Consider the following 121,162-nt stretch of genomic DNA (forward strand, 5'->3'; position numbering starts at 1 on the left):
AGGTTGTGTATCCAGTTTGTTTTAACGAGGCAGTGTCAGCTGCCTGGTTTATGAGTCCCAGAAGCGCTTTTCATTTGACCCATCACAACAGGAAAGTTCTAGACATAAGGTTATCTCATCCATCACGTCACAAACTTCTTTAAATTCATCTCAAACCTTCATATCTCTCACACATTAGACTTAATTATTGGGTTTCTACCTTCTACACACTACAATCTTTCTCCTATCGCTGCACCAAAGAGATTGAATCATTCCATTCCCAATCCAATGTAGCCACAAACGTCAATAAACATATCCTCATCCAGTTTATTCTTCATCCATCCATCAATCATATCATATTCCTTCAGTTTTTACTTAACTTCTTTTGGTTGGGTTCCTTTGTTTTTGTTGTTCAAGCTTGTTGTGGGATCTCCTTCACTAGATCTTTCAGCTCACAAACAGGATCAATGCAGTTTGAAGTTCAATTGTTGACGATCTGATCGTACAGGAGTGATTGAAAAGATGGTCTTAATTATAATTTCTTCCATGTCTTTTTTATGCCTTAATCTATCCCCTAAGGGGACAACACCGATGATTCCTTTGACAACCTTGATTTCCTTGATTAATAGAAGCCTCGACATGAAAGTCTTTGTTTTTTGGTTTGCAAAAAACAATGATATATTATTGATAATGACACGCTTAATACCTGACCCATATAGAAAATAGAACAAACTAAACACCTTATAGTCTGAACACTATAACCCATGCAAATTCTATATGGTGCTTACAAACCTTTTAAGTATAATGTTAGGTTCACGGATTTCTGAGTGAAAGTCTTATTTAAGACTAGGTGAGAAGGTCAATGAAATCCTAGGGTAGGTGAGAAGTTCTGCAAAGCAAAATAATCTTACTGAAGGAAAAGTGAGAAACCTCATAGTGAAATAGTTTATTGAAATTGTTGTGATACAAAAATTAGTTTTATAATGAATAAGTATACTGTATAGAAACAATTAAATTTTGATGTATACGCATTTTAATGAATTTATGGGGCAAGTATAAATTCTTGTGTTTAATAGTAACAAAATCCATTATTTCACATGACTCATACGTACCTCAGTTGTTTTTGTGTAACATTAGCCTTCATAATTATCAAATCGACAAGATTGGATTTTTCAAAACATATATAACTAGCTTGATATCTACCCGTGAAACTATTCTCAAATCTCAATAGTCATTACACAATCATAATATCTACTTGTTTAGAAATGGAGGTTAAAAGTTCACCATACTTAAATTCTATTTCGGTTTTTATGGTTATGTCAAGATGAGGAAACAAGTTATGATATATCGATGTAATAAAAAAAATTAATGGGAGAAAAGAAATAATTTGTAATGTTTTTATAAAAAAATATTGTAAATTTTTACGAAGTATATAATGTTATGACAAACAATAAAAAACACTTGAGTTTCTATAAAATACAATTGCCCTCTACACATTATTATATTTTAAAAATATTACATAATTTTTTCATTGTGAATATTATAAAAAAGTATAAAGATAAAAGGGTAAAATAAGTATTAATTTATTCTCTCTTTTATATCTTGTAACATTTTTACATTATTTCATTAAAAATATTATCTTATATTAGCACACAAATTTTTTATGGGAAACAAAAGTCATTAAATATATTAAAGTATAAACATTTATCTTGTGGGGGCAATTGGCCCATAGTTGTGAACTTTCATCCGCTACATTCAAGATCAATCATAAAAGTGTTTTTGAATTTCACATGCAAACAATGAAAATACTCTTTCATATATTAATGGTTTTAGTTCAAGTGACCGCGTTCGATGTACAAAGAGAGCAGGTTTTATTTGCTTTTATATATATATATATATATATATATATATATATATATATATATATATATATATATAGAACAAAAGTATCTTCCATGACAGATAATTTTGCTTGAGTTGAATAAGATTATCTACCAGAGAACAAATAGCTTCAGGTAGTTCACACACGAATTGTGGTAAATGCTGGGTGTTTAGATGGAATGTGTTCTTTAAATTTTTCATTGGAATTTTATATACACACAAACTTTAGCTTATTTGCTATAATTAAAAATTACAATAAATATATTTTTCGAACATAAGAAGTCTATTTTAGATTCTTGATAAATCAATTATATTGTGTTACAAAGTCATTTTAACTTTTGATAATTTCTCTTAAAAAATATATAAATTTAATTTAAAAATAAAAATGTAAGGATAATTTCTATCTATGTATCTATCAATAAAATAAAGAATGCAAATGCGTTCTAGTACAAAAAAATAATAAATTTGCAAATGCGTTCTAGTACATAAAAGAAAGAATGGCAAAAACATGTTTTTGTGGACCTGCATCAAGTACCTTTTTAAAATAAAAAAAAATAAGCAATATTGTGGCTAGTAAAGATGAAAGAAAGAAGTAATTTTTCTCTCATAAAAAAAACAAAATCTCTCATCCTAACCTTTAAAACAATCAATGACTTGTATAATGGTTCAAACACAAAAATCATGAGTAGCTACATAGTGGCTCTATTAAATGCGTTGAAAAAAATTATTTGAAAAGGTGACACATTTAACTGCCTCATTTAATAACCCTAACACGAACTTTTGAAAATAATTTTAAATTTTATTTAAAAATTATATTGATATTTTATATAAAATGATAAATGAAACTTACTAAATGTGTCAATTTATATTTACTATATTGGTTTCCTTACAATGGGGGACCATTAAAAGGTGATTTGGAAAACCTCAAAGATCTAGATGTTGTTGATATTAGCCCTGATTTCTTTATGCATGGTTAACTATGACTTAGTTGAGGATAGAAAAAAGGTTATTGTTGGCAAACAACCTTAGATTATCTTTGATCATTACATCACTATAAGACCATGGACATTGAACTTTGTTACATTTGACATGAAGATCAGTAATACCTTGGTCTGGATTAACTTTCCTTGTTTAGGCATGGATACTATGACGAGGGTGTTCTTTTAGCACTAGTATCAGTCGTTGGTAATTGGTGCTAATGGATATGATTACTATTGATGCAGTTAGAAGACAATTCGTTAAGGTGTCTATGGAAATTTATTTGAATAACCAAGTAGTAGGATGGTTCTAGTTTCAAACCATTTGGTTTGATGTAAATATGAAGGATTGCATTTGATTTGTAAAGGTGTAGTTGCTCAGAGAGGAAGAATGAAGAAAGCTCATCATCGGCGATTGTTTAGGATGTGGTGAGAAAAACATGAACAACAGAGGTGTGGGTTCACATGCAAACTCTAATCGATTGCATGACAATTACGTTAATTTTGTTACAAAAGATTTATATGAGGATTGGAAAACACAATGGTGTTTTAAATCACAATAATGAGAACATTATGGGACGAGGAAATGAGGGGAGCACTTTAAGACATTCATATTTTGACCAAAATATGTTCTAGTTATTATTAAGCAATAATTAGGACGATAATATTGTAGAAGGAATTAATGAAACATTTTAATCCCAATTACGAGTTGGACAAACTGAAAATGGAAAATTTTGAAAAAAAAAAAGGAAAAAACATATCCTTAGTGAATCTATTTAGGTGGGCAAAAATAATGGAGTTATCTCCCTATTCTCTCCTATATATCATGAGGACCACCTTGGTAGTTCCTTATCCCAAGAAGGCAACCACATTTGATGGAGGTGGAAAGTCTAAAATAGTTTGCCATGCAACCAGGACTTGTGTCAACTAACGTAGTAAAAACTCAACTCATGCTCATGGAGTGCTTGCGACAATGAATGTAAGGATAATATGTCCAAATAAGCTAATATTATTGGATGACCCAAAGCCTCTAAGCCCATCTTTAAATGCCTTTTGCACTTCTAGTGAGTAAAGTGCCAAACTTATAGGTTTCTAATGATATTTATCTTGTGGTATATCTTCTCAGTAGTTGCATGATGTCTAATCCAATGTTGTTAGTGCCCTTATTCAATCAATTGTAAAAAATTGTGATCATTACATCTTTATTCATCATCACATTTTTGTTTTGTGCTTGTATAGCCTTCAAAATTTTGAGATAAATAAAATTTGACTTTCATCATTTTTTAGATTAATTATTAATTATTCTTTTATTTTGATTTTAACTTACAAATAAACACTATTGGAAGTCCTGCTGATGCTATAAGAAATTTGTCTCAGTGATGTCTTAATGTCTTTGTTAAGGCTTTTCTTAATCTGTTGGGTGGTAGTGCATATCTTGTCCACTTGGACAAAGTTTTTGTGGATTTGACACTCAGACTTTCATTTTAACTTTATTATTTGGGATCAATTGGTACACTTGTCAATCCATCAATAAGTTTTTGGTGCCGTTGTCGGGAATTTTGTTCTTTGTACTTGGTATTTTGGATATTCTATTTTTTTAGCAATTTATTTTCCTCTAATTTTATTTTTAATTAATTTTTCAAAATAAAAAAAATAGTTTCAAATTTTCTTTTTCACTCTTAATTTTAATCTTTAGTTTTTTATTTTTATTTTTCTGTGATAACATGCACGTTAGTGTTTTTCTTTCTTGTATGCGAGGAAACAATCTTTTTCTATTAGATCTAGAGATTGAAGCAACGTGTAGAAAGAACAACACTGCAAGAAGAAAGAGAGAACACCAAGAGAATCAAGAACCATAATCCTCTGTATCATCTTCTTTCCCACATCCCAATTTTGAAGAACACATCATGGCAGAGGACCAGCCACTGAGAATCACTCTAAAGGACTACTCTAGTACCTCTACACCTCAGTATTTCACAAGCATAGCTCGGCCTGGAGTTCAAGCTGCCAACATCACTAATCCATATTCCCTCATCCATTTGATCCAAGGCAATCTCTTTCATGGGCTACCCAATGAAGATCCATATGTCCACCTTGTTACATACATAGAGATTTGCAACACGGTGAAGATAGCAGGAGTTCTAGAAGACGCCACCCACCTCAACATGTTTTCTTTCTCCTTGGCTAGTGAAGCAAAAAGATGGCTACACTCATTTAAGGGAAATAGTTTTCGGATATGGGAAGAGGTGGTGAAGAAGTTCTAAAAGAAGTATTTTTCAGAGTTCAAGACCGCTGAGGGAAAGGTGAAGATTTCATCATTCCACCAGTTCATCGATGAATCACTAAGTGAAGCTCTCGACTACTTCCATGGTTTACTCCGAAAGACTCTTATCCACGGGTTCAGTGAGTCAGTTCAGCTAAACATCTTCATTGATGGCTTGCGACCCCATTCAAATCAGTTACTTGATGCCTCCGCTGGTGGGAAGATCAAATTAAAGACACTTGATGAAGCTATGGAGTTGATTGAAAACATGACAGTTAATGACCATGTCATCCTTCATGATCAAGTGTACACACCTACAAAAAAGAGTCTTCTAGAGCTCACATCCCAAGACGCATTACTAGCCCAAAATAAGCTCCTAGCTAAGCAACTAAAGACCCTCAGAGAGACACTAAGCAAGCTTCCTCAACAATTGCATGTAGTGCAACCTACCCATTCTTCAATCATGCAAATTGGGGGATGCAACATTTGTGGTGGGGCCCATATGTCAGGCATGTGAATGGTCCAAGATGATGCATTCAAAGATATCATTCCATAAAATAGAAAATAAAAGTTCAAAACTTCTAACTAATGCTTTTTTTTACCTTCTTTATATCGTCCAAGCCATTTTTACCAATTTTTTTTATCATCTTTTATTAAATACATATCCAATAAAATTGATATATGTATATATCAAACATATTAAATACATGTATATGTATTTATTAAATACACAGTAACAATTATAATATATACATTTCATATTTTAATGTATGTATATATTTAGTATGTATTTTATTATGTTTAAGATATATTCAATCTATTTGAAATAGTAAATATATCTGTAAAATTAATTTTCCAATAACATTAAATATTATATTTATTAAGTAAAATATGCAGTGAGATTATTAAGACCTGTGAAGTCATCTCCCAATTGTGCATATAATATGTATATATGTTTGTGGTCCTGGATCTCATGTTTCATACCTTTGTTCCATGAAAAGTTATTAAATTTGAGGCCGTTGTCATTGGTGTCCACTAAAAATGGGCCAATCTCTTGTGTTGCTCCATATCCCACAGAAGAGCACCCAGAACTTGTAAATTTTTTAACAAAGAATAAAGGCAGGCTATCACCTTGTCAGAGAACATATATATAAAAAAACCATCAAATGAAGGTTTAGGATTTTAATGAAACTTGATTTTTTAAAATTTATTTTTGCTTTAAAGTAAGATTAAAATTATACTACCATTTATGTTTTAAATTTTTTCCTAAAAAGAATATTATTACATTATTTATCAAACATTTCCAAATTTTATGTTATCAACTTAAGTAATAAATGGAAGAACAAAATCTCCGTGGGAGAAGTTGGTCAAACTATTCTAGATAATAAGTATAAGTACTCATAATATCGGTTTTTAAAAAATTAATGTTAAAATTATCTTGTTAACATTAATTTTTTAAAAAATTGATGTTGTGAATATTTAGACAATTTCAATTTTTAAATAATCGATGTTAAAATTATCCTGTTAACATTGATTTTTCTAAAATTGATATTAACAATGTCATTTTATTTACAAAAATGTCATCGCACATTTTGCAATATCAATTTTTATCATAATCATTGTTAACAAAATGATGGTAAAACCTATTATTTTAGTAGTGTTGTTATTTTCGAAAGAGAAAAAACATCACTTTGAGACGACTAATAAGGTGATCCATCAATAAACAAATAATTAGTTTATGTTTAAACCTAAATAAATAGGGACTAATTAAAAAAAACTCTCTAAGATGAAAATATATTTAAACAACCATAAAATAATGATGAATAAAAAAACATGAATCACAAACCCTAAAATAATGATAATGTTGGTATTTTATGTTTAATATTGAGAACATATATCAAAGGACAAATTATGTTAAAAATTTATGTTAAATAATCATTTTTTTAAATTGAAATAACCAAAATTTTAGGATATGTCTATGTGTAATTCTGATATAATTCTAGTAAGACCCATATCAACAGTAGCATCGAGATAATCAAGCAAATCTTTTAACAATGGCCTACACATTTTTAGAGAATTGATACAGGCAAAGGAAAAATTGCTCAGCGTGAAGGGCCCAAACTCTTAACATTATGAGAAAAAAAAAAACAACTCAAATTTAATGGAAGAATAAGTAAATGTTCAATTATGGTTATTTAACACGTTTCATTTATGTTATTTTAAATAAATGGAAATAATTAATTTTTACATTACGATTTTCTGAAAGAGTTTCTAAACAAAATCTATTATTTTCAGATTTAGAACACATTACTACTATTAATTTTTATCCCAACGTTAATTAGTATATGCCATTTTTTATTTTTACTATAAATATAATTCATGTATTAACGTCTACGGAATGTGATATTTCAATATAATTGCGCATTTAGAATGTTTTTATGAATATAAATTACCCATTCATGTATAAATATAAATTATAGATCTTTAGTGTTAGCAAATATATAATATTTTCTTTAAGGCACATACATAGCTGTTGAGATGGCCGAGTTGGTCTAAGGCGCCAGATTAAGGTTCTGGTCCGAAAGGGCGTGGGTTCAAATCCCACTCTCAACACTTAGTCATTTTTTATTTAAAATGCATTTTAGCTTTGACATATATATTCACGAGTTGTAACGGTAAAGCTTTTATGTTTTTGTTTTGACTAAAAGAAAACTCCAGCTCCAAGGTTTTTTCTTGGTCTGGACATGAAGTCATGGACTAAATTTTTCATGTAAATTAAGCAATTTTTCGAAGGAAAAATTATTTTAAAGATAGGAAGGTTCTCTTTTGGTCCAAATTGAAAGGGCGCACACTGAATGTTTTCAGTATATATATAAAAAAAAACAATTTAACGTTTTCAGTTGTTTTAGCTACATTAAAACAGCGTAATTAAAAAATTAAAAATATAAATTACTAAAAATGTATTTTAGTCTAATATAGTTATCTTAAGAATTATATCAGAGATTATTTTCTATTGATTAAAAATATTGACAGTACATGTATATTGATTAGATGATTAAATCAATTACATAAAAACTTCAATCTTTTGAAATATCGAATAAAAACTCACAACATATAAGAATATTAACAGAGGAGTAGGAAAATATAATGAAATTAATAAAGTACTCATTTATTTGAAATCCATTGTTATTTTTTATTACAAGGAGGACCACGCTCCAGCAGAAACAATACTAGCACTTAACAAAACGAAAAGGAAGGACCTACAAATTTGGGGTGCTTGGTTTGGTTGTTTTCTATTTTCATTTTTTTATTGAAAACAAACAATGTATTTGGTTGGATTTCTGAAAATATTTTTAGTAAAAATAAAAACAGGAAACAATCAAACAATGAAAACAATAAATTTTCGTTTTCAGTTGAGAACACAAAGTAAAATAAAATTGTGATGACAATAAATGTAATTTTAAGCAAATCTAGAAATACAAAAAAATAAGAAGTTAATATATCATAAATTTTCAGTATTTTTATTTAATGAAAACAGAAAACCAAAAGTCAAACCAAACATATTTTTAGAATTCTAATCTTTTGAAAATGAAAACAATTTTTAAAAAATAAAAATAAAAAATGAAAACAGAAAATAAAAATATAAACCAAACACACGCTTGCTATTTTTTCATAATAGACTTAACACCAAGGCTTAACCCATCTATGGCTTCTTGCAACCTGGCCATACACCAATGTCTGGAGAAAGGGTCTTAAGGACTGGATTTCTCTCACAGAAATTTGTTGGCCTCAATTCAAACCCGGTGCTCAACAAGGGCATTATTGGAAAATCCTCCTGGCACGGAACATGGTGGATTCCCAGTACATATCACATCACAATATTAATATCCTTCTTTTCTTTACTTCTATCCCTGCATTCGATTTCAAAACAAATGTTAATTATACTAAGTAAAGAAATCACTTGATAAAGACTCAAATGAAAGAGATATAGGATTGATTAAATGGTTAAAAAAAAAAGAAAAAAGTTCATGAATTTAATCTTTTTTAATAACAAAATTTTTACATTCTAACAAACTAATGTTTGTGGTGCCATGTCTTCTCAATTGAAAAAAGACCTATTTAATCCAATTGTCTTCTCAATAGAAAATAAAATATATTTGGCTCTAAAATTAAGATGCTTATTGCTTAGTCCAAACAATTAATATAATGTATCTTCTCCAAGATCCTGATCAACATATGATAATGTTTTAAATTAATGTTCTAATCACTTAACAAAAACTTTAATTAAACTTCAACATCATATATAATGATAATAGTCTTAAAATATGTAAAAAAAAATATATATTGAAACTAATTAACTTATAATTATGTTATAAATTAAAAAAAAACCCACATAAAATGATAGAATATTTGACTTTATCATTATAATCAATTTCTCTATATTTTTACAAATACTTATCATCCAAGTCTATATATTGTTTGAAGGGATGTATCCAGGAAAGTATCGATCTTAATATGCATGTAATTACCTTTTGGGCTTGCAGATATTTTTGCAAGTACCAATAAAAGGTCCTGTTTTGATTCCAACAAAATTTATTACATACCTAAAGACTAGTAGAAAACCCATATAATGATCTCTTTATTATTATTATTATTATCATTATTATCATCATCATTGATTTATTCATAATTAAATTATTGAACCTTAAATAAATGTATTGACCGGTCCAATTTTAGATCAAGGATATTAGAAATCTTATAATAAATAATGACTAAATGAATTATTTGATTCTTTATCTTATTTTCTGGTTCAGTTTAATCTTTTATTTTTTTAAAATTTTAATTTGGTTCTTTATCTTTTTTTTTCCAGTTAAGTCCTTTATTTTTTAAAAAAATTTCATTTGGTCTTTTATCTTATTTTGTTGATTCAATTTGATTCTTTATCTTTTTTTTTTAATTTGGTTCTTTATTCTATTTAAAATTATTGTCGTTAATCATTTAAAAATAAAATATTTTGGGTTCAATTTTCTTCCCTTCTTCTCTACTTCACTTTAAAAAAAAACTCATTCTTAATTGATTAACGATGTTAATTTTAAATGAATTAAAGGACTAAATTGAACAAAAAATAAGATAAATGATCAAAATATTTTTTAAAAAAGATAAAGAACTAAATTGAATAAAAAAGAAAAATAAGATAAAGAACAAAATTAAAATTTTTAAAAAATAAAATACCGAACTAAAAAAAAATAAAAGATCAAATAATTCATTTGACCATAAATAATATCTTTAAGACTAAATTATACTAATTATTTCTTTTTGATGTATATATTAATTATTTATGAGATTTCATAATCAACTAACAACGATTGATATAAATACTAGCGACTTGTTTTCTTTTATCAAGTGATATGGAGTTTGAATCCTGATTGATCTTTGAATATGGAGTAAATCGTATTGAGAGAAGAACATCCACCTTTTGTGCGCTGAGAATCCCTAACAAAGATTAGTCATCTCTTTCTTTAAGGATTACTTTTGTACCATTAATATGATCAGGAAAAAAAACTTTATATTTTTATCCACTCTTACACTAACTCCCTTCATTATTTTGAAAATATACACAAACACCTCCTCATTTATTATGTTAACTCCCGTTAATTGTTCTAGAAAAATGTATAATTGTTACATTCACATCTATTAATTGTATGTATTATTTTTAATTTAATTGATTATGTTTAAAGGAATGTATCCAGACCGTATTGCTAGTTATGTTATATATATAGTTAATCAAGAAATGTACTTTCCATCTGTTGAGATGGCTGAGTTGGTCTAACTTGCTTTTATTTTTTGATTCCAAATGCATTTTTGTGGGATTTACCACGATGTCCGGATGTTTAGTTGTTTACGACTCAATCTCTTCCTCAGTTTATTGCCCATCATCTCTAGGGTGGCTTTATGCCAAAATTATTATGTGTCGAGAATCACCTCATGTTGATAATTTGGGTCAATTTTTACGTGATATGTAACTGAGTTTTTCAATTTAGGGGGAAGTTAATAAATTTCGACTATATATATATAATTTGTACGGGAATAATATCAGTATTCATGTGGCAGTTATTCTTTAAACCAATTTGATGCTGTGCAGTCGCTAATGCAGAATTAACAGCATTTAAACTACAGTTGTACAATGATATATACTAGTTTGTGTGAAAATTACTACTTTACTAACCATAATGATGTTGCTCTATATAGTAATAGTGTAATACTATCTATACAGGACTTCAGGTAGTGCAGAACGTTGTTGAATTGGAGTGACCACTGATCCTGAAGTGCCACAATTTCCCTTTAGAACACAATAAATTCTCATGGCAGAGAAACTCCCAGGAGAACCATTTCTCTATCATACGATCTATATCATGCACAACTACGTCAGAAACATTCCCAGCTCTAGCTAGAACACTAGCAGTGTATATAGAATCCATCCTACCCGGCGACTCTGGAGAATCCCCTTTGGGTCCATCTACCACAATGATATCCCACTTCTTTTCATACACTTCAGAAGGTAAATTTCTCAATGCAAACTTGCATTTCGATTTCTGAAGCAGCTGTGTTGGGTAACTTGGTGCACAAGCTTGGTTCTGCCTTGCATGTTTGAGAAGATTAAAAGCCTTTTTAGATGGCACATTATACCCAAGCTGGTATGTTTGAGTGTTGTTGGAGTTTGTTGCTACCTTGGCTATCATGTCATCATGATCATAAAGAAAGATGGTGCTTCCAGGTGCATTCATTGAGGAGAGGGTAAGGTACTGTGGTTGGAAGCCAAATATGAGGAGGTTGCATGGGGATTTAAGAGCAACAAGGTTTGAGAGAACTTTGAACTCTTTTTCAGTTAGGGTGGAATTGGGGTGCTTTGAGGACTCAGGTGCATGTGATGCAGCTTTTGTTGTGAGTAGAAAAAAGTGGAGAACTAGGTGGAGACATAGCAGATGATGAAGAGCGGAGAATGAGGCTGAGAAGCATAAGTATTGATATGATTGAAAGGATCAAAAGAAGGATGGGGACGAGTTTCTTTTTGTTTGTGAGGTTCATTCCTTGGTGATCTCTTTGGCTAGAACGTTGTTTTAGTGTAAGTAGGGGAGAAAATTGAAGAGGTGCTAAGGTAGGATGAAATTGAATTACATCAGGAGCCATCTTTGCTCTTTTCTTTTTCCCCCAACTCTTTTTGATTATTATAAGTTTCAATGTTACATTATATGCTTTTAATAGTTGCTGTGGGTGCACCTTGTTAAGTAGGGAGGAAGGGATGCTTTAACTTTTTTGTTTCAGGTGTTACCTTTCTTTTCTTTCAGCTGTTGCTTGTTACCTAACTGTTGAGCTGCAGAAGAAATAATATTGCATGTGTTCGTCTGAGTTCTTCCTTTTTTAAAAAAAAAATTCTTTTCTGGAGTGCTGACATGGATCTTGAAGATTGGTTCTTTGTCAAAATTTCTCTTTGGTGCTTGTTTGGTGTTTGAGTAAGCTTGAAGAAGGTTTGTGGGAGGTTATTATGTCTTTTTCAAACTTCAATCCACGTAAGTATCATTTCATATATTATTGGTGTGCCTTTTTTTGGTTGATGATGAGCAATGAGAGCAATAATTGATGATTGGTTTTACTTTTCTGTTTTCTGATATCAGATTTTTCATTGAATAATGTTTTGTGTACAATAGTCACCCAGAGAGAATAAACTAGATTAGAGAAAAATATAAATATATAACAAGTGATATGTTGTTATAAAAAAATATATAGAAAAATAAAAAGAGTAATGATATTTAACATCGATTCCAAATTTTTAAACTTCTAATTAATATTCTGTTTTTTTTTATCTCTTTTAATTGTACATATATTTTTATTCGTTTTTTTATTTCTCGCTTACTATATATCAAATAACATATTGGGTGTAAAAAAACATTGAGGATAACATACTCAATGTAAAATTAATGTTTTACACAAAATCTCAGTAATTTACTTTAAATAATCTAAAATTTGAAATTAATTCACTTAAAAAATTAAAAAAAAAATAATTAGCAAGTCACAAGATATGATTTTGTTATTTTTAATTAAAATAATTGATCAAAATCATTAATGATGACACTGAATAATATTTTTTTATGATATTGTTAATGTTATCTAGATCAAAACTTAATAATGTCGTTGAATTTTCATTTTATTATGATAATGCCCTTGTTCTCAACAGCTCAAGCTTAAAGACTTTGGAGGCGTCATGTAAAATATACTTTGCAATATTCCTCTTTCTCGTATAGTCTTTGTGTAATTCTTATATTTATTTTCGCTCATTTTGTGAAATAAAAAAGAGAAACTAGATTACACTTGATGTAAAACATTAATTTTAAACTTTGATGTAAATGAATTTTATCTTTTATATATATATATATATATAAACCTACACTATATTACTGATTAAAATTAATTAAAAACTATAAAATAAAAGAAACACTTGTTAAATATAAGACTAGATACACACAAATTTATGATTTTTAATAATTTCAATCAATAATAAAATGTAATAAAATATACATTGTACATGTTTGACTTGTATATGACATGACATGCTAGTCTAATCTAAGCTTATTTATCAAATTAGTTAAGCTAAGGTTTTTTCTTCTCTTTGGTAGGGTATTTTCCTAGACATGATTGTAAGATTAACTCTCAAACGAATTGAAGGTAGTGGTTAAGTAAAGTTTTTTTATAATGGTATCAAGGGTTTTATTTAATTGATGGAACAAAGTGAGTGATTGTAAATTTTTTTGTAAATGTTTTTTTATTAACATAGGTGATTTTTTTTTTTTTTTTACCTATAACGATGACTATGAATTCCTAAAATTGTAGGAAAATTTGTTTACCGTTTCGGTCCACTATTATTGTGACCAATTACTAGTATTATAAATGATCAATTAATTTAATTCTTGAAATTACAATAAAAAACTGAGTTATAACTTAAAAATGAAAGATTAAATAAAAGCATCATCATATTTAGAAAGTTCTACAACATAATTAAAATTATTATTATTACTGTAATATTTTTGAAATTATATACTTATTGATTTATTTAATATTCACTCATTGCCTTATGAAAAAATTCATTAACATATTTAAAATGTTTTTTAAATAAAAAAATCTTTAGATAAACTTTGACATCTGATTAGACTTTAAAAAAACATCATGTCAACACGTATGGCAACATATGATAAATAAATATACAAAACTGAATCTTATATATACAAAATAGATTTTAATTATTCAAAGTTAACCCTGCCAATTCCAAACTTATTGGGTAATTACCTACTGAAGCATTCAAGTCATATCCGTCTGGAAATTCAACAATTCCCACTAGCCACGCCATTCCATTACTTAATACTCATCCTCGTAAGTTTTAGGTTAATGTTTTAGTTATATTATACTAGTATTAAACGCTTTAAATTGTGACCCCCTTGTCCTTGTCCATATCTAATATTCTTTTGAAGGCATCTCTAAACGGTATAATGCCCTCTTCTTCTCTATAAATAAAGATTGATTTATATTGTATTGGTTGATGTCTTTGTTTAATGAGTTTTGAAAGACTCATTGGTGCTTTCTACAGTAGGGAACCAAATAAAGGTCAAATCCCTCATAAGATCCTAACATTAACTTAATATTTTCGTCCTTATCAATTGTATGCGCAACATGTAGCGTGACAGATGGGAAATACAATTAAGAAATTTCCCTTCCATTTTCAATAAAATCTTTCCCCATTTATTAAATAGTTGGTTACATGCATGTACGAAATCATGGTGCTTATTATTGCCCAAATTTGGTTTTATTTGCATCTAACGATTCTAGAATTCCACCTACCAGTGACACCAAGAATTTTATTTTCTAATGTAAAGTTTTCCTATTTCATACGAGTAAAAGATTGTGAACCTCAAGTGGTTGAGTATAATATTTTAGTTATTGTAAATATTTTAATATTATTTTTTTATTTTTTCAGATAAAAAAATAGAATAAAAGATTTTGTTATCATTAGAGTATCTCCAATGTCATTTTAATGTTAAGTAACTCAATTAATTTTCTCTCTAATAATTGTTTCTATTAACAAGTTGCTAAACTAAAAAAAAAAAATATCTTTTTCTCTTTCTCCCTTCTATATTTATTACAAAGTTAAACAACTCTCATATGACACATCAAAATAATACTTTTTTGTTAAGCAATCCACTGAATTACTCCCAACGATCTGTATGCTATTAGCTAGCATATATGCAACGAGTGTCACAATTTCTCGAGTATTAATTCCTGCTAACAAGGGTGCACATGATGATTGTATTGCTAAATTTCATCTCTTAAATTTGAATCAGTTCTCTGTTGAAGTTGATTTCATAATGAATCTAGGTTTCACCTAACTAAATTTCAATTACAGTAAATTTTCTTCAGGTTTTGAGTTGGGGGATCTCATCTAGTAATACCTCTAAATGCAGCGGTTAAAACTATAAAAAAAAGCCTTTTCAAGTAACTAATATAACTAAAAGGAGTTTAACGTGTATGTATTGTCGCATGCATTTTTATATTTTCATTTGATTATAAATTATAGTTTGAATTATTTTAGCTAACGATAAAAATTAATAAATTTATAAATTTATCATGGTGAATTATGATTGTATGGCTAAATAAAACTTTTTACTTTATAAACAACCCTTTTTCTCAAACAAAATCACCGAGCGATTTGAAAACATTGAAATTTCGTTCTGAAATTATGCTAAGATTATTTTTTTTTTTAAAAAAAAGATGCCCACGGCTCTGTTGACATTTCATCAAGGTTCTCCAATGGTCGTTTTCCATTAAGAATATAAAATTCCCAGAGTGACGTTACATTAACAATTAACAAATATGGTGATGTTTGTAGCCATTCGAAAGCTGCACCTCAAAAAATCTTCTCCTAACGTGTTCTCTAGTTCAATTAATAGAGTTTAATTAACAATAAAACCCAGGTTCAGATTTTAATTAAGGTTCATTTTTTGAATTTTGAAACCAATAATACTAGGTACAAGCGAATAACTCTGGAGAATATTGCGCAAGCAAACCATGGTTAAGGCAAGACAAACATTTCACCCCTTTCATCATCATCATCACCTCCTATTTTAAAGCATTGCTAATGTCTTTCTCGGCGTAATCATCTTACTTTATTTGATTTCTTAATTTCTTTGTCCTAATAAGATTCACAGCTTCAACAAGAAATGTCATCTTTGCGAGTTTGGCTAGGTCAACTCTTGTTTTCAAACCTGCGTCCTTTCTTCATCCTTTCCTTTCATACTTCATTCATTTTTCATGTGGCTTCTTTTTAGTCCATGATAATACCCTCATCTTAATCACCCTAGTTCACTAGATTGGTTTGGTTTCACCCTTAATCTCTCAGAACCAACTTCTACTAGAGGATCTTTCCATAGGACTTCTACACATGTAGGCTTCTCTATTTTCCCTTTGTTGTTGTTGTTTGCCATATATCTAAGATTTTCTGAAAAACAAAACTATCTTATGTTTCTATAAGTGGTGAAGACAATATTATTATGGGGACTAACAGGCAGGAGCATGAAATTTCAGGAGGATCTGAGGTAAAGTGGTCACAATTCAAAGCTATATTCAACTCTGTTTTATTTGTAATTTTACGAGTAGTATTTCAACTGCTTAAACTTCAGAAATTCTGAATTCTACAACACCTATGTCAGGCAACATATCAGGAGATGATAGAAAATGAAGTCAAGGACACTCAGGAAGGCTCAACACACAAATTAATAACTGAGAGCTGCAAATCAAACAGCATGGTTATAAAGGTAATCGTCATATTCCCACTTTTTCTTCTTTCTTAGTAGATGTTTTATTTTATGTTATGTTCCACTGAAGCTGAAAAATGGTCTAAATTGACACCAAAACAGAAACGACATACGTTGATTCCTGCTCACATCATAGCTGAAGCCATATCAACTATTGCCGATCTTGACATTAGATGGTCAGGTCCAATCACACCAAAAGAAATGGAATACGTTGAACAATATGTCCTTGCAAAGTATCCAGAATATTCAGGCCTCATGAAAGGAGATGGAAATGGGATAAACTTGTCTAGCTTTATCATCTATGAGGAGCCTTCAGAATCCATGATAGATGATAGGGGAAAGTCACCAAGAGAGTCTTCTACATATTTTTTTGGCAGTAATAATCTCCCTGAAATGGATAGGGCCAAGATCCAGTTGGAGCCATCAAGATTACTAGACATTCTCAACAAGAAATCCTCATTCCTTGGAAGTTTCATCTCTATCCCAGAAATCCAAGCTCGCAATAAGATTTTGAATCATTATGGTTTGCCAGATGAAGAGTACCTTGTTCTCTTCACTCCAAGCTACAAGGATGCCATGATGTTGGTGGGAGAAAGTTACCCTTTTGTTAAGGGAAACTACTACATGACCATTCTTGATCAGGAAGAAGACTACATCAGGGAGTTTGCTTCTTTTAAGGAGTCCAAGGTGATCTCAGCACCCAAGACATGGCTGGATTTGAGGATCAGCGGGTCTCAGCTGAGCCAGAACTTCAGGAGGAGGTGTAAGATCAGCTCAAAGGGCTTGTTTTCCTATCCGGTTGATGCAAATGGAACAATGCATTGGATTTCTGAGGCTCATAGGAACAACTGGCATGTTCTACTTGATGCATCTGCCTTGGTAGTGGGAAAGGATCGGCTACATCTTCTTGCGCTCCACCGCCCGGATTTTGTGATATGTAATCTTGAAAACACTCATTCCAATCCTTCAAGAGTCACTTGCCTCTTAGTGAGAAAGAAATCCTTTGAGGTCTCAGCTACTTCATCTCAGGCAGTTGAATGAGTGAGAAAGAAATCCTTATGATTTTAGAGCAATTAGCAAATGTACAAAATTTCCATGCAGATCCTTAGGTGTTTTTTCTCCTATCAGAATTGGAATTTCACCTAGGTAACTTGTGTCAATCTTTAATGTAAACTTTTATTATGTGAACTACTGAGGCGAACCGCCAATTCTGATTGGAGAACACTATCATAAGTACTTAATAAACTGCATCTGAGTTTTGTCCTTAACAAATTTGATATCATGGACTCTAAGAAGCCATGAATTTTCTTGGCGTATTTTGTAGATTGAATAAATTAACACATGCATATGTAAGGCCACTTATTACTGGTTGGAACACATTATGCATTGCTAATCATCTGGTGTATTTGTAATTTTTAAGTTATATAATTAATTATCTTAGTTTGGTAAGTTATTTTTGCCAAACCCATTTTTTCCATATTAATCAAATTGATTTTGAAAAATTTTATATCTTACTTTAACTTCTGATTTCAATTGGGAGAGTAACACATGCATGTGTCCCCTTATTGCCTTGGCCACAAAACTCTCTTATCCTTTTTTGGTATGCTTAGTCATCAAGCCTTTAGGTTCCAAGAACTAGAATCTGTCCCGTTTGCAAACCCAGGCCATTTATATTTTATCTAGCAAGATACAAAATTACAAATGCAAGTGGTCTTGCGTGCAAATTTTAGCTAGCCGAGTGGTGTAACGAAATTCTGTGCTGGCATTTGGTAACATCTATGTTTAGGGACGTGTAGACCAAGACATGTTACCATTAAGTTGTTGGAATAAAGCATGTCCAGTCACGTTAGCAAGTTGTCTGCAGTACAAAGGTCAAAAGGTTCTTTTTGTCCTTCCCTCGTTACTATAAGATTTGTTTTGTTCTGTTAAGACTACATAAGCATAAATTTCTTAAAATCATGGACAGTAATTCAGAAGTAAACAGCGGATATACCTTAAAACCGTGCTCATCATGATTGCCACGATGAGTTAAAGAAAATGTCAAAAAAAGAAACGCAATAGATTCAATATCTAAACTTTTATCTTCATCTCATGCTCAAATTGTTTTTTTTTCTTAATTCTCCGATTCAACAGGAAAAAAAATTAATCTGGAGTTCGATGAAAGATAAATAAAGTCTACTAAAATATTATTTCTGTCAAGGATCGAACTCAGATATTACCTAAACAATTTAACTTTAACTTCAACACATTAATCACTTATGCTCAATCATTTAAAGTGCTTCTTTACCTCTGACTTTCTTTTAACATTGAAAATAATTATAATGTTAGTTTTGGTTGCAAACAAAAATACATTTATCAGTCATTTCATTCAGCTTGGTTCTTTGAGAATCTGGCAGGCGAAAATATCGTTTAACATTGAAGACTCAAAGAGGCAAGATGGTGGGCAGAGCATTGGAAGCTAACATGGCAAGTAAATCTTTGACCCTCGTACCATATGGATAACTTTAATTAATTTTTACTTCTTAAGTTTTGAAGAACTTTAACAACGTAAGGACCACACGATAAATAGCTACTGAAAAGGGCTTCTTTTTTTTAGATGGTAAGCATTCTTGTGTTTGTGTGTGTGATTGGGTCATCTTGTTTGCTCTTGATCTCCATATCCTTTGATCTAGTTTTCCCCAAATGATTGTGTTGTTAGTTCACTTTTTTGTAATAATGCCCTCACTTCCACCATAAGGAGCAAGAGCTGTTGAAAACAGAGTATATCCCTTTAAATGGTAAGTTACTCGGCCTTTCTTAATTTGTTTGAAAACAGAATACACTTATATTCATAAATAACTATAAACTTAATGCAAACCCTAAAATTAATGACAAATAAATTATAGTAGGTAATTTACTGAAAATATGATAAATGCATTTATTAGTGAATGCGTTGAATTAAGAACCTATAATTTAATTGTGAACATTATTAAAAAAAAAAAAACTACGTTGCCATTTGCAGCATGGAATTATCTAGAACTAGAAACGTGATGCCACTTGTTATTGAAGTCGATTACAGCATCTATTCTGTTTTACTATTTATAACTTTGCCATTTCTGACTTTTGAAAACTATCTCTGGATTTCGGTATCGCTTTGTGAAGATCGAGCAAAAGAGACGTTTTGTGGACGCAATGGTCCAAATCCGTTCTACATGAACAAATTGGTCACAATTTCCACTAAAAGTAAATAAATGGCAAGTTAAAAAAGGAATATGCATTTTACTGATTGCCTAGGTGAGCTCCAAGAGAAGTTGAATCTACACGTCTACCAACCGCTAAAAAAAGAAAAACATTGAATATGTAACCTGATTCCATTAGCTTTTGACTTCTTCAACAGATTCTCTACTTAGATTTCTAACAGAAATATTATTACTAGCACATCATTTTCAGTCTCACTACAGCAAAAAATCCAACGGCACAATACAGACAACAGGAGATATCAGACTACAGAGATAGATAGATGCTACTGCATGTAGTAAGTTAAATAAAAGGAAAATAAAATGTCTTGCTACCAAAACTACTACAGACTATGATGCTCACCACAGGCCAAATCCTGCAACTAGGACAGCATTATCTTATATATATTGTACAAAACAAGCATCAAGGAACATTTGGTCTAGGCAATCAGTACCTCGTTCTACCATCACCCTCAGTTATCACATCCTTGAAGGATCCATTACTGGGAATCATCGGCAACACATGCTCCTGATGGGGCACAATGACATCAAGAAGGTAGGGGCCAGGGGTGTCCAACATTCTCTGAATTGCCGCTCTAAGCTCTTCCTTCTTCGTCACTCGCGCTGCCGGTATCCCACAAGCATCAGCAAACTTGAGCATGTTTGGGAATATCTCGCTCTCGCTAGACGGATCTCCAAGATAGGTGTGAGCTCTATTGGACTTGTAGAACCTATCCTCCCACTGAACCACCATACCCAAATGCTGATTGTTCAACAACAATATCTTAACTGGGAGATTCTCCACTCTTATAGTGGCCAACTCCTGAACATTCATGATGAAACTACCATCCCCATCAATGTCAACCACAACAGCCCCAGGGTTAGCAACAGCAGCACCAATAGCCGCAGGCAATCCAAAACCCATGGCTCCAAGACCCCCTGAGGTCAACCACTGCCTCGGTCTCTTGTACTTGTAAAACTGCGCAGCCCACATTTGATGCTGCCCAACCCCAGTACTAACAATAGCATCTCCATTAGTCAACTCATCAAGAACCTCGATAGCATGCTGCGGAGAAATCGCGTCCTGGAATGTCTTGTAACCCAATGGAAACTTGTGTTTCTGCACATTAATCTCTTCTCTCCAACCTCCAAGATCAAACTTACCCTCCACTCCTTTCTCCTCCAAAATCATATTAATTCCCTTCAAGGCCAACTTCAAATCCGCGCAAACCGACACGTGCGCCTGCTTGTTCTTCCCAATCTCGGCAGAATCAATATCAATGTGAACAATCTTAGCCCTACTAGCAAAAGCCTCAAGCTTCCCAGTAACACGGTCATCAAACCTTACCCCAAAGGCAAGCAACAAATCACTATTGTCAACAGCATAGTTAGCATAAACAGTACCATGCATACCCAGCATCTGAAGGGAATATTCATCACCAATAGGAAAAGTTCCAAGACCCATTAAAGTGCTAGCAACGGGAATACCAGTGAGTTCAACAAAGCGCCTCAATTCAGCACTGGAATTCAAACTGCCACCGCCGACGTAGAGAACGGGCTTTTGGGCCTCCATGATGAGTCTGACAATGTGTTCCAATTGGGCCTCGGCGGGGGGCCTGGGCAGCCTGGCGAGGTAACCGGGGAGGTTAACGGGCTCGTCCCAATTAGGCACGGCGAGTTGCTGCTGAACGTCTTTGGGAATGTCGATGAGGACCGGACCGGGGCGGCCGGAGGTGGCGACGAAGAAAGCCTCGGCGACGACGCGGGGGATGTCGTCGACGTCGAGGATGAGGTAGTTGTGCTTCGTGATGGATCTGCTCACCTCCACGATCGGGGTTTCTTGGAAGGCGTCGGTGCCGATCATCCGGCGGGGGACCTGGCCGGTGATGGCGACGACTGGGACGCTGTCCATTAAAGCGTCGGCGAGGCCGCTCACGAGGTTGGTGGCGCCGGGGCCGGAGGTGGCAATGCAGACGCCGGGGAGGCCGGAGGAACGCGCGTAGCCTTCGGCGGCGAAGACGCCGCCCTGCTCGTGGCGCGGGAGCACGTTGCGGATGGCGGCGGAGCGCGTGAGCGCCTGGTGGATCTCCATCGACGCACCGCCGGGGTACGCGAACACCGTCGTCACGCCCTGCCTCTCCAGCGCCTCCACAAGGATGTCCGCGCCCTTGCGAGGTTCGCCGGAGGCGAACCGTGACACGAAGGGCTCCGTGGTCGGCGCTTCCTTGGTGAAGGGCGCCGCCGTGGGGGGTTTGGAGATGGAACATTTGATTTTGAGAGCGTGGTTGGGTTTGGTGAGGGTTTGATGAGAGAGAGGGAGGGTGGATCTAGTAATGCGTTTGGGGAAGGTGGGGTGTGAAGAGGAAGAAGAGAATCGGGTGGTTCTGGAAGCGGTGGCCGCCATTGTGTTGTGTGGGTAGCACCAGTGAGTGTGTTTGTGTGTGGCGATGCTTTTAGATGAAGGAGGGAGTTTTTGTTTTACCTTTTTGCCCTTGCGTTTTGTCTGTTTATGTTGGTTTTTGTGTGGGTAAAGTGGGAAGAGAAACCCACTACTTGTTCCATGGACTCAGTTACACTCGCTGCTAACTAATCAATCAGTGGTGTCGAACATCGCATGAGGTGAGAATGTTAGATAGCCACATATCACTTGCAGACAAAACAAGCAGCCATTTTTTTTCTCACATCTTTGTGTTGTGTTTTGCACTGCCCACCAACCCTAATATTGGAATCGGCGTAAACACTGACACTGCTGCTTACTTTAATTAATTAATAATAATGAAGTATTACTAGTATTTTTTTTTAGTTTTCAACCATTAATTTTTTGAAGTTATTTTTTATAAGATGAAATTAAAGAATTCACTGGGATGTAGAAAATTTATTAATTTCGTTCAGAATAACTTTTAGTTTTTTTAAGTACTAGTATCAATCAAATAGCACTGACTAGGACTTTTCAATTTGATTTAATGGTTTTAATACAAGTTGAGTTTGAGCGGAAGAATCAAGGTTGAATCCTCACATAATCAATTTTTAGAAGATGATAAATTTTAAGTAGGATTAAATCATGAACTCATTATTTGATTATGATAGTTACGAAAAAAAATTATTAAATATATGTGATTTGGATATTCCTCCAATAATATTTTTTAGTCTCAATTATCAAATAAAAATGTTAACTAACCATGTAATAACAACAAGATAGTCATGAGTTATTTTATTCATAAAACTTGTTTACATGTGATTATCTCATCAAACTTTTAGATAATTTAACAAGTAAATGAGTGGTCAATGTTATTATTACATCACCAATTAATTATTTGACAACAAAAATTAAAAAAATTAAAGAGTATCAAACATGCAACTCATAGATATAAGCTTAGTTGAATGATTAAAAGATAAGAAAATAAGAGAAAGGTGCATGTGAATAAATCCTCTTTGCTAACAAAATAAAACTTTTAACAAACTAGTATTTATGTACAATAAAAAAATCAGGCCCGCAATTCTGCAAAAACACATGGGGTGTGAGTAGAGGGGAAGAGTGTTTGGTTTTATACAAGGGAATAAATTTGAATTTTTTTTTTTAGGATTACAAAACAGAGAAATATTGAGTGTAATAAGTGAAAACATGAAGGAAGGCTTGAGTAATTTACTCTTTTCCCTTTTGTGAGTTCTCGAGCTTTTTTTTTTTTAGCTTTGTGAGTGTTGATTTGTTAGAGTTTCTTATGTGCAAAGAGGGTCTTGTCCCATTTTGGAGGGTTATTTTGTCTCGGGAATGATGAGACTGCTTACTGGTGCCCATTTTAGATTCGAGACTGAACCTCATTTCTCTGGTTGTATTTGGTATTTGCAGTAACAATTTTAAGATGTTTTATTTTCTGCCATGTCTACTAAGCATGTTACCATTATTGTTGATCTCAACAAGCCATTTCGGTTTGAAGGCATGCCTTACAAGAGATGGAAACAGAAGGCGTCTTCTTCATGTCGACGTGCAAAGATAATTTCCTTGTCATTGCTAACAAGCTTGTTCTACCACAAAATTATCTGATGCCTAACAGGAACTGCAAACCTAGAATGACAATGACTTCATATGTAAGAATTTTATTTTAAATGGATTATTTGATTATCTTTATGATTATTATATTACAAGAGGTTTGAGAGGAGCCACAGAAAAATGGGTAATATACACAAACACCTAATTAAAAACTCTTCTGATATTTCTCATTTGTTTTTATTTCTCTTTCTATTACATCATAAATTTTATTATATTTTCTTTTTCTCCCTCTCTTAAATAGCACAATACGTATCCATGTAATATTTTTCCAGGAAAATATGACACTTGAGAGGCTGGATGAAAGAAATATGTTGTCAATCACTACCTCAAGTATCAAAAGACAACGGATAACTCTATTGAAGTTCAGTCTCACAAACTACAGAAAATTGCTCATGAAATAATCTCAGAAGGTATACATGATTTTAGATGAACAACTCCAAGTGGCTGTAATAATTGTTAAATTGCCTCCTAGCTGAAAAGATTTTAAGAACATCCTTAGGCACAAAATAAAAGATTTCTAATTGGAGAGTATGTTTACTCGATTGCGTATATATAAAATATAGAAGAGGAAGCCCGGAAAAAAAATCAAAGAGAGAAAGTTCTTCTTGTTGTCAAATCCACTTCTATTGTCCTCAAAATTAAGGTAAAAATATGAAATATCAAAATTGAAAGCAGAACACCAACAATAAAAATGACAATCATAATAAAAATGGACAAAACCCTCCTCGATCGTGACAGTTTAGCTGTTATAATTATGGTAAGCTTGGCCATTTGGCTAGGAATTGCCGACTTAAGGCCATTAGACAGTTTGAGAAGCTTGTTTTTAGCAATGAACATGAATAACATTCCAACTAGTGCCTATTATTCAATTCAAAAAATGATTGTACATTTGCAAGGAATGTTTGATTTCAAATGTTTGAATATCAATTTTTAAATGTAATATTAATTATTATTTTTTATTTATATATCTTATAATACTAATGATAAAAACAATAAAAATTAAAAAAATTAATGACCATCTAATTAATTTTATAAAATTGATATCCTCTTTTATTTATTTAGTAATTTTTTTATATGTGAAAAATAACCTGCTACAACCATTATAATAAAAGGGAAGAGTACTAATATACTAGATTAGTGCACCAACCAAGCATCTCTGAAATGATGCTCACAATATGTGGGCCCTCCATCATAATATATATATATATATATATATATATATATATATTACAAAATTTGTAAGTTAATTAGTTTCCTGTGTCCATGAGCAAGTTTTTAGATCATCAACCTTTGTTCTTTTCTTTCTTTCTGATAATTTTTTTTGAATTATTATTGAGGATGCTTAACTTGAGTACAGATGTGTCCAACTCAAAGCTCCATCACCCTTTGGTACATCAAATATGAAGATCCCTACGAAGTGTATGTTTAGAAAACCAGTGGTAGGACCCTGAATTTACGTTAGATCCAAAAATAAGTCTTTTCTTATTTTTGAAAACGTAAATTAGGTTGCGATACCGATAATTCAAACACACTCTGAGTGCTAACCAAAATTACGTGTCAATATAACATATGTGAATAAGAACCTCACTTACAATTTTAACCCATCCCAAAATAATAAAGATGTTCAGCCCACCAATCTTTTTCTATACATTACTTTTGCTTGTTCTAACCTTTGTAGAGTCTATCGTCATAAATTTAAGGTCTTTCATTTAGTTTATTTAAGTTTCGTGTTCTAATAATGTCTAGAGTCTAGACAAAGTCTTCAACTCTTTATTATTATAATAAGAAAAAACTAATAAAGACTCCAGACAACGTGGCTCCATGTTTTACTTTTAAAGTTCCATAATGTTCAATTAAAAATAGACATTTTCTTCGCGTGCTTATGAAACCGAGCCTAGTCCGAAACTACTATGGGATCCAAACGAATAAATATTTAGAAAAAGGGACACCTTCTGGCGTGTGAATGTTGAGTAGGTCCTCCACGCGAGGAACTATATCATATACAGGGAATTCTTTTTCCTTTTATCACATTTCACTCAAAATATTGAAGAGAGATAGTGCATCAAACTGTTTACAAAGATAAGTTTGATTCTCTTTCTCAAGATAGTATTTTTTCATTTTTTAAAATTCATTGAATTTATAAATAAAATTTTATATTTTATTTCTTCTATATTTATATAATTATATCTACTGATTTTATTTTTTATAATTTATTTCCAATGACTTAACGTGTTGAATATGACTTTAATCCTTTATGTAAATTAAATTAAAAAGTCACAATAAATATTTTTTTTAATACGAACAGAATAAGATTTTTTACTTTAGTATCTTTATTTTTTGTGCATTATTTGCTTCTATTAATAAAAATCATAGGCTTTGTAAGGAAAAAAATTATATTTTCTTTCGTAATCCTTCAACATCCAAAATAACTAGTTTCTAATTGTTGAACCGGAGGATAATTCTAATGCACACAAAAAAAAATCTATTATTATTATTATCGCAATGTAATTTTATTTACAATTTATTATTAAATTTGCTTAATTGCATTTTAACATTAACTTTATAAAAGAGTAAAATCAGCGCAATAATATTAGAATTTACAGTATGCAAATAAATTTGAAAAATAAATTAATTTAAATTATAAAACTAGTCGTTCAACGAGCTCGAAGTGACAAATTTCATTTTGTAATTACGTATTCCATTCATTTAGTTGTATAAGCTAGCTAACGCTTACATAACTAAATCTAATTGAACAATCATTCAATTTTAAATAAGTACATGGATATTATTAATAATTAATAACATAATAATGCAAGGAGGAGTAAGTGGGCCCTCTGCTGTAACTTCAGTCTATGTCATATTTCAAATTGATTTATGAAAAAGGATAAAGTGGCATGCATACGGTGCGGTTACTGGCATCATAATAAATAGTACAACAATTGATGTATTATTTTTTATTAGTGTAATTTTTTATATAACTTAATTTAAAAAATAAATTTAACCTGTAATTACGTAATAAATTATTTTGATTTTGTTAATTTTCAAATTTTAGAGATATTTTTTCCAATGTTCATTAGTTAGTGATTTTTTTTTTCACGTTAAGTAAAATATTAAAAACATTTTCATATATTTTAAATTGTTGAAATCAATTTTAGAACGAAAAATAAATTGATACACTATGGATATTAATCAAATTTCAAGTACCTCTTGAACAAATTTTATTATTTTATCATTATATTTTCATCAAATAGATCCGTGGCTCTCCAAGAAGCTCTCTCTTGGTTAAAAGATATGCAGCTGCAGAATAATGTAGTTGTTGAACATCCTGTATCCGTTCTTTATGATATTAAGAATATGTTTATCATATTTTTACAAGAGTTTAATGCGTAAGTAATCACACTATAAAATAATTTTATATTATTATTTAATTATAAACTATCATTTAAATTATTTTAAAATAATTATTTTAAAAGTTAATAAACTTATATACACCGTACTGTGATTAAACAATTACATAAAAAATAAATTAATCTTTTTCTCTTTTTACAAATTCCTCATAGTTTTCCTCTTTCTCTTCTTCGTGTGACTAAATTGAAATGTGAGAGTAAGAGGTGTGGGTGGGTTTTCAGAGTGTTAAGCTCCTTGATAGGTCTTATGGGTCCTCATCCATTCTAACTCTAACCTTGTTAGTCTTGGAGTTGCTATGGTCCCATTGAAATTGTCTTTGATCCCTACTAAGGGATGGATAGTTTTTTTATTATGAGAATGTGCTTTTCATGAAATTATACATGATTTCGTTCAATGTCTAAATTCATATCCCCTTATCACAATAGAATTGTGATTTCATTTGTATAATATATAACTAAATCACGAGTTTATTATACTTTTTTTAACCACTCGAAACATAATAACAAAACTACGATTCTATTGTTTTTTTTTTTTGCACCCCCCTTAGCACAACGGAACCTCGATTCCGTTGTTTAAGTTATTTTAGATTTCGTTGTTTTTTTTGGCATCCCATGATTCTATTGTGATAAAAACTTAAACAATGAAATCAAGATCATGTCATATTTTTTTTAAAAAAAATGAATAAAAAGGAAAAAAAGATACATTCTGTGTTTTTTTATTGATTAAGCACTGCAACACTGTATTTATTGACTGAACACTACTTTTTCTTATACATATTGACTGAACACTATTTTGTTCTTATACACATAGCAATTGTATTAAATATAGACGCATTCTAAATAGTCTATATTGTCATACCAAAGCCATCACATTATCCTCTACCTTGAAAACCTCTACCTCTAAAGCCACCTTTGCCTAAGCCACCTCTGCCCTAGTAACCACTTCTCCAGTTCCTAGCACCTATTCCATCAGAATTTTCATTTGAACCTTCATTTGCACCATCATCGCTTGAGGCATTTGTTGTGTTCCAATTGTTATAGCTTCTCCAAGTGGTGTTTTGATTAGCATCATCAGATCCAAAATTATAATTTTTACTTTTCTTTCCCCGGTTAGAATCTTTATTTCTAGGATCCCTGGAACTCCAATTAGAATTCTTGCTTTCATTCCCGACACTCCAAGAGGATTTGTTAGAGTTCTAATTGCTATTGCTTGGATTAAAAGCCTAGTTACCATTGTTCCCAGAGTTCCAATTCCTTTTCTTGCTATGATATTCACCGTATTGTTGAAAGCATAGAGAGTGTACATGTCGTTGTATATTGCAACATGATTCCATCACCTGAAGGGGTATTGTTTGAATGTGCTAGTGATTCTAAAGTCTTCAGAATAAATGAGGATATGTTGCTTGACGCTTTAAGGAAAACCAATTACTGACACCATCAGAGGCAGTAGAATTTTACTTGACCTTTTTTACCGCCAACCTGTTTATGTATTGATGATTGTGTTGCATATGAATGTATGAAGCTTAAATGCAACGATGATGTGGAAAACATGTTTTTCATCTTTTTGGAATTTAGTAGCAAAGGTTCGATACAGTTTAATGCAACTTTTGGTCAATCTCCAGATGAAGTCCTTGCCTCGCTGTGCAAACCAATAAAACCCAGATATGTTAATGAGATCATTGCTTCGATGTGTGATAAATCTTTGTAGTCATGTTCTTACTTTCTAAAAATCATATGATGGTTGTTTTTTTTAAACAAAAGTTTGTATTATCAATGTTTCTTTAGTTGTTGATGTTGATGTTTGTTTTATGAATCAATTTAAGAAACATTTATTATTAATAGGCGTGTGTTGTTTAAACAGTTGTTGAACAGAAAAAAAGACGTAATTCCACCATAACAAACTAAAAAAATGTCAAAACAACAAAAATTGTGCATAATACGTGAAAATATACTAATAATGATAACAATACAAAAATTCAACTACCTCTGCCACCATCCTTGCTAGTCCTCTTCCAGGGTCTCTATTCGTCTAAGCTGCATCCAATTCCAAAGCTTGTTTTATGAGTTGATGATGACTTGTGCCTTCTGGCACAGCTCTAAGGTCCAACAAGCCCTGCATAGCTTCTAACGCTATCCAGAATCAAGTCCGCAATAAAGAATACATTACAATTAGTAACTATTTTTTTATTGATAGTGTAGGGGAAAAAATACAAAATCCAATTTGCATTACTTGGCAAGAGTAATTTTCACCTAGTACATAGTTTGTCAGTGGATGCCCAGGTTGTGGCTGTACTCTGATGGACACTAAATGTACAGGACCACCTAGTGATTGTCCCTCCTTTGACGGAATGACATAGGGATGGAAAATCCTATAAAACCAAGACATTTTGTCATAGGTGCAAGCCTAAGGACACCCAAATGGCACAACATCGGCAAGAGGAATAATATGTTGTTGTCACTCTGCCCACACTCGATCACAAAGCTGATACATAGGATGGGGAAGTGGTTGGCATGGAATCGTCTGGACATGGCCAAACTACCTCAACACCCTCTTTGGATGATAAGGTTTCACACCAATCCTACATCTGATGAAGCTAGAGAAAAAAAACTTTTGTGCGAAAGGCCTAACATCCTTGTGGTTCTCATATGGATATCACACGACAACATCCATTTGTAGCTCATCTAGTCTCTCCCTGACTAGAAGAGCAGTTTCGATACTTCTCAACGGTTTTCATCTTGTGGCTATCGAGTTCTCCACAACATAATCCTCCAACTCTGAGTAGCCAACAATGGGTAAATGCACAAACACCCATAACTGTAAAAAAAATATTATTAAAATATTAATTACATTAATTAAAAAATAAAATGCTAAAATAATTTACTTACCATGAGTAATATCATATAAGCTTCATACTACTTGTTGTTATACTAGCTCACATAGGAGAGATGGTCGTAGAGGTATGTCAGTACAACTACTCCCTATGCATACTCGTGGAAACCATCCAAGTTGTCAAGGTACTGGAGGTAAGAGACATGGATGCGAGTCGAGGACTTGTTGGCAAATATCGTACTGCCAATAAAATGCAAGAGATACGTTGTCACAACTCAAATATACAAGTCTAACTCAACATAATGGTTGTAAAGGTCTTCCAACCACGTCAAGCTCACTCTGGCACCTGTCTTTGCCGTTGCAAAAGCCTCTGTCTTTGTCGGACTGCCTAGATAACACATCAGGAGGATCTTCACCTCCTCTTTATCAAAGACTGAGGAGACATAATCAATGGGCCTTCTTGTCATAGGCAAGTGCAGTAGGCAAGACTTATAATCCAAAGTGATAGTCATTTCTCCAATAGGTAAGTGGAAGGAAGACGTATCCTGGTGTCACTTCTCTAAAAAGGCATTTATCAAGCCCTTGTTTGCGGTAGGATACCATGTTGTTAACCCTGACTAGTAGGGTACAATAACACCTGGGCATCGAGGCTCACAAGCTTCACCTCTGGTCGTTCCTGACGAATCCAGACATGCCTAACACAATGGTCTCTATATGACCGAAGAAGGGACAAATCAATTGCACCTCCTCCAATTGGAGGCCCAATAATCCTAACGACAGTTGGTTGTGACTGTGGCTATGGCTTTGGCTCCAACTCTAGCTCTGCTAGCTGCTACTATCGGCACTCATCATCACAGTACTAGCGCCCTGACGTAGGTACTCTGCAATGTTTCTCTGTAGCATCTTCCCCTTGCTGTGATGGGCCTTCATGGAAGGGGTCGTGTCCAACAACATATGATGTTTACTTTTTGTGAGCCATCTAAAAAAAAGGTCATCATAATAAACAATTATATTTAACTAAGACAATAAAAATATTACATTTGTCTAAAAGTAATAAAAAATGTTAAAAATAAAACATACAACGAAATCATGATTTCATTATGTGTTTCATCAGAATGTACAACATAATCGTTGTGGTTGTGGAAAATAACACAATAAGATCACAATTTCATTGTGCTTTTTAATGAAACACACAACAGAATCGTGATTTTGTTGTGTTATTTTCCACAACCACAATGAAATCACAATTTCGTTGTAGTTTGCCAAACCCCAAAATAATAAGTAATGAAATTGTGATTTCGTTGTGTCAAAATAAACAATGGAATCACGAGTCTGTTACCTATTCCCCCCAAAAAAAATATAGGGAAAAATGACAAGAAAAAAATACCTAAGACACAAGGGAGAAAGGTTGGGCGTGACTTGGGGAAAGAGAGGGAGAGGGGGGAGAAGAAGAGAGGGTCTAGGAAGGGAAGGAGAGGAAGAGAGGGTTGGAAAAGAGAGAAGAGGAGGAAAGGGGGTGCGAGAAAGAGGAAAGGGGGTAGAGGAAAGGGTGGAGAAATTCAAATGAGGGACAAAATGAGGATTTCACACCTTGGTAGGGACTATAGTAATTTTTGTAGGGACCAATAATAACACCTAATGATCTTTTATAATATGAAGCAAACATTTGAAAAACAAATAGAAAGCATTTATAAAACAAGCATACAAAGCATTTAATCTATTTATCTCATCATATCCAATTATTTTCACTGTTAGCCTATATTGAGGATGGCATTTAATCACGTTATCTCCAATTATTTCCACTATTAACATATTTTGGGGATGTTACAGAAACAACTCTAGTGTATAATGTTTTCCGAATCATATTACACGAATGTCTCAAGTGTCATGAAATTAAGTGTATTTTGCTTGTAAAATTTTCTCACTGAAAGTTTAGTTTCATTGAAAACATGATACTTTAAGCTGTCAATATTAAATTTTTTTAATCTTACTAATAATATATTTTCCTCCAAATTTGCTTCTCCTCCCCAAATGGATTGAAACAAGCTACAACTTAAAAAAATAATAGTATACGATGAGGGCTTGAAAATCTAATTAATCTTACTAATAATATATTTTCCTCCAAATTTGCTCCTCCTCCCCAAATGGATTGAAACAAGCTACAACTTAAAAAAATAATAGTATACGATGAGGGCTAGAAAATCTAATTACGCTTGCATATCTCTTTATCAATTAGATTAATTAGCAATTAATAATTTTTAATTCAAGAAAATTAGTAATTGTGAAATTGTAACTAAAGATGAAAAAACTAAAAATAAAAACAATCAAACACGATTGACTGATACAGATATCAGATACTGGACATCAATTAATGAGTCGAAGCATATGGCAATGTATACGAGTGGTATCACGGGATACTTACGAGGAAATAAATAGTATTAGCAGATGATCAAACAAGTTCACACAGAAGGATCATTGTTTAGTTTTAAATTTTTGTACAGAAGTAGTTAAATCATGCTGTTCATCGAGTTAACAGGTTCATAGTGTCATCCCATAAAAATTTAGTTAACAAAACCATTTCCAAATTGCAAGCAATCAAAATTCCAAGCAAGTTCAGAATCTTCATAACTCCTGACAGTCCGTTTCGGCATGGTTGTCGCTCAGCTGCAGAGAACAAACCACAGGAGACATCAGAACCACATTCCCAATTTCCATAGATTAATATACACGTTAAACAAAAAAAAACTACACATGCAAATATAACATATTTCAGATGGATATAAAATAAGTAGATACTTTAATAACCATAAATTAACATTCCCAGCGGCAGTTGTAACGGGGCAATGGTCAACAGTCTATTATAACATCACCTCTGTGCATTAGCAGATGTGTATAACTTCTGGCTTACAACTCTCAATCTCATGCAGAACAACAGGAATGATCTACTTATTTTAACAACATTCCCAGCGGCAGTTTTGGGAAGTTGCTTTCAAATTTTCACATTACATGTGCTAATGACAGAAATTTAGAGATTCAGAGGTAAATGATCTATCTTTGTACTTAATGCATGATAAATTTATGGCATTATATGGTCCATGTTGCCAACCCCACCTGCCTAATGAAAAAAAGCTTAGTTGTTGCAACATGATAAGAACCTTGAAAGAAACACACCACAAAAGATAACTTTTATAGTTGGAAAGTTCAAGGCTGTACAAACCCCACACTATAATCTCATGTTTCTAATGTGGGGCTTAAGCCCCATACCTTGCAATTGGATCTAGCATTCCACCATGCTTCGCAGCCCTGGCCAACGGCCACCATGCAGGATGGCTGTGCACTAGCCCCCTGACTAATCTCAAGCAATGCCAGCATCACCACCCACACCACTGATTTACAGATCAGAAACATGGTGGGAGCCTCTCAAACCAATTGATAAGCGCCTTGAGAGCACCAAACCACAAAAGTTGGAGAGCCAAGGTCTTATAAACCTCACTAGAATTCCATACTTCCAATGTGGACATCACAAAGGGCATAAGTTGGTGTTACATCAGATGAGTAAAGATACATTAAAAATGCAACTCGATTTAAGTTGAAGACATATATACAAGATTAAATGGGTAAAACTGTTAGTTGATATAGTGCTTGGAAAACAAATCCATACCAATGAGCTACACAGCCTTTCTGTTTATAAAATTTGAAAACTTAATAAATTTTCACATTTCTTGTGTTAATCAGTAATCAAATATCCTGAACTTATATGTAGTAATGGCAGAAATTTCAGAAAGGACATTAAGCGAGTGTTCCATAATGGCCTTAAAGGAAGGAAACTGAAGACACATTAAGGTAGCAACATGATTTAAGTTGAAGCCATATTTACAAGGCTGTGCAGGTAGAAATGTTAATTGGTATGATATGTATTGCTCAGAAAACAAATCCATCAATTAATCCCTAAAAGAGTTACCATTGTGCTACATCCAGTTACTTATTTTTTCAAGAGCAGAAAAGGAATGACAAATTTATGGTCTGTAAGGTTGCTAATTTTCAACTTAATTGTTGAGGCAAACTGTGCATCTATATAATCCACCCATACCAAGACGCAAAAAAAATAATATCCTTACAGACTGGGGAATCAAGTAATGAGACTGGAGGAGCTCCAACTCCAACAATTTGCCAAGGTAAAGCACATTAAATAGATTGACAGTTTATGCTACCGGATCAGAAGCAATCAAGCAATATCATTGCCATAAAAAAAGACAATAAAACAGAGTGCATCATGTTCACCATCTCAGTTTTTCCCATGCAATATACTCAATACCTGTTAAATCAAACAATCTTCACATTATTGATATTAAAGGCCGATAGACACATTCTTTCATCTTTCATTGTCTCATCAGATTTGGGCGCGTGGGAATAATAACATGTAATATCTAATTATCTTTACTAATGAAACATAGCTATTAAACTAGGACCACATATCAACTTGATTGAGGCATTGGGTCAATAGGACACTAATTCTGAAAATTTAGTAATCAAGCATATATTTAAAATATACATGTTAAAGAATATATGATTGAGAAATATGAAACATTGTTTTTTAATAGGCTGTGAGTAAATCACATTCTGATTAAATATTCAACCAACTTAGAAGATATCTTAAACTAACAATCATATGGAAGACATGGCCAACATTGCCTACTATTAAAACAGAACTAGTTTTCCCCCACTTCATATAGGAAACCTCCTCCAGCTACCCCAATTATTATGACCTTGCAAGTGTTAAAACATTCAAATGCGCCAAAAATGACATTATCCTTGATCCTTACTTTAGACCTAAAAAAATGATTTGGTGGTGTGTTACTCTCGGCTATTAAACCAGCAAAATTGATTTACCGAAACATAGGCCAAAAATTGATATAGGAAAAGAACCTTCCCAAGTCAAATTAAACTCTTATCGGGTTAGCAAAACACTGACTTAGTCGTAAATCTGATCCAATAAATGAGCTAGGTCAGATTGGACTTAATAATTACAACGCGGAATCGTCCTACTCTCTTTTACCATATTCCAAGTACCAACTTGGACACATTTTGAAAGTCTAAAGTATGAGGGAATATAAAGAATCTTAGCAATGCTAAAAATTTCTAAAGCTTGTTTAACCCTGTTGAGAATCTCTAAGTTCATGTCATCATAGTTTTACCTCCCTAGACAGATAGGTAAATTTTGTGGGAAGAGGGGGAGAGACTTATCAATTGCATCAGGTCCACTTTGCCTGATCTCATGCACACGAGCTCATGCCTACTACTTGCTTAGAATAGACAGATGGAAGAACATCTATTCGGACTAGTCATCCTCTTACATGGATCTAAGTACCTGAAGGATTAGTCTCTAGCTCTCGGCTAGAGGATATCCCAGGTTCACCCAAAACAAAAGGGGGAGAGACTCGTATTTCTTGGTCGAACCATATTAAATTCCAATACTTTATTTATATAAAAAAAAAACTATTCCAATCCTCCCCAAATTCATATATTCCTAATTCAAGATATCGCATTCACATCGAAATAGCAAGCTGAAATAGATACTCATTAGCAAGAGAGAAAAAAAACATCTCTGCAACTTTGACATATAATTCCTTTGACCAAGACAACAACAACCCATAAAAAAGCCATCCAAGTTATCATTCAACATCAAACGAAATGCGATAAAAACATCACCATGTCAACATGTCAAATTGACGTTCAAATTTGGACGTTCTGAGACCAATGCTCTCTTAAAAACCCTTAAAAGGAACATTCCATTAACACATTACAATTCTAGTGAGCCCTCACGTTTCAATTATAATAAAGAAAACAAGACAACGCAAAACGACTCTAATCAAACCATGCTACATTAGAGTTCACACAATTGCATGACACAATCAAGCAAGTTGGCAAACACAAATCATGTTCCTCAAACAAAATTCAACCAAAAGCACTAGTGAGAAGACAGTGAGTGAGTGAGAGTTTTACCTCTGGCCATCAAGGTTCCCCTGGGCACCGGTGCCGTAGGGCGTGTCCTCGGCGGCGGACTGCCAGACGGACTGCCAGGCCTGGGAGGGCGGCTGGACATAAACTCCGGTGGCGGGATCGACGGCGGGGCGGCCAATCATCATCCCGGCAGGCTGGCCAATGGGCGGGTAGTAGTAAGGCACCCCACTGGCCGTTGCCCCGACGAGCGCGGCGTCGTCCTTGATCTCGTCGCGGGGGACGATGTCGACGAGGAAGTCGAAAATGTCGGTGCGAGTGATGGCGGCGGCGATGTCGTTCTTCTGGAGGGTGCGGCGCTTGTTCTCGTCGGCGTGGAGCCAGGAGCGGATGGTGAGCTCGAGGATGAAGAGCTCGCAGGCCTTGGCGAAGAGGATGGGGGCCTCGGCGGAGATCATGCGGACGTCCTCGTCGGCCTTCATGATCTTCTTGATGCGGGCCAAGGGGAGCTGGTGGTTCTTGAAGTCGTTCACGTGCTCGATCTCTTGCCGCTGGTACGACCAGAACATCTGCAGCTGCTGCTGCTGCTGCTGGAGCAGGTGCTGGAACGGGGCCGCGCCTGCACCTGCACCTGCACCTGCACTTCCACCGGCGCCGCCGGGGTACGGTCCCGATTGGGCTTGAGCGCCTTGTTGCTGGTTGTTCTCCATTCCCCCAATTCTTTCTGATTTTGATGATCCGAGAGAGACAGAGAGACCCGATGGATGGAATTGATTGGAAAATTAAAACTATGTGTTGGGATAAGCTAAACAACGGACAGGACCTACTACCCTAGGTTAAGGACTTGTTTCAATTTCAACGGACCAACCGTAAGCTCCTTTTTTATTTATTATTTCCTCACTTAAACAAATTTTTTATACCTGACAAATACATTATTTTTAAATTACTATCTAAAATTTATTTTTTTCAAATAATTACTTAAAAAAATTTATATTTTAACTTAGTCTCATCCTCTTAAGTGATGATGTGACTAAACAAAGTATCACATCATTAACAAAATGAGATTAACATCAAATATCAGGTATTAGGTTGAAACATAAAAAAATTTCATATAATTATTTAACAAAAAATAAATTTTAAATAATAATATAAAAACAACCTATTTTTTAGGTATTAAAAATTATTTAAATTTTATTGATTAAATGGTCTATTTCATTTTTTATTTTATTTTTTTATTCAATTTATTTATCTATTTTTTTTAAAATATTAATTTGGTTATTTATCTTATTTTTTTAGTCTGTTTTAGTTATTTATTTTTTAAATAATTATTTTGATCATTTATTTTAATTTGTAATTCAATTTGATCTTTTCATTCATTTAAGATTCACATATGAACTTTTATTTTGTTAAAAATGAAATGGAGAAGAAGGAGAAAATTGAAAAAAAATATATTTTTAAATGATTAACGACATCAATCTTAAATGAATTAAATAATCAAATTAAACCAAAAAATAAGATAAAAAGATCAAAATGAATAATTTAAAAGATGAATGATCATATTAAAAAAACAAAGGATCAAAATTAATATTTAAAAAATAAAGACCAAACTAAACAAGAAAAAAAGATAAAAGATTAAAATAAATTTTTTAAATCATCAATTTCTTTTTAAAAGATAAATGAACAAAATAATTCATTTATCCTCCTTTCTTTCAATCCTTTTTTACCTTTCCGACAAAGTTTGTTCACAATAGTAGGGATGTTATTAATCTTATTTTTAATCAAATTAGTATTGATTTAATTATTCAAAAAAAAGTTTTAGTTATTTTCATTTTAAGGATTACATTGAGAAATTTAAAAAATAAAGAACCTGATTAAAATATTACAAAAATCGAATTGAACATCTAAACAAATAAAATGACCAAATTTATAATTAAACCTAACAATTATCTACTTTTAATTACTTAAAAACAATTATGAAAATCACTAAAGATGTGTATTTCAGTAAAGAATACGGGAGCAGTTATAAACCTTCAGCATCCTCTTTGATAAATAGTTCTAAAAATTAATGTTAACAAAAACCGACCAGCTACGTGTGGATGAACCCACTGCTTTTAAATTAAGAAAGCATGTTCTTCATAGTTTTTGTGAAGACATTCTTGTTTAGCGTTACTTTGTTGTGGCTTGTGGGTGTTGCTCCATCGATGCGTCGCGTGGGTCCATAGTCTTCTGTTCCATGCCCGTGAGACTGAAATATAATTGGTTTTTGCAGCACTTTCGTTCCAGCCATTTGGCTTCATCTGAATGATGCTTTGCTCTCTTGCATGTGACTTTCAAGTCCACATTTTTGTCACTTATTGTATGCAATTTGCTTTGCATGATATATTTATCTTTTCTTTGGAAATAAATTATTCTGCTTATTTCTAGTTTATATTGTTAAATAATATATGACATAAAAATGTCAAATTATATACTTATTCGTTAAAATATCAAAATTTTTTATTTAAAATATCATAATTATTTGTTGATACTCATACAAGAATTTGCAAAAATTATAATTAATTCAGTTTTTTAATTTAATTAATATTTTTACTTATAAATTATGCAAATCAAGTTAATTAAGAAATAATAGAAAACTTGAAAATAACATTAAACTAGGTGTTACAATAGTACAACAAATGTCTCGAATAAATTGAATAGAAAATCAATATTTATGGTCAAAAATTATTTCCACTAAGAATCGAACTCATATATTACCAAACGATTTAATCTTAACTTCAACATATTAATCACTTTTACCCAATCACTTGATTTTCTACAAACTTTATTGTAACATTATTGTCACTTTCCATAAATATGAATATTTAAGCATTACCCAATGGATAATTCCACAAACAACCCTCCATAATTATACTTATAGGAGTAGTAACACTATAGTTTACCCACCAAGTATACAAAAATTAAAACTACAAAGCAAACCAAAGTGAAAGGTTTAACCAACAACGGTTGGCACAAGGAGTAGCGATTTCAGTCCCTTAACCAAGTGGTTTATGGTTTGAATTCTAGTTGACCCTCGAGAATGGGAATAAATCTTGTTAAGAGAGAAATAACCACTTTGTGTGCATTCATGGTCTCCAACGAATATTAGTCAATGTTTTTGACAGGGTAACTTCATACAAATACAATGATTAGAAAAAAAGAAGTGAAAAGCTTAACTTTATTCACACATCAGTTGGCATACTTTTGGAGTTTGGACAATCATTCTTCGTGTGTCTCACATTCTTGCATACGTAGTAAGCAAAATCCTTATATTGCTTCTTTTGATCATTTTTATGTTGAAAATAACTTTGTACAATATCTTTAACTCTCTTCCTTTTCATATTCTGAGAACATGGTTGGATCCAAAACCATGTTAGTAATAAAAAAAATCTAGTTTAATCTAGTGTCATTAAAAAACAACATAGTTTGATTCAACATAATACAAAGCAATACCTAGTTAATCTAGAGTCATAATGAATATAATCCCCCCCCCCCAAAAAAAAGAGTCTTCAAGATAGAATACTTAATGATCATCAAGCACATCTAACTAGATTGACCCCATGTGTTCAATTTTTGCCTTATTAGAATTTTCATATCCGCTACGGGTTAGTCTAACTTGAGTGAGATATCCAATACCATGCAACTACAAACATTCTCAATTCATTCCAAACTTTAAAGATTTTGCATTCAACATTTGGATTTCATTGATATGAACAAAAACATTAGTAACAATATCGATTAAAACTAAATACAGAATAAGAAATAACATAAGTGAGTATGTTAAACATAATTAATGAGACACGTTCAAGCAATCCATAATGGCAAATAAAATACCTAATGCAACATTAATATCCCATTTTTGGGTGGTAAAGATTAATTATAAGTGTCTCAACACAATGATTAAATATTGGTGATAAGCTTGGTCAAACAATCATTGTAATCACTAGACATTTATCATTTCAGACATGTCATTATTGAAATAAAAGAAACACACTAGAAGAGAAGGTTAATAGTGTGTGTGTGTGTGTGTGTGAACTTTAAAAAAAATCGCAAAACTCAGTTTTATAAACAAGTTTGTAAAAGTTTTCGTCCATGGAAAATGTGAAAGGATGATAAAAGCAATAACATAAGAATTTTTATATTGATTCACTCAATCTAAGCTAGGTCCAATTCTTTTTAAATCTTAGAAGGGTTTCACTAGCCAACAAGATTACAACAAGTATTTTTTGTGGTGCTTCTGGCTACAACAACAATACTCTCAACCTGAGATTATCAGCACAAGTATTCTTTATTACAAAGTGACTTTTGACTCTCACAAACAATAAACGCTTCAAATATTACAACAAATCAACTCACAATGTGAGAACGTAGAAGTTTAACATAAGTACAATAGCTTTGCAAAGTAAATAATAAACTATTTTTAACACATGATGATTTGTCCAAAGAGTGTATCAAGGTTTGAAGGTCTCTCCAAGATATTTTTGTTAAATTGTTACTTTGATCTTCTCTTCAAGTATTTATATAGGCTTCAAAGATGATATGCCCATTGTGAGATAAAGCTTTCGTGGTATTCTTGTTTTGATTCTCCTTTTAATGCATGGACTTGCCATATTATTGCTTTTGACATGTCTACTTTTGTAGAAGATGGAGAAGGTATGCATCTTTTCTTTCTCATTCTTTGGAAGCTTGTTTTGCTTCTTCTTTTTTCACTCCTACTTCAATTTTTTCCTTGTAATGTAACATGCTTTTGATTAGAGGTTGTACTTATACTCAGAAAACCTTATTTTTCATTAAATGCTTAAAATTCAAACTTAAGTCATTAAAAAAAACAAAGGAAATATTAGACTAAGGTTGCTTGAAAAGGAATTTAAGAGCAAATAACCTTAGCATTCAAACTTCATATGATAAAGAGCTCTACCACGTGTTCTCTTTTTGGATGAAGAAAACTTAAGTGAATATATAAAATACAAGTGCAAGCATTCTTAAGCACATTAGACGTTGGATAGTTCATGAACTGATGATAGCATTTGGACGCAATTTTTTACTTAGCGCTTTGGATGCTATGCCTTTATAAAAAGCTTGGACAAAAGTTCAGATTAGTGCATTAGACGCTAGCTTACTTAAACAATTTTTCAGCGTTGGTAAGAATGGTTATGCCTATATGCTTTGGGCAGATGCATTTCTTGCATAGCTCAACAAAACCCATCAACTTATCAAAGTTTAATATCTTTTGTTATCATCAAATTTATGAGATTTTTTGGGGTTTGACATTTCCCATTTCTTTGGTTCCAACAATTATTTAGCCAAATTGTGCCTCTTTTAGCCAGTCATTGTGTAATAACATCATGCTAACATTTATGTAAGTAGAGGCAAGTTTGTTTTCTTTGGTTCCAAATTGCTTTGACTACTTTAATTTGAAATATCATACAAATTTGAACAAATGAGGTTCTTGAATTTGTGGCCATGCATATGTTGGGGGGTTTTAAGGTATATAATTTAAAATTTTCTTGTGACCTTGAGTGGAATAACCTTATCCCATAGACCACGCATTACTCGTAAATCACTAAGAGTTTAGAAGTTACCTTTATATCATGGTTTCCCTTGATCACTAAGTGTCAAAGGATACGACATCTTTACTCGGTCCATGGGAGCACAATCAAAGTGGAGCGGGATCTCGGTGCTAGCCTGATGTTAGATGAGTTGAGTTCGATGTGACACAATACTACTTTCTCTCTCAATAATGACTAATGGGTTTCATGTGTGTCATCAGTTTCACCTCTCTCATATATATAAGAGAGTAATTTGATCCAAATTTCAATCATATCTTATCAAATTCTATTTGATGTAGATAATTATCTTATTCGATTAGATATACAAATGATTATTTTATTTGATTAGATATACAGATAATTAATTAAATCATATCTAAGTAATTATCTTATCAAATTAAGTCTTTTTTTAATTAAATATGTCATTAATTAATTAAACCACAATTAATTTATTCAATGACTCCCATTGATTACTGTATGAGTGTGATTCTATAGGCTCCCAATAGATTGCCAACAATATTATCATTATAACATTATAGACAATGATTGGCATATAGCAATGCATCATTGTCACTCAACACATGAGAAAATCGATAATTCGATTTAAACATTACCACAACCATTTTCACCATGTAACCTTTGTTCAATGTCTTGATCAAATACAAGACATAAGAATGTCTTTGTTAAGTCCTATCATTTATTTCTCGATACCCAAGTAGACATCTAAATACAAATGGACCTAATATCTCATATTAGTCCATTTGTGTGTGGTCATGTATATTGTACATCTCACTCTATCGAGAGGCCTATAGACATAACTCTTGTTATGTAGGAAGAACAAATCTTATCTACGTCACTCACATCCATCAACACAATTTACTGCAGGCCCAATTACTACCTTTATAATCACCATATTACAAATGATGTTTGATAGCATTAAAACCTACAAGTCCTACATGTAGAAATTGTAGTGACTTCAACTCGACGGATTACTACTGCATAATGGTTGTCTTGAGAAATGCTTATGACACTTACATAAATATTATAAAGCCTTCTCGTAGTGGGACAGTCTATTATAAATATTACTCCTAATACTTATACTTGTATGTCAACTTGATATCTCATATCCATGACTTGTCAAATGAAATCATTATGCTACTCAAACTAATATTAAGATATTGAATAAAAATAATTACCTTATATACATATAAAAATTGTAATTGAAAATTTTTAGGGGGGGAATGGGCTTGAATTGCAAATAGAACTGTCCTTGCTTAAGTCCTCCCTTACAAACTTAGCATGTATTGTCAACTCCTTTGAGTGGTGAGAACATACTCTATAGTCATTGTTGGAAATAAAAAAAAAATCTTTTATTATCTATGCTCTTTATGCCAAAGCCAAAAAATTCTATAAGCATATATGTAGAACTATAAATCATATAAGTCTTAGGATCTATTTCATAACATTTTAAGAATTAGAATAAATTCTTGGATTCATAACTATTGATTACTTTATTGATGTAAAAGACTTATTGTGATCAAGAGTAATGATTGATCTTATAATTCTTCCTCAATTGAAGTCGCTTGATTTTTTAATGGGACCGTCATAACTCTTTTAAATGGAGAAAACAAAAATAATTGTGGAATTTGGTATATAAGGAACAATAACAAGCATTTCTTATTTATTAACTCCATTAGTGCTCCTATTATGCTAAAGTAAGCCAATAATTATATCCATTCATTAAGCTTGCCATACCCTTTATAATTTAGTGGACTCAATTAGATAACTTAAAATAGAACTTACTAAATATAAATAGTTAATATAATTATTATTAAAACATGAACTCACATTAGATATTGAAGTATAAATTGGCAACAAAAAAGTGAGATTACAACTTTTTGGAGAGAAAAAAGGTGCTTAGTTTATCGTTGCAAATGTAAACTTCTACTCCAAAATGGGATTGATTGGGACTTGGGAGAAAGAGAGAGAATAATAGATATGATAAGTGATGATAGAAGAAAGAGAAAGATAAAAAATATGGTAAAAATTAAATAGATGAAAAGTGATAAGTGTCATATTTTAATTATTTTTGGGATTAGAATGTTAACACTTATCTTTTGATTTTGATAGTTTTTCTTTGAAACTTCCTTTAATTCTTGTTGTTTTATATATTGTATATTTATAAGTGTTTTTGTTTATAATATAGAAGATTGATCCATGCATCTCTTATGTTTTGATGGTCATTTGTCAGAAAAAGAATTAGAGCCAAGCTGAAGAGTGTTGAAGGTCATTTTCAAGATGTGAAGTCCTTTGTCACTCACTTGGGCTAGTCAGATCTCACTTGGGCAAGCATGCATGCAGAACAGGGGAGTTTTAGGGTGATGAACTCGCTTAGGCGAGTCATATCTCGCTTGGGCGAGTAACATTCCTTTAGTTTGAAGATATCTACTTGCCTGAGCGAGTGGAACTCACTTGGACGAGTTTTACTGTCACCGAAGTGAAGTGAAAAATGAGGAGAATTGCAGAAAAATAACCTGAAAGTTTCGAGATAGCAAGTTTGAAGAAGGAGATAGAGAAAAACAAGGTTGGAGCCACAGAGATTGACCTCAAAGTGATTGTGAATTTCATTCTTTATCATTTCATTTGTTGATCTTGTACTCACTACCATGAGTGGCTAGTTTCTCTGTAGGATTGTATGTAATCTTTATACCCTGATGTATCTATTTTGATATTTTATATATATGAATGTTTTCTAGTCATTATTGGTGAATTCATTTTGTTCTTAATGCTTGATTCTACTTGATCACTAGTTTCATGAAATTGGATTTTAAGTTTGACTAGAAAGTACTCTTAAAATTTGAACTAAATGAATTCACTCTTTACATTACGTTGCTAAGAATAGAGCATAACGTTTTGATTGCTATTTGCACGAGATTATGATTGTAATGCTAGAATATTATTAAATATGCAAGGAATCGATATTTGATAAATATTAATAGGATTCTCGAATGCGAGGAATCGATTCAGGTTGATCTAATGTGTCATCAGAAATGTTAAAAAATGATTCATATGTATTAACTTCATTTAGATACTGAAGACATGAATGATCAAATCCAATTCTATGTTTTTCTTGAATTAATTAAATCATTTTTTTCGTTTTCTTAATTTTACATGTTTACAACTTTTACGTTATTTACCTTTCTTTCATTAAACCCATGAAATTTCAATCAAATCTTTTTTATATATCTATTCAATTGTTTACTTTTATATGGAGAAAGTGAGTAACTCAAGTCCCTGTACAAACGATCTCATTTGTAAAATTTGTAACGACATTGGTATGCTTAACAATAGTCTAACAAAAAGTTAGGCAAACCATTATAATTTTTCAACATCAAATTACTTGTTATCAAACTAAACCACGTGTTGTAAAATATAATATCAATTTTATTTAGAATATAAAAGCATAATGACATTGAATCAAGTCACAAAATGATTATAAATTATTACAAATTCAATCATTTTATAATGAGATTTTTATAATTTAAAATTTCGTGAAGTCTTTATACTTTTAAAAAATTTCATAACTCTTGTATGTTAATTACCATCCAGACTCCGTTAACATACTAAAGAAAGTGACTAATTTAAAAACTTAAATAGACACGAAACTATTTGATGTATAACATAATTGAACAAGTTCCTATAATCTATATAAATTCTTAAAATAGTATCTTCAATTTAACAAAATTTAATAACCATTAGTAAATGAAAACTTACTTTTAAGATTTTGAAAGAGAAAAGCTTATATACCTTTTAGCTATAGAAAGTCATTTAAAAATGTGGTGGAATTATAAGTATAGAACAATTTAATGGTGGGTGCATGAACAATAATTTAACCATGTAATCAGATAACAAAAAGTCCCTATCTCAATCTCAAGCTCTCTCTCTTTCTAACAACTTCATAACGGGCTAGTGCTAAGAGGAGGATGCAGCTTCCTAAAATGGAAAAAAAATCCAGTTTAAATAGAATCTTAACATAACATGAGTTTTTTTTTTTTTTTTGTATTATTAAAAAACTGAATGTATTACTGTTTACTAGTATTGTAAAGGTTTAAGACTTGTTTTAATTTGTTAGAAGAACTTAATTCATGAGGAACTTGAAAATTATGTATGCTTTGATCCTTGAGGCATGAGAAAAAAAATTGCAGCTGGTGTACAATTTGACCAGCTGTATAGCTATAAGGTCAATACAAGATTTTTCAGTCGAAAGAATGAATCCGAAAAATAGAGATAAATGTTTCCAGTCGAAAGAGGTGAACTGAATGATAATGAAGTTTATTGACTTGCAGAAACTAATAACTAGCTGCACATTGGCATTTCAGAGAGTTGCATAGATACAACTGAAATAAAGTCCTGAGGGCAAAGGTAATGCTAAATGCAAAACTGTAGCCCCGCCAACATACAGCAAAAACAACAAAAAACTGTTCTAATTTATGTTTGAATTGGCCACTGTAAACTATAGTTTTGTTGACTAATTAAATCTGCTATCTCTGGCTAAATGGAACACAGAATCTCTTCCAGTCATTAACAATTAACATTACTTAACACTTCACGGCTCTCTTTTCCCCTAGACGTCTCCGCTTATATACAAACAAGATCTTGGGTTTCCTTTCCTTCTCTCCCAATTCTTCATCAGAACGTTCTTCCTTAGTTGTCAGGCAGCTCTCAGACTTCCTTTCCTTCTCTCCCAACCCTTCATCAGAACCTTCTTTTTTAGTTGTCAGGCAGCTCTCAGACTTCCTTTTCTTCTCTCCCAACCCTTCATCAGAACCTTCGTCCTTAGTTGTCTGGCACATCTTGATCAAACCCTCCTCCCTGGAATTCTCTTTGTGCTTCAATTCATCTTCCACAGATTTTTCAGTTGTCATTAGAATTACTTGCTCCAGATCCTCGGCTAACACCTGAAGAAGTTCCATCGGAGTAGCAGCAGGATCAAGCTCCAAGCAACCTTTCGGAGCATTGTGACCCTCTACACCAGTAAGCCAGTGTGAAGGTACCTGGTGGGAGAAACGAAACATCTCCGCCTTTGAAATATTCTTGACCTTTCTTGGATCGGCATTCTGGCGGAATACTGTCTTGAAACCTGAAACCTTAACAAGTGGGGCAATATTCACACCTTTCTCTTCACAGTAGTCTTCAAGCACCTCCACCATGTCATATTTCTGTATGATTTCATCTTCAGTAAATTTATTCCAGTCAAGGGACCAGTTCCGATACAAAGCCCATACGTCACCTTTCTTCGGATATATATGGACAACCCCTCTTGAACCTTTTGTCCACTTAACCCTGTGGGAGAAGGAATTAAGAGTGCTATAGGATACACGCTTTCCTATTCTGAAATCTCCGCTGGTCTTGGGAAAGCCAGAACTGACCCACTCTATTGGGGCCAATTCATCATTGCTTTTGGCATTCAACCAGCTAATCCTCATATTCAAAGGATTCTTTGAGATTACATCATGGATTAAGCAATAGTAACGCGGCATGCCATCATCATTATCATATGCAGCCCATACCTGGTTCTCACCAAAAGCATTTTCAGTACGGTCTCCATCAAAATCATGGAAATCTGGGTCTGGAACATTCATTGAGAGAGAACCAGGCAGCTCTGGCTCTAGATCAGCAGAGAAACACTTCTTGTTGACGGTCTCAGAATCAACAACTTGTGCACCAGGTTTTACAACATTTCCTTCCCTTTCTTTGCCCTTCTCTCTGATTTCTGTGTCAGTATTCTTTGACTTGTCTAAATTATTTGATGCAGAAGAAGCTTTCCATTCATCAAGCTTTTTAACAATCTCCTTCCGAGCCTTTTCCACCAATATGTTCTTTATTTGATGCTGTGATCTGTCCCTAACACCAGTGCGTTTGTGATTTCCTGCAGCATTAACCCTTCCTGATCCAAATTCATTTGCCAAGTTTATTCCTTCATTTTGAGATGCTGTTTTGTTTTCCATATCTCTTCTATCACTACCAACTTTATGTTCATCAGTGGGCCTGTTTTTCCTTGGCCTATCTCCTTTCATAATAGAATTTGAACCAAAACGAGAGGACTGAAAAGCTGAACCAGCACCAGTTCTATCAACAGCATGAGCATTCCCAAAATGGGCATCCTCCCTCAAGAAAGTTGCTGAATCTTCATGCCTTCTCTTCAAATTCTCAGATGACATCCTAAAAACACCAGGAGCTTCTGCAGCACTAGAAGCTGATGCTGGAACACGGGAAATACCATCAGGCATAGAGAAAGGACCTGACCCAAGTGATGAATTGACAGCAGACATAGGCGTCCTTCCTGAAAAATGATAATTTCTTTCCATTCTCATTGAGTTGAAGTTATGTTGCTTCATCTGAGTGGATGAAACATTTCTGTATCCAGGTGGAGGCAATGTCTCGGAAGCCAAAAATGGCTTATGACAGCAGGTACAGACAAGATTGCTGTTAACATAAACATTATGGTACTCAAAATTTGTCTTGCAGAAACTGCAAAAGGTCCAAAATGTGGGTTTCAACAACACAGGATTAAAGATGTTACTATGCGAACCATTCTGACTGGCTGGCATAGAAGGTTTCCCACCAGGATTTCCATTACGCCATAAATTGCACTTTTGGTCATAGGTGATTCTCTTGGCTTTATCAGATAATAAACTCCAAGCCTGTGAGATAAGGCTAAATGCCCCATCTGCACCTACGGATCTATTTTTATCAGGATGCAGAGTAAGAGCCAGTTTCCTGTATTGTCTTCGAATAGTTTCTTCATCGGCCAAAGGTTGCACACCAAGGATCCTGTACCAATCAAGTTCTCCATTAACTCTATCTTCGGAAGAGATATACACCTCAATAGTTGCTAGAAATTGAGGAAGACCATCAAGATTGGGATATAATTCTAGAGCCTTCTTTGCGAGTATTCTTGCCCCTCCAAATTCCCTCTGTAAAAGCATCTTCTCAGCAAGTTTTTTAGCCCTTAAGGCACCATCTTTATTAAATTCCATGCTAGCCAGTATGTTTCTGCAAATGTCACTAATTACTCTTGTTTATTTCCTTCCTTAGAAGTATACATCAGGGTGATACCAACAAGGAGGAAGGACCCAACAATAAATATTGACACCCAAAACCCGACAACTCCACATGCACAATAAAGATGATTCCTTCAATTACAGAAGCCCGATAAACCCTGTAAATAGTCCAAAATGACATAACTACATTAGCAACAAAGGAAAGAAAAAACATGCCGATAACAACATAATGAAATCTTAACAAATTAACAGAATAACGGTTAACAGATAACAAAATTCTTTCCAATGCTTATTACAAGCCATTAATTCCATACATTTTACCTAATTCCTAAACAATCAGATAACTACAAATTCAGTGAACATATTTGAGTACTGGATTTCCAAAAGAATTAAAGAAGGATGACAATATCATGACATTAGATTTCCAATACATTTCCAAATTCAGTCCCCTGCAACCTTCACCAACCACAATCAGGGAATAACCAAACCCTTGCTGATCATGGAAAAGGGAATTGCAAAGGGGAAAAGGAACCATGACATAATCAAAATGCGCAAATGCCAAACTGCAGTTTCTACTTTCAGTCACTCCTTTCAATAATAGGGCAAAAAAACAAAGCATGCTTCTTTATATCTCTTAAAAGTAAATTCTCGCTCATGTAGCTCTTCAAATGAACATCTTTAACAATCAACCACAATTAACAACAAAAAGAGGAAATTAAAAACTAAATTCAGAATTTAAGAGTCTATATGATTCTCTTTTAACCTCTAGCTTACAGAAACTATTTTTCTAAAACAATTCCATTCTACTCCATAATCAATTTCTCATCTAAAATCAATCTAGTTTTGAAAATTGTTTCCAAGGCAAGTTGTTTTGAAAAAGCAAAACAGAAATGTTTTCTCATCTTCATTTCCAATTTTCATCTTGTTCAACCTATCCTTCAATCCCACACCCTACTTTGTGCCTTGCACCACCCTCCACAAGCAACCTTGTGCAATTGAATTTTGAAAACATTAAACAATTTTTTGAAAGAAAAAAAAAATCAAACAAGCCCTAAAACTCTCACCTACAAAAGGGGCAAAAAATCGCACATGCAGAACCTTCAAATGAACAAACCAGAACCAACAATGAAAACAGAAAAAAAAAATTCAAAATTTTGAAGACTTTCAATCACGTAAAATTCAAAGTTTCAACTTGTCCACAGTAATGGGTTGCAACACCGCACCGTCGCGGTCTCGACAGACCACATTGGAGGTTCCGTTACGGTTACAAAAAAAAAATCAAATAAACAAAAAACCGTCCAAGAAACACAGAAATCCCTTCAACATTATTATTTTCCGAATGGAATCAACTACTACCTCTGCAGACACCAACAATCGAAAACCAAAAACACAATCACACAATCCAAAACCACATTGATTCAGATAAAATAGAAAAGCAAAAAAAAAAAAGTAAAAAGGCCTCACCTGAAGGAAGACACACGAATGAAGCGTAGCGGGAAATTGAGTTGAGAAAACTCTCTGTGTTTTTTTTTTTTTCTGAATAATTTGGAAAAACGGTGGCTTTAAGAGTTGAGAGGAATTGGGCTCCGATCAGAGTTTCAAAGCTTAGTCTGTGCGGTGCATGTTTAGGCCATCATGGTGAGAGGTTTTTATAGTGTTTCTCGTTCACCTCTGAAATTTTTTTAAACAAGGCAAAAAAAAAATTGCTTTTACCTGATAGTATAATAATAATAATAATAAAGCTACAGTTAAAAAAAACTAATAAGATATGAAAAAAATCTTATTAAGATTTTGACTGTGGTAATACTAACGTTACCTTGACCAAACAAGGTAATTATTAGTAGTATTACTATTACCCAACATTAGTCTTATGGTAATTTTTTTTTTTTACATATTGTAAATGGATATTAAAAGTTTAAAACCTTTTATGCTATTACCATGTGTGTAGGGCCAGATATCTATCAAGTTGTGTCTTTGAAACGTTGTGTTGTTTTGTGAAAGGATGCTTCAATGAAACTAATTAGTAAAGTAATTTTTGTAGGATTAAATTTCTTGTATATGGTAAGGTCAATTAAAGATATTTTTATTTTAATAGAATATCCGAAAAATTAATGCTTTTATTAATAGATTAATAGACTATCCTTATATTTTCTTTTTCCTTTTCTCTTTCTACACCCTATATGAGGCATTATAGAAATATTAACAATTTCCCCCCTGTATCAAATGTATCATGGATTAGTACCATTGAAGGAGCATTTTTCAGTGGAGAAGAAATGATGCAGTATATTCAGTTAATTTTCATCCAGACAATATTGTTTGCTGGAGTTTGTTTTTCTAACTCTTTCAGATTGCAGTTAATCCAAGTGAGATGGTATTTGTTGAAATAATGAGGGTAACTTTCATGTTACTTAATACAGTTCTACCTCTTTTACCACTCTAATATATATATATATATATATATATACACACACACAAATAATCATAATCTGGTTTTCCATTCCTGCACATATTGATACTTCCTTATTTATTAGTCTTTTTGAGCACAAATATAGATATGCACACGTGTTAAAGTACCTGCTATAGACGATTGGATTCTGAGGACTTTGTTGTACACTATTCAACTTTACAGGGGATTTTCTTCCATAATTGGAGGCTACCTGATATGCCAAGAATCTCACAAAAAAATAATGCTGTTAATTTTCGTTGATGGAATTTTGATGCATTTTTCATAGATCCTACGGCATTCAAATTCATAGTAAATGCTCAGTTTGCATGATAGCAAACGAAGAATTATGAACAAGCAATTACAAAACATTGCTCAAGGTAAATCCAATGGTGCTTTCTTATGATGCCTGTTCACAAACAAAAGACCCTTTAACATTGTTACTTGTATTTTCTAAACTATATATATGACCTTCTTAAGTGGTTTGCCAGCATTCGCATTCCATCAATTTTTATAGATCACAATGAAAAGCTGGAAACCTGATTATATCCTATTAACTAACATGGTCTTTGTCTTCTAATCATTACCTGAGACTTGACATGATTCCTTCTCAAATAAAAAATCATCTTAAGTTATTATTTAACCAAGAAAAGGTTGGTCTTGTCATTGAGTTTATTTGAAGCTTAGCAGTAATTCTTTAACTTTATGCTTTGTCATTCAATTCTCAGCAGAGTTTTATACATATGGTGAAAATAAAGAAATTCTTGAGACGCACATGCACAGATATAGCAAATGAATTGTGAGAACCCTTTTCTCCTAGAACCTTAAAACTAACACTTTTCATAAAGTTCGGCATAAACTCTTAGAGTTTTAGACAATAATAAAACTTTCCATGTTGCAGTTTCCTAACTCCTAACAATATCCTCATAAGCAGGGAATAGCTTATGTAGCTTTTTAAAAATAAGTGAATACCCCTTCAACCATATATACTGCTAGCAATGACACATGAGAATAATACAGAATCATCAGGACAAACAAGTGCCAGAAAATTGTGAAAATAAAATATAATTCTTCAAGCCAAATAATAAAAACTGAAGCTAGAATAATTGTTCGGTCACCCTATTTACTGAACTCCAATGTCAATGGCATTGAATAAACTATTTTTCTTTTAGCATGCAGCACAAATCAGGAGTAAGCAAAACATATGTAAGAGAAAGGACTAACTACAAGCCAGTTTCCTGGGAGACTTGATGGTTTGGAGTAATTCTTAAGCTCCAAGTCCTCAGTTCGAATTTAACTACAAGAATTTCAAATATATTCCTAAATTAGTTGACACCTTATGATGATCTTGAAGAAATAATCATGAAAGTTGCAAATGCTGATCATGACTAAACTACATATACTTACATATATTTATCTGTAAGTATCATTATATTTTGATGATATATAAATCTGATTTGACCAATGCTTGCAGTAGTTATAAAAGTCAGTGTTAGTGAGAGGAATATAACCTTTAAAAAGTCTTCACTATGGCTTCCATTAAGGAGGAATCTTCTCCTCTATGACATATCTCCATTTCACCCCCTTCGGCTGCTACTTGAATAAACTTACCTTGCAATTGAGCAATTCTCTTTTTCCTTTTGAGTTTAATTGCTACAATGCTACACATTGTATAGAATAAAGGTTTTTATACACTCAACCGATTACAATTCATGGTATGTTTGACTTTTAAGGTGATTATGATAAGACTCAAACTTTATATGATATTTTTTAATATATATTTAACCACTTGTGTCCTCGATTAAATTAGTGATTTAAATTTAAATTCAGAGAAAATGCTAGGAATAATAATTTAAATTTCCGTGCCTTCAATTAGTGATTCCAAATGCATAATAAAATGCAATGTTCTTGGAATTATTTTTTGGCCTATGGAAGATCTCACAATCATCTATGGAAAAAGGGAACAACATATTTCAATAGCCTTGGAAAGGTGAAAAGTCATTAACACATACTTATCTATTCTTAGAGAAAGTCACATTATAACTATATTTAGCGAGTTTGGTAAAAATTTGACTCATTCAAGTCTAAGTGAACAAGTATGAGTGATCACTTGTAGTAATGAGTGTCTCTTATGAGTGAATCTTTTCATCATCTTTTATACCTCTTTAAGTTATTTATTTGAGTTCGTAAGATGATATAATTGATACACTGCTTGGGATTTTTTTTAAGTTTACACTTGTAACTTAATGACTTGATTGAGATAATGAACAATTTGTTGAAGTACTTCCCTAACATAGACAAAAGTGTTGAACAATGTAAATTCTGTCTTCCGCTATTTTATGTGATATATCTTGTGTGTTCTCATCTTCAATTTTTGGGGTGTGTGGAATGGAACCTTCCAAAAAAAAAAAATATTTTTGGCCGTAAAATTTTAAGTCGTGTTACAAAATACATACCATTTTTTATAACAATTTTTTTTATCAGGCCATTCATTTTATTTTACATTGCTTTCTCTTCTATTTTTATCTCTCAATTTATAAAATGCTGTAAAAATATTAAGCAAGAATAGAATTTTTCTCATGTGCTAATCAATTTACAGAACAATTCTTTAGCATATGTCCGTGTTCCATGTAAAATTGTCTTTTGTGCCATCAGCTATGCATGGTGATTCCGCAAACGGATTTTTCTTTAACCGATACACCAGTTTTTCATATAAAATTGTCTTTTTGTGCCATCGGTTATGCATGCTCAATTAGGAAACGGTTTGTCTTTAACCAATTCATCAGGGTATTTTTCTTTTCTCAATAGAATTAGACAGGAATATCAAATGTTGTATCACGCAAGATAATTGTGACTGAGCAAGTAGACTGAAAGTATTCGAATATAATAACCATCTTTTTAGCAATAGCAAGTCGTTCCTCAACGAACATCAGAACATGGTCCTCACAGAATATAAGTCCTCAGAAAAAGTGATCTCTTGTGGGAAACCAAATCTTTAAATTCCATTAAAATAGTTGTGAATGGTCATATGCATGCTATTCATATTTCCGTGGGAAAAAAGATGGATATTAGGATTTTCATTTTTCCCCTGGCAAGAAAGCATATCTAGTGTATGAAATAATATTTTCAATAACCATCTATATTAAATTTTACCTCAAATTAAAATATATTTTTCATGCTTATGAATATCAAAATATTTCAAATTCGTTCCACTAATAAATTTTTTTTGCTATCTTAAAATTAAAATCCATTACTTTTTAATCCAGATAAATTCAACATGTCACTTGTTTATTGGTTCAAACATGGGTCATGAGAGGAGTAATTTCTCAGAGGTAAAAATCGCCATAAATACAGAAAAAAAAATCCACAAATTTATAAATCCCTCTACCCTAACCTTTTTAATCTTCAAACCCTCTAAATCATAGATTCATAGCAACTCATCCCCCAAAACGAACCTTAACCTCAAACCCAGTACCGTCTGCACCCACCAATACAGCCACAGACTCAATGCCATAAAACCAAAGCCAATAGACACTCAAACCCACACACCAGAAGCATAGCTACGGGACCAATAACGCGTGCCATCACCAAAATCCACCAATAAACCCATCCGCGAACCTTCCGTTAATCGGCGAAGCCTTTCGCGCAGGAAACAAGCAATTCACCACCGTGAATATCAGATTGTAACACCACCACACGAATTCCTTACCTCTGCGAATCCCTAAACCGTAACACGGCCACTCGCGGGCATTGCAAGTCGCCCTCTGTCATCGTGAGACACCATCGCCGCTTTCCGTCCACCGCCATGAAACCCGAAGCGGCAATCTGTTCACTCTCTGCACTCACCCACGAGCCACGAGTCCCAAATCCCTCTTTCTCTCGCTGCTTGTTGTTGTTCTGGTGCACGTTTGTTTGTGTTCAATTTTTAATCTTCAATTTGAGGTAATTAAGGGGCTTTGCTGAATGTTTATTGGGCCCGACAATTTCAAAGGAATAAGCTTGGGTCTAGTAAGATGAGGTTGCACTTACTTGGGCTGCTATATTAGGGTTATTCTTCCTGCACCAACAACTTCTTCTACACCCAGCAAGTGTTGTGAAAAGACCAAATTATCCTTCAGTTAAAAATCAAATACACCATCCCTTCCCACACCAATCACCCACGCCATTGACGCCTCCTTTCCCTCCCTGCAGCACCGAGAATCCGTCTCTCCCCTCCGTCATAATCAACATGCATTAAACCATACAAATTCGTATGGTACATGAGGAAATCTGTATAAGCATACAGATTGGTATGATCTATGAATTATCAATCCGTATTTTTTTAATTTTATATATTTTTATATTTAATAAATTATTTATTTAATAAAAAAATTTATTTAAAATTTAATTTTTAAATTTTTTTGTTATTTAATTAGTTTTTAAATAACTATTTTAATACTTTTATATATTTAAAATAGTTGAATAACAAAAATTAACAATTTTTATAATGTATATATTTTGAAATTTAGTTAAAAAATAGGTAATATTGTATAAGAAATTTTTTTATTAATATGTTTGTATAAGTATTAAATATTTATATAAATATTGTTTTGAAGTTAAAAAATATAAAAATTAATATCTTCATTCATTTATAAATATTTAAGAGGTTTAAAATAGTCATTTATAAAATAATAAAGTAATCATTTATTAGAAATAAAAAAAAAATGTACTTTGATTTTAATCATGCATTTTAGTTTGCTAGAATTAGTGATTTCAACTATAAAAATTTAAAAAATGAATTTCAACATTGATTTCTGAATATATAAAATAATTAAATATTTATTTATGAATAATTAAATTTTAATTTATAAAATATTTAAAATAAAATTGTAGTTTGATTTTGATGATGTATTTTTTATTTTGCTAGATTAATCATTTAATTTTAATTTAATTTTTTTATTACATTTATTAAAATATACTACATTTAATAATACAATAGGATTGTAGAAGATTTTTTAGTTAATTTGATAGTTAGTTTTTGAGTGATAGAATGAAAAAAAAATTATTTTAAAATATGAAAGTCAACTATTATTTGAACAATGACATTACTTGATATTAATGTGCAAATTTGTAGATTATGGTTAGAATTAGAGGATTGCGTCGGACTTTAGGTAGAGTTTTAGGAAGAACCTTAGGTAGATAGGTTGTTGGTGATGAGGAAGAAGCCCCTTAACGTCGAAGACCCACAACATATGCACATAGACAATGAGCAGCTGAAGCTGTTGTTGAGGATGTTGACCATGTGGATCATGTTGCTAACAAAGTTCATGAGCAGCCTCAGGAGCCAATTATGTAGGTGCTGATTCAGAGGGTTTTCCAGGCGAATCCCATGATACATCAGTGTTGACATCATATGTTGATCACGAGGCAGCCAGAGTTTGAGTTTGGGCAGGAGAGGTAGTTATTTGTTTAACTATATCATATTTGAATAATTATTTATCATTTTATTTGAACTAATTAATTTTAATTATTTGCAGGAACATAGCGAGTTGAAGTTGGTTTCTCATGGGAGGAAGGTAGAGAAATTTGAAAGGCATGTACCTAAGATTGAAGGCATAGTGGCTATTACAGGATTAAGTTCTCTGATTATATGTTTATTGGAGACAGGTAACATGAGACTTTTATATGCTTTTGTGCAGAGGTAACACAAGAAAACTAGTAGTTTCCATCTACCGATAGGAGAACTGACTATAATCCTCGATGTTGTGGCATCCTTATTACATATGTCCATTATAGGTGTCTTCCATACCTTCGATGCTATTGATGTAGACGAAGTCGTGAATTTGTTAGTTGAGTTGCTTAAAGTCAGACACAAGAAGCAAAAGATGAGAGTGAACAATACTAGTATATTACATTGAAATTGATAAGCATATATATGAAAATTTTTATTTAAATTTTCATATTTTATACATTTGCATAAAGAAGTTAATATAATAATATTTACACAAATATTATAAAAAGTATAACTAAATTTATAAAAAAAACATTAAAAATATATTTTTTTAATTTTTAAAAAAATATTTAGATTATACGGATTGACAATCCGTAAGTTTCATATGGATTGTCAATCCGTATGTTTATTACGACACAGATCTAACTTGCAGACAAAAAAAACTTACCTCCTTCACCGTTGCACCAAAACACCCACCAAAACGACAACCACGTCCTGCGAATGATCATCGCAACAGTTCACCTTGACCAAATCAATCACAAGACAGAAGGAGGAGCTCAACCAAAAGGATACGAGAATGGTGTATGAAAAAAAAAACCAACAAACATAGAAGAAGAAGTTTATAGAGGTAATTTTAGAATTTTCAAAAAATTGTTGGGTGTAGAAAAATTATGTATGGTTTAAGAAGAAAATACTGGTATTCTAAGACTCAGTTTTGTTTATTTTAACTTGAGATTAAGCCAAGTAAAAAGCAAAGTAATAAAACAATTTAGGTTCATCTAAAAAATTATTGTGTTCTTCCGTGCACTATGAAAATTCGTGGCCAGGGTTGGGAGAGAATGATTGTGAAGATGAAATTTAACTTCTACAGACGCGATTGTGGGTGAGAAAAGTTAATTTGATATTGTTGGGAACAAAGAACTATGAACTGGACACAGTATTGCAGCACTTTCACACATGAAGAAAATCAAGGAACATGTACTTGAATGACAGAATGATAAAGAAGATGAAGACCAAGAAGGTTAGGAAAGAATTAAGAAGGGTTCAAAAATTTGTGGCAAACTTTTTGCATTTTTAACCCGAAAAAACCATCTTTTAAAAGGACCATATTTTGTGGAAAACCATATTTTGATATTTATAAAGACAAAAAATATATTTTATCATAAAATTTATATAGAAAACTTCCATAATTAAACTTTCATAATGTGAGTTTTTTTTAAGGATTTCTTTAGTGAAAAAACTGTTTCTTATAATTTCTTTTTTATTGGAGCAAATCTACATGTCAGAAGAGTTTCTTAAAAATAAGATTTATATCTTCTGCATGCAAGAAACTGTTTTTTAGTAATAAAAAATAATATTTATCTCATACATAGCAATACCATAATTAAACTATAATGAAGTGAAAATAAAAAAAATAAAAATGTGAATTTTTTGAAATTTCTTGAAGTTTCTTACGATTAGAATAAAATTGTGTATGAATTTCTTATAAAAAATGAATTAATGATATGGACTAAATTTGAAAAATTATTATTTCTTTTTATTTGTTTATTGAGTTTTTTGTCTGTATGAAATAATTTAGAACAATAATTATAATGGGATGGAGTGAGTTGAAAATATAATAATTTGTTTAGAATTAGCATATTAACATGGCAAGAACAGTCTAAATATAATAAAATATAAGAATTTTTGTTAGCTAAAAGAATAAGAGAAACACTGTAGCTTCTAAGACCGCATAGCGCAGTGGATTAGCGCGTCTGACTTCGGATCAGAAGGTCGTGGGTTCGACTCCCACTGTGGTCGTATTTGCTAAGATTTAAGCTTTTAAATATAGTCTTTTAAGGGAGTTTTCCAAAACAAATAGTCTAAATAAATTCTATTATATTTTACTATTTTCTTTTTTAGATTCTCCATTTTATTTAGCTTCTCAATTATATTTTACTAATACATAAATCAATTCAATTATTACATTATTGAACTATGATTTTTTATCATTTTTATATTTATCTGATTAATCTTTTAGTCTTTCTTGAGAAGAAAGTATCTAATATTAGTATTTCAATATACGTGCAAATTCTATAAATCTTTTTTTTTTTACTTTTTAAGTCAATAAAAAATAGTAAAAATACTTCACATGCTAATTAATTTCACTTGGTAAAAAATGACCTAGTCATTATAAAAAAAATTATTTATATCAATTAATAGTTAAATAACATAAAAAAATGTACGACAATGTTGTACATCACCATGCTATCAATACCATGATAGTATTTTCCTAAAAGAAACCAAGGAAGGATAAACATAAAAATTTGAATGTAGATTTAACATTACACTAATATGATGATTCTTATTGAACAACAGCTGAATATCTAGCTGATCAAAGCAACAAATGCCCTTAGATATACGGGAACACACATAACATACGATAGGAAACTGGTTTCATAACAAGTCTTCCTTCCCCCTAGCAAGCGGTTCTATTATTCTATTACATAATTCCCAAGCATGTAAAATCAACATGGGAACGGGGTATGAAAAAAATATTACAAACAGAGAAGTGCTAGCAACAAATTTTCTAGCACTGTCTTTCTGATACCCTCTTTTATTAGTTAAAATTCATGTGATTCTTACTAATTTGTAAATAGGACCTATGAAATAAGAATGAAAACTAACATATATCTAATAGAATACACATGAATTTCACCTGACAAAAAAGGAGTATATGAAGAAAAGTATTAAATTTTTTTACTACTAGCATTTCTCTTAACAAATATTAATCTGAAGAGCCCAAAAGAGAGACAAGAGAGGCAGAGTATATGCACACAACAATTCAACACAATATTCAAACCGTAGTGAGACTCTCCAGTCTCCATTGATTTCCTTAATAACTGGAACATGTAACTGATGTAAGTTTTCCTATGCTTGCTCCCCTTTAAGTTCGAGACTCTCCATAAAGCTGTGCATAGAACTTCCTTGTTCTGTGAGCAACAATCAAGCTCAAAGAAGCTGCACATAAGCAAACTACTGCTAAAATTCCAAATGTTATGGAGAAGCAAATGTTTCCCTCGCAAAGAAGCAAGTCATTGTTATTTCCAGTGAGCATTTGGTGCTTTGCTTGCTGCTCCGCGTAATAGTCGTATATTGTGCTTGCTACAAATCCAGATAGAAAGAGAGACCCTGCTGGGCTAGCCATAGTGAGAAAATTGTAGAGAGTTCCAAAGTTCTTTAAGCCAAATAGCTCTGAAGCTGCTGCTAAAGCAATTGACCAGTGGGCACCATAGCCAAAACCGTTGGATATGGCCACCACGTAAACTTGTCCAACCAAACCCAAGACATAGTAGCAAAGTCCCAAAGACATCCCTGCTTGAATCACTGCCAATGCAGCAAGTCTTGGGTACCCAAAATTCCTGTTTGAAAAATCATGCAATAAGACACACGTGTGATTATGTGTTTCAAAGTGGGAGATTCTAACATAAACACAAGTAATGCCCACTTTAGTCCATGAAATTTAAGTTTAGTCTCTAGTTTTACCAAACTCTCCCTTGAGTCCCTATTTTAGATTTTTATAACACTAAGAATTGAGATTCAAGAGAGAAGTGTAGATATGAATAAAAGAAAAACAAGTATAAACAAATATAATAGGTGATATGATGCGATAGGAAGAAAAAGAGCAATAAGAGGTGTCAAATGAGTGTTTATAACTAAGAGGTGTTCATATATCATTTGTTATTAAGATTATAAATTCAGAAAATTACAAATTTTGAGGGGATAAAAATAGGAAAAATTATTAGGTAGTTTCATATCACCACATCTATGATTCCAGACTTCCAGCTAATCTCTATATAACATGTATCCAAGTTTGTCAGTTTACGAGAAAGAATTGATAACACACAATTATATTTCATATGAAAATTAGTTGAACTTAGATCACCTAAAAATTGGTTTTGTAAAGAACTAAAATAGTTAGCAGTTAAAGTCTCAAGAGCTAAAATGAGGTATATTCTTGGAAGATACACTACAGTTCTAAATAAGAGTAGAGATTGTACCTTACTATGACCTCCGAGAAGTAGCCACCACCAACACGACCAAGGAAGTTGGATATGCTGATAACTGAGACATAAACATTGACATTGTTGTCTCCCAATGATTGGCAAATCTGACCCATGTTATTTATGATTGTCAAGCCCGATCCACAGCCCATGACAAGAGAGAAGAACATGACCCAAAAATCAGCCTTGGCCATTGCCTGTGACAAGGTGAAATCCTCTCCTCTATGGGGCCCATTTTTTCGCTTGATCTTCTTCACAGCTTTGGTAACAGCTTGCCAAAGTCTAGCTTGAAACTGAAAAACATCCCTAGGCCCTTCTGACAGAGGCAGCACCTCTAGCTTCGAAGGATTCTTCTCGTTTTCGAAGTGCTTGGTTACTTTCGTAGTGCTAGTACTACTCTCCCCAACAAAGTGCTTAGGCTTAGTTGCTTCTAGCATTGGTGGCTCCAAGAGGGCTTCTTGGTCAGCACTTTGGGGTCCAGAGAAGAAAACCAAGAGAATGGGAACTATGATAGGAAGAAATATGAGAATGATCAAAATAACTGCAAACAATGTGATGGTGCTTTGGTCCAAATCAAACATGTTTTCTAGCAACAAAACTCCCATCAAGTAAGCAGCCAAGAGAAGGCAAATGCTGTAGATAAACGTGAAACCAGTCCCATCGGAGGATCTTGATTGTCGATAACTCTCAACTGGTCTTATGATGAACATGAAGGTTAATGAAACCATTGCAGGTCCAACTGCTATGATGAAAATGAGAGAGGCTTGGTCAGGGAGTTGGATCATGGCTATTAGCTGAGTCCAAATTGCACCGCTAAGGCCAACGAAGCCCTTCAATATTCCCACCACGGGGCCTCTGCTCTCGGGGAAACTTTGCACGCAAGAAACTAGTGCTGCTGTGTTGTAATATGTTGACCCGTTTTGTCCCACAAAGATTACAATGCATAGCTGCAATGCATATCAGCACCTGGTTAACACATAACTTTACCAGCATGAATTGGGCTCAAGTTTCTCCCAGTGTGAGAACACGCAGCACAACCCATCAAGTAATCAAGCAAGGAGAAGTGGATTTCAACTTGTGATTGGTCATGCTAAGCATATATAGAGGCTGAATTGGAAGTAATTGTCACATATAAGAACAAAAGAATATACTATTGTCTCTATAGGTATGACTCTTTTTTAGTTTAATTCATATGTACTTACTATGTTATAATTCTAATAGATAACATAATGTTACAACAGTAACACTGAGTGAAGATTAAATTAAAAAATTTATTGTATAAACACAAAAGAACATATTTTATTCTTCCTTTTTTTAAGTTTTATCCAAACACTCAAGTCTTACCAATAAAACCTTTTCATATGAAACGTGTCTGCGGTTCTCCTGTCTTTTTATAAGATTTTTTTAAAAAAAGTTGTTTGTTTTTTGTATAAGATTCTCTTTATTTTTTTGTTGTATTATTATTTTTTTGAAATACCTTTAATTAATTAACAAGTTTTTTGGCTACAAAATAATAAATGCTGGAAATTAATTAGATAAGCCTTTTCTTTCTCTGGAAGAAGATGAGTAGTAATTATTAGAGTTTCACATGTTGATTTATGAAGTAAAACATTATTTGGGATTAGTTTTTTTAAAAAAAAATTTACCATTTGAAGGTAAATTTTAAATTAATATCCGAAAAAACATAAGTTGTAACAAATGTACTTCTAAATTGAAAGTCTTAATATTTGTTATGACTATTATCTTTTTTTACACTGAAGTAGTAAAAAATTTTATGATTTCATTTTTTTAAAATATGAAGATTTTTACGACTTTAAAGTCGTAAAGAAAATAAATTTCTTTTTTTATTGAATTCATAAATTAATTTAGGATTTCAATTTTTTAGTAAATACTTTTTTATTTTAATTATTTAAAGAAAGTACTTTTATTAAATTTAAAAATATTTTAATACTTTTATTAAACAAAGTACATTTTAATATTTTTATTTAAATTTAATTTTTTCATTATTTTTTAATTTACAAAATAAATAATAATTTTAACATTATTAAAAAATATATTAAATAAAATAATACAAAAAATATAAAAATATTAAATAAAATTTAAAAAAATAAAACATACATTAATTATTTAAATAATTAAAATAAAAAATTACTTATAAAAATAATTAAAATCATAAATTAATTTATCACTTAAATAAAAAAAAAATATTTCCTTTACGAAGTCATAAAAAACTCTTGTAATTTTAAAGTCGTATTTAAATAAAAATAAAAAGATCCCAATGCATGTTCTGATTTTCAATTCAAAAGTTATTTTCCTTCTAAGTGTTAATTTAAAATTCATCATTTCAGAAAAAAATCACACCTATTTAATCGTTTGGCCTTAGAAAATGATATAGAAGGGACTACAGCAAAAGTCAACAGAGGAAAGAATCCTATGTTTCTGGAAAACAGGACAAGAGAGATTTGTGAGACACAATATAAATGATCCAAAATTGTTCACCATCTACCAATTACAGTAACTAGTTTTGATGTAGAGAGGCAATATATTTCCTCTGTTAAAGAGAAAGAACCCATTTGATTGTTGAATTGAACTTACCAACCACAAAGGCAAAGCGGGGAGCTGGTGAGTGACGACGAGCCAAACAAGGCCATAGCCAACAACATTCTGCACGACCCCGACAAGTATAAGCCCCCAAACAGGGGAAGCCTGGCTGATTTTTCCAGCAAGAAGACCAACGTTGTCACCCAAATCCTTAGCCACGCTCAAGAACGCCACCTGCTTCTGGTTGAAACCCATGCTGCTCTTTATCACCGGCGATATGCTCCCGAACATGTAAGATGTCCCCGCAAACGACATGTCCCACATCGCGCACACAAACACCACCCATCTGTGCCCCACGAACCCCTTCACCCAACCCATGTACCTTGCTTTTCAACAACTGTGAGATACGAGGGAGTAGTTGCTTATTGCTTATCAAGCTCACCTCACATTCACATGTAATAGCTACGGTCAGTTATATATATATATATATAAACATTAAGTAGGTAAGAAATAAAGTTGTGACTAATTTTGTCTGATTGTCATGTGTGTTAAGAGTTAATGAATACGATAAGTATTTGTATAGTTGGATAGATTTCTTCCTTATGAATTAGTTTTTAAGTGAATTTTTCGGATGTTTTTGTTGTCTTTATTACACTTTAATATGATATCAGAGTTAGATTTTGTTCAGTAATATGGTGTGGTGGATAGTGTGACTAGCTCTCACTCTATAGTGTTGAGAATATATTCTTTTGATTTATTTATATTTAATAATTAATCAAAATTTAAACCTTTAATATTTTTTTTATTAAAGAATATAAATCGTTATAATTTTGATAATGCCCAGTCAATTATCTTGAATCGGTGCAGTTCAGTATTTTGCAACCTCACTTGTTTCGTCACGTCATGTGCTGTCCCTATTTGGGTCGTTGTAATGACATTGTCCAAGCAACATTATTCCTTTTTTTTTTACACACTTTATTTATTGTAAACGTAAAAGAAAAAAATGTGTCGGCATGCTATTTTTAAATAATTTATTTAACGCTTTTAAGTTGTTTCTTATTTAAATACTTGGGTTTGTTCTTGAACTCAATATGTTTACAACACGTGTAGTCTTGTTCTTTTTGTATGTGAAAGTTTTTGAGCCGGCAAAATTTTCTGGTAAGAATGAAAACTGCCTTAGAAAATCTTTGTTTTATAATAAAATAAAATATTACACAAGTAACCGGAAAATTACTGTTTCAAGAACAGGGAAAAAGTGTCTTGCTGACATTAAAGAAGAATTTAATAACTGTTTTTTTATAATAAAAAAACTCAAATTAATTGAATCAAGTTAACAAAAATTTGAATAAAAATAGAAGAAATTAATAAAATGATCATTTTTTTACTTAATATAAAAAATAAAAGGATAAAATTAGGTAACTAAAAATTTAGAGATCAAAGTCATACGCAGTTTAAAATACGTAATTAAATATTTATTTGATTACGTTCAAAAATGGAATAACAACGAGAATAAGAATTGTTTGAGTATGAAAAATGACTTTAATAAAGGAAGCAAAATTAAGTATGAAAAATGACTTTAATAAAGGAGCCAGCTTTAAGGGTTTGTTTGTTTGAGTTTAAGGAAAACAGAAAAAAAAAACAATAAAATAAGATGAAATTCATATTTTACATTTTAATTCAGTTTTATCTCAATTTTTTTTTCACTCTATGATTTTGATTCTTAGTGTGTACTTTTTGTGCTCCAAACCAAATTAATGCGCTGGCACTATCCATCGTCGTCAATGCCCAAAATTTCAATCCGCATTTTGTAAAGATGAAAATATCAGCCCATTAATTTAAAAAAATCCCTTGAAATTACTTTCAAGCCATTAGATATTTGAAGGTCTATGTCGATACCATTGATGGCAGTTTTGTACTTTCATGAAGATATTATTATATCATTTTCCTTCGCTTTCCACCAAGAAAAAGATATGATAAAAAGTTTCGAAGATGTCATTAAAGGCGTTGGAATTTCAAAAATATCACGTCTTTTGTTGAAAATAGATCATAATGAGATTGAAAGTTATTAATGTGGGGCCATAAAGGACTACTTATCAAAAAAATTTAATCTAACTCAATTCGTAAGAAAAATGTTTTGCAAAAATGGAATAGGCTACAATGACATATGTAATATGTTACTGATGTTGATAAGCGCATTAAAAATACATATTTGAATGGAAAACTATCAAATACTGCCTCATTTCTACGTAATAATTTTGAATCATCGTTTTGAAAAGTCAGAGAAACTTTGTAGAATTTTTGTTTTACTTAATTAAGTATTTTCTCATTTTGTGACACTTATCTTTGAAATTTATATATCAGATTAAATTAATATTTAAGTAATTCTTAATGTCTTTAAATAATAATAAAAAATTTCATACTTATTAAACTTGGACCAAAGACTGGTAAACTAGTAAATTGGTTGAATAGTTGGTTTGGGTAACGTACTAGATCAATTATAACTTGGTTTTAATTGGAAAAACTTCTTTTTATGAACATTTATAAGAGAAGAAAATGAGAAAATAAAATGAATTGAAATTCTTTAATAAATTAAAAATTAAAAATAACTTATGCAGTTAATTTTTATAGAGTTTTCATATTTAATTTCTTCAAAAATTAAAATACCTAAGTTAATTTTAACATATGAGAAAAACTAATATATTTTATCTTTTTCTTTTCTTACAAGTAGTTACGGGTAAAATTATCTAAATACACCTCTTATGTGATTAGGTTTAATTCATCTATTTTTATATTAAAAAAAAAGTGACTCAATCAAGTTCACTAAACCAACATACTTGACTGACTCGCATTATATAAATTGTGTATAAGTTATGTTGTTTTGCAATGATATAAAAAAGAAAAACAAAACATCAAAAATAAAATAAAGGACAAGCAAACAATTACATGACATAAAGGAAAACAACAATCTTCTTTGTATTTATTTAAAGAACACGCGACCAACAACACTTAACACAAGTTGTAGTGACTCCTATTCCTTAGTTAAGTAATCTAGGATTCAAAGACTGGTTAATCCTTAGATATGAAATAAATACCCACCGTTAGTGGGGACAACTTTTTATTAATATCATGGTCAACAAAAAAAATTGACTGAAATTAAATTCAAATCAAATTCATGTCATTTAAAAATCACATTTTTTTTTACTTGATACATATATTAAATATTAAATGAAATACTCATAAGAAAACTATTATCATTGAAATTCAACGAACTTCAAATAGTTAAGTCAATGAACCGAATAAGGATATAAGAAGTAAGAACTAAGAACCACTCCCAAGTTGAAGCTAAAATGTTACAACTGAAATTCAACATAAATCACATACTTCAAAGAATCAAATAATGAAAGAATAAGTACTCTCCAGGTGAAGCTAACATCAAATTCTTGAAGGAGCCAAATTATAAGATGCCGTGTTTTTTAAATATTTTACATGTACAAAAACTTATGGCCACTCCTGCCTTGTGAATGTCAGGTGCAGGAACAACAATTCAAGAATCAATAAAATTGGCTTATACATTAGCTAATTTGTAGAAGCTCTCTCATTTAGGTTGAAAGTTGAAACTAAACATAGCCTCAAACTAAGGGGAGGGTGTACAATTCTTGAGCTCAACAAGCGAATTTGCAAGTGTAAATCAACATTTCAGAAGAGTCTGACAAACAATAACTCATATTTAATAAAATAGATCTTGAGCCGCAAAAGAACACTAACATTTAACATGAAAACCACCTGATACCAAGGAAAAACCACGAGACAAACTCTGAAAAATATTTCACTATATTGATGGTTAATAACAGCATCCTCTCTGAACTCTTTCACATAAGAAAAACAAAAATATAGTACGAGACCCACATCTATTCAAATACTACACTTCTGCAGAACCATGAAAGAAGTCATAGAAATGATACTCAAGTTGGTTTATTTTTCTCACACTCAAGATTTACTTATAACTAACTTTCAAACTTTCAGAAGCTTTCACTTCTCTCAAAAAGTCTTGTTTTTTGATTCAGCTTCTACTGCCTTTTCATCTCCTGGAGGCACTATAGAAGCAGAATGCAAGTGTGAAAGCATCAAAAAATTGTCGCACCATGTTTTCAATTCAGTGCAATTTTTCAAAGATATGCACCCCTAAGCCTATATAGATTTTCACCTCTCTCTGTGAAACTTCCTTCACAGGTGGAGAAATTTCCACCATTTACAGTGCTGAATTTAATGTTTTTACTTTTGGCTGGACATAACAACCATTATTGCTATATTTTCCAATTTTTCTGAGTCTTTTTTACCTTAAGTAAATTTGGTGAATAACATATCTATAGTATATTTCCCTGCTGCTCTAAGGCAATTACCACACAATTAGGCTAGGCAAAATGCAGTAAAGCTAATGCAAACGGTTGTAGAAACTAACAGATAGAATAATGGATAAAAAAACTACCGTGGTGAGTCTAAAACTTTTGAGCATTTAAATTGCAAAATCCATAAAATTGAACATAATGAGGCAAAATTCAACATTAAAGGCATTAAGGATTCAGATAGGCACCAATCAAAGAACTGAACCAACAAAAGAATGAAACGAAACAACACTATTCCTCCATGGAATCAAAACTTGGAGCATACCATCCCAAGTGGTCATTAATTTGCTTCAGTCTTGCTTCTTGACCCTTTGAATCTCCTAATGCAGTAGTGAAAGGGTACACATAAGTCACTTTCATTGCCACACACCTGTATGCAACCACATCACCTTTCACCAGAAACTCAATAACATCTCTACCAAATCCTCCATCAACTTCAGCTTGTAGATATTGACCTGCATATTAATTTTTGTAAAGTGAAGTTATGCCCGGCGGCATGCAAGATAGGAATTTTGTTATTCTTTTAAAAAGTTGGCCCGACTTGGATGCAATCATTTAAAATCTAAGATATAATCTATCCATCCTCATTCTAGTTCCACAATCTGATAAAAATGCAGCTCTCCCTTTTCTTCTATATTTATTATTTAGTTGGCATCCCTATAAGTTCCTAATTCTGTTGCTAGTTTGCTATTATTTCTAAACGGATCTAAAACCGAACAAATCAGGTTGCACTAAGCTTGTATTACCATCTGGGCTATCTTCCACAGGCTGAAATTTCACATTTTTCTGGGTCTTTAGGATTGCTTCACGTAGTTTCTGGAAAATGAAAAAAAAAAATTATAAAGTTAGAAAACATAGGAAATGTACCTAAGGAATGTCTAGACATAACCCACATGAAACAAGCAGACGAAGAAAATTATAAACAGTCCAAATAGAGATAATGAAAATATAGGACACTTTTGACTTTTGAGGAATGCTTTAGAAACCTGAATTGCATCGTCCAAGGAATTTGAGGGAATAAGCCAAGGAAACGCAAAAGATGATGACTTGGGATTTGTTGATATACAACCTGGATTGATTGATGGGCAAGGTCTAATTTTTCTGCAAGAGAAGTGGTACCCAGAAAATATTGTTAATAATAAACAGTTGTATTATTATCAAGCATGCAATCCATTTCTATAAGAAACAACATTATATATGATACATAATATACTATATGCTCCCAAGTTAAGGTTACAGCAAGGGGCAAGCCATGAAGAATGTTTACAATTTACATACCCATTTTCTAGTCCAAGCTCCAAGTTCTTGGATTGAGAAAAAGGAGTGGTGAAAGAGATTGGAGGGGATTGAGAATTAAGGGATGGGATTGCATATGAAGGTAAAGGAGAGGCTAAGGTTACAGCAAGGGCCAATGAGAGGAGATTAGGTAGGACCCTTTGTCCAAGTACAAGGTTTGGACTGTGAGTTTTCAGTTTAGGAACTGTGTTTGTGTAAGAAGCAGCAGCAAGAGGAGGTAGAAGACTCATCAGACTCATTCTCCACCCTCTATTACCTTTGCTCCATCATTCTCTTTCTAGTTTTACTTACCTCTCAAGCACCAAAGTTAATTCCAGCCTTTGGAAGTTGATCCTTTCTCAGAGGTTCAACGAGTCAAAGGTTGTTCCGGAGAGAGTAATCTAAAACAATGATAAAATTGAATTTTAATTCCTTATACAAAATTTAGGTTTCAGTTTAATTTTTAAGGTGTATTTGCGACGGCTATGAAAATTAAATTATTTAATTATAATCAAATTTTGTTTGGATAAGTTTGCGGAAAAGTAATTTGAAAATAATTATTTTTATTTGGATGAAAAAAATCAGCTTTTACATAGTAAAAAAGTATAAAAATAGTTGAAAGAAAAAATAAGTTGTTGGAAAGTAATCATAAACTTCAAATTTTCAGCTTCTTAAAAATAGTTTATTTTTTCAAAGAAAAACTTTTTCAAAATTTAAGTTAGGATCCCCACCATCTAATTTATTTTGGAAATGACATAGGTTTTATTCGATAAAATTAACTAAAAAGTTAATTAAAAGCTAAAAAGTTAACTGAAAGTTTGAAAAAGTAATTGATAGTTAAAGACTGGAAAAACTATTTTATTAAAATATAACTATTGGATAAAACTAATAGGTGACGTAGCTGAAAAGTATAAAATAACAGAAAAATAATAAAATTATGATTTATTTAAAAATAATAATTAAAAAATTTGATAAATATATTAAGGATAAAAATGAAAGAAAATATAAAAATCAAAAGTTGAAAGCTATCATTTAAAAAAAACGTTAATTCAAATAGCATATAAAAATATGCTAAAAGCTATTAAAAAAGCTTTTTTTTGCTAAATATTCAAACAAATTTTCAGCTAGTAAAAAAAATTAAAAGTTAATTAAAATATCCTGTCGAACATATAGTCTTATAGTATAAGAAAAAAAACTTGTAGGCTATGGTTAACAAGACTAGCTAAAAACAAGAAAGTTAGTTGTAACTAGAAGCTAAAAAACTATTTTATTAAGCTATAAGTATTCGATAAAATTAGTTGTTGAAGTAACTAAAAAGTGTAAAATGATAAAAAAAATAATAAAATCATAATTTATTTTAAAAGGATAATTAGGAAATTGGATAAATATATTAAGAATAAAAATAAAAAAGTATAAAAATTTAGAAGCCAATGTTTTAAAAAATGTTATTTCAATTAGTGTTTCAAAAAACACTAGAAACTACTAAGAAGTTATTAAAAAAAAATTGTTTATCAAATAATCAAACAATCTTTTCAGTTAGTAAAAAAGTTAAAAACGAATTGAAATGCTTTGTCGAACATAACCATAATATAGATTATAAGTTATTCCAAGTATAATCTCTTATCATATCTTTGTTACATTTTTTATTCATGAATCAATAAAATTAGTATAATAATCTAGAGATATAAGATTAACTTAATGATAAAAAAATAAAAGAAAACAGAAAATGAGAAATCATAAACTTAAATCTCTCAATTGATGTTACCAAAACTAACATACTAACATTTACCTATAAAAAAATTAGTATAATAAACTTATAGAAAAAAACAATTTGATTAAGCAAAAAGAAAAACTCCAATGAACCAAAATAAAACACATAGGAACAAAATTAATATTAAATGAAATCCAATCCATATTTTCATGGACTACCTTTATACCTGATCTTCAATTTCTTCATAGGTTTTTAAAGAAAAAAGAAATATAAAAATAATAGAGAATTTTATGTATAGGTCAAAATTTAAGAAAGTTGATATCAACGTTTTTATTTATTTATTTTTATGTATAGGTCAAAAAATAATCGACGTTTTTATTTATTTATTTTTCGCCGTTCTTTGTTGCGAGCTTGTGTTTCTATCTATCGCTGGCCTCTTTGGTAGTATTTTCAATCTTCAAAAGGTTTAGGGTTTTACGATTTCTGAATCTCAACGACGTTTTGGCGCTTAGAATGGAAGAAGAACAATCTGTGAACGGCACGATGTCTGGGTCCAAAACGACGCAGGAGTTGGCGATGGAAGGGCAGGAGTACTTGGAAGAAACCATAGAGAACGCTTTCCAGATCCTCTCTTCCATGAACGACGAGCTCTGCAACCCCGTTTTATGGTCTACCTCTCCCTCCACCTCCCCCAATGCCGACGCCACTTCCGACAACTCCAACCACCACGCCGACGCCAGTGCCGCCTCTGCCGCCGCCGGAGGCGCCCTCGAAGAGGCCCGCGCCCGATACAAGAAGGCCGTCACCGCGCTTCGCACCATTCTCACTGCCATTCCTACCTCCCAGAAGGTACCTAATTTTCTGAAATGTGTTCAGTTTGGTTAAATGTTTTCATCAGTCAATTAATTTTGTTGATTCGTAGATTTTGTGAACTCTTGGTAGGTTAGTATGCGCCAAAAAATAAATGCAATAAACTGTTTTGAACTGTGAGAGGGTGAGAGCAGTGATAAATGAGGTGTTAATATGAAAGGATGATCCAATGGATTGGATTGTGAATCGGTGTAGTCAGTCCAACTTTGTTTGGATTGAGATCTGAAAAGATTTCAAAAATCTAGCAGTAGAAATGGAGGAAATTTCCTTCAGTATGAAATACTTGAGTTTTAACTCAAATACTTCACTTATTATTGAATATGAGATCGAATTTTTCTACTGTCTGCATTTAGTTTACATATTAAATGCGAAGAACGATCCTGTCAAAGGATTCTTTTTTATCATTTTGCATTATTTCTACCAGCTTTTGATCAGTGAAAGGCATGTAATTTCTTGAGTAGTGTTCCTGATTTTTGTACTCAAAGTCAGACGCCTTAACATAAATTTTTTATTGAATTGGGTTCCCTGTCATAAGATATTTGTTTTGACTTTTGTGTCTAGTATAATTCTTGTGCATCAATTGTGCTTTTATATTTCATTGCTTGCTCTTGATCAATGTTGTCAATCACGGATAGCAGCATGTAGCGGCTGATCCCAAAAATGCTATAGTGGGATGACTGCTATTCTGAAATTTTTTATACAGATTATATAATGTATACTATAAACGTATAAATTCTCAACGATAAATTTTACTAAAAATTCTTGACATTCATAATTAACAATATAAATTCATAGTTGTCATACCACAAACAAAAGCCATATGTGTCTTAAATAAACCATACAAGTAAATACCAACAAAAGACAGAGGTAACAGGTCTAACCAGAGGCAGCTGGAGTAGGTATTGTCTGAGCCAGGGACATGGAGGCTGCAGGTCTTGTCGCCAGAGAGATAAAAGATAAGATAAGAGGGTTGAGAGAGAAGAAATGTGAACGGATGCAGGTCTCACCCCTTTTTGCTGTGTTTTTTTCCCCGAAAACTCTTGAAATACCTTACTAAGAAGGTTTTTTTGGAATCTGAGAGTTGCAGCGGTCCTGCTGCAATCCATGCTGTTTCTGCTTAAAAGCGGCCGTAACATTGATGCACTCTTCAATCGTGAGCACTGTAGTGGCCCCTGGCTGCTGTGTCACAACGGCGCTATTGCACCAATATTAAACACTTTTGAAAACCCAACTCTTGATATTTAGGATGTGTTGTGGTTGTCAATTGTTCTCACGCATATTCATTGGATACATTATAAAAACGAAGATCTTCCATCTTAAGATTGGTACCTATCACTTTTTGGTTATTCCAACATTCATTGACGCCAAGGCAGCGCCTTGTTGGCACCAGGGGTTTAAACTGAAATGTGGTGGTTATAGCAAAGGACAATAGGCAGGCAGTATTGGGAGGAGTCCACCTCCTTGAATGGAAATCTGAAACGGCTTTAGTTTCAGAGTTCAGAAATATAATCCTAAAAAATGAACTGTCCTTCAATATGTATAGTGGCTAAAATGTAAGGAACTCCTGTCAACTATAGGTCAATTGCAGAAACATCATTTAGTGTGTGTTTTGGGGCTATCACGCATTTCAAAGCACGTTGAATGTGAATCCATGTCGCACTGTGGATTCACATTCAGTGTGCTCCAACGGTATAACAAGCATACATATTGTCATTCAAAAGTCCGCAACTCAACTTCTTGAACTTACCAAATCATGCCTATTGACTCCATACAGGGATTTCTGCACATGCCAAACAAGAGATTAAATTTAAGCCACAGTTTTGTAAGTATAGGGGGTCAAATTGCCGAGTTTTGAACCACGCAACTTTAACTCATGGTGCTTCACTGATATAATGAAGAGTATGAAAAATCTAATGCATACACCTTTGTTAGTGTTCCAGAGCTGACTGCAGCTTTAAGTGGCTTAGTTAATGACTTTTGGCCATCTATTTGACCATGTTTTATTACTTAAACCCCTGGAATAACAAGTAACCAGATTTTTAGCTAATGGATTGTGAATTTTTAATTTTAATTCCTTGGATATCTTTCAGAGAAGGTAAAAGATGATACAAACTCATAAGGTTCAATTCGATGTTGTTTTAAAAATGGGGGTGAAAAAAAATCAGGGATGAGCTTTATATGAAAAACTTAATTACAAACACATCCTTGAAATATTACACAGTATATAAGGGGATATCAAACTGACTGGGATAAATCACTTTCTAAAAATTCATAATTTGCAAAACATGATTCTGCTATATTTTTTTTTGGAAGGCAGCAAATATAGTATATTTTATTAATCAGAGAAACAGCAGCACCAGAGGTACTGCTGGTGACTTATACATAAGTGCAAGGCACCTTATACCACCCTCCAAACATGATTAAAACCAAGCAATGACCCCACCACATATCCTAGATATGATTCTGCTATATTGTGGTACCCTCAACTGGAATTCAAAGTTATTGATGGTTGGAGTAAAAGAAAATGATTCATAAAGGATATCAAACGGACTGGGATAAATCACTTTCTAAAAATTCATAATTTGCAAAACATGATTCTGCTATATTGTGGTACCATCAACTGGAATTCGAAGTTATTGATGGTTGGAGTAGAGAGTGTAAATTGATGTGTAAAGGAGATTGGTAGACACTCACATTCTTTTTCTTTTCTGTACATCTTTGTGAGCTTTATGACTAAATTTTGTCAAGTGAAGCTTTTGTTTCCTGGTTAAACTAATGTGGTTAGTGTTACAGGAAAAAACATTTGATGCCGGTTCAGCTGCTAGCCCTGCAGATGAAGCTGAAATCGATAAGTTGGAGGAGCGAGCCTCATCTCTAAGAAGGGTAGGTTTGAACTAGGCTTTTATTAATGTATTAATCTCTATTCTATTCTTTTATGATGTTCTATACAAAGGCGGAGCTTTGAAATTGTTGTTTGAGGCTCAGAGTTTGTTGGAATTCAGAAACACTTCCAGACCAAATACAGGCACCCTTCTCTAAACTTCAAATGAGTAATGACATTCTTATTATGGGCTTTTGGTTTTTAGCCTGTTTCTGAAACAATTTTTGACCCCATTGGTATCAGCTTTAAAAAATAATTATATTATAAAATACAACTCTATTTTCAAGCTTTTTTTATGGTGCTACTATTTCTAAATTCTTAGAAAAACAGTAAAATAGGTTTTTAGTTGTCATTTTTGTGGTAAATCTTTGAACTTGTTGATTAGAAAAACACTTTATCTTAAGAAGGAAAAAAAATGCACAAATGGGTCTTTAATTTGGCAACAATATTTAGGTTCTGGACTGAAGTGGTTGATAGGCTATCTTCTTTTTTTTTTTTTAATTATATCAGTGGTAAACATTGAACTTCTGCTTATAAATGTAGGAGCTTGCCAACAAGAACTTGCACTTGAAGACACTCATAGATCAATTGCGTGATCTTATCACTGATATATCAACATGGCAGAGTCCTTTTTCAACCTGAAGTTTTGGACGAGTACTTAAATTTGTAGAGTGGTACCAAAAAACGGAAAACGGATGCAGAGTACAGTAAATGGTAATAATGCTTGATATTTTCCGCATGAAGTTGCATCAGTTGATCTCAACACATTCCCATCCTATGGTTTCAGAGATGTCTCTAATGATGAGAGGTTGTAATGGACTTGTATTTTGTAGATCTTTCACATAAATTTTATAAAATAGCAGCCTGCCAATCTTTAACAACAATTTGATGGAATCATTGATTTGGTCGTCAGAAATTGTAACAAATAGTTTTCTTTTGAAGTTTAGAGAAGGGTGCCTGTATTTGGTCTGAAGATGAAAATAGATCTTGTTCACCTATTTTTGTTTATAGCTTGCTGCTTAGCCGAATACTCTGTATTATTTTATGTTTCAGATCTATGTATTTGGTTGAGGAATATTTGGAATGGAATTGGAAGGTGGTTACAATGGAAATGTGAAAAGTATTTTCCACTTCTTTATTTAGGAATTAAAGATTGAATGATAAGTAAATGGATCAGTATCTTGTTGTTCAAGGTATTTTTAAAAGTTTGTCTGCCAATTGAAAGGAGAAAAAGATAGGAACGGGGAGTGGACCCTCCACTCTTCCTCCCCTTTGAATTTAAAAATGAAAAACAGAGTCCAGTTGTCCAGGACTGACTGGAAAAAGCATTCCTTGCAATTTTCTTCGCTTTCCAATTCTAAAATTTACAAATTTCCAAACGTGGCTTGACAACCTGCTTGTTTTTCAATGTTCAGTGGCAGGAGTTCCGGTCATGATCTGGTGTCATTTTTTACTGTAGTTCTGCATGTTGTAGAATAAATAGTATTATTCGTCCAGAATATGTGTGACCTTTCACATTTTAATGATAACTATCCACTGCCTTGTGGATTGAGTATACTGCAAATACTCCGTTCTTACCATGTACTACATTTCTCCTCTATGAGGGAAGTGGGCTCGTAAACACACTGCTATGTGTTATGTAGGGCTGTTAAAAAAAATTGAACTATTTTGAATAAAAAATAGAATTGAAATGATTCATAGTTCAGTTTTTAAGTTGAACTATCCTTGGCATTTCATTCTTTCTTCTTCGGTATCGGGGTGAAGGAGTTTTTTGTTCTTTTTAATTTTGTCCAATACTTTTGTTGGATTTAATTCATGGTTCATTCAGACTGTAATATACCAGATCAAACAAATTTATAAAAAAAAAAAAAAAAACTTCACACTGCTATTAGTTGAATCTCTGACATCACATTGGAACTAAATTTTTCAGTTGGTGAAAGAGGTAATGCGCTTCCTTTGTCTATCCTTCCAGAATGGCCATCGCCAATTTATTACACAGTAGTGAAAACAAAATGATTTACCAAAAAGAAAGGAAATTTTATGAAGCAAACTGATGCATTTTCATTCAAGAAATTCAAATAAGAATACAAGCAATTAAAAACAAAATTATGGAGCTACATTTATATATTGAGTTTGTAATTTGTACAACAGCATTGGAGTTTTCCATTTCGAAATTACTCACTAGCCAAACCATCATTCTCTTTTTTTTTTTTAAAAAATCCTTAAATTTTTGCAAACGGAGACCTTGAGACTTGAGAGACTTCCCTTCCTTGCGCGACCTTCTATCAAACACTCCATTCTGCTGCATTTCACTTTCAAAAACCTAACAAAATCTAGCATAAGAATTATCAGACAACCTAAAAACTATAATAATTAGATATGCAGAGATAGCCACACAACTTTCTTTTCTCTTTTCTGTTTGAGTTTTGTTTTGTATTAATTATGAACTGAAGATCTAGTAGTGAGAGAGGATCTCATATCCACAATAGCAGACTCATCCGCCCCTAACTTGATGGCCTCTTTGCTGGCTCTTATGAATCTCGAAACAGCTCCTCGCACGTACTCATGAGCTTCCTTCACACTCATCTTCTTGCTCATTTCATCAGGGAAACTGCTCAAGAAATGATCCCCATTAAGAACAGCTGCCAATTGAACTACCTCACTCTGAAACTCAGAAAGGCCAGCATTTTCTTTTGCTTCAGTGCTCCTTAGAGGTGTCACATCCGGCAAAGTCACTGGAATACGCATATAAGCCTGTCTTAATACTTTGTTACACATAATAAGGTTTTTATTGGGGAAGTTTCTTAGTCCAAGTTGTTGAATGGTGTGTTTGATTTCTATTTCAAAAACTATAAAATGCAATTAAACAAGGTTACTCAGACAAGTAGTAGAGGGTGGTGCAAACCACAAAACATAGCAAAACTGAAAGAGAGCTTGAACAAAACGAAAATAGAAGATAAGAAAACATCTTTCAGCTGTTTCTGAAATTTGATAGATTTTAGATGAGAAATTGATTGGTGATTAGAGTGAAATTGTTTTAGAAAACAGTTTTTAAAACTTAAAAGTGAGAAGCGAATCTAACATGCTCGAAGTCTATTCCTCTTTGTTGTAATTCTATTTAAGTGTATTATTATTGAGGAATTCAACTAGTTGACATAAGGAGGGGATTCGATACCTGGGCAATCTGTTCTGGGTGAACTTAAATCCCCAACAACATGCTCAAAGGTCCCAGCCCATGCATCTCTGTGAGTCAAAAAGTTAGCAGAAAGGTTGAACATCTTCTTTATGGTTGCAGGAATTGAAGAGTGCTCAAATTCTGAGTTTTCAGCAGGTCCTTTGGCGCCACTTATCACTGAGAAACCGGACCAAGTAGTAAATTAAAATTGGTATGCATGTCAAACCAATAAAAAGCAGGTTGAAGCTTTAGAATCTAACAAATGCACTCAATAAGATTAGGTAAACCAAAGCCACTATAACCACATTGCTCAAAATTAATGTGTAGTTTGTATACTAAATTTGACTAGAAAACAACAATCCTTAATCCTTAATCCTTACTCTACTCAAAACACAAGGAAAGAGACAAACACGGTCTTGTAGGCTCTAGAAAGGAAAAATCAACCAACTAAATGCAACTCAAAGTCAAGGGCTCAAGGCTATCTGTCAAAGTGATGGCACCGGAATACCGATGAGCAGAAAGGACAACGGTCCCAGAAAAGTTAATGCAGTATCCGATAGAATAAAAACATGCCATAGTTCTCATGACAGAAGAAGTATTGGACACAATTGTCTGACATCTCTACCATAAAAAATATGTATAATTGCTTTAACCAAAGAGTATAAGCTAAAAAAGGATAAACAATGTGGATTTTGAGCTTACCAGTCCCTTTCTTGATCCAAGGAGAGACCATAATAGTTGGCACCCGAACCCCTAACCTATCAAACTTGAAGAAATAGGGAGCAGGTCCAGTGTTCCCATCTGGATTAGGAATGTTGACAAAAGGGGTCTTCACATGATCAAAAAATCCACCATGTTCATCATATGTAATGATGAAAAGTGTTTCATTCCACTGAGGACTTGCTCTTAGAGCCTCATAAACCTCCTTAACCAGCATTTGCCCATGTGCAACATCATGAGACGGGTGGTCATCGTTCGCGGGTATGCCCTTCAAGTCAAAGTACCTAGGCTCAATCACAGTCAAGGGTGGAAGCTTCCCATCTCTAGCATCCCTCTTGAACTTCAAATCATACTGATGGAACTTCCATATGTACTTCAATTTCCTCAGATTCCTATAGAACAGAGTTGTGGGTATGTTCTGAAAGTAAATCCCAAAGTCTAGGCCATTCTCATGCAGAGAATCAAAGATGGTTTTTTGAGGATACCCTTTTGCTAACTGCCTCTTGATATGACTTGTTGAACCATGAGAGGTTGCTGAGTACACAAAAAGCCTATTGGGTTGTGTTGGACCAGGAATTGAAGAAAACCACCTGTCAAAAACAGCAAATTCCTTAACCAAAGCAGCATAAATCGGCACAGAGTCCGGTTTAAACCCTTTCATGACAGTCTCAGAGAGGTTGGGAGACATAGACAATGCTTGTTCCACAAATCCATTCATGGAAGGGATCGAACCGGAACCGGAACCGAATACCTGTTGCAAAACATCCTCAAATGAATGCCCCGGATCAGGATCCACGAACTCTGCATCATCGGTGAAGCAAATTGAATCCTTCCTTGGACTTTTGGTGGAAACCGGGTTGCATTCATCTCCTGTGACCCCATTGATTAATGTGTTGATGCTCTCTTTCATCCACCCCAGCATGTGGTCAAAGGAACGGTTCTCCATGACCAAAACAACAACGGTTTTTATAGGTTGCTGTCGTTGTGCTGTTGCAAAAACACAAAGGAACACAACAAACATGAGAATGGAGGATTTGGGTTTGCTACTTCCCATTCTTTCAATCAAAGATGGGGTCTTTTACCAAATGGGTTGGTAATTCCAAAATGCTTTTTTTTTTTAATTCAACACTGAATGTGGAATGAATAAGTGAATGGTGAATGCGGAAACAGTGCACATTGGCAGCAAGATATTATCTGCAGTTTCAGGGAAAGTTTTTAGTTACTGTGTTAGTGTTTAGATAGATTCATGTTCATATATAGATAGTGGTAGCAGAACACAGAAGAAGAAGAAGAAAGAGAAGGTTCTGGTTGTGGTTTTGTGCTTTGTCTCGCTCACTCAAAAAAGTAACGCAATTAATGGAATGTGAATGAAAAGTGTCGTTTTGTGATTATTTTGCGTTCTTACGTGCTCCTTTTTCGCGCGGTCAGTTTAGTTTTTCGTTTTTCGGGATCAGTTTGAGTTACTTTATTACGTCCACTTTCGGCACTAGACTAGTATGACTAATTAAATAGGAATTTCTCTGTAATATACTTGTGAAAAGGAAGGAAAAAAAAAAAAGGCATTTCGTGCTTGTATTTAGATTTTTTTAAGTAAATATAAAAACAAAAGAGAAGTTAAAAGAATAAGGGAGATAATAAAGATTGAATAGAAAATAAAAATAATTATAAAATGCAGCTAAAGTATAAAATAGGAAAAAAAAAAGAAAGAAAAAGAAAAGTGGATATACAATAGTGGGAGAGGAGGGTACATTGCCAATTAAGGGAAGATGTCTATAAAATATGAAAAATAAATCAGGATATCAAGTTTTATTAATTGATATATATCTATATATATAATTTGAACATAAGTATTAAATGTTGAATTTAATTTTAGTTTCATATTTAACTTCTTTAATTAATTGTTACATTTAATAAAAATTTAGTAAATGTTTTATATTTAATGAGTATAATAATATTTAATCATATCATTTAATTTAATTATATTCACATTTAATAAATATAATATTTTAAAAAATATATGAATATTAAAATTAATTCATTTTAAATATATTAAAAATGTAGGAGGTATGAGACCCACATTATTTTCTCTCTATTTTTCCCTCCATCCTTTCTATTTTTTTCCAGCCAAACAAATCATTAGCAATGTTTCATTTTTCAATCATAGTTTTTTATATTAAACTCAAACTTTAAACCTTAATTAATTATATATAAGGATACGTGACAAAAAATTAAATAAAGTGAAAAGAAAATTAATAAGAGTTGAACTCATGACTTTTTACTTAAAGATAAAGTAATAAACTCTTAAAATAATTGTTTTGTTTAATTAATTTTATAAATACTATTTTACATGTATGATTAGTTAAGAGTTGTTAATTTTTTTAATTATAAATTTTTTTAAATTAAAATAAATATTTAATATTTAAATATATTTAATATTAAATTTTACAAGCATTTTTTATCATAAAATTTTGTTTTAATATAAATAACAATTTTTTTCTTATTTTCTTATAATTTTTAAAAAAATACATAAACTAATATATAGATTATTTAAAAATATTATTTTATGTACTTTATAAAAATTATGTAAATTTAAAATAATATTTAAATAATCTAAAAAATTAAAATTTATTAATTTTTATAATTAAAATAAAAATTTGTATTATTTATATATAAAAATAAATGTAAATAATTTTTATAAATTACAAAAAATAATTTACATATCAGTTTATCTAATTTTCTGGATTTATATAATTAGTATTAAAAAACTTATTTACTAAATAATTTTTTATAGTTAAAACAAAAATATTAACATGTTTGTTTTTTAAAAAAATATTAAAATTTTATTAATTTATATAATTAGAATAAAAATAATTTACATATTAAAATAAATTTACATAATTTGTATAATTTATATATTAATTGATCTAATTATATTGATTTATATAATTAGAGTAAAAGTAATCAGGATATTAAAATAAATTTACAAAATAATTTATATATTAATTTATGAAATTTAATTAGAAATTGGTAAAATTAAAATGAAAATATGTAAACTATTCAAAAAAATATTAAATGATATAAAATAAAAACTAAAAAATTTATATATTAAATATTTTCTTAATTTATAAATTTTAAAATTTAAAATAATTAATAACTCTTAACAAATGATATATATAAAATACTGTTTATAAATCTAATTTAAAAATGTGTTTTAATAATTTAATATTTTATCTTTAAATATAAGAGGTTATGAGTTCAATTTTTACTAAAAGTCTTTTCATTTTTTACATATATACTATTTGGTTTTATTTAATATATATCTCTTTTTCTCTTTCTCAATTTTAAATACGAGATAGAATAGTGTTTTTTTGTCTCCCTAACATAAAATATCTAAATAATAAATTAATGATGTTAATTTTCTATTTCATTTCATTTAATTCAATTTCATTCACCTTTAAACATTCAAACATAAAGCTAGCACCACTTATTGACGCTTAGCTTCATTTCTTTTCTTTTTGAATAGTTTATACAGTTTACACCAGCACTAGCTCTGCCACTATCATAGTGGGATCACAGATTCACATGATGTCCACTTCTGTACTTCTTATTTCTGGTTATTTCTGGACATTATATGAAGTCATGAACAAGATATAGGCTTTATTATTTGTTTCTGGTACAGAATCATCTCGATGTGATTACGTAGCCTAAATTCCAAAACAACGATGATGCTGGTTTTAGTTTTGTGATCACGAAAAATGTTGATCATTTACAAAAGTTTGAGTTATAGTATATGATTATGACATGGCCAATTAATAATTGTCATAGGTTGAACTTGGTTAATGTTTCATTTGCACTAAATGGCCGTGCTGCTCTATTTTGTAATTTTAAGAGTCTTAAATCTTAATGTTATTTGGTCAAAAAACTCTTAATGTTATATTAATTCTTTTATTATTTTTATTAACTGTTCAATATTATATAAAGTATTAAATGAAAAAGTGAATGTCTTTAACATTCTAAAAATATATTTAATATTTCAATAAGTAAGAAAATTTATAAAAAATAAATATTACAATAGAATTTAGTATTATTTTAATTAAATTTAAATAATTTGTTTATTTCCTGACGTTTACATAATGCATGTGATTGGATTGGAGAAGAATTTTGTCACCTACTTGATGTTATATAGAGAGAGTTGGGTTCACGAGACCAAATAAAATGAGGTGGGTTAGAACTATTAGAATGCTAGAATTGGAGGAATCTGAAGTACATGAATCTTTGTATGGGTACTTATATATTTTGGCTCTGAATACTTTAATCTTCTTTGTCTTTTTATACTTTCTCATATATCACCCAATAAAATCTTCACGTTAGCAGTGAGATTTAAATTTACCTTCTCATGAAATACGAGTTAAATTCATATCCATTAGAATAATCTTTAATTTGTGGCTTTTAACTTGTATTTTCTTGTGAGAAAAATTATTTCTTTTTCACCTGCTATTAAACACATTAATTCGTATCCAATAGCAAGTAACGGAATTATATTGTATTATATTATAGGCATGTACAAATTAACAAGTGAAATTAATAATTAATTAAATGACAAAGTTGTGTCTCTCGTGATGAAGGAAGACAAATTCTGCTGAGCTGGTATAGCAAAACATTTCAACGTAATGATGATGAGTGCCAACGCCGAAATCAACCTGAAACTTATCACCATGGATTAATAATAAAATAAGTAAGCCAGTAAATAACAAAACTTTATTCCTTGTCCGTATAATTTATTTTTTCTAAACATGATACTATACGAACTAATTATTGTCAAAAATATGATTAATCTTAATTATTGGAGATTATAAATACGCACAAGACATTTTTTTAATATAATTTATTTTATACTTAAAAAATTTTAAATCATTTGATTAAGAGATCCAAGTCATTATCACAATTTATTCATTTCCCATATAATTATACCACATTATATATTAATTAAATAGTTTTATCTTAACTTAATTAACACTAATAAAAATACTTATTAAATTGCATATACAACTTTCATATGTAGTATATCACTAAAATAATAATTAAAAAAAAAAACAAGGCTTTGGAAAGTGGAAAGTGGCAACATCCACGCGTTTAAGGGCACAAGGGAAGATGTTGTATAGACTTGAGGGATGCTAACATTTTATATTGAGCCCGAGGCAAATCGAGCATGAACAAAGGGATTCATGCATATGAAGAGAAACGTGTATTTTTCTTTTGTTTATTTTTAATTTGCATGAAAATTTTGGCATCATTTGGGCAACACCAGACACTACTGAAAATCAGTTCCATATGGAAATATTAAGATGTAAATTGTTGTGACCCGTGAAACGAGAAAATAACAAAAGAAAATGGCATTTTTCTTACATAACGACCAAGGCTATATAACCTTGCTGTCTGTCGGTGCTTGTTTGTGATCAAAGAGTGCACATCAAAGTGATACTACTGCCACACGCTTTAACCTTTTTTCTTTCTTATTCTCTTTTAAAAATTATCTTCAAAATATTATCTAACACTAAATATAAGTACTTCTTTCAAATATAGAATTAAACTTTAATTCATCCATCACATTATAGGAGATGCATTCCTTCTGTTAGATTCAATCTCATTAGTACATATTTCTTTTTGTCATCATCATAAGTATATGAAATATTTATTAACTTTTGAGAACTAATATTTATTAAATAAAACCTGACTAATTTACTTTCAATAAGATATATCTTATTAACTATATTTTTTCATCCATAAAACTAACCTTAAACCTTACTTAAGAAACCGTACTACATACTCCATATCAAAGCAATCCTTAAACCTTACTTAAGAAACCATACTACATACTCCATATCAAAGCAATGCTTTACCTTCTACTTTTGAATAGTTTTTTTTTTTTTTTAAAGAAGTAAAAGAAAAAGGAAAGAGGCATTTATTTTTCCGATGCAGAGAAATTTTAGCCTTACGATGTAAGGACGGGCCAATGGGCTCAAAACCGACAAAAGTGGTTATTACAGGGTCAGATGGGCCAAACCCCAATTTCTGATCAAGCATTACAGGCCTATCGATGTGTGGTCAGTTTGCAGGCTTATGCTTCCTGCACCTTCCTGTTTCCTTCCTGCACCTCTAAATTTTTCAAATGGCCATAGTATCTTTGTCTTCCTCACTTGTCCATACCTTCTCTTCCTCATTTCTCCATGCCTGAAACATTTTCTTCTTCACTTGTTCATTCCGTGTAAGCATTTTCATTTCCCAGGTTCACTTGCACATGTGAGTTATTTTTAGCTTTGTTTTATACTTGTCTTAGTTTAGGATGTTCCACCTATAACTAGATTGACTTATCAGGAAATTGATTTTAGAAAACCAAGTCTTAGGATAGGTTCAGATCAATAAATCTAGAATTATATAATAACAATTTTGGATTAAATGATTCAAAAAAATAACATCATTTCCAAATCAGACAATCCAGATTTGTTCTTATACAAATCTGGATTTATTGATCCATTTTTTTTCCTAATAAGTCCAGATCAATCAATCTGGAATTGTGTAATAACAATATCAGATTAAATGATTAAAAAAATAACATAATTTCGAATTAAACAATTAGGATTTGTTCTTATACCAATCCGGATTTGTTGATCCAATTTTTTTTTTCATTTTCTAATAAGCTCATATCAATAAATCTAGAATTATGTGATGACAATTCCAAATTAAATGATAAGAAGAAATAACATAAATCCAGATCAGATAATCCAGATTTGTTCTTATATACGGATCAAATTATCTAAAATAATGTAAGTCAATCTCAAAATGTATTCCAAATTGACTGATCCATAATATTATAATAACTTACAGACTAGTCAATTTGGAACACATTTTTGGATTGACTTACATTATTCCAGATCATTTGATCCATAATTGGTCAAGACAATCTAAAAATGTATTCCAGATTGTTGGATCAAGTGACCTCAGAATAATTAAGAAGGGGAGGTTGAATTAATTATTAATGTGCTTTGACTAATTAAAAATTTATCTTTCTTAATATTATTAGATTTAATTAGACTTTTACTACAAAGTTAAGAAAAGATCCACAATGCATTCCAGAAAAGATCCTTCTACACAGATTGCATGATCTGTGCATTTCAGAAATGTACGTTGTGATGGTGAGGGACATATTTGTCTGTTTGCATATTTTTTCAAATAATAGGAGGTGCAGGAAGCAAACTCCCCAGTTTGCAAGACCACGAAACGTTCCTCTATATTTTATTATTATAATTTTTTAAAAATAATTCACAAATATTAAATAAGTTTGTTAAAATTAGTTAACATTCTTAAATTTATAACAATTTTTAAAAAAAATCAAAATTGCTTTAATTGAAAAAAAGCACCAATTTTGTTAATTTCTCTCCATCATAGTCATCTTTCTAACTTTTCATTGATTTCAATATAATAGTAACCGCTGACACAATTCATTATCATTGAAAAAAATTGAAAAATTATGGAACAATACAGAGTAATTAAATATGATGTAATTTGAGATTACGGATAAATTTAGGAAAAATATTTAGTCTTTTATAAGTTTTAGAAAGAAAAAAAAAATAACTTCACTGAAAAATCAACTCATGCACAATTTTTCACTTCAGCATATAAAATTATAAAATCCTTCTTTCATAAGCTAGAAATCAAATACTTATATATCAATTGAAAATATCTCATAAGGTAAAATCTAATCCAACCTGTACCATAAGCTTTGTTTATGCAAGCCAGACACGAATATATACTCGTTTTGTACTCTGCATTATTACACATTATTCTTGTCGGTTGTTAATAACACAGCACCACACCATACAAATCACTCAAATCTCATTGATAAACTATAAACACTGTGATCACATAAGATCATTAACCCAATAAATTCAATCCTGGTCGATTGATTTTATGAACTCATGATGTCAGAAAAAATGGACAGAGCTGTTTGTTACTGTACACAGTCTCCAGGGTTGATGAGGCTGCAAATCCTAAAATTACAAGTATACAAGCAGCAAGGGATGACCATCCCAATTTTCAGAAAGCACAATAACAAGCAGGAGCAAAAAAATGCTTTAACCTTTTCCTCGTATATATAAATGTAGTTGTACAAAATTTCAGAACATAAAGATGGCAAGCAGACAGTGCGCCCCTCCAAAATTGAAGCTAACTTCAGCTTGGCCTCTTCACTGGCATAACTCGTTTCTTCATTTAATCAAACTCGCTTCAAGTACGTTAATATGCCTAAGCCAGCAACAAGTGCAGCACCAGCAGCGGCGGCACTATATGCTGAAGCCCATGCATCTGAATAAGCATAACTTCCTGAACGAGAACCTTTCACATTATCACGTGGTCCTGCGTAGTCCAAATGCAATTTCAACCCCTACAACATTCATCAATCCCAAGTCAAACTCCTTTTAAGCACATGTATACCTATAAATATCTTTACCATAAGTGACAAGTCCAAAATCTACGACAGCTTCTTTTGGAAACAAAAGTTTTAAGGGGAGGAAAGGCTATTCCATTCCAAGGCAGGGCATTGTCATAATCCTCAATGAGAGCTTATAGTGATATTTCCATAAAAATAAAACCTACCAAGTGGGATTGTTGGCAGTGGGAATCAGACCTATAAGTACAACTGTACAAGCCTTTCAAGTGAAGTGCTTCACTGATCAATCCTTACACGCCAAATCAACCCCCATTACACCAGCTATATTTTTTTGCGGAAGTTCCCCTACCCACTTTCTGTAAATAAGACCATTATTGGATAGGATTTTACCTAATAGTTCAAGCTTTTAGAATGACTGGTGTTTGACTTTAACATGGCATTATAGCCTCTTAATAAAATTAAATTTCAGCACCTGGTATGATAGATTTAGATTTGTGCTTACATAAAAAGTTCTAGGGTTTGCTGTTCCCTTTTGATATTTGTGATCATATACAGAATTACAGTTAGGGTTTAATTAAAAAATTGGTTCATACACCTGATATCATTTTTCTTTAGTCCCTAAATGAAAAAACTTTACATTTTAGTCCTAATTGAAAAAAAAAAAGTTTTTGAATTGATCCCACCAAAGTTATAAAATAGTATTAAATTTGGTCCATATATATACTAGTATACTTGAAAATTTTTTCATTTTAGTCCCTGCATGAAATTTTTTTACAATTTATTCCTATGTAAACAGAATTCTAGATTTTGGTCCCTACACTTCATGTATTGTTTTTTTTACTTTTGTCCTTCTATAAAAAAAATCATAATACTTATAATTTTAATTAACAGTAGGGACTAATCTAACAACTTTTCATATAGGGAGTAAAATGCCGTCTTTTTAATGTAGGGATTAAAACCAAAAAAAAATGAATATAGGAACTGAATTTATAAGTTAACCTAAAATTAAAAAAATAAAATAAAGACCAATCATTTTTCTCTAAACAAAGATTTCCCTCATATCTACAAATGAATCTATACCCTCTTTCAAGATTAAAAAAAGGAAAGGAAAAAGACCTCCCTTCAGGACCCCAGACCTGCAGGACAAATCTACCATACCTTCAAACCAGCTGTCCTTGCATGATCCACAGCTGCTGCAAGATCACTGTCTGAAGCCAATACAACTTTATCATGATCTTCGTCTTCATACTACAATCGTAAATATGGCCAGCTTTCCTTAGAAGAGGATAAAATATACACTCAACCTCAAGAATATAAAATACGTCTTGAAAAGTACCAGAATTTGGGGTATGTTGTTAGGATCGATATCATCACCAAGTCTCTGAAGGATTGAAGTTATAACCTCCATCATGCTCCGGGTATCTGAACTTGCAAGCAACCATACAAACCACTCAACTTTCTAACATAATTTTCTTGAAATAAGCAAATTGCAGGCAAGAACAAGTTACTCATAGAGAACGTAGGAATGCCCTTATGCAAAACAAAAGCTTGAGAAAAAAAGTTTGCCTATTAGTTATTACTACATCCCTACCTATCAATGAGCATGCAAGCCAATCATATTCGAGTGTAACCATGAAAGAACTATATACGAGCGTATATTGAAACCATGAGTTATATGCTGTCATGGATAGAAGGAAAGTACAAATAAATATCTGATTGGTAGCATGTGATAGTTTGCATACCACATGTGAATCTGTGCATTCTGCCCTTCTTATCTTGTATTTTGAAGGAAAATGTATTGGCAATGCTTGATGAAAGATAAGGAATGGATCTCCCTGTTTCTCCTCCCTCAGAAGCCACTTTCAACGAACCCTCACTGGTGCATAACCAATAGTGTGTAAGTATATTAAAAAATTGGAAATATTTCTCCAAACAACTTAAATGCATATAACCTTCGAGTATCATCGTCATCATCATTTGGGGTTAAGGCCATGGCTGAATCCCAAAATCTTTGCATCAAGGTGGTGGCAGCTTCATTATTCCCAACCTAATTGCAAGAAAATGACACTATCATTATTCCTAACCTAATTGTACCAATCACCAATGTTTTTTAAATTTGTTAGTCTTATTCCATAAGAAACTGCAGATGTTTTGGTCCATCACATTTCATCTTCATTTGTAGCTAGTGAAAAGCTTTCAGATTCTTAAATTCCCAAGCAGCTAAAATAAATGGGTGAGGACCAAAACTAGCATTTAACAGGTTCGGAACAAAATGCAGATTCTAGAACAACTTATAATTTATGTTGAGATATTATCAATTCATGAACAGTACGTTCAAGCCTACATTTAACAATATCAATAAAACCAAATCAAGAACATGTTACAATATTTTGCTGACAATAATCATTCTAACTAAAGGCTTTCATGAATAAAGCCATTTATCCCATTTTCATGCAACAAGGATTTAATAGTCTAAACATCAGTAGTGGTGGGTAAACACAGTCCAAGATAGACAATATACCTGACTTACTGTCGCCACTGCAGCATGAGTGACATGAATCACATCAACCACAGCAACTACACTGCCATCTGTTTTCAACCACCAAACCCAAATCAGAAAAAATATTGATGCATATAGCTCTTCAATCTTCCCTATCCCATATACATTACATTACCTCTATCAACCACAGGAAGATGCAAAAATTTCCCATCATGCATAGTGTGAAGTGCATCAACAATGGGTGTATCAATTATGACACATTCTGGATTTGGAGTCATGACCTGCATATTTATCAAATAAGAGCAACAAGAAAAGGAAGAACCCTCAGAATTGCCAATTTCTCATGTAACATGATAGAAAATATACAACCTTAAAAATTACTAGATATAGATGTTACAGAATCAAAGAATGGAAAAGGAAAACAAAAGCAAACAGTTCCGTCTCAACAATGTAAAAATAAAAACAAAGTACCTTCTCAACGGGGGTTGATTCTGGAGAAAGATTTTGTGCAATTACCCGCAACAAAATATCTTTTGAACTAAAATTCGTAAGAAGACATAAAAATTAGTCTAAGCATACATAATGACAATTGGGGGAAGGCAAAAACTTTTCAGAAAAAGAGGACTACTGGTAATGTCAATGACAACAAACTTACGTAAAGATGCCACGAGGTTTGTCATTAACTGTCACAACTGCACAACTTGCACGAAATTCAACCATCTTCTTTGTTGTTGTCAGAACTGAATCTGTTGGTGATACTGTTACAAGTCTAAAAAGTGCAATTATCTGTTAAAGTAACTTGGATTGTAACCAAACATGCAGACAAATTAAAATTTATGTAATCTTTTAAACTAACAAAAGAAGTTATTAGCTACTTTGAATTCTCGGGAATGATTGTGGACAATGATGGCTTGAATATTTGCTCCCGCAGAGTCTCAATGAATGATGTATTGGAGTCTGTTCAAAGGCCAAATTAGTATGAAATAGAGCCTAATATTAAAAACTGTGAACCTAACTATGCTCAATGTTTTCCGGCACACCATCATACAAATCAAAGAGCAAAGCATGAAAAAGGAAATAGTCTACAAAGCAGAACCTGATGTTCCCCAGTGTTTTTCAACTCCTTCAACAGCTGCTGCAATTGCTTTTCCTTTCTCAGCTGCCCTTTCCATACGGGCAATGGCATCATGCAAACACTTTGCTATGTCTAGTAAAGCCAAAACTTCTCCATTCTCCACCACAGGTAAATGTCTGAATTTCCCTGTCAACATATATCAGCCATGTATTCAAAAGGCAGGATACAGAAAAGTAACTAACTTGAAAAGTTGTGTTTCTCTATATACACTACCAACCTTGCACCATCTTTTGGAGGGCTTCTGCAGCAAGAGTTTCAGAAAGAACAAATACCGGATTCCTAGTCATGACTTTGGAAACTGGTGTCTCTTCAAGATTAATCTCTTTGGCAATAACTCTTGCTGCTATATCCTGTATTTAACCACAAAATAGAACATGAAAGCTATGTAAGTTAAAACCGCAGAAATCTACGCAAAGACTCAACTTTCTTTTCTGTCTTGTTAAAAGGTGAGAAAAACAAGTATTGGGCATACCTTGTCTGTGAGGATTCCACAGAGCAAAGCATTAGAATCAGTTAGCAATAGAGCATCAACTCTACGGGCAGCCATCCGACGGCAAGCTTCATAGACAGTTGTTGTTTCAGGTACTGTCAGGGCCTTTGTAAGTCGCAATGATTTCACAGTCCGCTCTCCGGCCAATGCCCTGATCCAATTTCATGTACAAACAAGGCAACATTCCATTATTTAAATTGATAAAACTTTCACCGACTTACCTTCTCTTCTTAGATACTTAAGCAAGAGCTATCACAATTTTTCTTAAAAATTACTCTATTTGAGTGCATTTAACAAGTCATGAAATTGTTGTGCAACCGAGAGGGTAAACATCAGGGAGATTTACACTAATGGATCATGAGCAATCACATAAGTAAACTTAACATCACACTTTAACCCAAAACTTTAAGGCTTAGGTTAAGGATTTTCTCCTTACTTATATGTTGCTCAATTTATTTCTACCCAATGTAAGACTTCACCTCACACTTGCACTCCAACAATCTTCCTCTCAAGTGTGAGTCTCATGCACAAAGTAGTCTCCCCCTTGAGCAAAAGTTATTTTCATCCGTGAGTATTTTCATGGTGGCCATTAGAGCCCACACGCTCTAGATACTTGCACCGCCGCTCCACCCACAGGCCATTAGAGCCCAGAAGCTCTGATACCAATTGTTAGCAATCGAGGGGGGTAAACACCTAGGAGATTTACATCAATGGGACATGAACAACCACATAAGTAAACTTAATACCACACTTTAACCCAACCAAAACCTTAAGGCTCAGGTTTATAGCGTTCTCCTCACTTATATGGTGCTCAAATTTTTTTTTATTTTTACTCGATATGGGACTTCACCTCACAGTTGTATTACAACAGAAATGAATTCAAGTTTCTCAAGTCAACCTTTTAGACATCAACTGGTCTGTTACAAAATATAGCCATGTCATGATCACATACCTCTGCAACTGACTACTGAATCAAAATTATAAGAGGGAAGAGGAGAAATTTTTGTATGGACACGTTCAATATTCACTTAGTGGGCTCAACAGTTCATATTTTTTATGTGCAGTCCAGAAACACAGAGTAACCGTGGACTATGTCCATAGAAGAATTCCTTGAGATAGATGACTAAATGTCAAGGCACACATCTACTTACTAGAAAGAATGAAGTATTCCAGAATTAACTTTGTTCATACATTTTTACGCCTTCTTAGACTTTAACAAAATGATGCATAAAAAAGTGTTTAAAGTTGACGGTAGAATCATAGAAACCAACCACAAACCAGTACACTATCAAAGTCCAAGTCTTATATCAACATTATTGTAAACCAACCACTCAGCCAATCAGGCAAGACTTAGCAAAGCCACGCTTGTTTGACGCAAGACACTATGAAAATACCCAGTTTTACAATCATGGCACCACATAACCCCAAATAGCTGCTCGGAAAAGCGAAGACCACAACAATAGCTTCTGCTTCAAAATTTCAAATTATTACAAGTACCAGCACAAGGTAACTTTTCTGTTAAGATTGCTTTTAGCACTTTAAAGAGAGAGAGAGAGAGAAATGAGCAGATGAAATCAACAAAGATATACTAAAAGATAAAAGGGTTCTGGTTCTTAAAAATTCAGTCAAATAGGGACTGAGAATTTAAAAAGAAAAGGTTTAAGAATCAAATTAACGATTCAATTATTACAGCGGCGAATATTAACAACAAAGAATCAAAGATAGAAAGAAAGTGAATAATAAGAAGAACATACAAAGGTCGCGAAGAGGAAATTGATTTTCGAGGCGCCCCTGATTCAGAGGCTCTCCTCGTCGACGACGAAATACTCCTTCTAGAGGCACCGCTTTGACTTGCCATCTTCCCTCTCTCTGCTCCAATATCGCTGCAACTGCAACCAAACCAGCTTCAAACTCACATCAAATACCACACACACACACACACACACACAATAAGAAAAAAAGAAGAAAGAAAAAAAAATCAAAAGTGTAATAAGAGAGTCGTACAAGATAGCAACAGCTTCGAATTGAAAAGATTGATTGAGTTCGGAAGGTGAAGGGGAATTGCAGGCAGCCGGAAATATGGCCGGAAAATAGGATTCCGGCCGGCGAACGGGAAGGAGGAGGAAAGGAGAGAGAAGGAAGGCAACCCTAGAGAGAGAAGAGAGAAGAGATGAAGAAAAAGAGTGAAAGATAGAGAAAGAGAAAGAGAATTTAAACGCTACTGGGATTGAGCCAATAGCAGGCGTGCACATCAGCGATTCCTTTATTTCTGGAATAGGTAATAAGTTAATGAGTAATAACCTCCATAGTCATAGGTGCCATGAATATTTCACGTGTCACTGTAAAATGAATGTGACCAATTTCAGGAATAACACTCTGATAACAATGACTCATGAGACAAGATAATTTCGAATACATAGTATATTACATGTTGGGTAGGGAGGTGGTTATTGTCTGAATCATCTCATTCAGACACTCAATTATGTACGTAAGGTAATTCTATGGTTATTTCCATTATACAACTTTGTAAAGGATATTGTTTTCCATAGAAACTAAAAAAATAAAGTATTTAACGTGTAAATCACAGAAAAAATAAATAAAAAAATCATCACACTGTAAAATTAATATCTTTAAAACACTGGTTAGAATTTATCTTTTTGTAAATATACTATTAATTATTAATGTTGATTTGACTGTAGGAAGGAATATAAACCAGTCAAATAAGTTTAACTTTCATTTATGACAAAAAAAGAATATTATTATCTAGGTTTGACTAGTTTATTTAAATAGGTCAAAAGTAGGGTTTCAATTTGATTTCGTTATAAAGTTTGAGGGTTTCAAAAGAATATTCTTTTAGTAATTTTATTCTTAAAATTTTTATTTATTAATTTAATAATTACCAAACACTTTTATATTAGAAAGTGAAGTAAAATAATAATAAAATATACTTATTTATAATTTTAAATTCATATAGATGTTAATGTTGGTGACAAAATCTTTGATGATAAAATGTTATTTTTTTTAAAAATATTATATTTATTTAAAAGTGACTATTGAAATTTATATTATATATATATATATATATATATATATATATATATATATATATATATATATCATTTATCTAATGACAATAAACAGGTTATAAGTCGTATGACATCTATTCATCCCACCACTACTTCCTTTCTTGTAGTATGGTGTTGTAATTTGAAACATAAATGTCTTTAATAAAAAAAATAAAAATCTCTTTTGCTTTCTCTTCAATTTCTTTCTGGTTTCTCTCATGCTAAACCCTTAAAATCTATCTTTTTCTCAACTTTTTTTGTACCTAAATCGTCTCTTTCAATCTTCTCTTTTTCCATCATCCAAGATAGAGATAGAGGGCACTAGTTGCTTCTCAGAAAATAAGACTCTTTTATAGAGACTTCTGCGTGTATCACGCCCATGAAAGACTTATCCTCAAGGAGAGAACGTAAAGAAGAATGTTCAAATAACTAGGTCTTTTAAAAAAAAAAACCAAGCTCGTTTATCCCCTTTGGTTGAAAACCAACTCCGAGGAGTCTGTTCATGTGAGGACCGAGTAAGCCATAGCAGATATAGAGTGCTTCAATGCATTGACCCCATTTGATTGTTAAACCCAAACCGTTTACAAAGCACTTAGCAATCTCTAGAAACAAGGCTCACGGAAGAAACAGTAACCTAAATTACATCCTCTTGAGCTTCTTATTTCTAGAACTTCGGCTTCAGAAGGTGTGAAGTCACTTTTTCTTTAATAATAAACAAAAACTGCATATAGCATAGCATAAATTTCATAACCATTAAATACTATAAACTATCTGATACGCCAAAAGATAGTCAGATCCATGTCCACGGCAGAGAATAAAAAGGCATCCTAGTGAAATAAGAAATTTACACCTTGAAAAAAAAATATATATATGACCAGCAGCTAATCTTCCACAGAGGGGGGAGTATACGACATTGCTAAGTAGACAGTGCTGTACACATGCAGACAGCAACTAATGGGGCTTGCTCCTTCACATTGACCAATCACAGTGGTACAAGGACGCACCATTTCTCCACCACAAAATATTCCAGACACTGGCACTCCTGGAAAATTCTCCAAGAAAGGGGAGCTATCAACATTCTGACGTCCAAAGAAGGATTCACCACGGCTGTAACAAGCAAAAATAATACCCCCAAAAACATTGGTAGCGTTGTCTCCATCACCCTTGGAACTCTTGGATTTTTTTTCCAGTTTAATACTCTTGAGGGCATCATGGACCTTGGTTAATGAAGCTAAGGCAATATTTGGATCTGAATAGTAGAACTGAAAGAAATCTCCTGTTTTTATGCCAATGCCGTCAACATATAGATACTCTTCATCACCTCTGTCCAAAACATGAAAACTTAGACTTTTCTTTTAAAAACAGGGTTGTTTACAATAACCTGCTTGCTTATAATAAACGGGGGGGAGGGTAGGGGTCAGATAAGAGGAAAAAATCACACCAATGGTGACAATTTCGCTTAGATATGTTTTTAAAGTCCAGGGATTGCAAGTATACCAATAATTTTATGAGAACGTAGGGAAACGAAATTTGATTATCTAATGGACCATGTCCAAGCCACAAGAAAAGAAACCAATATAAAAATTTTAAATGGCTGTCACAAGCTAATACCAATTTCATTTCTCAAGCATCTTTCTCCTTGTTTCTGTCTGGGCACCATTTTTCTCAAAAAGTAAATTTGAAAAGAATTATTTAAATAATAAAATAATACCATCTATCACAAAAATAGCTTATACTTTTAATTATCTTCAAAAGTCAGGGTGTCTGTATTTCATTCTGGACATAATCAATGTCACATAGGATAGTATAAAAAAGAATGTAGGAAATCATGCATGCATGCAAGTCTTTTTTGAAAGAATGTGTTCAGAGTAACAATTACAATTGTAAATACACCAAACAACAGTGATTGCTTCTAGTTCCATACACTCAAAATCCAATCTGAAGTACAATGATATAATTATACACTTTGCCAATCCTGCCATGGTTTATCAACATAACACATGATTCCCTTAAAGGATAAACCGAATTTTTAAGACGGACATTAAAAATTCAACATCACCAAATTTGTAAATTTAGACTAGTATACCTTTTAGTTTATTGATCTGCTTATAAGCAACTGTAATTCATCACCTATTATTCAAACTAGCTTAACCAAAATTATTATCAGCTGTTGAAAATGACAGTGGATGGAATAATGGGTTTATTAAGTATAATTTATAAGCTATAGCACACTAAAAGGTAGTTGTAGCAAAATATCTTCCTACCAATTCAGTCTTTTTTTAAAAAAATAAAATATAATTCTTCAAACGAATCCAGAGAATGAGAGAAAAATTAACGTTGATGAGGAAGTAGAACATCTACACAGGAGTAGTTTTATATCATACCCCACAACTCCATGATATGAAATACAAGTTCTTGGCATTGGCTTCTCTGCTCCAGTGGATAATTTCCTATGTTTAATTACCCCAATGTGCAAATCAGGAGACTCAACATGATTGTCCAGCTGCCACATTTTTTAAAGTTAAGAAAATAAAAACCATATGTAGGAAAAAATGGAAAAGAAAAATAACAATCACAAGCACAAAATATATATCAAATTAGTTTTACAAAACTTCCAAGTTGATATGAAGCTTTACCACCAAAGAAAAATAATAGTAACATCAACCTATATTATCTCTTCTTTTCTACAAAAAAAACTAGCATATCAAATTTAATACCCAAGTGCGTCACATGACATTTTCCATAACCCATCAAGATCAGTAAGCATCAAGCCATCAACACATACAGACTGTTACTCCTTCAAGAAAAATATACTGACAGAATACAAAAAAACCAGCCAGGTAATAGTTTGGGATGGTTTAGATGCTCAACTAAGCTATTTGCTGTTTTGGCACAACGAAGTTTTTATCTTCAATTTCCTCCAAACAATTTTCAAAAATCATGTTGAGCTATTACATTATCATCCACATAGAAGTTGAAGAAAAGAAAATAGTTTAAGATAGAACACAATATAATGTTGGTTTTATTAGAGAATATCAAATACCTAGTTAGTTACAATCTAGCTACAGTAGAGTCATAGTTAGAACAATTAGTTAGTTGTAGAGGTTTGAAGGATGGTTTTGGCTTTAAATGGGAGGAGGGGTAGAAGGAAGTGGTACTCAAAATTGTTAGCAATGAGAAACAAAGCAGTGGCACTCCCAACGCTACCAATCACCAGCAGCATACCAAGAATTCATTAATAAGAGAAAAACATGTACACCAGATGGTGGGGGGGGGGGCGGGCGGGATGGGGAGGCATAAACCAAAACCCGCCAAAACCAACTCTAAGTAAATCTGTAGGAAGGAAGGAAAAATCTATTCTTATTGAATTCGTGTGATATGAAATGAGGTATGGTATCCCACCAACAAGAATGATCAATACTAGTTCCATGTGAGGCTAATCTGTCTGCACATTACCCAAAAAAAATTTAACTTAAAAATAAGCAACTTTTAAGCTTATAAATTTTTAGAATTACCAAATAGATTTTACTTTAAATTTAGAACTCTTATTTTTAACTTTAAAGTATAAGTTCCATGGAAGTCAAGCCAAACACTACCTTAGTGGGAACACGAATGACCCACTCAAAGCAGCTTTTTTCCAAATTTCTTCATAACTTAATGTGTTTAATATAGAGCTTCATTAATAACTACTAACCACTCTTTGGGCACACATAACCATGAAACTAAAAGATACAACCATTCAAAAAAAAAATTTCAAAACTTTGTGTATTGAAGGAGAACATATAATCATCCATCAACATGAAATAGTAATAAGAAACTTGGGAGAACCTGTTAGGCTCATATCAGCTGGGGAAAAAGAAATAGTTGAGCAATTGGCTCATGGGCCTAAAGTTTGGAAGAAGTTTTCTAGAAGAATTAAGAAAATAGGTCAACAGGGGTAGGGTGCCGAGCTGGACAGTCAATTATGCAGAGGTGAAATGTGAAGGGGAATATTTGTAGAGGGGGTAGGAGAGAGAGGGTTTATCATTGGGAATTGTCATCTTTGAGTGAGCAGGGAGCATCCCTGAGGTGCATTGCTCAGGTTGTTAAACCTTTTTTTTTTATCAAATAATACTCCTTTTCGCTTCCTTTCATAGTCTCTGACAGAACCACACCAGAAAAGCTAACCGTTGTAGTTGGAAAACCCAATGCCTTATAAACCCCACACTAGAATCCCATACTTCCAAAATAGGACTAAATTACTAAAAGTCCCGTACCCTGCAATTAGATCCTAACCAACAGCCACTCGCAAATTTCTTCATAAGGATATTTTTATCTGTTAGGTGAAATCTAATGGTCATTCTTTATAAAGAAGTTTTGACTAGTTCTTAACAATTTTCAAAAAATTTCTTGACAACATGAATTGTAATTTTGCCCAAAAAATATGCAAATAGTTGCGCACCAAATTGTTGATATCAAGTAGAATACTCTGACCATCAAGATTTTCCTGTTGCCCTTCCCTCCTAGCAGTTAGCCATGTTGAACAATCAGCATTGTTTGATTTAACTGAGGCTGCCTTGTATCTGGGACCCACAGTTGAAACACCATTTGACAATGCAACATGAAACCTAATAGTTCCTGTAACGAAATGAATCCATAACAGAGATGAGTAACTTGTAAAAAACTGCAATAAATAAATTAAAATAAAAAGACTTGTAAGTGTAATATCATGCCATGCAACTCTGGAAACAATCAGGATAGTAAAATAATATACAAGACAGACTATTATTCAACTTGTTCACACAAAGAAGAGAAGGAAGCATGAAAAAAAAAATCAGGGTCGTAGACTAGTAGCTTTTTAGACTAGTGGCACCTCTCCTATGATGCATGGATATTCCAAAATTGGTGATATATTTGAATCCAATATTGATATTTTTTTTTTGGAAAGGTGAGCTAAGGAATGGCGAAGAGATAGGACACCTCCTATCTCAACCATCATAAGCACACCTGAAGATTATATTAATACCCAAAAAGATGAAACAAGAAAGCATGGGGGGGGGGCAACAACCAAAACCCATGCCTAAAAATACATAGACATGGCTCTCTCTCTATCTCTTGTGTGTGTGTGAATACCCACAAATTATCTCTCTCAACACATATTATGACACTTACAATCTTGTCCAGCTCATAATCAATGCACAACACGTGGAGGAATTTAATTTGTTTTTCAGACACATATGGGTAAACAATTTAGTTAAGCTTTTATACAATAAGATCTTGCCAAGAGTGTTTGGTTCAGCTTATTTTGGAGAAATAATCACTTATTTTGCCAACTTCCTCAGGCAAAATGGCCATACTCCTAACAATAAATGCTTAATAGTAATTATTGCATTCTACAACAACAAAAGACTTACACACTAAGTGAGGTTAGCTACATGAATCACAAGACACCATTGGGTTCAATTAAAAGCCAAATTCTCGGAGATCTTATTTAAAATGAGATCCCTTTTGTTAATGTTCAAAGAGAAAGAAAAAAAGAGAGTGAATTTTGAGAAACTGAAATTATGATTTCATTCCCAACTGAACTCTGTTACAACTGAGTTTTTATATGTTCAGATAAGCTTGCACAGCAAGTCTCTCTGACAGTTATTGCAAGCTGTCACTGGACAGCTGGATGACTAACTACCACTCTCACTTACTACTAGCACACTTACTAAGCTCACTAGCCGAGTACAATACTCACACCTTTTAACAACTTCCTCCAATGTAGTTGGTCTCCTTTGACCCCTTTTTAGAGGGCTAGAAACCATGCAAGCTACTCTCCTCACTGGTGCATTTGACGGCCTTTTTTGCATGTGTCCAAACCACCTTAACAGATTTTCTATCATCTTTTCTTCAATAGACATCACACCAATATCTCCTTGTATACAATCATCACGTATCTTATCCTTTCTTGTATGACCACGAATCCATCTTAACATTCTCATTTCTCCTATCCCCCACCTTTTTTCTCTTGTCCCACTAAAGCCCAACATTCACCATCATGTGAGTATGTTCAATTTCACACCAAGGCCAGAATAGCCCCCCCCCCCCACCCCCTCCCAAAAAAAAAAAAGAAAAAAAAAACCCAACTGGTTTTTTTTAAAATAACCAACAATGGAAGCATTGCATTATTAACCTTTATCCGCTTTTGAGAGAGCAAAATAAAGGATATTTACAGGCATGTCTAATCAAACTTGAAGGGAATCCTTACTTGTCTTTTCTTAAAACTTATTTGATTTACAATACATTTTTCTCCATCATAAACTATATATATTCATGAAAGAACAACAGTTGTCACCCGAGATCCTTCAAGGAATAAAAGACAATGCATTCCTCATCAATGAAATAGGATAGTATGCACTGTAGCAGTTACATGAATGTCATGCATCAGGTGGCAAGGGCTACCAAAAAGATAACAAGACATACCCAAAGACCTGTTTCTGTCCCGAGCAAATACAAGAGCAACAGCTTCTATGTTTCCTTTTTTACTACAAATGATTCTAGAATCATTCCCACTTTTGTGTACAAAGTCAAAGGAGCCTCTCTCATCACCCACAATGACCGTGTCCATAGGCATGGCATGATCTGAAATAAAACAAGACATCATTTTGGAAAAAAGCACGAGCCTGTGGCAATTGGGTGTAAATTGAAGTCATGCTCTCAATTACAGAACTAATACAGCAGTACAATACAGTTGCCCCATCTAAATTCAAGTATCAAATTGCCATTATGTATCCCATAGACATTATGAAACAAAATATTTTAGTAATAACAGGCAGCAATATCTTTAAGTAAAATAAAACAGTGCGTGTATAAACCCTAAGAAATCATTTCCTTCCTTACTCTTTTATCACACACTAATAAAGAGATAATCAGATAAACCATAGTCTACCAAGCAAAACCCCAATTTCCGCTATTCTTTTCCTGATAAAGTATAAAGAGTAAATGAGAATATGAAGCAAAAGCATAATTAAGAAACACAATAACAAGTATAACAAAATATATGCATATAAGTATCACTCACCCAATTTCTCCAGAACCAATTTCATGTCACTGCTTGCTTCCTACGCAGCCAAATCAGAGTGTTAGAAACAGAACTAAGAAAGAAAATATTAATAAAATAAAATCAAAATTAGTAAATAATTGTGCAGCTATGAACTTACTCCAAACAATATAATCCCAACAGGGAATGGGCTACTGGAGACAGAGGCTGAATATTCCTTAATATCCTTTATGAAATTGTCAACCCATATTGCTTGCGTCTGATGTCAAAAATATGGAAAAGCGTAAAGCAAAGCCTTGTTTTAATCTAACTATTCAATATAGATTGTATCAACATAGTCAAAAGATGCAAAAGGGTGCAACTAAGGAGCTGAGGTGAGGCAAGTGCAGTGTGTCTTGCTGGTTGGGCTACACACTCACTTTTTTAGTGCCTTACATGCCTTTCTGGTTCAGAGTTCAGACAAGCATGACTATAGCATCTCATTTACAAATATGAAAAACCCAAAATACCTGGCTACCTAATATGCTAACAGTGAGGCTAAAAGAGGATCAAATAGTCACAATGTTAGTCTTCGGGACTCCTCTCTGTTTTGCAAATTGTGTAGTTAATTTTTTACAATATGGAAGATCAATGCTAGACAGCAAAATATTTACTGATATTTATTCTATATTCTTTAACACCTTTCTTCAGTGAGCCATCTCTAGCTTGGGTTTGTACAGGTATTCATTTTCAAAACGCCTTAATAGTTTATATTACATATTTCATTTTCTGAGAATGCACCAGTCCGAACTCTCAGAGGGAATCCACTACCTTTGTCGGCCGTCGCAAGGGCACTGCTTCAACTTTCAATCCAGGCAAGTACCCAACAGTCAAAACTAAGCCTTCGTTTATAAACCTCGTATACGATTCCTCGCCAAAGCCACTAAAAAGGGCACCCCATTTGACCTACATAAACCACCCTGCGTTTACTTGAGTTCAGCAAAATCTCTAGCACAGAAGAAAACAAACATCAAAACCCAACCTCTTTAAACTCATCGGTTACAGCATCCCTTCCCATAATACCACTCGCAACGGTAACAATAACAGGAATATTGGATCCCAACGACTGTCTAATCTGCAACATAAGCATTAAGTCAATTGCATAATACACAACCTAGAGAAAAGAGGTGTTAGGCGTTAATTCTTACAAGGCACAAAGTCTTGGCAGTGCTGAATCCAGTTCCGATATTGGCAATAGCGAAATGGGGTCGAATTGGCTCCGAAAGAACCTTGTGAACAACCTCGTTGACAGCATCCTGTTCGAGAGAACAACACTACAACGTTAACCGACGTCGTTCCTTATGTTTATTGCCGAACCCTAAAAGCGAGAAATTTGAGAAAAAAGAGACTTACGGGGAGCGAAGGGTTGAGAGAAATCGCGGAAGAGAGTTTGGGGCGAGTGAGGATGCGATTGCAGAGAGAGTTCCATGATTTGCTGACGCAAGCTGCGGAAGCGAAATGCAGAGCAGGAAGCCTCGCTAGAATGTTCTGGAGAAGGTCCTCGTTGAGCATGCTCAGGTTCGTGTTCGCATCGGTTGAAGCTTTCACCTTCGTGCTCGATTTTCTTCGCGACGACGACGACGACGATGGCTTCTCCATTGCGGTTCGGCGCCACCACCACCTACCCCAACATCACGCTCCAACAAAACGCAACGGGGACGAAACGGCAAAACGTTTCGCACATGGGGTACATCTTGGGCCTTGGCCCAACAAAAATCTATCACTACAGCCACCGCATTTGAATCTGCACCTCCCAAATGATGCTGAATGGACAAAGATACCCCTAGAAAGGAAATAGTTGATCTAAAGCTTCTCATGTTTGAAACTTCACCTGTCGGCTATTTCAAAATAGGAAAAATACTATTCCAATATTTTGGGAGTGCACATGTATTCTAGAACAACTATTATGGAATAGAAAAAAATTATTTCCTAAAAGATTATTCCAAAATAGGATTTTTTTTCTATTATAAAATGGTTATTCTGAATACATTTACACTTCCAGAATAACTATTCCATAATAGAAAAAAAAATCCTATTCCAAAATAGTTTTTCCATAAAGAATTTTTTGTATTATGGAATGATTATTCTTGAATACATATACACTTCTGGAATAGTTGTTGCACAATAGAAAAAATCATATTTGGAATAGTTTTTTCAAAAAGAATTTTTTCTATTATGGAATAGTTGTGTGTTTGTATTCCATAATTGTTATTCCATAACAAAAAAATCCTATTTTGAAATAATTTTTCTAGAAAGAATTTTTTCTATTATGAAAAAGTTGTTCTAGAGTGTATATGTATTTTGAAATAGTCATTCTATAATAGAAAAAACATCTATTTTTGAAAAAAAAAATTATATTCCATAATAGTTGTTCCAGAAGTGTACTGTATTTTGGATTCTAAACATTTTTAAAATGATTATTCTGGTATACAAATAGAGGCTAATATGGCTTCCCTTGCACTTTGACAAGGTTTTTGATAGAGCGATGAGTAATGGGAAGCGATGACACACAACAAAGAGGAGCAGAAAAGAGTGGAAGGACCTCGTGGAGAAGCATGCTCAGGAAAAGGAAGCAAAATGTCCCTAGCAACAGGTTGCAACCTTGCATGGTAGTTTGAGGATATTTTAAAAATGGGAGATGCAAGATTCAAATGCCTACTACCACCTTGGGTTCTTTTGTCTTCTTCTTTTTTTCCCTTTCTTCACTAGGTTGTTGCTTTTTGCACTTCCCAAGTTGTTTCCTGCACTTTTTTTGAAATATTTTATTGGAATTTCGGATTGGTCATTGCAAAAGCCAAAAAGGGAGTACATTCTAAAATGTAATTTTCCATTTAAGATTGATCATTCTAGAAGGCAAAAAGAGAATGCAAGAAGCAATTGGGAAGTGAGGAAACAATAACCTTCTCACTACTAGTAGTATCACCTTTTAAACCTTCACTTTTTCTAATGTATTTGTTGAGAAAAATGATTATACACGAATAATGTAAAAAATTATACACTTGTCATCTAATTACAATTTATCATGTATAATAAATTTATTGAATTTTATGATAATTACTTTAAAAATTATATTAGTGATAAATTATGATTGGACAATAATGTACAAGTATTTTACACTATTAATATATGACCATTAAACTCTTATTAATTTGTCAACACTTTAGTTCTTATCTCTTATCCAACACATTTTTATCTTTCAAATGAATTTGTTAAAGCCATCTTTTGAATCAGTGTCCAAACTATTAGTTTCTTTAGAAAACACTCCTTTACTCAGATTTGTTAACCTTAAGCAAGCTTTTTTTGTACAACACTTATTTACTGATATTCGTTGTAGGTTATTTTGGATCGTCTTGTTTTAACTTAGGTTTCCTGTAGATAAGTATTGATCCTAAAGGAAAAACAAAGGAAAGAAAAAGAAGCATAGAATAGGCCAAGGCTTTGGCATGTTTATTTTGTAATAGGAGGATGCTTTTTGTGTTGTAGCTAGTCTTAGGATTGTTAGTATTAGTAACATATGTACCTGAGTTGCTATTGTTTATTTGTTGTGCATTATTAGGATTCTCTTTGTCTAGAAGGTGCATCATTGAACGCCTTAGTTCTTGATCCCTAAACCCATCATCCTCTTTTTTCTATGCACATCCTTTTTTAGGTCATCTAGTGAATTTTTTTTATTCAATTTCAAAAACTAGTGTGAGACTCGTGCAACTACAATTTAAAAAAAAAAAAACAAAAACAAAAACAGAGAGAGAAAAGGTAAAAGAAAAAAGTAAGAAAAAATATTGATAATTCTATTCACCAAACACGTGACACATGACTAGACAGTTTAATATATTTTGAGATAATATCTTACGAAGACTTGAAGAAGGAAAGATAAAAAAAAAAAAAACTAGGGTGACTGATGGGAATCTTAACAAGATGACACGCCCACCAAACAATAAATGTTTGGATGACTAGGAGTATTTGTTTTTAGATGGTACATTATCATGTCATGCTCGTTTTGTCACGCCAACTAATTTTGTTAAATATTAGAATAAATAAAGATGCAGGACCTAATTTTAAATGAGAGAATTTAAATTACCCAATTAAGGAATCAAAATTGGAGAGATTAAAATCATATAATTACAGTACCTAAAACACAAAAAATACAATTAAATCCAAGTAATATTAAACACAAAATAACATAATTTTTACAACCTCATATGATTAAAATTAATCTTCACTTATGAATGTGATTTCTCATTACTCATAACTCATACCATATAAAATTCACATTCACAATGAAACAGAAAAACAGATCAAATAGTTTACAACATTTTTTTTACTTGGAATAGGTTATAACATTTAAGTTCAACAAAACACAATGATATCTATTAACAATTACAATTAGAAACTACAAAGTTGATTTGGTTTAGATACTGTTAGAATGTGTTTAGTTTAGAAAAAAATATTGAATTAGTAAAATATAAGAGGTGTGTGTCCCACACAATAAAGTACAAAATTTATTTGATATATTATTCTCTTCTTTGTACCAAACACAACTTTAAATTTGACTATTAATTAGAGTGACGAATAATCTTCATATCTTTGACTTATTTAAAGTTAGAAAATGTTAACTAAATTTTGTGGGTTACACGTAACGTTATTCCCACTAAAGGATTACACATATACACTTTCCTCTTACAACTCCCAGTATGAATCTTATGTAAAATTGTTGAGCTTTTTTTTCTCTCCCTAAGATACAAATAGAAATACCATGATTGTCCATAGGCATTGCCTTCATTATAAAGGGAGGGTGAAATCAGAATGAATTAACTAGTCCTTGGGGGGAAAGAATTCATTAGGAATGAACAAACAAAGTGGTGAATAATCCTTGAGATAAAGTAATTAATATCTATTCCCATTGAAAGGGAAACAGTTGAGGGGCTGCTTCATTGCACTGGGATCCATGATCAGAAGCCAAGCTATACATGGAGGAACAATGATCCACAGACTCTAAGCTGTTATTATCCTGCAAGCTCAGGCCTAAGGGCTGCATGAGGGACATTGAGGGAGGAGGCTGCACCATTTGGTTCAAGCCATTCCCTGGTGTGTGCGTCTGTGATGATGACAGAAGAGAGAGAGCACAAGGAGTAGTGTCATGCACCGAATTATTGTTAGTTGTTGTTGTTGTTAAGCTTTCACAGAACATTTTGCTTCTAGCTCCGCCGCAAGTTTCTGATAGAGGGTCGGTCCTGAGAAGGGTGTGGCGAACGGAAGAGGATGGAAAAGGTGGCGGGGTTTGGCTGCTGAGTGCTGCAGCTGTGGAGGGATGGTTGTTGTGTAAGAATGCTACTTGCTTCCCTTCTTTGTGGGAAGATCCAAGAAAAAGGTCTTGTTGGTGGTGGTGGTGTTGTTGTTGGTTGTGGTTGTGCAACCTAGCATCTGCAGAGGAAGTGACAAGTGAAGCACTCCAAGCTGGGCTCACTATGGCAGTGGATGGATATACGTGTGGGCTTGAGAAGGGTAGCAATTGGGTGCCTGAAACATTGAATTTCTTAGGTGTTATGCTTTATCCTCAAACAAGTGTTAAGTTAACAAAAATGTGAAAATGCAAGTGTTCCTTGAGAATAGAGAGGTAAGGCTATGCAGTGGAAAATATAAATTTATATTGTTATTCAATTATAAATTACTGTATAAAATATTTTTTTACTTTATAATATTTAAAAATCACATTAACATTGAATTATGATTATATAATAGTGTAAAATATTTTACACGCAGCATGACCATTAAACTCTTGAAAATACGTTATTATATGGGTCCATGTTGACCATGGTTATCCGGAATGGAGTATGGTACTGGGACGGGAAGACTTTCTTTAAGGTGAATATGGTATGTACATGAAAAGAGAAATTGGGAACACAGTAGACCAAAGGATTTAACTCTTCTGAAGTGAGAGAAATATAATTAGACAACAACATATAATAATAATAATTATTAATTAAAAAATCAACGGTTGAAATTGTAACTAACTTTAGATTTTATTATATATTTTTAATTGTTAATTTACTAATCAACAGACCCCTTGAAAAAAACCACAATGGTGTACCAGTTACAATGGTTCTGTCTAAAAATTTTGCAAACCAAGATAATAGAGGCATTAAAATTATGAAATTAATTTCAGCAATAGATAATGGAAAAAATCTTATAGATGACAGTCTAGATTCCTCTCTGAAAAGGAGAATCTTCTAAACAAACTCATTTTAATTCTTGAAATTGTAAGTATTAATTACTTTAATCTTTTATAATATAAAATCTTTAATTTTGTAAAACATTAGTCCCTTTTTTATATAAAATGACAGTAAAAATGATATAGAAATTAATTACTAAAATGAATACTTATTTATAAAATCAACAACAGAAATAAGAATTTTGTGAAATCGAAGATTAAAATGATTGGTGCATACACTCTAAAGCAAATGGGAGTTTACTCAAAATGTTTTTCTTTTTCAATTGGTCTACGTAGTGACATACTAATTAGTGGCCACTAGATTGTCATGAGCGTGGACATAAATGGACCAAATCAGCCATATCAGGTATGTGGGAAGAGCACTCATATAGCTAAGTGCATTGTTTCCACATGAAGCTTCTTACTCTTTAATTTGAGACTCATGTACCTATCTTTAGATAATGGCTGCATGAAAAATCCAGGCATATATGCACATGGGTCCATTCAGATAATGTGGTAGAAGTTAGAACTAGAACCAGAAGCTAACCTTGGTAATTCGACAAAAAACTACCAGGTCTCGAGAGAGGTTCTGGCTGGGGCTTTCTTCTCCTTCTATTGTGTCCATCTAAACGTTTTCTGCAGCTTCTTTTTCTTTCATCAAATTGCTCCAGCGAATGGAACCTACCAAAAGGAAAAGTTTATGGATATGTGAGCATATTGAGGCACTGTAATATGACATGGAATCAAAGCAAATTAAACCAAATGCACAAGAAACTATGTGGTCAAAATTATTTACCATGGATTTACCAGAAGTACAAGCAATATGCACAGGGTATATTAACAGAAAAATACAAGCAAGTCATTCTCTCAGATTATATGTCAACTTCTGTAATTGTGTTCCATGCACTCTGATATTTTCAACTTCTCCATATAGCAGTTATTATAGAGAAATTATTAGGTATTTTAAAACCATCATGGTCCCTAATAAAGATTGGTCAAGACCATAAACACGTGATGTTCGTGAACTATCTACTAATATCCCGTAAAGCACAGGGAACTGGTTTTAAAAATTTGTATATCCATGGAATATAAACATAAACACAAGGGTTTAGAACTAAATATAATACTATTTGTAAAGTGAAATTAATCATAAACTAGTGTGTTTTGGATGAGACTGATGATGTGATCGGGAAAAATTTAAGTGTGAAAAGAGGTTTCTTAGGTGTTGAGATTCTTTTTGGTTTAAGAAATTAGCTTATAGCGAATCTTTTTCTAATACTCTTGCTCGCACTACATTCTCTTTCCTTGATTTGACAAGGTTAATTTTGTTTCTATGCTTTAATTTTTTATAAAATAAAAAAATAAAGAAGATATTCTATATTTAGAAAATTCACAATAAGGAAGTAAACACTAGAGTGTAAAAAATGCTACTTCTAAAGAACGCTAAGTGAAGATGCTAATTGGGAGCAGAAAGCAAAATAAAGTAATATGGTCGCGTATGAGTACTAGTGAAGCTAACATGAATAATGGATACGGATGCAATGCAAACGACACAAATTGATTAATATTAAATGTCCACACCGGGTACAATGAAAAGAAGGGGGGGCAAAACACACACAAAAAATTAAGAGAACAAACTACAACTTAGAAGCAATCTAGAACTCAATTTCAAACAAACAAAAGAACAAAACTCATTATGATATGATACAAACCTGCTACATTGTTGGCAGAACCTTTGCTTGAAGCCACCAATTGTGACCTCTGGGGTCTTGGAATGGAGCTCACACACCTTATGGCGCCTATGATAATCTCTACAATTGCTAAGATCTGAATTGCACCCATCCACAAGGCATGCCACTGTGAGGGATGTGCTGTTTATGGCTCTAGCTCTCTTAGAAGACCCTGAAGGTGAGGATGCCATTTTGGAAACTCCTGCAGCAGCAGCATCTTTGGACTTGTTGGCTAGTGCTGATTCAGTGCCAGAATTCCCCACATGATGACCAAGCTTCAAGTCAACAGAAAACTCCCCTTTCATTCTATAAACTCCAAATCGGTTTTGCTCCTCCATTGCTCCTCTGTGTTGTTGTAAGGTTGCCTTATCCACATCCACCAAATCCCAAGAAGGTGCTTTCAAATTCCAGTCCATAATAGCAAAAAAATAAAGAAAAACAAAAATTCAACTCCCCCCCCCCCCCCTCTACTTCTTCAAAGTCCCCCTTTGTTTGGTTACCTTCTATATGTGTTATACCACATGGTTCACAATTGCATGAAGAGCAACAAAAAAAAAAAAAAAACAAGCAGGGAGCAAGGCATGAACTTAATTATTTTGTTCAATATATATATAAAAATAGTGAGACACTAAGGGGAATTAACCAAACTTAAATTAACAAGCCAAGTGAAAAAAAAGCATGGGTAAAAAAAGTCCAATTGAACAAGAATAGAAAGTGATAGATGATAGAGGAGGAGGAAAAATCATGAAAAAACTAGAAAGACACAAACAGGCAATTATTATAAGACAAACACATTGGACAAGCTTTTGTCCGTACTAGAAAGAAAGCAGTATCAGAGGGTTAAATTAAATATTATGCATAATTAAATAAAGTCTTGACTTCAACAGCGAGTCAAGTATAGCAAGAGTTCCAACCTAATTAAAAATTCACAAGGTTTACTAAACAAGGCACATTGAAGCAACTGCAAGCATAAAAATAGAAAATAAATAAAATAAAATAAAGAGTCACTGAAAGAAGGGAAGAGAGAGTACTTGCACTTGCAGACAATAGCAGCAATATATATGATGCTCACTTCTTCCTTCACCGAGCACTCGTTGCCTGACATGGATTCCATGAGTACCCAATGGAGTGAATAGTATAAATTTAGAGAAAAAATGACTTTTTTAATAATTAAAAGAGAGAGAGAGAGAGAGAGTATATATTGTAGGTTAGGTGAGAGGGAATCCCCAAAAACCATACCTGTTAGCCACTTAAAGAATATGAAGTCATGGATTTGTGCACACAGTATAGTGGATAATGTATTGAAAGTTGATACTTCAAGAAGGAGGAGAGAGAGAGAAAGGAAGACCAATGAAGAGGCAAAAAGGTCTGGATGATATGCTCCAAGTTAAGTTACAAGTTCAACCAAATAATTTAATATTTTTATTTTGCCAAATATAGGGGCTTCCTCCCCCTCCTCGCAGTTTGTTTAGTAGAGAGAGAGAGAGAGAGAGAGAGAGAGAGATGGATAATAACGACAGCCTGTTGGTTGCTTTCAACTTTTATGAGTCAGGAAAAAGAAGTACAAAGAATGGATGCTCAAGACAAGGCATGTGGCATTATGTTTCATATTTCATGGCATGTCTTTCCCCCCAGGTCTCTCTCTTTTTTTATTCTTCTTAATTTCGTCTAATTTACCCGTGGAATCACAAAATCAAATATAATTAAAAATACTATGTGTACCCTCCTATAACCCACACACCCCAGCAGCAAGTCTTTATACCATCTTTGAATTATGAGTCTTATTTAACTTTACATTAATCTGTCAAGACAAGGATATCATTATTTATATATATTATTTTGATCTTATGACTAGTTCATTTGAAATCTTAAACATACTTCTTTCAAGTTGAAGAATAAACATGTGAAGTTTTACATAAATGAACATTTGTGGATGGTTCAATAATGATTCAATAGTTCAAAAATAATGATTAAAATAGATTATAATAACATCTTAATACCATTTTATACTATAAATTATGAGTTTAACTCAATCTATAAAATTGACTTATAAGATCAGAATTATTTCACTTATATATATTATTTTGATCTTATTATTAATTAATAGAGATCTCCAACTACTAGGATGGACAAATAAAAATCATTAGATACATATTACAAGTATATTTAATGAGATTTCATTTTATTTGAATCAAATAAGATTCTTATGATTTGCAAAATTCTCTTTTTATGTAATTCAACATAAGTTAAAAGAGTTTTTGAGAAATTTTTATAATGAAAATATTAAATTTTTTCTATAATTTTTTTTTCAAAAGTTCTTTTTACTTTATATCCTAACATACTCATATTTAACGCATCTACGTGTATCTAGAATTTGAACTCAGGATGATGGTTAAGGTGGAACAATCTTAGCACAATTTATGTAGACACTCAACAGTGAAAACACTCCGAATTTGAAATCCTATGCTCCTAGCTAGCGCGTCTACAATTGAAACAAAAGAAATATTTTCTAAACCTAATGAATTGTGATAGCTGGATTAAAATATGTATGTATACCCCTTTTGATTTTGAAAAAAAAAACATCTTTATCAATATACACTTTCTTTTACACATTTATGACTATCCAAAAATATAATCGAAAATAGCTATATATAAAAGGGTAGTGATTAGAGTGAATGCTGGTAAAAAATTCTAAATTTGTGTAGTCCTGTCTAATGGTTGTGATGAGAGTGGAGTTTCTAGGCAGAAGGCTAATGATGACTCTTGTGGTGGGTCCTTGTAGTAGACGTCCACTATTAATTTGAGGGCTCCAGGGTTTTGATACTTTGCTGATTTTGGCCACAACAAACTATGCGACCCCATGATACGTTCATATACCCAAACGCCTCGAGCATGTGATCATTTTTACCACTTATGTCTTCAATGTGCAGTCTATTTTGCGATGTTAATTGATGTCAATTTTGTGGGGACTGTAACATTTATGATTCTGAGAGGATTCATGTTGCGTGCAATGTATAGACAAGGTTGAAAATCTTGTTCTTTAATTAATAACGTTTCCAAGGGTGTCATTTTCTTAGTCACGTAACATCACTCTTTAGTGTACTACACATATGTTATTAGATATGTGTGTGTTCCGTGTACTAATTTATTTATTTGCTTATTAAATCATTATAGCGTTATAGTCAAAAGTAATCTTTTATTGAGCTTGCATCATTCTATTAACTTGTAGGTTGTTAGAACGCTATCACTAAACCATTTATGTTTTAAGGATTGAGAAATCTTAAACTCGTTCACATTTGAAAAAGTTTATAATTTAGCGGTTGGAAACGAATCCAACCAAGTTTGAGATGTCACACAATGCCATATATATATGTCATTTGGTGGCAAAAATTAAAATAAAAATTTGAAATGAAAAGAAGTGTATATAGCGTGAGTATGACTAATCTTTGCAAATATATTTTGAACATGAAGGTCTTCCTAGAGGATCTGCACCACACCACACGAGGAATGGCACGACACTTTCTCTGAAATGTCTCTAAAATTTTATGAGTAATTTATTTGTCACCTACTATTATATATTTAAATCCTTAAAATAACATTTTTAAAATTAATTAATGAATTAAAAGGAATAAATTTATAAATTTGGAAGACTACAAAAATTTACCCCAATATAAGAGACTAAAAATATATATATTTAAGTCTTAAATAAATAAATAAAAATGAAAGTACATTGTTGATAAGAAAGACTTCAGGTATGGTATGCGATATTAATATAAGTCAAAAATGGTAAGATCAGTTATCAAGTGGAGTTGAAGGATAAAAGTTGTAAAGGAATTATTAGTATATATAGAATTATAGATATATTTTTATCCGTTATTATTTTTAATTATTTTGATAATTTCTTTTAAAAATATAAAAATATTGAAAATGATAGATTGATAAAGATATAAAAAAAGTTAAATTAAATCATTCAATTGATATTAAAAGTATGAAAGATTGTATCAAATGCATGCTAGGAGTGTATTTAAATTTCAAAAGGATATATCAGTTACAGTTTGTTACTTCTCTTAGTTATTGATATTATGTTAAAATATTAGGATTGTATTTAATTAGTGATATTAAAACCCTATATCGGATGAATATTAGGAGCTTATTTGAATGTTGAAGATAAAAAATATATATTAAAATTTAGTTTTAAATATTCAGTTACAACTTGCTAAATAGTTCAGTTAGTATTAAAATTATATATAAGAGACTATTTCATATACGTGTTAGAAGAGTGAAATCCACCAATTCATAAGTGAGGAGTGTGGATGCCTAAGAAAGCATATAATCTTACACTTTTATATATAGTGAAGCAAAAAAATACTTTTCAAAGAAATTTATTTATTATAAATTTTAATTATAATATAAATTATATACTTAAAATGCTTATTTACTATGAAATAGTATTTTAGTTAGTATGCACAATATAAATATTTATTTTTACGTAATTAAAATTTATTTTAAATAAATAAATTTTATTATGACTAATTTTCATGATAAATAAGATTTTAATTGACTTGCATTTTCAATGTAACTAATCAAAATTTATTTTTGATATGATTTTTAAGGTAATTAAGTCAATAATTTTTTTTTGTGAACATTAAAGTCAATAATCTATCATATATGAAAACTTATGATTCAATGATAATGTAAAAAATATTAACACTACTATTATATTTAAATTAAATACATTAAATAACTATATTTAAAATATAAAATATATTTTAGATTTACAATTAATAAATTACGTGATGATATCAAATTATTTTTAACTAAGAACAGTGTATAAAAAGCGAAAAACCGAAAGTAAAAAATAATAAAATCTATATATAAAGATAATGGGGGCAATTTGAAATGACTGAAATTTAATATAACAAAATATGAATATGAATAGATAATAATGTAAAAAAATTTCACTTTTACTTTCTAATTTCCTTTTAGAGATTATATATATCTACTAATGAAGTTATATTATTGTTTGAGTCAAATTAAATTATTATAATTGAGCAATAATTTTACAAAAAAGAATAATACAACTCCATATTCAAAATTAAATGTGATATAATTAGTTATTCACGTCGGAGAATACAGAAAGGACTCAAGATTCTATCTCAAGTAAGTATTAACATCTTTTCTTAATTCTGTCTAACCATAAACTTAAGATGAGTCATTCAAATCACTTTTATTTGTAGAAGATACCCTCCCACAATATCATTCATGTAAAGGCTTTATTGATCCTTTTTAACCTCCTCCTCGCTGTGTGGATCCAATCATGTCTCCCTTGTACATGCATGGTATGAGATATGTGGTTGTGTGTGTCGATAATAGTGAAAGTTGAACATGTTTCTGAGAGCTTTATCTCGGACAATACACAACCCTTTAAATATTGAGTTTTGTGACATAAATGTCTAATTTTGCTAGAGTCATTACCTTCAATATATCATCCCAAAGAGTGTATATCATTATTTCTTTACTGAGATATAATTACTATTAAGTAATATATGAGAAATATCTTACTAATATTTTTCAGCACCACGTCACCACATTATTCTATGAGTGGTTGAGGAAGCTTGATCTGGTGGGAAAAGAATAATATGCCTTATGTTATGCGAGGTATAACTCATATGAACGTAAACACGTTGCTTGCCACACTATCTTCGATTATCGAGCATACCCTCTAATAATATATTGCCATTACGCACGTTTAGATTCTACGAAATACTGTGCATTAGAAAATGACACTACAAGAAAGCATGAGTTAATATATATAGCATTGCGCACGTTTAGATTCTATATATACATCCCTGATGTAGCTTAGCTCATTTATTTATTTATTTATATATTATAAATTAAAATACATAAAAACTATTATTATCTTAATTATTTTCTTTTTAAATACTACCAAACAGATGCATCAACTAACTTGAGATTATTTCGAATAGTGTTAAATAAACCAAAAATATTTTCTTTTTAAATATGTATTTTACACATTATCTTTGTAATTGACTAAAAAAATAATCTCTCAATTAATCAATCATTTCAAATTATCTTTCTTTTTAATTTTTATCTCTACATTAAATTTTAATATTTTATAAGAAGATATTGTCAATAATTGAAAATAACTTTATGACAATATAAATTATTCACTGTGAATTTAAATTATAATTTATATATTTATTTATTATAAATTTTAACTATAATATAATGTATATATTTAAAAGCATTTATTTATTATAAATTTTAATTATATAAAATAAATATTTATTATGTTCAATACACAAATTAAAATATTAGTTGCATTTTATCTCTTTAAAATTTTAGAATTTGGTAACTTATTTTTATATTTTTTTACTAAATATTTCTAAACTTTGGATCGAAGCTAAAAAGAAAAAAAAAATAAGTGCATGTTCGGCATGTTATTTCTTGTACTTTCTAGCTTTCTTTATTAGTTATTTTTTAAACAATTTTGAGTTTATTAGTAGTATTTGATAAAAAAAATTTAGTAGTTTGTAATGACTTTTGATATTTTACTTCAAGTAACTAGAATTTTAACGCTAATTTTTAAATTCTTATATTTTTTCCTTCTTTTATCCATATAACTCTTGTAACTTTGTATGTCGTCGTGTCTATTTAAAAAAGAGAAAAATCTTATTTTTTTAAAACAAGCTAAATCATTTTTTTTAACAGGAAAAAATAAAACTAAATCGTATGACCATCATCATCATCATCTAATAGAAAGAAAATAGTCATTCATTTGAAAAATTATTGACATTCTTCAATACATGAAAGACTTTACTTTTTTCTTTTCATATTTCATGTTTCAATAATAGTGAAAATAATAATTTTTTACCTTTTTAACAATGTAAAGTAATTATTTTCAACTTTAAATACAATTAGTGTTAAGATGACAAAATACTTTACAAATAATTAAAAATCCTACATATTATAGTAATTCAAATATTGAAAAAAAAAGTATTTATTTTTTTCTAATTCAAAACTTTTACTTTTAGGTTAAATAACATATTATCTTTTATATAATATCTTATTTTTTTTAAAGTAGATTACAAAATATAAGTTTTTGGGTGAAATTATTTTTACTTTTTAAAAATATTTTTTTATGCATAATTTTTTAATATATAACATATACAATAACAAAGTTATTTATTTCTCTCCAAAAATTGATTTAAATATATTTTTAGTCTCTTAAATTTAAAAATCTTTCATTTTTAGTTTTCCAAATTAATTTTTTTTGTCAATCAAAATAACAAAAATGCTTTTTTAGCCCATCTTGCTAAAAAAAATCATCACAAATTATATATTCAAATTATTAAAAATAAGTCAAAAGAAATTAAAAAAAATATTTTGAAAATTTAAGTAACTAAAAGAGTAAATTTTAATTTTAAAAAAATAAAAACACAAACCTCAAATTTAAAGAGACCTAACATATATTTAAAGTCAATATTATCCCATACATCACATGGGGGCACACAATAGTTCAACTCAAAAGCAATATAACTAAGAAAATAACACCCATTTCATCCAAATCTAACAAAACTAGGAAACCCTACATAGAAAAAAGTGAATAATAAAATGCACAAACCAAAAAATACGAGAAGTCAAAATCCAGGTTTTGTCTAGGGTGAATTACCAATTAAGTGGTGCACCGGTGCAACACCAGTTTTCAAAAATTTTATTTACTTTGTATTCTTAAAAAGTCATTTTTACCCTCACTGAAAGTCATTTGTGCCAAAACAGACCCGCGCCGGTCCCTTCTTAGCATCCTCCGCCTTCCTCTGAGGCTGAGCGTGCTCCTCCTCCGACCATGACTGTAACCTCGCCGCTTAGATCTCTGCATCGTCCATGTTTTCTCGTTGTCCCCAACCTCCACCTCGATTCGCTGCATCATGACCTTAACATCTTTCTGCACCATTGTTATGTTTACCAGAAAAAAAATGGTATTTTGTTAAAAAAAAATTATATACATGTTTGGCAAGTTGCCTTTATTTGTTGCACACAAGTTGGAAGAGCAACAGATACATGTTCTCTTGTTGTCTTTGGATCTCGATTTGTGACTCTAGATATACGTAAATGCTGAGTTTCTTTGTTTTTTTTTTCATCTTCTTGGTTGCAATTAGAAATTATCATGGTTGGTGTTATCTGTAATGTAAAATTTAATTAAGTTATAGAAATTAAATTTCGATTTATTTTATGTAAAGATGAATAAAAGAATTCCTTAAAAAAATTGATTTCGGTTGTGAAGACTAATATTAAATCAATATATTTAAAAATATTGTTATATACCTCCCGAAATCATGCAATTCAACAGTTAGTATTAGTGACGGATTTAAGACCCTGAGTCAATGAAGATAATTTACTTTTCAAATAATATAAATTAATAATAATTATCATTATGCATATAAAGATAAAGATATAAGTACCAAAATCATAAAATTTTAATGTATTTATTCAAATAAATTACATACCTTATAGTTGTCCTCCATGTGATTTCATGTTTTGAAATCGTTGAATGATCAATTCATTGTCAATCTATAAATTCATCAAACATAATTAATATATAATTATATTATTTATGTATCAAACTTAAGGGGGAAAAAAAGAAAAAGATTTATGAAAAAACACATAACCAGAGATTGAGAGACATGTTTATAAGTTATAACAATTATCGGTAATTTGGTACCTAAATCTTTCTTTGCTTGTTGAGTTGTTGTGATTTTCCTTGCTCTTGTAGACTTATAGAGTTACAGCCTCACATAACCCTCATCAGCTCATGAACTCTCTATTTTTCTAACTCCTCTATGCAAACATGTGGGAGAGTTTAAAGTAAAAGCGGAACAGCCCACTAGAAAACGTGAAAATAGAAGTAAAAGAGACAAATAATTTAAAATAATAAAAGAGAAACAAGAAACTGTCCACTAAGAAACGAAAGTAGAAGTGGAAGAGACAAATAATTTAAAATAATGAAAGAGAAACAAGAAACGTGTAGGAGAAGGGTAGAAAAAGATACGTGGGTCCGTCACGGGTTAGTATTGTACATCTATAAATAAAATAGTTGACTGTCAATTTCTGAAGAAGATTAATGCACAATCACTTAATTTCTCAAAACACCACATGCCAACCATCAAAATTGATAAAGGTTTAGTAGGTCATTATGTATATATTTAATTCCCAACTTTTATGAATTCGTGTATGTTTATTTTACTGCACATTTCTAAATTCTTGACTTTTTTTTAATTTCCATTTTTCTCAAAACTTTATTTTTTCATCCCTATTTCTTATTATTATCTAAATTTATTAGAAACTAATCACATCATCAAAAACACTTTTACAAAATTTATTTTATTATCTTATGAATTACAACCTTATTATAACTCAAATGAACATATTTATTAAAATTATTATGGTAATTTGTATTAAATATTAAACAATTATCTATTAGATTAAAAATTAAAAATTTACTTGTTTAACAAAAAAGAATTTATAATCAAAAATAAATTCTATATCTTACTTTTAAATATTTATCTGTTAATAGAATCATTCGGTGAATTTTTTTTATTGTCTTAAAAATATTTTTCTTTCAATAAACAAATACAATTTTTACAGTTAAGATATGATATGATTGGAAGGTTTTAGTGGAGGTGTATTTTGACTGCAGAACGCTATTTTGCTTTTGGGATCCTCATCTATGGTCGGTGCAAGAGTGATTAAAATACATCTCAATTAGAAATTATTTGTCTCATTTTTTCACAATTGAGATAGGTGTGAATGATACATTGAATTCCTTGTTGTGGGTGCAATGATATAGTCCAGTAGTTATGCTTCAACTTTCACTTTCTGAAAATGGAAATGACACAAACAAATCTCATAAGGAAAACTAAGTAAGATACAAATTTTGGGGTGGGGTGAAAAAGATGGGAATAATGTTGTCTTTTTGCTTTTTTCTCTTAATTTTAATCTAAACCATTGAAATATTTTAATAATAAATCAAGGACATATAATGATGTTGCACCGGTGCAACACTTAAATTGCAAAAACCCAAAATCCATGAACTTAGTGCAAGTCGGAGTCCAATATTCCAAAACTCTTGGACACAGCCACAATGGGTACCCATAAAATTACCAACCATTAGAAAAGAATTAGCCACGAAATAAGTCTAGGTATTGGTTATCGGTTCTTATCTACATTCATATTTAAGCCTTTATTTGTTTCATCGTGAGTGTTCATAAACTTTATTTTTTTATTAATCTTCGCTAAACATCTTGAATTACGTTTACAAGATTTGAATATGAGATTTTATTTAAAAAAATTAAATTCATTTCTACTTTGAATAAATAGCTTGTTGTTGGTTAAGTAGAAGTATTTTAGCAACAACCTTCTTCATACTTGCATTTTGTTTAGAATATTAAATTTGAAATAATAAACTAATACTACGATATATAGCCTTCGCACTTAGTTCTTGGTACTAGACTAAAATAACAATTGTTCAACAAAAAAAAAAGAAGACTACAATAATAATTACTCCTGAAAGATAAGTATTTACGGTATTTTGGAGACTAATTCTAAAAATGAAATAAAGTAAACTAATTATTAGTGCTGTTTTGATTATTGCATATAATTAATTCGTATGAATAAATTTTTCGTGATAAAATTTATGAGTTATTACATAAACTTGTTATATTATTTGAATTTATTTGAGTTATTTATTACAAAAATTGAATAAATATTATAGCATATAAATAAGAAATTAATGAATTATTTTATTACATCAAATTTGATTTAATTAAATATTTATTTTTTAATTGTGATACAAAATAATATTTTATTTAATTAAAAATATATTTGATAGAGTCCATATATCATTATACGTAATGAGTTGGATCACGTGAAAGAAAAAAATCTTTGTTTTTGAATATTTAATATAATTATATACTAAAAAATTTAAATTCAAAATTATTATTAAAATAGAACAATTCTCATATCAGTTAATTAATAAGCTCACCAATCAAATATATATAATAATCTAAGTATGAACACTGGCAGACCTATAGCCAGTCGAGGATGTGCACTTGCACCTTTATATTTTTTAAAATTGATCAAATTTATAAATAAAATTTTATATTTTTATATTTTATTTTATTTATATTTATATAATTGAATTACTGATTTTATTTTTTATAATTTATACCCACTGACTTAGGATCTTAAATCCACCTATGATTAAGAATATCTAAATACCCCCATAACTTATAGCACTAAAATTAATAGCTATCCAAATACTGAGTTTAGAGACAATTATTAACTTGAGATTAGAGACAAATAGTGGTTTAATTTTTTGCTTCTAAATGTAGATGCGGGAATAATGTCCAATAACGTCCTATCAAACCATGTTCATTGTCATGCTTATCGGTGAATAGGTGCATTGGTACTGAAAAAAAAAAAAAGAAGTTGAAAGGGTAAAGTTGTCATAACAGATGAAAGATAGACAAGATCTTTAAACCCACAACCACCATTTAGTCAGTGTGCGTATGTCATGCCCTTGTCATTTTCAGTAGGTCCAATCTGATCGTACGTAAGAAATTGTTTTAGAATCTTAATTAATTTTTTAATATAAAATGCAAACCTAAT

The 121,162-nt window shown here is 32.0% G+C and overlaps 12 protein-coding genes and 2 non-coding genes across 17 annotated transcripts; 4 read left to right on the forward strand and 10 right to left on the reverse strand.

Annotated features, from left to right (window-relative positions):
• The first annotated feature begins 7,632 nt into the window (after positions 1-7,632).
• TRNAL-AAG (transfer RNA leucine (anticodon AAG)) lies at positions 7,633-7,713 on the forward strand. The gene has a single exon. It is a non-coding gene; the product is annotated as a tRNA-Leu (tRNA).
• Positions 7,714-11,378: 3,665 nt separating this feature from the next.
• On the reverse strand, positions 11,379-14,500 carry LOC100787566 (glucuronoxylan 4-O-methyltransferase 2). Its single transcript, XM_006579257.1, has 2 exons — positions 14,440-14,500; positions 11,379-12,106 (listed from the first exon to the last, which is right to left on the reverse strand). The coding sequence occupies exons 1-2, from the start codon at positions 14,498-14,500 to the stop codon at positions 11,379-11,381; spliced, it is 789 nt and encodes a 262-aa protein (XP_006579320.1).
• A 1,510-nt stretch (positions 14,501-16,010) lies between these two features.
• LOC100782782 (uncharacterized) lies at positions 16,011-18,316 on the forward strand. Of its 2 annotated transcripts, XM_006578644.4 has the most exons (4): positions 16,083-16,587; positions 16,676-16,739; positions 16,854-16,958; positions 17,061-18,316. In XM_006578644.4, exons 2-4 carry the CDS (start codon positions 16,695-16,697, stop codon positions 17,997-17,999), a joined length of 1,089 nt encoding a protein of 362 aa, XP_006578707.1. In that variant the 5' UTR covers positions 16,083-16,587; positions 16,676-16,694; the 3' UTR covers positions 18,000-18,316. The 2 variants fall into 2 exon arrangements, with proteins under 2 accessions (XP_003523146.1, XP_006578707.1); XM_003523098.5 differs by having other exon boundaries at positions 16,011-16,739.
• Positions 18,317-20,343: 2,027 nt separating this feature from the next.
• On the reverse strand, positions 20,344-22,861 carry LOC100782250 (acetolactate synthase 1, chloroplastic). Its single transcript, XM_041014960.1, has one exon. It carries the CDS (start codon positions 22,575-22,577, stop codon positions 20,622-20,624), a length of 1,956 nt encoding a protein of 651 aa, XP_040870894.1. The 5' UTR covers positions 22,578-22,861; the 3' UTR covers positions 20,344-20,621.
• Positions 22,862-32,833: 9,972 nt separating this feature from the next.
• NF-YC03 (nuclear factor Y transcription factor family protein) lies at positions 32,834-37,268 on the reverse strand. Of its 2 annotated transcripts, none has more exons than NM_001362629.1 (2): positions 36,462-37,251; positions 32,834-33,122 (listed from the first exon to the last, which is right to left on the reverse strand). In NM_001362629.1, exons 1-2 carry the CDS (start codon positions 37,124-37,126, stop codon positions 33,119-33,121), a joined length of 669 nt encoding a protein of 222 aa, NP_001349558.1. In that variant the 5' UTR covers positions 37,127-37,251; the 3' UTR covers positions 32,834-33,118. The 2 variants fall into 2 exon arrangements, with proteins under 2 accessions (NP_001349558.1, XP_040870445.1); XM_041014511.1 differs by lacking the exon at positions 32,834-33,122 and adding an exon at positions 33,725-33,963 and having other exon boundaries at positions 36,462-37,268.
• A 9,044-nt stretch (positions 37,269-46,312) lies between these two features.
• On the reverse strand, positions 46,313-50,719 carry LOC100788095 (uncharacterized). Its single transcript, XM_003522388.5, has 2 exons — positions 50,530-50,719; positions 46,313-49,223 (listed from the first exon to the last, which is right to left on the reverse strand). The coding sequence occupies exon 2, from the start codon at positions 49,039-49,041 to the stop codon at positions 46,600-46,602; it is 2,442 nt and encodes an 813-aa protein (XP_003522436.1). The 5' UTR covers positions 49,042-49,223; positions 50,530-50,719; the 3' UTR covers positions 46,313-46,599.
• Positions 50,720-58,944: 8,225 nt separating this feature from the next.
• Positions 58,945-59,018, forward strand: TRNAR-UCG (transfer RNA arginine (anticodon UCG)). Its single transcript has one exon. It is a non-coding gene; the product is annotated as a tRNA-Arg (tRNA).
• Positions 59,019-59,511: 493 nt separating this feature from the next.
• On the reverse strand, positions 59,512-64,332 carry LOC100784744 (protein NUCLEAR FUSION DEFECTIVE 4). Its single transcript, XM_003523102.5, has 3 exons — positions 63,857-64,332; positions 61,259-62,208; positions 59,512-60,619 (listed from the first exon to the last, which is right to left on the reverse strand). Exons 1-3 carry the CDS (start codon positions 64,178-64,180, stop codon positions 60,145-60,147), a joined length of 1,749 nt encoding a protein of 582 aa, XP_003523150.1. The 5' UTR covers positions 64,181-64,332; the 3' UTR covers positions 59,512-60,144.
• Positions 64,333-68,293: 3,961 nt separating this feature from the next.
• LOC100785278 (thylakoid lumenal 17.9 kDa protein, chloroplastic) lies at positions 68,294-69,889 on the reverse strand. The gene is made up of 4 exons (XM_003523103.5): positions 69,484-69,889; positions 69,192-69,306; positions 68,952-69,021; positions 68,294-68,660 (listed from the first exon to the last, which is right to left on the reverse strand). Exons 1-4 carry the CDS (start codon positions 69,738-69,740, stop codon positions 68,437-68,439), a joined length of 666 nt encoding a protein of 221 aa, XP_003523151.1. The 5' UTR covers positions 69,741-69,889; the 3' UTR covers positions 68,294-68,436.
• Positions 69,890-71,537: 1,648 nt separating this feature from the next.
• Positions 71,538-76,054, forward strand: LOC100788627 (mediator of RNA polymerase II transcription subunit 30). Its single transcript, XM_003522389.5, has 3 exons — positions 71,538-72,040; positions 74,855-74,944; positions 75,486-76,054. Exons 1-3 carry the CDS (start codon positions 71,705-71,707, stop codon positions 75,582-75,584), a joined length of 525 nt encoding a protein of 174 aa, XP_003522437.2. The 5' UTR covers positions 71,538-71,704; the 3' UTR covers positions 75,585-76,054.
• Positions 76,055-76,983: 929 nt separating this feature from the next.
• Positions 76,984-80,183, reverse strand: LOC100786332 (non-specific phospholipase C6). The gene is made up of 3 exons (XM_003523105.5): positions 78,820-80,183; positions 78,118-78,294; positions 76,984-77,677 (listed from the first exon to the last, which is right to left on the reverse strand). Exons 1-3 carry the CDS (start codon positions 79,889-79,891, stop codon positions 77,379-77,381), a joined length of 1,548 nt encoding a protein of 515 aa, XP_003523153.1. The 5' UTR covers positions 79,892-80,183; the 3' UTR covers positions 76,984-77,378.
• Positions 80,184-86,769: 6,586 nt separating this feature from the next.
• LOC100785816 (CBS domain-containing protein CBSCBSPB1) lies at positions 86,770-93,675 on the reverse strand. Its single transcript, XM_006578645.4, has 15 exons — positions 93,413-93,675; positions 93,163-93,297; positions 91,391-91,559; positions 91,136-91,268; positions 90,880-91,044; positions 90,659-90,740; positions 90,439-90,552; positions 90,255-90,321; positions 89,959-90,064; positions 89,805-89,872; positions 89,236-89,330; positions 89,026-89,159; positions 88,620-88,705; positions 88,442-88,531; positions 86,770-87,277 (listed from the first exon to the last, which is right to left on the reverse strand). The coding sequence occupies exons 1-15, from the start codon at positions 93,658-93,660 to the stop codon at positions 87,110-87,112; spliced, it is 1,860 nt and encodes a 619-aa protein (XP_006578708.1). The 5' UTR covers positions 93,661-93,675; the 3' UTR covers positions 86,770-87,109.
• Positions 93,676-95,201: 1,526 nt separating this feature from the next.
• LOC100786866 (F-box/LRR-repeat protein At5g63520) lies at positions 95,202-103,213 on the reverse strand. The gene is made up of 10 exons (XM_003523106.5): positions 102,890-103,213; positions 102,685-102,792; positions 102,519-102,611; positions 102,308-102,442; positions 101,658-101,756; positions 101,519-101,558; positions 100,921-101,079; positions 98,915-99,090; positions 96,858-96,976; positions 95,202-95,796 (listed from the first exon to the last, which is right to left on the reverse strand). Exons 1-10 carry the CDS (start codon positions 103,133-103,135, stop codon positions 95,355-95,357), a joined length of 1,617 nt encoding a protein of 538 aa, XP_003523154.1. The 5' UTR covers positions 103,136-103,213; the 3' UTR covers positions 95,202-95,354.
• A 2,912-nt stretch (positions 103,214-106,125) lies between these two features.
• Positions 106,126-111,038, reverse strand: LOC100787407 (squamosa promoter-binding-like protein 13A). Of its 2 annotated transcripts, XM_006578646.4 has the most exons (5): positions 110,714-111,038; positions 110,506-110,572; positions 109,457-109,839; positions 108,292-108,425; positions 106,126-107,053 (listed from the first exon to the last, which is right to left on the reverse strand). In XM_006578646.4, exons 3-5 carry the CDS (start codon positions 109,810-109,812, stop codon positions 106,428-106,430), a joined length of 1,116 nt encoding a protein of 371 aa, XP_006578709.1. In that variant the 5' UTR covers positions 109,813-109,839; positions 110,506-110,572; positions 110,714-111,038; the 3' UTR covers positions 106,126-106,427. The 2 variants fall into 2 exon arrangements, with proteins under 2 accessions (XP_006578709.1, XP_003523155.1); XM_003523107.4 differs by lacking the exons at positions 110,506-110,572; positions 110,714-111,038 and having other exon boundaries at positions 109,457-110,493.
• Between the last annotated feature and the right edge of the window lie 10,124 nt (positions 111,039-121,162).

Source organism: Glycine max, chromosome 4 (assembly GCF_000004515.6).
Source record: "Glycine max cultivar Williams 82 chromosome 4, Glycine_max_v4.0, whole genome shotgun sequence".
NCBI lineage: Eukaryota > Viridiplantae > Streptophyta > Magnoliopsida > Fabales > Fabaceae > Glycine > Glycine max.

Coding starts and splice junctions, on each gene's coding strand:
- LOC100787566 (XM_006579257.1), bottom strand. CDS start 14,500: ATGGCGTGGCTAGTGGGAATTGTTGAATTTCCAGACGGATATGACTTG. Junction 12,107..14,439: donor TGACTTGAATGCTTCAGTAG/GTAATTACCCAA, acceptor TATGCTTCTCAG/CCTCATTCTCCGCTCTTCAT.
- LOC100788095 (XM_003522388.5), bottom strand. CDS start 49,041: ATGGAATTTAATAAAGATGGTGCCTTAAGGGCTAAAAAACTTGCTGAG.
- LOC100785816 (XM_006578645.4), bottom strand. CDS start 93,660: ATGTGCACGCCTGCTATTGGCTCAATCCCAGTAGCGTTTAAATTCTCT. Junction 91,560..93,162: donor ATTTCCTCTTCGCGACCTTT/GTATGTTCTTCT, acceptor AAATTGGATCAG/GGCATTGGCCGGAGAGCGGA. Junction 91,045..91,135: donor CCTCCAAAAGATGGTGCAAG/GTTGGTAGTGTA, acceptor ATATGTTGACAG/GGAAATTCAGACATTTACCT.
- LOC100786332 (XM_003523105.5), bottom strand. CDS start 79,891: ATGGGAAGTAGCAAACCCAAATCCTCCATTCTCATGTTTGTTGTGTTC. Junction 78,295..78,819: donor TTGGATCAAGAAAGGGACTG/GTAAGCTCAAAA, acceptor CCGGTTTCTCAG/TGATAAGTGGCGCCAAAGGA. Junction 77,678..78,117: donor ACCCAGAACAGATTGCCCAG/GTATCGAATCCC, acceptor TGCGTATTCCAG/TGACTTTGCCGGATGTGACA.
- LOC100785278 (XM_003523103.5), bottom strand. CDS start 69,740: ATGAGTCTGATGAGTCTTCTACCTCCTCTTGCTGCTGCTTCTTACACA. Junction 69,307..69,483: donor GAGCTTGGACTAGAAAATGG/GTATGTAAATTG, acceptor CTTCTCTTGCAG/AAAAATTAGACCTTGCCCAT. Junction 68,661..68,951: donor TGTGGAAGATAGCCCAGATG/GTAATACAAGCT, acceptor ATTAATATGCAG/GTCAATATCTACAAGCTGAA.
- LOC100782250 (XM_041014960.1), bottom strand. CDS start 22,577: ATGGCGGCCACCGCTTCCAGAACCACCCGATTCTCTTCTTCCTCTTCA.
- LOC100784744 (XM_003523102.5), bottom strand. CDS start 64,180: ATGGGTTGGGTGAAGGGGTTCGTGGGGCACAGATGGGTGGTGTTTGTG. Junction 62,209..63,856: donor CCGCTTTGCCTTTGTGGTTG/GTAAGTTCAATT, acceptor TATGCATTGCAG/CTATGCATTGTAATCTTTGT. Junction 60,620..61,258: donor TTCTCGGAGGTCATAGTAAG/GTACAATCTCTA, acceptor TTTTTCAAACAG/GAATTTTGGGTACCCAAGAC.
- NF-YC03 (XM_041014511.1), bottom strand. CDS start 37,126: ATGGAGAACAACCAGCAACAAGGCGCTCAAGCCCAATCGGGACCGTAC.
- LOC100782782 (XM_003523098.5), top strand. CDS start 16,695: ATGGGGACTAACAGGCAGGAGCATGAAATTTCAGGAGGATCTGAG. Junction 16,740..16,853: donor AAATTTCAGGAGGATCTGAG/GTAAAGTGGTCA, acceptor CACCTATGTCAG/GCAACATATCAGGAGATGAT. Junction 16,959..17,060: donor CAAACAGCATGGTTATAAAG/GTAATCGTCATA, acceptor ACACCAAAACAG/AAACGACATACGTTGATTCC.
- LOC100788627 (XM_003522389.5), top strand. CDS start 71,705: ATGGAAGAAGAACAATCTGTGAACGGCACGATGTCTGGGTCCAAAACG. Junction 72,041..74,854: donor CCATTCCTACCTCCCAGAAG/GTACCTAATTTT, acceptor TTAGTGTTACAG/GAAAAAACATTTGATGCCGG. Junction 74,945..75,485: donor GAGCCTCATCTCTAAGAAGG/GTAGGTTTGAAC, acceptor TTATAAATGTAG/GAGCTTGCCAACAAGAACTT.
- LOC100787407 (XM_003523107.4), bottom strand. CDS start 109,890: ATGGACTGGAATTTGAAAGCACCTTCTTGGGATTTGGTGGATGTGGAT. Junction 108,426..109,456: donor TTCTGCCAACAATGTAGCAG/GTTTGTATCATA, acceptor TCCTTTTGGTAG/GTTCCATTCGCTGGAGCAAT. Junction 107,054..108,291: donor TTTTTTGTCGAATTACCAAG/GTTAGCTTCTGG, acceptor TCAATGTTTCAG/GCACCCAATTGCTACCCTTC.
- LOC100786866 (XM_003523106.5), bottom strand. CDS start 103,135: ATGGAGAAGCCATCGTCGTCGTCGTCGTCGCGAAGAAAATCGAGCACG. Junction 101,757..102,307: donor CCTTGCGACGGCCGACAAAG/GTAGTGGATTCC, acceptor TTTTGACATCAG/ACGCAAGCAATATGGGTTGA. Junction 96,977..98,914: donor TACTTGATATCAACAATTTG/GTGCGCAACTAT, acceptor AAAATGTGGCAG/CTGGACAATCATGTTGAGTC.